The 121,888-nt window shown below is 39.5% G+C and overlaps 7 protein-coding genes and 1 pseudogene across 15 annotated transcripts; 1 reads left to right on the forward strand and 7 right to left on the reverse strand.

The window, feature by feature from the left end:
* Positions 1 to 21,522: 21,522 nt before the first annotated feature.
* Positions 21,523 to 23,124, reverse strand: LOC144533583 (delayed-rectifier potassium channel regulatory subunit KCNS3-like). Its single transcript, XM_078275037.1, has one exon. The coding sequence runs from the start codon at positions 23,122 to 23,124 to the stop codon at positions 21,613 to 21,615; it is 1,512 nt and encodes a 503-aa protein (XP_078131163.1). The 3' UTR covers positions 21,523 to 21,612.
* A 3,090-nt stretch (positions 23,125 to 26,214) lies between these two features.
* Positions 26,215 to 32,147, forward strand: LOC144533836 (uncharacterized). The gene is made up of 21 exons (XM_078275402.1): positions 26,215 to 26,237; positions 26,324 to 26,382; positions 26,487 to 26,573; positions 26,657 to 26,778; positions 26,878 to 27,021; positions 27,178 to 27,276; positions 27,369 to 27,539; positions 27,873 to 27,975; positions 28,409 to 28,629; positions 28,778 to 28,934; positions 29,012 to 29,223; positions 29,312 to 29,426; positions 29,510 to 29,709; positions 29,832 to 29,946; positions 30,024 to 30,193; positions 30,271 to 30,365; positions 30,799 to 30,929; positions 31,288 to 31,474; positions 31,622 to 31,763; positions 31,851 to 31,944; positions 32,071 to 32,147. Exons 1-21 carry the CDS (start codon positions 26,215 to 26,217, stop codon positions 32,145 to 32,147), a joined length of 2,724 nt encoding a protein of 907 aa, XP_078131528.1.
* A 2,853-nt stretch (positions 32,148 to 35,000) lies between these two features.
* Positions 35,001 to 39,755, reverse strand: LOC144533837 (uncharacterized). Its single transcript, XM_078275403.1, has 19 exons — positions 39,695 to 39,755; positions 39,483 to 39,607; positions 39,153 to 39,293; positions 38,994 to 39,077; positions 38,718 to 38,879; positions 38,550 to 38,646; positions 38,256 to 38,473; positions 38,028 to 38,181; positions 37,739 to 37,947; positions 37,512 to 37,629; positions 37,170 to 37,369; positions 36,983 to 37,097; positions 36,738 to 36,907; positions 36,583 to 36,671; positions 36,373 to 36,503; positions 36,086 to 36,275; positions 35,866 to 36,007; positions 35,659 to 35,788; positions 35,001 to 35,008 (listed from the first exon to the last, which is right to left on the reverse strand). Exons 1-19 carry the CDS (start codon positions 39,753 to 39,755, stop codon positions 35,001 to 35,003), a joined length of 2,544 nt encoding a protein of 847 aa, XP_078131529.1.
* Positions 39,756 to 40,352: 597 nt separating this feature from the next.
* Positions 40,353 to 42,631, reverse strand: ttc32 (tetratricopeptide repeat domain 32). Its single transcript, XM_078274975.1, has 3 exons — positions 42,478 to 42,631; positions 42,150 to 42,316; positions 40,353 to 41,288 (listed from the first exon to the last, which is right to left on the reverse strand). Exons 1-3 carry the CDS (start codon positions 42,594 to 42,596, stop codon positions 41,161 to 41,163), a joined length of 414 nt encoding a protein of 137 aa, XP_078131101.1. The 5' UTR covers positions 42,597 to 42,631; the 3' UTR covers positions 40,353 to 41,160.
* Positions 42,632 to 47,527: 4,896 nt separating this feature from the next.
* On the reverse strand, positions 47,528 to 54,028 carry matn3a (matrilin 3a). 8 transcript variants are annotated; one of them, XM_078274968.1, is made up of 7 exons: positions 53,727 to 54,028; positions 52,356 to 52,807; positions 50,485 to 51,058; positions 49,184 to 49,309; positions 48,662 to 48,760; positions 48,283 to 48,352; positions 47,528 to 48,186 (listed from the first exon to the last, which is right to left on the reverse strand). In XM_078274968.1, exons 1-6 carry the CDS (start codon positions 53,893 to 53,895, stop codon positions 48,297 to 48,299), a joined length of 1,476 nt encoding a protein of 491 aa, XP_078131094.1. In that variant the 5' UTR covers positions 53,896 to 54,028; the 3' UTR covers positions 47,528 to 48,186; positions 48,283 to 48,296. The 8 variants fall into 8 exon arrangements, with proteins under 8 accessions (XP_078131094.1, XP_078131093.1, XP_078131097.1 ...); XM_078274967.1 differs by having other exon boundaries at positions 50,485 to 51,060; positions 52,307 to 52,807; XM_078274971.1 differs by lacking the exon at positions 52,356 to 52,807 and having other exon boundaries at positions 50,485 to 51,060.
* An 858-nt stretch (positions 54,029 to 54,886) lies between these two features.
* laptm4a (lysosomal protein transmembrane 4 alpha) lies at positions 54,887 to 63,382 on the reverse strand. Its single transcript, XM_078274860.1, has 7 exons — positions 63,152 to 63,382; positions 61,084 to 61,204; positions 59,270 to 59,346; positions 57,906 to 58,028; positions 57,204 to 57,299; positions 56,774 to 56,872; positions 54,887 to 55,796 (listed from the first exon to the last, which is right to left on the reverse strand). The coding sequence occupies exons 1-7, from the start codon at positions 63,278 to 63,280 to the stop codon at positions 55,722 to 55,724; spliced, it is 720 nt and encodes a 239-aa protein (XP_078130986.1). The 5' UTR covers positions 63,281 to 63,382; the 3' UTR covers positions 54,887 to 55,721.
* A 482-nt stretch (positions 63,383 to 63,864) lies between these two features.
* LOC144533052 (syndecan-3-like) lies at positions 63,865 to 68,547 on the reverse strand. Its single transcript, XM_078274143.1, has 5 exons — positions 68,398 to 68,547; positions 66,620 to 66,698; positions 66,400 to 66,491; positions 66,195 to 66,300; positions 63,865 to 66,112 (listed from the first exon to the last, which is right to left on the reverse strand). The coding sequence occupies exons 1-5, from the start codon at positions 68,458 to 68,460 to the stop codon at positions 65,961 to 65,963; spliced, it is 492 nt and encodes a 163-aa protein (XP_078130269.1). The 5' UTR covers positions 68,461 to 68,547; the 3' UTR covers positions 63,865 to 65,960.
* Positions 68,548 to 69,442: 895 nt separating this feature from the next.
* LOC144533838 (apolipoprotein B-100-like) lies at positions 69,443 to 117,260 on the reverse strand (annotated as a pseudogene). Its single transcript, XR_013503473.1, has 50 exons — positions 117,206 to 117,260; positions 116,654 to 116,698; positions 116,288 to 116,400; positions 116,033 to 116,178; positions 115,736 to 115,883; positions 115,160 to 115,312; positions 114,756 to 114,880; positions 114,427 to 114,512; positions 113,886 to 114,336; positions 113,654 to 113,768; positions 113,404 to 113,550; positions 113,088 to 113,299; positions 112,735 to 112,960; positions 112,267 to 112,440; positions 111,961 to 112,164; positions 111,688 to 111,855; positions 111,149 to 111,354; positions 110,833 to 111,003; positions 109,564 to 109,694; positions 109,233 to 109,434; positions 108,899 to 109,071; positions 108,608 to 108,783; positions 108,393 to 108,508; positions 107,907 to 108,274; positions 103,100 to 107,787; positions 101,896 to 102,996; positions 96,721 to 97,477; positions 96,082 to 96,242; positions 94,001 to 94,361; positions 89,682 to 89,750; positions 87,827 to 87,932; positions 87,420 to 87,607; positions 87,122 to 87,294; positions 86,476 to 86,767; positions 86,293 to 86,386; positions 86,062 to 86,169; positions 85,753 to 85,898; positions 81,855 to 81,975; positions 81,509 to 81,649; positions 81,051 to 81,368; positions 80,723 to 80,950; positions 77,938 to 78,205; positions 77,673 to 77,802; positions 77,417 to 77,551; positions 77,130 to 77,267; positions 76,744 to 76,869; positions 76,402 to 76,473; positions 73,602 to 73,723; positions 72,436 to 72,628; positions 69,443 to 71,951 (listed from the first exon to the last, which is right to left on the reverse strand). The product of XR_013503473.1 is annotated as an apolipoprotein B-100-like (transcript).
* Positions 117,261 to 121,888: the final 4,628 nt, after the last annotated feature.

A 121,888-nucleotide genomic window follows, 5' to 3' on the forward strand; every position in this document is an offset into this window, starting at 1 on the left:
TTATTATATTATAATATATTTTCCTTCTACAAAAACAAAATTACACAAATCTTCCAATTTTCTGACCCCCTTATAATTTGAGTTAAATGTTTTTGGGGAAGATTGAGATCAATTTCAGGGTATTTTTAATCCAGCATACTTTTTTTTTGTTGGGGGGGCATTTCTGCCTTTATTGGGTAGGAAAGCTGAGAGAGAGGGGGGGAGACATGCAGGAAAACCGTCACAGGTCGGATTCGAACTTTGGACTTTCTGCGTCGAGGAATAAACCTCTGTATATGTGCACCCGTTCTACCAACTGAGCTAACAGGCCACAATCCAGCATACTTTTAAATGAAAATATAACTGAAGAGACACCAAGTGGTTTTTATTCTATGGTGGTCTATACCTCATGAATAGATAAAAAGAAAATGATACTTATGAAACCATTTTTGTTTTTTGAATTGCCCAATTTCCGAAATATGGTTGTCAGTGCAAAAGTATGGCTGCTCATTGTAACGGATGTAGTGTTTGCAGTGAGATGTAACAGACAGTGTGGTGTATTCAATGTCCTCAGAGGGTCCTATTTGCTCCGGGGCTTAGGACGAAGCATTGGAGGTTTACAGTGAGGATCAAATGTCTTCCCTGAGTAGTGGCTGCTAATAAAATCCCATTAGAAACCACGCAACATGGGCACAGTAAAATAGGTTAGAGATAAAGGAGAAGATGAAGACATTATGAGGCAGACTGGTGTAGAGGGATGGAGACAAGGGCAAAACTCTGGATCAATGTCACTAAATGTCTGGAAGACAAATGATAAGATCAATGTTTCAACTCCAGCAGGGCCGAGGTTAAATCTAATGCAAAGCAGAAATGTATAGGCTACATTAAGATTATTTATGTTCAGCCACTCGGCGATAAAACATTAAACATTTTCTGTCCATGACCCAAGAGGCTGCAGGTCAATGTCATTCTTGCAGTAACTACACAGAAAGAAACCCAAGGCCACAGTATACAACATGTTCATAAAGTGACTGCACATAGATACAATACATCACAATCAACCATCGAGGCTCTTTTTTCATTTGTGGGGTTGAAAATAGAATGAATCATTGTTAAGTGTAGTATGTTTAACCTACAGTAAATACTTACATGGATATTCTTTATTTAAAGATTAATTGAAAATGTCTAATTAATGTTTTTTTAGTTTTTAGCACTATAACAACTTGTTGCAACCCTGTCTCCTAGAAATTAAGTTAATATACCTCTGATTTGCAAAAGAACATACTCTATGTTTCAAGTTTAACGTAATGCAGCCTGGATTTCAAAGGAGATACTGTATTCACACATCCAACTATCTCAGATGCAGGTGCGTTGGAAAGCATCACTCAAGTCTTGACAAAAGAATATCCCGCACACTGCTCTTCCTCATTTATCAAACTAACGTTTCAGTCCCTCTGGACCTTCATCAAGAGTATTTTAAACAATTCCTACAACATTTAATAAATAGATAATGCTTCGCCCATTCTGTGTGCACAGGTGTGGGACGATTATTCTCCTGTCTCTCTACTGTTCAATAATTTACAGCGACGTGTGTACAATCCATCACATTATATTCCACATATAAGAAAAACAGGAACACGTTTTATTAAGTCCATTTACAAGAATATTTACAGAAAATGCGTATCTGATGAATGAAAAAAATCGGTCTTGCAGCTCACATAAGTCATTTAAAGTTGTCTAATCATATCAATACTTGAGTATCTTGAGTGTAACATAAGCTAGGTCTCCAAAATCCCAAGACTTATAGAGCATGAAATGCCATGGTATTTCATCCTTTAATCATTTGGGGGATGGAGTTTGCAATTGTTTAATGTTAATGTTGTATCAGCAAAGCCGCAAAATGTTGTTTCTGCAAAATGCTCACTGTCAAAGTATTTAATTAACGTAGTAGATAAAGCATGATTAAACTTGTTTTATGGTTATGTTTAGGCATTCGCAGCACTTGGTAGTTAAGGGAAAGATCATGGTCTCAGGTGAATAAAACTTATAAAACCTTTGCAAAGGATGCCTTATTTAAAAGTGGAACCAAACATCTTTGGAAAAACATTTTTGCTTTGAAGTTTAATTGGCTGTGGATAAGTCTTGTATCATTTTATGTTCGTACAAAACCATAAACGCATTGGTTTCTACACTACACTATAGCAAACTATCAAAAGTAGTATACACAGCGTATAGTACATACTTTATGCAGTGTGGAATAGGGACATAGCACTGGTCTTGATTGGCTTCTAATATTTACAAAAATATTTTTGTAAATATTACATTTACTGCATTCTGTCAGTGTGTTCACCACATTATAGAAGAGAAGCTGCTTCTCTTCAACGTCCTCTGAAGGCGTTCGGCTATAACACGCATAATCTCTCCAGCATTGCTTACATCCAGCTGTCCTTGACGCCGAACCAAAAACTGCTTCATGTAATGACAATAGCAGCCATATAACTGACAAACCACTCAAACAGCTCAATTTCAATGTGCGGTCAATGGCCTTGAAGGATGTAATCTACCAGGCTGACCCCTCGACCCGTGACACCTCTTGCCTCGATTGGTTATCTGTCTGTCATCTTTACCTACAGCTCTCCAGCATTTTACAGGTTCGGTGTAGAGAACGTTAAAGAGCCCTGTGCTCTGCAGTAGGTCAGCTGCTACTTCATCCTTACACAGTAGCTCACGTAATGGAATTAAACCCATCTATCAGTATTTCAGCTGGAGTCAGCAGCATTACTCTCTTACGGTTATGCAAATGGCCCTCGAATACAATCCATTCATCTCCATTGCAGGGAGGTTGTAATGCCTCAGAAATACGAGGCATGTGTGTATCACTGCTCATTTTAACATATAGATCTTGGCCTCAATCTACACCTTTTAAGTGTTCCTCTGCTTTTGACTGAAGAGGCTCCTTACCCTGCTGTCAGCTGCAGCAAGGACAATTTATTACCTTTCCCACGGTCTCAAGTCTATCAAGTCCTCCCTCAGGAACGATATTGAGTTCCAGCAGCTTAAAGAAAATAGAAATAATAGGAATTACGCTTATTCTCTTTCTTGTGTTAGATGAGAAGATCAATACCACTTAGTGGGATCAATCTTCTCATCTAACTTTCGGCAAGAAAGACAATGAGCATATTTCCCAAAATGTCAACCTATTCCTTTAAATGTGTTACTGTGGAGTGCTGTAATGTGATGTGAAGAGATGGCTACTTGACATTTAAATCATATAATGTAACCACCAGGTGTGGACGACGAGGGAATTAAAACTTAATCTAGCTTGAATAGTGAGACATTAAATCACTGCAGCGACAGTATCAGGGAAGCTGTGCTCATTTGCCCGTCCTCTTCCCTAATAAAGTCCTTTTTTGTTTATTGCAGAAGACTCTTCCTTTGTTATGACTCTGCAAGAAAAGGAAGCTTGGGTGGCCACCTTGCTGAAATCCGAAATTATCCAGGAGTGAAAGAGGTGGTGGCTGTAGCTCTGCCAACATGCACTCACTCACTCACTGTAAGTGCTCTCAATTCAGCCCTCATTTCCTGACTCATGCCAATCTTCCCATGAATGAACAAGAGCTCTTGGCCCATACTCAAGAGTCAAGACCGCTTTAACAAAGACAGTCTATATACACAAGGACATTATTTACTGCATACGCTGCAATAAAACTGGTTTGCTTCACTAGAAATGGGGAAAAGAATGCCACAAAAACACATCTGCATCGTTGTTGTGACATTGGAATACATTTTTAAAAAGGTACTTCTTAAATATTTAGTACACCTCAGAAGGTGTCACATAACCACAGGGACTTACATACAGTGTATTAAATGTGCTATAAAAAATAAACTTGTCTTGCCTTATCCAGTCGTTCTACATTTGAGGATCATCATTGAGCATTCATTTATCTTGTTTAAGCTTATCAGGCCCTATCCTCATTTAACTTGCATCTGTTTGATATTAATTCCATATTGCAAAAATCTCATTCAGCCTTAAAAAGGTTGTTAATCTTGCCAAATAAAACAGTGTGCAAATAAAAATGTCTGTCTCCTAAGTTGTAATGTGTTATGTATAAAACAAGCCCTCCACTGAACTCATACATATACATAAACCACATCAGCATGTTTCTTTCTGCATGAGGATGTTCCCAAAAAAAACCCTGAGCCAACAGTTTTTTAGTTTGGCCAAACAAATCCTGTTCCATCTAGCGGTGATCCATCACTGATGGATACTGAATCAGTCATCCATCATAAAGTCATCAACATGCAGCCTTCTCCTCTCAGAGGGGAGGTGATGTAGTGGCCGGGATGCTCTGATTTATCTCTGTGACTCGCTGTTCTCTCCCTGCCCTGTCCCGTCTCACCTGCACCTGTCCTCCCCCACCACCACCCCCAGCGTGATCCAGCAGCCCTCGTGCATCCAGATGGGATTGAGAGTCAGCCTACATCAGCCGTGGGACATAAACATAAAACGGGCACCGATTTGTTGAAATCAGGAATTCTTCAGCATTACAGTGTTGTGATCGATCCAGGCAGGCAGCCAGAGCTCCATTAGTGAACCAGCTGTACCGAGAGCTGCATGATGAGGGACCAGTTTCTCAGAGGGGCTTTCCTCAGTTTGCCATTATTCATTAAAATATAAGCAATGGTTTTAGCATTAAGTCATACATTGATGAGATTATGTATTGGCCGTTTTCCCTGTTTTATTAAGGAGGAACATTGCTCGTTCAGGAGCATATACTGTGTTTTATCATATGGGATACATTATACAATGTTATAGTAATGGGGTGTTTTAGCATCATTTTATGAAAGAAATCTAATATGTGATATAAATAGCTTTAAAAAAGTACCCCATGCTAGACCAAAACAGTTGAGAGTATACAAATATGTAAGAATACTCTCAAGAACAAGTCCTTCATTCAAAATCTTACTTAAAGAAAAGTATGAAAGTATTAACAGCAAAATGTTTTAAAGTATTAAAAGTAAAAATACTAGTTATGCAGAAAAATGGCCCCTGTGAACGATGTTTTATTTTATATTAATTTGTTGGATCATAAATACTGATGCATTAAGGTTTAAGCAGCATATATACTGTTGGTTATTTAATCTGTAGCAATCCATCATATTTAATAAGCTTTTCATATTTGTTTTTGAATACATGTTTAGACCTCTAAAATTTGTGTAATAGAAGCAAAAAGTAAAATAAAATGGAAATTCTCAGGTAAATTATGAGTACCTCAAACTTTTACTTACTACTGCGTGCCTTCTTGTATGCATGTTTCAGACATGCATACTTTATATTTCCAATAACAATTAGATCTGAGGACCATTACTCAATCTTTATTTTTCTTTACCTCGGTTCATTTTGGTTTTATGTCTTGACCGACTTGTACATTAGCTTACAGTATTGATGCTGTATAATTATCCATTCTTATATCCATCTTTAATACCAGCAAGGAACTTTTACATGACAGCAGTGTTACCAGGCAACAATAATGTAACTTAGACTAAAATATGAAGGCTTATTTTACGTTTCACATCTTTTAGGAGGACGGGTTTCATACTTAACTAGCCTCAGTCATAAAAACAAAGTTTGCTGTTATAATCTGCAGAACCCCAATTTAAAGTTAATGGGCTAAAACATGGAAATTACCAATGGGTTTATTTATTTTCTTCCAGCGTAGCTCTTATCTGAATCTTTGCAGCTTAAAGTCTTGTTCAATCGAGCAACAGAGTTGTCATTATCTTACAGTAAGACATCCTCCTGTTTCTCTGAAGGTTTCATGTTTCAGACTACATCTTTGTTATAACTGGAGGTCCCCCAATACCAGAGGTGTCAAGTAACGAAGTACAAATACTTCATTACCTTACTTAAGTAGAAATTTTGGGTATCTATACTTTACTGGAGTAATCATTTTACAGCAGACTTTTTACTTCTACTCCTTACATTTTCACGCAATTAGCTGTACTTTCTACTCCTTACATTTTAAAAATAGCCTTGTTACTCCTATTTCAGTTTTGCTTGTTTTCATTCCGGCTTGTCATCGTTAAAAAAAAAAAACACCAAAAAAACTAAAACCTATCCAGATAAATCGCGCCATCCGGATAGAGTGAATTTGATTGTGATTGGATGAGAAGTATAAACATATACCATTCCGACACCCTATTGGTTTGTACGCGATCCATCGCACCTGCACATGACACAAATCACGTCACACTCCAGCAAGGAAATAGCAGACGTATGTAGCCTAGTACGAAGATGTCCGTGGCAGAGACTCAAGAGAACTCAAGCAAAATGTCCCAACCAAGCACCAGCGAGGAGGTTGGTAGCCAGGAAGACCAGCCAACCCTTCTACATCCCTGGCCGTACCTGGAGGAATTTTTCGAAATGGTTGGATGCAAAAACAACTCCTTTTGAATGCGCTGCAAGCTCTGCGCACTAAAGTACCACGAGCTAATTGTTTCCAAAACTCGCCGTCTAATTTAAAAAAGTATATTGATATTCTTTTTTCCCCCTTACATTACTTTTACTTGTATACTTTAAGTAGTTTTGAAACCAGTACTTTTACACTTTTACTTGAGTAAAAAGCTTGAGTTGATACTTCAACTTCTACAGAAGTACCCTAGTAAACCCTAGTATCTATACTTCTACCAACCTGAGTAATGAATGTGAATACTTTTGACACCTCTGCCCAATACATAAAACATTAAACGCGTGACTGCAGACATTACTTTGGAAAAAATAAATGACAGCTTTTCCCACATCACTTCAGTATTTCAGCGACAACAACAACTTATTTAGAATGTATCGAGTTTACTTTACTTACTTTAGAGGACAACTTTTGGTCTTATACTCTAGTTTCTGTCTTGACTGTATTGGACTAAATTCAATAAAACACGTACAAAATCATAAATTGCAGTTTTCACCCTTAATAGCAGCCAGTAATTTGACAGCAGTGATTTACTGATAGACCCACATTCCCTCATAGCCCTGGTTCATTGCTTTGTTTTGACACTTTCTCATGCAGAAACGAAGAAGACGCCACATAAATCTTCTTTTAGCTACAGTATATTGTAAATTCAAACTTTTCTATGTAGGCTAGGAACGATCTAAATAAGACTTATTGTCTCTTAAAATGACCACACAAAAAGCTGTTATTTCAGTCTCTCCTCAGTGGCTTCATTTTGCACCCAGTGTGTTATTAGATGAGACAATAGCTCTGTCCAAGAGTGCTTTCTCTGTTTACATATTCAGGTAAATACGCTGCCGCTGCACTCAGCTCTCTGGGCTCTTATTTAAATTGAACTGACAACTCAAATTACATCCATATCTGGCCTCCAGCATAAACAATCATGCTCATTCTCAGCAGCCACAAGGATTTTGTGTTTGTAATGTGTATGGATTTTGGAAACATGTTATGTAATACACTTTTAGCGCCATTAGGATGAAGTGGACACTGTTCAGCACAATCCTTACACCATCTTCAACTGAGCTTGCTGATTAAATGCATGATAAAGTTTACTGAATAATAAAAAGCAGCAGCAGGTTGGTTGCAAAGCAAGCAAAGAACATTACAATACTGCAATAGATGTATAAAGTCATTTTTCTTACAGCAAATACAGGGTCATTATTGTTTGTGCTTGTGCATTTTAGTATAATGCAATTTATAAACTTTAGTACAAATTACATGAGAAACTAAGATGAAGATGACGTAGAGAACTTACAAAAGCTCATTCATTCCCACTGCAATATCAAAATTCTGTATTGTATGGAGCAACGGCACCTCTGCAAAATAGCCTTGGGAAGGAACTTGTTTTGGTGGACGTTCAAAAGTTGTTTTAGTCATACAACAGAAAAACTCTGATTGGACAGATAGTCTAGCTAGCTGTCTGGATTTACCCTGCAGAGATCCGAGAAAAGGTTAACCATAGTCCTCGTGAATCGACCAGAGTTTAAAATGCCAACACAAAGGAAGCCCAAGGCAACGGATATCTGGCCCAAATGAGTGAAATCCCGAGGAATTTCCGTTGGCAACGGAGCAATCCTGAAAGTGGAACGTCGAGGATATAGACGAAAAATAGCAAAATAGACTGTCACCACTATTAATGCAGTTTGCTCACCTGCTCTTATTTATGGAATTGTTCTTGTAGTTGTTTGGCTTAAATGTCATTTTAGGTGAGTCTTTTATGGGTGTATGTTTTGTATGTGGCCTGTGAGCCCCTAACCGAAGACAATTTGCTATCATTATGTGATAGACAATAAAGCTTTTTGAATCTTGTATCTGAAATTGATTACATTAATTAAGAAAATGTAAATGTATAGTCTGCTGACAACAGTGAAGAAGTTAGTTGTTTTCAGGATTCAGGCTATATCTTAAGAAAATGCAGGATCCCCCAAATTAACTGATTAATCACTTTGGCAAGATCCCCCAAAATAATTTAATGGATCATTGGACCACAACAGCAGTCCAGGATGGCTGTGCTTTATTTTTTAATGGCAATGCTGTTTTCAGTTATCTTATATTTAAAGATAAAATCTACTCAAATGAAAGCAGAAACTTTTGAAAGTGCACAACTATGAACAGAAGTAGAAGGAGGAAATTGCACACACTAACTAGATGTGTGTTTACCGCTGCAAATAAGATTTGTAGAGGTATCAATCATCCTGGAAGAAATAAAATCAATTATCCACAAGGTCATCTCAGGGTAATCAAAGCAATCACTGGGGCACAATGAGGCTCAATACAGCAGCCAATTACTCACTGAATAATGTCCTCAGAGCTGTGTTAAGTGCCTTTGGTATCAAAGTCAATTTCCATTATAATGTTAAATTGACAATGCATAGCAAATGCTGCTTGTAACTAATAATAATACACTGCAACCTGATATGGGCAAAGCGACTTTGAGAGCTTGCTGTGTCATAACAGTCAGCGGAGAGGAAGACAACAGCAAATCAGAGAGAGAGAGAGAGAGAGAGAGAGAGAGAGAGAGAGAGAGACGAGTGAGCGAGAGAGAGAGAGAGAGAGAGAGAGAGAGAGAGAGATGGCAGAGGCCAACCTGCCCCCTTCAACATAAATACACTTTTTTTGGAGGATTTGGAGACAGTGTTTTCTCCATTTGTTCATTCATTTTCACATTGTGTGATTCATAGATTATCTTTATAGCTTCACATTTATCATTCAATGCCAGAAGCACTGGCTTTTTCTACAGATCACGTCTTTCTGTTGCCATCACTTTATCACAGACAATGCTGGAATGTAAATAAGTATATTCACTTAAGTAAAATTTTGAGGTAGTTGTACTTTGCTTAATTTTTTTCCCCCCATTTTTGGCTACTTTTATACTTCTACTCCACTACATTTTGGAGGCAAATATTGTACGTTTAACTCAACTACATTTATATGACATATTTAGTTACTGGTTACTTTTTAATATAAATTCAAAATATAAATCAACTAATAAATGATGATATATTATTATTGGTTAAGCTATCCATACATCTATAAAGTAATTAAAAATGAATAACCTGCAACAATAAAGTGATGAACACATTAACGAATTATAATCCAATAAAATGTAGAATTCTGAAATGGGCCATTCTGCATATAAGTACACCTGATATTTTGATGCTAACACTTGTTTGCACTTTTATTTGAGTAAGATATAAATAGATAGACTCCCCTTATTCAAAAGTTACCTTTAATGTGTCTCTCCTTTTCCAAATAGATGGATTGTCGCCCATCTATTCAATCACATGCACTTTCTTGTTACAACTGCCAAAAACCTAACATCCATATAGAGATGCTGCAATAAAAACAAATGCACAAGATCTCAATGAATCAAATTAGAGAGAGATTAAAGCATAAAACTAACTAAACTATAGCTGAAATAGAATTCAATAAATGTGCAGATTCTTATTGATTTTTAATTACAGACATTTATTGATGCTCTGAAAGGCTGAGTGGACACAATTACGTAGCACATGCATTACAAGGCAGAGGCCATTCACATCAGATGACTGTAAAATGTGCAGTTGAGGTTTATAAAGAACATGCAGTAACTTTTAGTCTCAGGCCTGATGGGATTTATGGATGCATGTTATCATTATAGGCTAAAAGTAATAACATCATCTATCTGCTGACTGAGTAGATGCCAGAGCACTGCTTTTGACCTATACTTTTTCACTCATGAAATGAGTACTGCAGCGCCTGAAGGTTTAATAGCAGGGAGGTTGTTTTTTATTATTATTATTATAATACAACACTGATGTTATCTGTATGGCCTCTAGAAACTTGAGCAAAATGTGTAAGTCCCGTTAAGAGTCTAGTAGGACCTCAGCAGCCTCCCAGTACACTGATGTCCACACTGTGACAGATTGGGAATGAGTTAAAAAGTTTGATGACCACCGGAATAATAATACCTATCACTAAAATCCATTGTTTTATCAATTACTGATTATACAAGTTCACAAATCACAATTGTTTCCACTTCTGTCTTTAACCTGTATTGGAATTTGAGTGTGTCCATGTCAGAGTGGGGCTTTGCAGAACAGGTTTTTTTGTATGTTTCACTGGCTCATCCCTCTGCTGTTCCGTCCCCCTTCTCCTCATCCTCCCTTCCTCTGATTCATTAGTAGGACTTGGATCCCTCCTGCCCTCTTTTACTGCCTCCATTAAATCCTTGTTCTTTCCATTGCAACTCTCCATGGATAGCGAGTGCGTCAGTTCATCATCCCAGCTAAGAGCCGCACCGACTTTATCGTTACAAACCAACCAAGCCCAGCCCAGCACTCTGTCACTATGAAACACATTTATGAAATGAAAAATTAAATTCATATAATGCTTGTAAGCCTATGATTCACACTGGGAGAGGTAAAACAAGTGTCTCTTTCCTTGTACTTGCTGTGGAGAAAAAAATAAAATATATGTATTCATAAATCCACTCTGTTTGACTAAAGTAAATAATGGTGGGAGGTGAATGAAGCTTAAGTGCCCTATCTTAATCCCGGCGCGGTGCAGCGCAAAGCCCGATGCAAGGGTCTTTGCTAGTTTAAGACCGACACAGTTGTCAATTTCCCGTCCAGCGCCCGCGTCGGTTAAATAGCAAATGCACCTGCACCCATCTTTGCGCCCATGGGCGTGCTGGTCTTACAGGGAGGTGTGGTCAGGTGAATTATTGGCGTATTGCTATCTTGAGGCAGCGGGAAGTGATCGAGCTAGTGACCAACAAAAACCTGAGGTCTGTACTACGAAGCGAGATTTGGCGTTAACGAGCTAACTTCAGGTTCAACCCAGGGTTTTCTGTACTACGAAGGTGGATCACTTGTGATCGGGTTCAATCGCCGTGGTAACTTATGCTGAACGCCTAACCTGATCGGGAGCAGGTTAAGTTGGAGATAAGAGATCAACCGGTGTAAAAGCACCGCCTACTGACCAATCAATACTCGATTGATAACGGCGTCACCGTTCTTAGAAGATCAGTTCAGAGATCAGATCAGAGTTCGGTGCCCGGAGAGAGAGAGAGAGAGAGAGAGGGAGAGAGGGAGAGAGGGGTGCGCACATAAAAGTTAAAACATTTAGAGACCGACAACCCCGTTAGCATTCCCTGATGTGTATACTTATGAAATATATAGATTGTAATGGGAGGGAATTACATATCGGCTCGGCTTCTTGAGCCGTGTGTTGCCAATGCGCACATCAGTTTGAGTTTTGTTTTTATATATTTTATTTGCTCTCACGATGGCTTCCCACTGCCAGGGCTGCAACTGAAATACTAGGCTAAAGCAACAACAGTTTATGGAAAGTGCACAAGTGTAATTATGGTCAGATCTTGGTCCTGACTGATGAGGAAGTGATATTTATAAGCGTTGTGATTTACGCATCTACAGCGTTTCAGCAATTTTTTTGCCAGCCTTCCTTCCTGTTTTAGGAAGCAGCGACTGTATTGCGTTTTGCCTGTAAAACCGTGTCTGTGTTCTTCATATTTATATAGAATTATAATTTCCTCTTCTTATGTAAAATATGCGGCTCTGGTGGATGTTTGCGATTGGTCGTGCTGTGCAAACACCGCCTCTTTTATGTGAACGCGCGCGCCGCTGGACTGGGAAACCCTGGGTTGACTGAAGTAGTTGATAACCAGCGTCGTGATACAGCTTATGCGGGACCGCGGGTGTTAGGTTAGGTGAAGCCGGGTAACTGAAAGAAATCCAGGACATGTTGATCTCGCTTCGTAGTACAGGCCTCTGGTCTAAAGTCAATAGCGCAGCATTTCATTGTTATTTTAACAGCACATTAGTAAAATGCGCCTAGGCTTATGCACAGCGCGCGCACACTATGCTTGGTGTACACACACACACACACACACACACACACACACACACACACAAATGCAAAAGATTACAAATACAAATATTACGGTGCAAATCCGCCATCATAAGAGCAATGCGCCAATGTCCAAACGCGCCTGGCATCACGGGAGATGACATTCTGATTGGTTTATTGCATGTTACGCCCAAAACACACAATGAATGAAGACACTAAGTACAACCCTTTTGAACCATGCGCCAGGCGCACAGACCCTTTTTTCCGCCGTCAAACTAGCAAAAGTGGATTTGGACACGCCCTAAACTCACCTGCGCCACGCGCTTCACGCCGTGCGCTTAGATCGTTAAAATAGGGCCCTTAAAGTTTAATTCTGCCGGTGGGTCAGTCATTACAAACGCATGTTGTGCAGCCGAACAAAAATGTTTCTAAAATGGTGCACAAAGCATCTAGAATATCTCCATTTTCTGATGCATTCGTAAAAACGTGTAGTCTTGGTCTTAAATATATTTCGTTCTGTTAACGTTAAACGTTTTAACAACCTTAAAACTACTTAAAGTGAAACAAATGGAAAAAACTGTATGTGGGGTTTTTAAATATCACTAATAACAATAAACTGTGGTTTTAAATGACAAGTGCTTTTGTAAATTTGAGCGCTACAGTATCTCCTTGCTGCAACAACCTTGCAGTAACCTCACGTAACCTGTGCAAACAAACAGGAATCAAATGTGTCGCAAAGGCAAATACCACAGGTCCCAGAGGAGCAGACTCAGCTGTAGTGGTGAACTGGAGTCGTGTTAACAGCAATGCACTGAGGTCAGGCTACGTAAAGGCCTGCACCCCCCTCTGAGATGGATACCAGGGTACACATGGGGCACTGGATTATCTGCTTATGTCTGCCTTCATTATTACTGAGGGCATGACTGTAATGGTGGACAATAGGCATGGCCAAAGAGGGTAATTGAAATCCTTCAGTCTTCTCTTGTTCTTAAATGGGATAAGTCACACTGCAGTGTCCAAGGTGAGGTGGAGGTGAGTTTGGCCCCAGCTGATTATTCGTTAGCCCAAAATGTTTTTACTTTTTCTCTGTCTGTGTGTAACACTTAACATTAAGAGGGTCAACATGTTTTTCATCCAGGGGCCAGTGCACGTCAGAAGCTTATCAGCTGAATTTAAAGGTTAATGCAGAATGATTTAAAGTGGTTTCAGGAGGGGGTTTCCTGATTATGTAGTTAAGGTACATACCATGTAATTGCAACGTCCACAGTTTGATTTTGGCTGGGGACCTTTGTTGAAATCTACACAAATTAATAAAGGCAACCCCCCAAAAAAAACAACAAAAAAAAAACAACAACATAGGTATAATATGTCAATCTTATGTTAGATTCCAAACGTCCAGACTCACCAAACACTGTTAACCATTTATGCTGCAAATAGTTTTACGTGTCCCACGATCTTTTCACACCTAAGTTATTGTGCAACTTCTTAAAATATAAAACTCTTGGATAAGAAAATCTCACTCAAGGTCCATATACGTTCTTTTTTGTCTAGAGCTTTCAACCACAACTTTTAAGACCACACAAACAAAAAGTTCTAAAAGTGCTATGAATTTAATCATTACTCAGCTTGCATGTTAACTGGTATGACACAGTTGAAAGCTTTAGGTAAAACGAGTAAGTGCACTTTGAGGACATTTTTCATGTCGTCATAATCCCATCCAAGGATTGGCGTTGCAGACTAGAGTAAGCTATATAAGGCTGCAAATGCTGTGGTGGTATGTGGCATTGATCAGTGTACCCTAAAAAAATAAACAAATACACATTTATAGTTTTAGTTATTAGTGTTATCACAGGATCTCCATTAGCTGTGCCCTTAAGCACAGCTAGTCTTTCTGGGTTCCACATTTTTAAAAAGCCACATCAAAGACAAATTACCACTGGTTCTTGATGTAAGATAAAGTTTTTTCGAAATCTAAACTTAAGAGGAGTAGGCGGGTAAAGGACAACATAATACATGGCTTGTTTACAATAAAAGGTAATAGATGTAAGAAGGCCTATATGCCGGACCAAATTACAGCAGATTTGTATGTTGTCCAGCCAAAAAATTTCTGTCAGAGTAATAAAATGGACATGCACAATCACAATGTCCATCTAGCCTCGCTGTAATAAATCTGCATGAGGGCGGAAAAGCAGGACGCAAATATAAACAAAGTGATTTCTTTGTTATATCTGACCCTGAGTTGAAACCCCACAGCTGCTGGTAATGGCTGAGTGAAAGTGTTCTGGCTGTACTCTGCGGTGAACACTACCACGTAATGACTAGGGGTGTGATGAGACACGCCGCTCACTAAACGAGACAAGATTTTGAAAACTATTTTAAAGAAAACCTCAATGGTGAAACATGACTGGAAAAAAAAGTCTTTTATTCAATCGAAAGTCAAATAATGAAAGCACTGTGAAAGGTTTTGCCACAAACTAAAATGGCTTCTTTCCTCTTTACCTAACCTCGTCAGACCTAATAACTGCGGCGTGTCCACCAGGAATACAAAATGCTGCCACACAAACGATTTAAAAGTGGCGGGTAATGGACTGATCAAAACAATACAAATTAGCTGAAGCTAATGGACATATCAAAACCGTTTCTGACAGCTGAGGTCTCTTCACTCTTTGATTTACTTCAGGAAAAACACATCCACTTGTCTTTTCTTTTACTCTCCAGACAGGCCTCACAACAACAAATGTTCCAGACTCTGCAGAGGTATCCCCTCCTGACAACACTGCAAGCTGAGAAACATCACTGTCTCTATTCTGAGTGCAGACAACTCACTTCAAGTCAGCATCAAAGTGACCTGCGATTAAATCTTAAAGAGAAAAAAACATCTTAAATTAAAAAAAAAAAAATGAACTTCCTGCTCATGTAACTCACCATGGTCTTTTTGACAAAAATGTGTTAGTTCAGTGACACCTTGTATCCTGGTCATTAAGATTTTACATTATCTCACCAAATGTTGAAGCACAAGCTGCTATATTATATAGGTCCATATACAGTGGCTTCAGAAAGTATTTTGACCACTTTTTGCACACTTTTGTGTTGTAGATGTAATTTTAAATGGATACAACGGCATTTTTTGCCCCATCAATCTACACTCTATAACCCATAATAAAAAAAGTGAAAGCATGTTTTTCGACTTTTTTTGCTAAATCAAAAACAGAAATCTCATTTACATAAGTATTCAGACAATTCATTCAGAACTTTGTAGAAGCCCCTTTGGCAGTGAATACAGCGTTGACTCATCTTGGGTAAGTCTGTATACAAGCTTATTTGGGAAGTCTATCACTTTCTTTCTGGCACATCCTGTCAAGCTCCGTCAAATGTTTCTGTCCTGACATGCAGTGTGAATTGAGGGACCTTACATACAGTAGGTGGGTGCCTTCATTTGCCACAGGTGGACTCCAATCAAGTTCTAGACACATGAAGGATAATTCAAGCAAACAGGGTGCACCTGACTACAGTTGGGAGTGCCACAGCAAAGGGTCTGAATCCTGAATACAAAACGTAAATGAGAGATTTCAGTTTTGGATTTTTTTTAAATTTGCAAAAAATACAAAGTTAGAAACTATAGCTATAGTTTCAAATGAGTCCTTTACTAAATAGGGATGCACAATGAACACTTAAAAAAATGTTGTAGCTAGTGAATGTTGTAAATCTGTTGCTAGGATATCAAATAGAAGATCAACTTTGTAAACAAGATGTCACTGTAGTTACAAAAATAACAGTAGAAGACAATCTTTTTATAATGTTAAATTTGGGTAGTACTTTGTTTTATTTGTACATGCATAATGCGTTTCATAGTTAGTAGTATTGGTATAAGGTGTAGAGTGAGTCGGAAATATCTGATTATGCTAACCTCACCAACGCTACTTTATCCAACATCATAGGCACATCAGGTGTTTTACTTGAGGTAACGTGTTAAGAGCTGGTGCACTGGTTCCATCAGAATTTCACACAACATAAAACTCCCCTTTGCCTTTTTGCACATTCATCACAGCAGTGACCTTTTCCTCTTTTGCGAGGTAGAGGGACAAATACCTTTATGTACCCTGAGGCTTTATGTAATATACAAGTTCATACTCTTACCTGAAATCAAATGTCAGGTTTTTCATTGAAAGATTTATGTTTTCTCATCAAAATCTTGAAGTACACCAAAAATGCACACATAGATCAGTGTGAAAGCCTGCCATATGCTCCGCTTCACTCCATCCTTCTCTGTAGTGACTTTAGTTTAACATTGATGTCCACCAGACTCTGCAGAGGTATCCCCTCCTGACAACACCGCAAGCTGAGAAACATCACTGTCTCTATTCCACGTGCAGACAACTCACTTCAAGTCAGCATCAAAGTGACCTGCGATTTAATCTTTAAGAGAAAAAAAAATTCTTAAATTTAAAAACAAATAACTTCCTACTCATGAAACTCAACACAATCTTTTTGACAGGAATTTGTTTTTTCAGTGATACATTTTAGTAGGGGTGTGCAAAAAAAAATCGATTCACATTTGAATCGCGATTCAAGCTCTACCGATTCAAAATCGATTCACAGAATTCCAAAAATCAATTTCATATTTTTTTAATTCAAAAAATAAAAATAATAATTTAATTTAATTGTGTGTATACTGCAATCACATGGGAAAAGTAACTACATTTACATACTGTGAATCGGTTTTTTTGAACCGAGACTCGTTTTTGAATCGAATCTTGAGCTTGAAAATCAATATTGAATCGAATCGTGACATTTTCTGAATCGTGCACCCCCATGCTCCACTACATCCAATCAGCTTGGATTAAGACTTCATTGACCCAGCATAAGTATTATGGTAAGCAACTTCACTTCAGCCTCAATTCAGCTTCTGATTCATTTAAAGAAAGGAAAAAAAAGCCTTGAGGAGAAGTTTGAAACAAAACTCACCTTGTCAGTTCTGCAACACTGGCATTTGTGCTGACACACTCACTGTGACCTTTACAGGTAATTGACTTTTTTTCTTCCTTTACATTAACAACACCCTGACTCCCCTCTCCCCTCTCTGTGTAATATATCTTGTTGCCTTCAAAAAGTAACCCTGAATACACTTTATTGAGGTAGTAAATTACATGTACAGTGACTTTATTACACTCACTAGCTAACCTTGACTCTTAAACCTTGCCCCCCCCCCCCCCATTCCTTCACCAGCAAACTGCCAGCCTAGCTTATTGTGTCCTCTCTTTACTGCACAAGTTACTTATGACAATTCCAGCTCTGAAACAGAAATGAAGACGCTACGCTAGTCCAGCCTTAGCAATGCAACGAGCAAACAGCAGGGAGAGAGTGAGATGTATCACCAAAACAAAAAACAGCTGATTTCAAATGCAAAATGAAAATCCTCACAAATAATGGCCTCATCACCAGCTCATCACACAAGCTGTGTGTGCACTTCAGAGGAATATGGTGACAACGGGCTGGGTGCAAAACGGATGACAGCCCAACTACATTGCATGTGCCTATTCCCTGGCCTGTACATGACAGCGTGGACAAAACCAAGTAACCATTAGGACAGACACTTCAGAACCATGGAGAGTGATCACAGCATTTTGGAATACACCACTACAAACAAATATCAGATTGGCACAGCAGCCTATTAAATATGTTACAGTTTATTTAGGAAAATGGGGAAAGAGTCATTATGCAGAATTACAGTAAATGTGCATAACGTTAAGGTTATTACATGTACAGATTGGCCGGTAACTCTTCATGATGACCGTTTTGCCAAATAAACAGTGGCAGCAGCCACCAGAATAAAATCAGTTCGATTTTTAATAACTTACCGAGTATGATCGCTTCGACTTAGGCCTTCTTGAAAACGAAGTTCATTGCTGGAGTTGAAATGCCTCCCAAAAGCCTTGGTTTTCTGTGCCAAAGTAAGTTCTGATGTGACGTTAACGTTAGCTAGGTTTTTCTTTGGCGATTAGCTAACTCCAACTTTTCATTAAAAGCTAATCTTAATAACACATTCGCAACGATGTCCTCCTTACTCACGGCTTCCATCGCGAACCAATACATCCATGGAACCAACAGGCTAACGCTAGCTTTAGCTAGTTTATCGGCAGCATTGCTAGCTTGTGATTCGTGTCCCAGTCGGTCCCAGTCCCCCACTGCGGGCGGCCATAAAGTTAGCGATAAAAAAAAAGCCCGCCCACGTTTAAACGGCTCTGAGCTCGCCCATTTAGACTGACGAAAATTACAACTGATGACTTTTTATTATATATATTTTTTAATATCTTAGGGAGGGCCGGCCCTGGCGGTTCCCCACTGATTACACTAGCTATGTTTCATGGTCCCATTTTATTGTTTATTGCAACACAAGTTATCATAAGGTACAGTCTATGCTGCAGACTAATTAAATAACAGCATGTTTTGCCTATATCTTGCCCAAGAAATCAGCCAACAGCCTACTCTAAAGGCTCAGCCAATAGATTTAAAAACAGTAACATTTCAAAATCACATTAGTTTCTATGGAATTAAATTGCCAGAGCTGTGGATTTGCAAGTTAATTTGTGCACATCTTTGTTAAGTTCAACTTTGTTTAACTTTTACCTGCGCATTTGCACCATTAACCAATAGCAGGTCATGACAGTGGTGACCTTTGAGGGAGTGTCCAAAATGGAGGAAGCTTTTGTAGCTTAATTAGCTGTGTGTTGCCTTACACTTTTAATGTAACCGGCTCTGTCGTAAGCTTATAGTTTTACAAACAGTTGTGAGACAGGAGTTGATGGTACAAATAGGCTTTGAATAAATGGTGCAAAATATTAGCTTGCTACCTAACAGTTAAAGCTGGTAGGCTGGACACAAACTTATCTGTGTCTGTGTTTCCAGCTGTCCCAGGTGATTGTGAATTGTGGTGGCATGGCAGCTGTGATCGACTATCTGGGCGAGTGCCGTGGAAACCTGCGGTTGCCGGGGATCATGATGCTGGGATATGTGGCAGCTCACAGTGAGAACCTTGCCAAGGCTGTCATTCTCTCCAAGGTGTCTACACCCGAGCTTCTTTTTTCTTTGCTGTCGAAATGTCAGTAGCCTAAAGCAGCAGTAATGATCATCATAATGCATACTTTATCATTTCATGACATCCGTAGATCATTTTTACACTTTTGTTTACATATTCTGCCATTTTTCCAGCAATGCCTCAAATGTATTACCTCATTACCTCCATTTATTTTGTTATTGCAGTGGTTCACAACCTTTTTTTCGAGTTACGAGCGGTTCAACCAAAACAGCGATTTCCTTTTTAGATTTCTTAATTTGAAGAAGGCCCAGAAGAGTTGAAAATATGCAGTATTTTTACAAAATATAAGCAAGACAAGACACAAAAATCTGACTAATAATCATGATTTTGAGTAATATAATTTGCCAGATTTTTCTTGGGACAGAAATGTTGACAAATATCCAGTTTTATTAATCCACTGTCATGTACTGTATAGTAACTGTGCAGTGCATCTGTGTGTATCATTATTATTAAGAACCAATGCTTGTCTGTACCAATACTCTGTTTGACATTACAATAAATGGCAGCTGACAAAGGCAAAAAACAAAACAAAGTGTGCATTCAGCAATATGCTAATATACCTGATACAGGAGGCCCAGCAATCGAAACTCATTTGCTACTATTAACAAATAATCAGAGAGTAATGGGCTTATCTGTTCTGGTTAGGCTGCAGTTAGTCTTTACACCAGCCTCCTCAACTCCTTCCTGGCACCCATTTGCTATCATTTTAACAGTTTTTTTCTGGCTTAAACTGTCATGAAAAATCAGCCATAAGATCGGTAAAATCCAATCAGAAAAAAAGTGTGTTTAGCTCTGAGACGTAGATGCTTCTGGTCAACTGCATGAACACCTTTGAGACCCCTGCAGAGAAAAGATCTTTTACATCTCTAGCTCTAGTAGGACAGCAGCTCATCCAACCGGAGATTATAACAGGGGACAGGAAATCAATGCTTTCAGGAACAGAAAAGAGTGAAGAGGTACAGAAAGTTTCCTCAACAGTCTTAGAGCATTTCACCACTGGAGAAAAGACATGGTTGATGATTTCTATTTAGATTTTAGTCATTTTAGTGAAGAACATATGGCAATAAATAAATGCAATGAACCTTGTCTGAATGAGTGAGTAGTACAACTTACTGTATGCCCTGTCCCAAATGAGAGGCATACAGGTATTTCTTCTGATTCACTTTTATTTCATGTCCACATGGGTTAGGAGTCACCCAGCATGCCAAAGCAACTGTTCAAAAGAAAAGTTGAATAACAAATAGTCTCGCTTTGCCAGACCCTCCTCCAAAGCGCGCTGAAGGACAGTCTGGCTACTCCACATAGCATTCAGGGATGGGAGGAAAATGTGCTCTGGTTTAATGGCATTTCTTCAAACCAATCAGAATCGTCATGGGCGGTGCTAAGCTCCGCACAGAGCCGCTGCAAAATAGTTGTGCGAGAGAAAACTCAGATTGGACAGATAGTCTAGCTAGCTGTCTCAATTTATCATGCAGAGATCTGAGGAGCAGTCAACAATAGTCCTCATTAATCCACAGAGTTTAAAATTCCAACACAAAGAAAGCGGAAGGAAACAGAAAACACATGCATCCGGCGGAATTTCCTGTGGCACCGGAGCAATCCCGGAAGTGGAACGTCAAGGATATAGACTAAATAACAAATAACCTGGTATAATATCAGTGATTTCCACAGTGCTCTGAGAGAGTTGTGTGGCCTATTTTCATCGGTATCAATATTGCATAATTCTACACATTACTGTCTTTCGAAATGCATTTATTTTTGTTCATGCATACTGTGTAACATCAGTCAACTGGATTTATAATACCATTTTGAAACAGTGTTATTGTCATTCTCAGCTTTCGCTGAATTCTCAGTCTGAACTTTCAGCGAGCAGACAAATCAATACAGGGCATTACTTTGAAAAAAAACATTAACATTATGGCCTCCTACATGCATCATTGCAGTTTTCTCAGGCAGAAAATGGGCTTTCAAACCTCTGAGCAAGGCTCAGATAATTCCCTTTAGATTTCCTGGTTTTAGCGACGTTGTATATTTCACAAGCAATTCCCTTGTAGAAAAAAATTAAATAAAAAAAATTCATAGCCACGATATTTCTCTGTTAAATTGCAGGAGGAAGACAGTGCAGAGGGGCAGGGTCAGTGATGGAGCACTCAGCCCTGAGAGGCACAGAGTGACTTGCAGTCATAAAGGAATCTCATTTTTTGCTGCCCCATTTTCACAAGTGTCATCATACACTTCTATATCCTTGAGACTGGAGGCATCTGTATCGTCCCCTGTGCTGCTCATACTGTTCCTGAAGGCGATACCTCCTATAAAGGGATACACACTTCCTGTGAACAGGTCTCTGATGTTATAATAAGGGAGCTCTGGGTCTTGTCTTTGAGGCTTAGTGATACACTGTCCCTCCATGGCTTTGTTTCTTTGATAGTACTTTGAAAACTTATTGAAGATGATGGTGACGGGCAAAGCAACCACTAACAGGCCACAGACGATACACAACGTGGCCACTATCTTCCCCGCCAGCGTTACCGGGCAGGTGTCACCATAACCGACTGTGGTCATGGTGATTGTGGCCCACCACCAGCCTGAAGGGATGGTCCCCAAATCCGTGTTCTCCTCTTCCTTTTCTGCAAAGTAGATGAGGGCGGAAAAGATGGAGATCCCCACTGAGAGGAAGAGAAGGAGCAGGCCCACCTCGTTGTAGCTGTGGCGAATGGTGGAACCCAGCGCTCGCAGCCCGATGGAGTGGCGGGCCAGTTTGAGGATTCGGAGAATCCTCATGAGGCGCAGAACCTGCACCACCTTCCCCATGTTTTCTAAGTCCTCGTTCTCCTCTGCGGCCTCCTCGTCGGCTGTTTCCAGAGCTAAAGTGAAGTAAAATGGCAAAATTGAGGCAACATCGATGATGTTTAAGGGGTTTCCGAGGAACTTCCTGAGGGAGGGCGCGACAATCATCCTGATGATGAACTCTGCGGAGAAGCAGGCAATGCAGATCTCCTCCAGGATGGCGAGGACAGGGTCCTCGATGGGTTTATCGTTGTCGTCCACCCGCTGAAACTCAGGCATGCTGTGGACACACATGGCAACGATAGAGGTCAACACCAAGCTGAGGGAGGCCACGGCGATGATCTTTGAACCTCTTGAGTGACCTGGATCCTCCAGCCTGAGCCAAACGTAGCTCCTCACTTCTGCACACCAGGCGCCTTTGAACTTGGCCAGGTCTTTATCGAGAGCAGAGAGCTCCTCAAAGGAGGAGTCTAAGCTCGGCGGCTGCTGGTCGTCGCTCCTGATGTCCCACTCTCTGTCGTCGATGTACTCCTTCCTCTCGTGGTACCAGTAGCTACAGCAGGGGCTCAGGTGGAGCTCCTGGATTCCCCAGTACTCAATCTCCTGGCTGAAGGAGAAGACGCACACCTCCTCCATCATATGGATGCATCCTGTGTGGTAGAAGTTGAGCACGCAGAGGAAAACCTGGGGATTCCTGTCAAAGTAGTACTCCTTCTCAGACAGGCTGTAGTCGTCACACAGCTCAAGGATCGCCGCCTCACTTTGGCAGCGCAGAAGGCGAGCCAGGCGTGTGTGAGGGAAGCGGAGCAGCATGTCTGGATCCACTTTGTGTCGAACCCCTCCCACGTTGAGGTGGACCTGGTCCTCCTCTTTACCCTGCCGGTGGAGGATTTGCCCATACCCCATGGTCCTGATGATACATACAGAGATATGATGACGAGAAATTAAGTATGTCAGTTTTATAGATTTTTTTATGCACCACAAGCATTAAGATTGTAAGTGGTACATTTATGTGGAGGGATGTCTATCAAGACATATCTGACTGCACTGTTTGTAGAACACATTAGTCCTCTGAAGGAAAATAAAATCAATTGGCCTACAATACACACAGGTAATGGCTTGAGCTATAGTGAGTGAAGAGGCGTGAGGTGCTGTCACTTCTTCCAAGGCTCAAGTAGCCTACTACGGGATTATCACCAGAAGAATCAAATCTAATTCAGAGGAAATGAGAGGCAACAAGGTCAAACTGAACCCAAACAATATTTCAGGCGATTATTAAAGCCAAAGATTTATTTCTATATTCTTGTCCTAATATCGACTCGTCTACAATTTGTTTTACATGCACACCCGTGCATGAAACCAAGATTTTTTTTCACCACCAAACCCTATTGATAAATAAGTCAATTACTTTTAATTTTACTCAAACTGAATGCAAAACGTCAAGCTGAAACGTACCTGTACTTAGAGCCTTTCTTTCCATGAAAATAACTTTTATCCGGGTGGTTTAGTTTTTACATTCTTTTAAAGTGCAGTAGACAGCAGGTCTTTGGAGAGAGTGCGGTGCTGCAGCTTCACGGACGGGACAAGAAGAGCTGGAGGCGGGACAGCGCCACGGCGGCAGTTTGTTCCCTTTTACAGGGAACAGGGAGGGGCGAGAGAGGAGAGGGGGGGGGGGGGGGGGTGGAGGAGAGGGACTGCACGGATGCAGGAACACCCTGCGAGAAATACGATACGATACAACTTTATTGTCAGCCAAGGCTGATATTCTTTGTGCATCCCCGGGTCGCTCGTATAAAAAAAGAAGACATACACATACATACAAGCATACATGAGCTTAATAACACCAACAGACATACATGAAACATTACCACAAATGACATTAACTTCCAAGTAGGAAAAACAAAGAAAACATGTATAACAACAACAACAAAAATGACATGAACATACACACAGACAATGTCTTGGAAACGTATATATTTTATTTTTTTTTATTTTTTTTTTTGCAGATAAATTGTATATGAGAAGTCCATGAGAGAGTTTCGTCTATCATGACACCCAAATATTTATAGACCGAGACTTGACTGATTTCTGAGTTATGAATCTTCACTGAGGACTGTAATATATAGTCGCTTTTTACTGCATTTATTAATTAGCTTATATCACGGTTTGCTTATATTATTCCTAAAATAAGCTGTAGTTTTGTTGTAATATATAATCTTTGCGACTTATTATAAGATCATATGACTTTCTTTTAGTAAAAAGTGCACCTACAGTAATTTCATGCATGCCTAATGAGTCAAAGACGGCTCTATTTGTGTGAAAGTAGCCTACTGCAACTAGACTGCAGCTGGAGGGAGTACTAAAGTAAGTAAAATCACACTCTGACATTTCAATCCTCTGTGAGAAAGCACTTCTGGCAGGCTTACTGCCACAGCAGGCAGTAACACTGGATTTGGCAGCAAAGGGGAAATACAACAAACCTTTATAGTGGCAGCAGTTTACAAAAAGAGCAGCTATTGGTTGTCGTTGCACTCACAACAGTTTGACAATTTGTAATCTATGAAATAATGTGACAAGTTTTTTTCCATTTGTGTCCTAGCTGAGGGGGGTTTCTATCCATCATTTTATTACCTCGATAAAAAACATTCTTAGTATCTCCAAGATGTGCTGCTCATAGTATAAAATATAGTTCCTTAAAGCACTAAAGCCTTGCAGGGAGATGTGGACTATCTCTGTTCTACTCCTAAAATGAATGTGGCGTTTTAATATTTTCTTTATCTCATCAGGGTACATTTGTGCACCTTTTCAGCACAGGGTTTAATAAAATGTGTGCTTTTGTGCCCTGTGAGAGCTGAAGTATTACCTGATCAACATAAAATGAATCAGTGACTCTCGATAAACAATGACTTGTCAAGTAATTTATCAAGCAAAAACATGTCCTGCTTTTCAATGCTAAGAATTTGCAGATTTTCTTTGAATTATGGAATGGCAGGCCCGCTATTAGGAATTATGGACAGGGGGTCAACATTTTCCAAATTGGGCCCCTCATCCAGTCCAGCAGCACCATAGACCTTTGCACTGACCCTTTGGGCCTTGGGCCAGGGTCATCTGTACCCTTTGACCCTTGACGGCGGCCTGTGTGATGGTGACAGCAAGAGCAGTTACATCCTAACAGGTTAAACCCGCCATGTTCACAGCATAAATATCTTCATTTCAGTGGTGAAGATGAAGATGTGGTGGTTATGATTGAGGGCAGGGGTTATTTTATATTATTAATGATCATGTATGTACAGTCTTTAAAATCTCCTGATTTAAAAAAAAGTTGAAACTCTTTCCGTTTGTTATTTCAGTTTAACATGTCGTTATGATGAAAGTTGTACTGTGACTGTTACTTTTTTAATTTATGTGATACAAAAACAGTTGGTTTTTCAAGGATCATGAAAACTTCTAAATTCGTGGTGTCCCTGTGGCTCGGGGGTTAACATGCTGACCATGAATCACAAAGGCCCTTAATTTAAGTAAATCTCTCCCTCTCTCATTTCCTGTAAAAATGCCAAAAACATAATTTATAAAATTGAATTTAAAATTTAAAACACTTTATTCCACATTTCATTCTCACTATTCATACCAATAGTTTCTATATAAAAAAACATCTCCTGCAAGATCTATTCTGTGACTTTTTACTGATTTATGTTTGCCCACCTGCATATAGAAGCGCTGTAGATGATCATGGTGACATAAGTCAACTAGGAAAATCAATCTCTTTGCAGTTAATGTTGAGACTCACTTCAGGCCACATGACAAGACACAGGTCCACACAGTCATCCCAATCAGACCGGAATAGGATTCACCTGTGTGTGGTTATATTTGTTAAGCAGGCACATCCCTCATCCTGTCCATAGGTGGAGGCCTATAGAGTTAATTCCCGTCACAAACGCTTTAAAAAGACGGCAAAAACAGGGACTTTATGGTCACCAGTGTCCTACCTCTTGTGCCATGGGTTGTTTAGTTGGATTGCGGTTTGTAGTTTTATTTATATCCACTGCTTTCATGTAAGGTTTTGGATTTTTCTTGCTACTTTCATATCATATTCCATCTCTTTCAGGTGGTGTACTCTCCTATTAGCTGTTGTAAATATAAAGGCTCAAAAGAAGCCCTCTATAAGTAAGTTATTTATATATAATATATAAAAATTGTTTTTTTTTTTTTACAATTTTTGAATTTTTTTGTACCATATGCTGTTTACTTGTATAAATGTTTAATCCCAGGTATCAACTCAAAATGCTTGGGGAACGTCATGCGTGTGGATGTCGGTCCACTTGGAGGAAGTCTTCTTGAAGTGTCCGGTGTCGTTAGTAAGCTGACATTTCTGAATTCAATGCGTTTTTCTTAACTGTCTCACTTTCTTTCTTCTAACTGTCCTCTTTTCCATCCTCAGATAACTCTGCAATCCTCTTTACACCAAGATTAGCTTCTATGTGTGGCTTCAGCATGAAGATAGACCCTCTGGGAAATGCTGTGATTTATGCCTCCCTTCAAAACTGTTTTGCTCAAAATGTGGTAAAAAGACTAGCGATTTTTTTTTTTTTTTTTTTTTATTAGAAAAGCACCTTTTTTTTGATGTAAATCATTTCGAGTCTTATTTCTATGTGTTCGTAGGACGATAACGCATTCACAACAAAGTTAAATCTTCGTCTGCATGGCAATCGGATGGTTGAAGACGAGCTGTACCAGGTGGCTGGGACCTGCCACTACACTGCCTGGGCCTCCAGGGAAATTGTCTGTGTCCACAACTATATAGAGGCAAGTGAATGCAGCATCACTCTCAGGGGTTATTTTCCAGTCTATATGATAAGTGGCTTTATGTACCGTTTGAGCATCAAGGCTGGTACATTTGATGTCACTGCAGAGGGGAGAGGGGGAGATTGATTATCACTTATGGAGTGGCCTCATTTCTAGGTGTCTGTGAAGAGGGCAGCTCCAGATGATTATGCTCTGCCTCAACATCACGTCTCAGGGGCTAATTCAATGTTTCGTGATGTTCGACACGCTGCTAAGGTTAGATGAGCTAGTTGCTAGATTTTTTTTTTTTTTTTTTTTTTTAATGTATATTCTCTTTCTGCATAATCTTTTTGATATTTGCTTCACAGAAACAACCCATAGATGCAGGATTCAGAATCACAACACTCGTGTTCTTCACTCCCGAGGAGAGGATCATGACTGTCCCCGAGGCCCAGCGCAGAGGTTATGGGATCGCAAACACGCCTACAAGGCTGGTTCTGCGAATCCCAAAGACTTCACCTGAAATGTACACCCAGAATGTAAGTGGGACTGCAGTTCACTAACATTTAAACAAGCTTTACTTTGGACATCTTGCCCCTCAGGCAGGCTCTGGCTAAATTAGTTGCAGCCCATTAGAGAACTCCCTACTTGCTTACACTTGCAGTAAACTATTGGATTAAATTGATTACTTTGTCTGAAATCCAGTTGGCACAGTTAAATACATTAGTAGGCTTTTTTATTTTATCTATATCCCCCTCAATATGTTGCACTATCCACATCCTTAGGAGTTCAATTCTCTATGACCACAGTATGCATGAAATGGCGTAAACAAAGCATTTACATACACCGTGTTCTGTAATCTCAACCTGCAGGTAGCCGGTGTGCCTATGATGGTGCTTAAAACTTCAATGAAATTTGAAAAGAAGTGGCTGGTGACTCAAATCAATGCAGAAGCGGCTTGCCCAATACTGGAGGGTAATGTTGAACACTAGGCAGGGCCACAGCTACCACTCTGAGGTTATCTCGAGTATTTTCTGGGAATTGTGGCTTTTGCATTTGGGGGTTTTAGCAGTTTACTACTGAGCAACTTGCACATTGTGGTTATTTTATTCCTGATTCCAGTATTTTTAGACTTAATATATTTATGACTACAATAGGCAAACTGATTTCTCCACTAGAATTGATATAACTGCAGTGTGGAGGCCTTTTAAGAACAGCACTCTTAGACCTTTTTGTAGGGACATAAAACGGTTATTTGCTTTCTTGCTGAGTTTGATACCACTCTTTTTTTTATATTTAACAGACTTGTATATGAGTGACTAGATCGATCTTTGGATGTGCCGATCGATCATTAAACGTGTCTATTGGGTCTTTCCTTGGCTAAAGTGCTGTATGTGTTTGTGTTCAGGTGGTGTTTCCTTCACTCCAAACACAATCAGCTGGATCCTGCCGAGGCACATTGACTCTCTGATTTCCTCTGGTCAATTTAAACTGTTGGAGGTGCACATGGGCGTCGATGGCCAGAGGCTCAACACTGCTGAGATGGCTGCCAGACAATATGTGTTGTCTGTCAATGAGCAACACATCGTCATTAAAATTCCTGTTGGGGCTGTTGGTGGCCACTTTAAGGTCAGATTTACTTATTAGAACCATTTTCATATATGAATGAATGAGGTTGCCCAGCCTGCATGGACTTTTTTTTTTTTTTTTTTAAATTTGGGGTTGTCAAGATTATAATTTAAGGGAACACCTTACTGAAGATTTTCGATTTTTGCAGAGTCATGTTCAGGATGGTCAGTACCTCACTACTTATACCATTGAGCCGATGCTCGAGTTGCTCTGGACTGAAGACGACACTCACGAGGACACAAGATACAAAGTCCTCCTTCCCATCACGACACCATTTCTGTCTCGACCTCTGCAAGTTATTGACAGTGAGTCTTCTTATCTTGGTACTCTTGGCCATTATTGAATATATTGTAAGCTGCCTTCATTCCTCTTTGCCCCACAGACACTGTTCCCAATGAGCAGATATTTAAGGTGCTGCTTGGGCCTTTCAGCTCTGATGTGGCACTAATGAACATCACCTTCCCCTATGAGGTTTTGTCGGTGGCTGACGGCAATGTCAGAGGCTTTAACATCCTGCAGCACATGTCCCGCAACAGCAGCTCAAAGGTCTTTACACTTGAAGTGCCCTTCACGGACCCTAGCGTACTACAAATGGTAAGCTTTACTCCCAACTTGGAAATAACATGCAGAAAATAGTTTGTTTTAATTTTGAGGGCTAATCTTTCTCTGTATTTCCCAACAGACAGAAAAGGGCATTACAGTCTACTCTCTTCACCTGACCTTTGGCTTGCTGGTCCTGCCAGAGTTTGCTCCATTTTCTCTCTCTGCTCATCTGGAAGCTAAAATAGAAGACATAGGTCTGTACTCAGGGATATGATGGATTTATTCATAATAAAATGGGAATTAAAAAAAAAAATTCTCCCCCCCACCCCCTCTGCAGTTCCTCCTTCTGTTTCTGGTGGCTGTGATGATCAAAACTTTTATGTCCTCATAAAACACGGGACCCACGGCTTCAACTTTCAAACCATAGTAGGAAGACAAGTGTTGACCCCGGACTTGGCCCAGCAGTACGGCTTCATGGACAATGGAACACACTTCAGTTTTACAGTACCATCTTATTCCCCCATTGTTGCAAAAGAGGTACCATCACAATGGGTTTAACTAACCAAAGTATTGAATGTGCAGGGATTTATCTTGATGACATTTGTTGTAGAGATTATAATGTGTAACTTTTTTTTTTTTTTTTTGGACTAACTTCTCAGGCTGTTAAGGGGTCCTCCATCAGAAGCAGACTCAATGTGGCTCTGAAGAATCCTGAGGCCAACAAAAATATCAAAGAATTCTCTTTGGCTTGCAATTTCTTCTCAACACTGACTGGTTTGTTTGACAAATGTTTGTGTCAGGGGGGGCACTAACCTCACTCTGATTTAATGTCTGATCCTCCTCTTCTTCAGAGTGTTTTCCTAATGGAACCATGACAGCTCTGGCTATGAAACTGGAGTCAGTTCCCAGTCTGAACCCCAGGCAGCTCACCCTCAGAGACCCCCGCTGTGGTCCCTCCTACAGCAATGACCACTATGCTTATTTTGTCTTTACTGGAAACTCCTGTGGGACAACCAGAAAGGTAGCATGCTGTTGAATAATTTCCCTGAATGCAGACAGTTAACAGATTGACCTGAAACATTTTTATTTTTTTCTCAGTTTTTGCCAAATATTATGATGTATGAAAATGAAATCTCTGTGCCAGATGAACTTCAAATGAAAAGGGAATCAAATGAGGATGAACCGGAGTATCAGTAAGTGACTTAAAACCCATGGAGCTAAAATGTGTTAAACAAGTCGTGCCAAAATCATAGCTTTTCTAACTGAGCTTTTGCTGCAGGTCTTTGTGTTAATGTGATAGCAAACTAAGCATCTTGAGTTTTGGACTTTAGCTGGACAAAACGGCTAACTTTCTCTTTGGAACATTTTTATAGACCAATTATAAATCGGAAGATATCGGCAGATTCATTGTTACTTGCAGCCCTAAAGGACATTTATGTCCACCTGGGAGATCTGTGAACTGACACTAAATTTCAAGAAATTACTTTAGTGGAAGCTATAAATGCAACACACCTACAAACAATCACTCTGGTACCATCACAGATGTAAACGGTGTGTGTGTGCGCATGTGTCCCCCTACAGACTAAAGTTGTGTCATGGGCTGTCTCTTGTTTTTCTATTCTAAAGGCTAAAGGTTTCTTGTCATTATGACATTGACATAAACCATGCTGCGGCCTTCCTGACCAGCCCTCGCACAAGTGAACCATATGCTGAAAATGCAAGAGGCGAGTTGCAAGTTGAAATGAGACTTGCTTCAGGTATGGAAAGGGACATGGATCAGATTTTCACTAACCTGCATAATAAACAGTTTTGGATATCTTGCAACTCGAAAGACGAGACATTTTCAAAATGACTGCATGTTCCTAAATTGGTACTAATGGTTGCCTAAAGCCAGGAGGCATTCCCACAAATTAATCTTGGAACTAATCATGTTAAAGTAATTGGACTGCTGACATAGTTAATTGACACATCTTTAAACATCTTCATTTACATGAAGAAGTTGGCAAGTAGAATGACCCTATACTTTCAAGTTGAACTCACTGCATTGTATTCCTAGTGTACAGGCACATTTCTATTGTCTGAATCCATAATGGCCATGTTCATCTCTTCACTCAGACAACTCATATGGAGCGTTTCACAGCGTAGATGGTCCCATCGCAAAGTACCTACAACAGCCGCTGTATTTTGAGGTGGAACTGATGAGGTCTACAAACCCCGAGGTATCATTGGAGCTTATGTCCTGCTGGGCGACGCTGGAGAATGACAAGAAATCCCTTCCCAGATGGGACATAATCATTGATGGGTAACTTCTTAATCTTTTTCCCACATACACAAAAAATAACCGTCAAACTGAAACCTGGGCATTAACGCAAAATGGGACAGTGTCCAATGCAGAAGTGCTCGTTTTCCATACTTACCTAATTAACTAGTGGGACTATTTTATCCTCAGCTGTCCAAGCCCAAGGGACCCATACCAGGTGAAATTCCATCCTGTTTTTCCTGATGGCAGAGTTCAGTATCCATCTCATGTCAAGCGCTTTGAGGTCCTGATGTTTGCCTTCGCCGAAGACAAAGAGAACTTGAGAAGCAAGGTCATTTTAGATTAAATGCATCAAATTTGTGAAACCTATGCTGTAAATGTCAATCCCAATAGCCATAAATCTGTTCATATCTTCTAGCTCTTTTTCCACTGTGACGTGGTGCTCTGTGATGCCAGAAATCCAGCAGGTAGCGCTTGTACTGGTCAGTGTTCAAACCCAGACTACACAACAGGTATTTTACACTACTCATTATACAATAATGCACACTAAGGTTTCCGCTTGTTAGCACTGACAAGGGATGGGATAAATACTCAGTAGTTCTATTATTAAAGTGACTAATGTATACATTCTTCCACAGGTCAAAAACGTGCTGTTTCAGAAGGCCAAAGTTCCGAACACGTGTCATCAGGACCCATATTTATTAAAAGATTTTAAAAGAATTTACACTTGTTTTCTTGGAAATATTACCCTGGAGATGGGATTTTCTTTGATGTTTCAGCTGTAGTTTTATATGGTTAAAATGAGGACCCAATTAAAAACATTGCAGTACTTGGAAAAGATGCCTGTGTCTTGAGCATTATTTAACTTGTATTATACAATGTCACAAATTTGCATTTTGCTACAACACTTAACAGTGCATCTAAATGCCATGTCCATATTAAATCAAATGAAGGATGGGTACAAAAATAAATGGCAAAGGACGGCAGACCACTGCAACTTCATACAAGTCAACCAAGATGCAGTTAAAAATTGCAACGTGCTGTAGTTTTTCTTAAATCTGGTCAGTCACAATGTGTTAGGTTTGATGTCAGGAAGGTGTGCTTTACTGTGTAACACTTTCTGGTAACATGAGGCAGCAAAACAGGTTTTTTTTTTTTTTGTTCCATCGAATAGTCACTGAACATCTGAAGTGCTCTGGTGGTTCTCAGTGTGTATATGTCTATATAGAGAGATGTATCTCTCTCTCTCTGTGGTATCAATGCTTTTTGGCAATAAATCTTATACTGCTGGAAAGCCTGTTTAGTTTGCTTTCAAATGGTGCCCCTATTTGTGGGATGAGCAGCAGTGCTGAGTATGTGGGTTGCACCCTTGAAAAATTTGCCAATGCTAAACAGCTTATTCTGCCATTGACTCATTCAGTGGATTGGATGTTTGAAGAAACAAGACATATTGGCAATTTAACAATTTATTCATTTCACAAACAGGAGCCTAAATAGCGTGTGGAAGAACCAGCCTGGCTTTTTGAAATGTTTATTGGATCCCCAAAAGCTAACGCCATGCCGTCAGTTTTCCTGGAGTCTGGCACAGAAATCATACAATTGTATACTGTACATTCAAACATCACAAATCCATAAACCAGTAAGTGCTATAAACAAAACGGGCACGATGAATCATTTACTGCTCACTTCAGTTAATGTTTGCAAAGTGGCTCTGGTTTTAATTGTGATTTATTAAAGGGTTCCATCCTGTAATGACTGTAAATTACAGTAGATTTGTTCTCAGTCTAGGTGGTAAGAGATGTCCTAAACTGTCTTGTCAGAATGTATACTACTTGGTCAGCAAAATGTTTTCTTAAGACATTCCTGAAGATCAGAAGACTGGATTGTAATCTATTCTCCTCAGGAAGCCATGAGAGATTACGGTGGTGCATTTGAAGAACATTTGTGCCAATTGAGTAATAAGGAGCTATAGTTCGGCTGATTTCTTAGCTGCTGATGACTAAATGACTGTACAGTGCTCAAGGTGTGACAAAACTAAAGCTTGAATCCCTTGGTTCAGAGTGGTTGATGTTACATACACTCACATTTTCTGGTAACAGCAACGTTCCTACCCATTTGTTACAGTATTGCCAATCACTCCACATAAGTCCAGAATCCAACACATTGCTGAGAAGCAAGTCTTTAACTTGTTCTACTAGCTTTCCACCAAGTGAAGCTTAGTTGAGTTACTGACCAGCATATGTTGAGGTCCAAACACTTTAAATATTCAGCACTAATTTGTTCTCACTTATCCACCCAGCCACTGTTCTGTGTTCAGTACATCAGTTAGCTCTTGGAATGGTCTAAAACTGTCACATTACTTATAAAAATGTATAGTGTGCAGAATGTGTTCATTTTTACAGTGGTTTCATTTAGATTACAAATCTGTTTTTCACTGAACTTCTCTTCTGACCACTTTGTCTTGCACAAAAATGCATGTACATTATGGATCTTTGTATTAGTGATTCATTTCTAACAAGTAAACTATGTGAAACTATAGAACAGGGTCTGCCCTTTCAACATTTGAGAGTAAAGGACAATGAAATGATAGTGTAACTCGTGGACCTGTTCCATGTTGAGCACCATTGAAAAAAACCTTCAGGAACTGATGTGTTCATTATGGAGCTACAATTGTACAGCTTTAACTTAAAGCTAAATGTTTGTCAGATGTTTCTTGTGGGGGGGAAAAAAAAAAAAGTCTCAAAGGAAATTTACCTGATTTTACTGAAGATCTACAGATGCATATACTTGTGTATTGACTGACTACTAAATCAGTAAGAATACTTGATCCTCAGGGGAAATTAGGTTTCATTGTATTGCTCCATTGTAGAATATATATAAAAAATATAGAATGTAGTATAGTATATGTAGAATAGAATATAAGTAAAATATATGTAGAATAGTATATCTACACACACACTACATATGTAGAATATATCTAAAACATTTTTAAACATAGCAACCCTATGTAAAGGAAAAACATGGAAAATTAAAAAATGTGCATTACATTACAATGTATAGCAACTATTAATGCAGCAATGTGAATACTACAATATACACAAACTGTGAATCATGCTGAAAAAAAGGGAACTATTGAACAGTAAATAGATGCAGTATTAATGCATTAAAATAAGATGGAGTATTGCACATTCGAATTTAATTACAGGTTACATAATAGGGTCGAAAATGGTCCAGGGGCCAGTCTATTGACTCAGTGTCCAACACTGAGTGAGAGGTTGAAGAGTTTGATAGCCAAAAGCAGAAATGACATCTTGGTGGAATAGCCTAGCGCTGAATGTACTCCTGTAAGATGCTGTTCATGTGTACACATGGAAATGGTTCCTTAGTCTACCCTTGGCAGTATGTTACAATACCTTGACATTAGTCTATGCATTACACCCTCTTCACAGTATTTATGTACTTCTATGACTGTAACAAAAGGGCCTCTTTAAATAAACATCTTGTCAGTCTTTATGATCTAATCACGGTCAAAAGTAACTTTTGTAGAAAGCAGTTCAGTAAAAACTGTTCAAGGGTCTGAATTATCCAGAACAACAAGGACATGGTTTCTGAAAGACAGGTTGAGTTTCTAAAATCATTTTGGGGTGGAGGTAGAATAAGAAAACCTGGCAACAAAATCAATCTGAACAGCTGGATACCACTGGGATAAGCAAGAATGCATATTCCAAGTTTCTGCAACACAGCCTAGCTGTTCTGGGCCATTGCACAGATTTTACACTAAACTATTTTAGAAACCGCCTGGGACATTTTGGTTTAGCTTAAAAAAGGCAATGTGGGTAGGTTAAAGTTCCTTAAATAACTCCAAATTACAAGTTAGAATGAGGATTTGCAAGTGCATATGTGCCACTACTCATAGCTGCAAGTGCATTTGTCTGTATATAAAAAGTCACCCATTATTTCTGGCCAATCTGCAACAGGTTGGCCAGATGCAGGTTAAAGAGCAAATGACATTTCAAAGATTTGATACTAATGGGGTCATTTAGGCAAAGAAATTCACAACACGTTTAAGAAACTTGATTTTTATTTGGAGGTTTGAAGAATAGGCCCAGAGGAGATCTGCATTTGGTGGGCGGCGTCTGTACTACTTCCCTCTAGAAACAAACAGTATAGATCACCAACTGCACATAATGATAACAGCTTGTCCAGACTCATTTGATCCCACTTACCCCTTTTCAGTCCTTTGCTTCCTTGATGTTTAGCGTTACCCAGGCCAGTAGGATGCACACACTGGCCTCTGCAGGAACCATCTGCTTGGCTATTTATGTCACAAATCACTGCATCACAGTGGACGTAAATCTGAGGACGGACAGAAGGATTTGTTACGCAGGGCTCGTGCAGCTGTCCCTCCCCTCATTTGAATGCACAAGTCTTACCTCGTCTTTCAGAACCTCTTCATGTTTAGTGAAGGTGAACATCTTCACAGAGAAGCGTTTGGTGTGGGATGGGACCAAAACTCTGGCGTCACTCACAACAGGATGGAAAATTGCCTCATAGCTGTCATCACGATTCTCACAGCTAGTGAAGGAAAAAAAAAAAAAATAAGATTGACTCTGCATTTTAAGTCTTTTCAAATCGATGAAACATGGACATTACCTGTCCACAATTATGTCCCAGCTCGGCAGAGATGTCCGGTTATTGTGAAGGGTGGCCCAACAGTTTTCCAGGATGAGCTCCAGTTGTGGGTCAGTAGACTCCATCAGCTCAACTTCAAAATACAGAGGCTGCCTCAGATATTTCTCTACTGGATAGTCTTCTGCTTGGTAGAAATTATGATATGATGAATCTGGAGGACAAGCGTTCCATTAGAGAAAGAAGGCATGGACCGAACAGACTGTTGTATGAACACAAGAGCAAGGATTTAGTAAAAACCTCAGCCTTACCTTGGGATAGCCTCATGTGCACTATTAGCCGCCCTAAGCCAATCTCTGCTGTGGGGTCAAAGCTTCTATGTGTAGAGCTGAATGCAACACTCAGAGTTGCATTGATTGCATAGTAGCAGAAAATGGTTTGCCTATTTGAGGGGATGTTAAAAAAAAAAGTTTTTAAACCCGTCTCCAGATGGTACATCAGAATAAAAGATTTGATTTTACCTGTACTCCGGATCAATTGATGTGTAGGCTACTCCTTTGTTGTAGGACAGGGTAATCTCATTTTCATACACCATGAAGTGGTCAAAGAACTAAAAACAAAACGTGGCATTAACAAAACAAAAGCTTTCATAGATTGAATGCAACCTTATACTTACTCTTCTAGTGGTCCCACAGGAATCAACACTGAAAGAGAAATATGCTAAGCGAAAGTCACTGAACACTGGTTTGCAGGACTTGTCCTTTAGAGTAAGCTGGCTTGGTACGAGATTTGGCACCGATTCCACCTTTACTGCCAACGCGTTCATTGTTCCATTGGGGTAGCACGCTGAAGGTAGAAGAGGCAGTGGTTTATTAAAAAGTCCTATGATCTCAAGCAGCAGAAACAATGTTTACATCTTACCAGTTGTTGTTAGGGGGAAGTCACAGGCCAGAAAGTAATCAGCAAGCACCCACTTGTTGATAATCTCCAACAGAAGCAGGTCAACTCTGGCTCTGATTGAGCCAGAGGTAAACAGCTGTAAAGAGAGAAGTTATCCAGTGCAGAAGTTATCCAGTGCAGACAATCGTGATTTTGCAGCTCGACATACCTCGATCGCGATGTCCTTGGCAGTGTATGGCAGTATGAGGCTGAGGTGGGTGCCGTTTTCTTGAAAATGGTATTCCTCGGCAACCTCCGGTGTCAGCTGTCGAGGTCCAACCATGGCCTGGAAATTGGTGCCTTGACTCCCATATTTCACATGGATGTAAAACATGTTCTGGTCACAGGTACCAGAAATAATGGGTAGCACTAAAAAGCAGAAGAAAAAAAAACTGACTAGCTTTCCCCCCCCCCATATGTTTAAATGGGGTAGCTTTGGTTTAAGGTCACATTTAAGACTGGAAAAAGCAGCCATCAGTAACAAAATATTGTCCAAAGCATAAGATCTCACCAACATCCTGCAGAGATGCCTGCAATGCCACTGGATGGACAAATGCAGTTTCTTCAGGCAGTATGATTAACCCAAAGATCAGGTGGAGCGAGTAGGCTGTAACCAAGCGTTCAGGATTCTGCAGGTATGAATATATAAAAACAAAGATTAGTGATGCTACTGAAACACTTAAAAAATGCAAACAGCTGGTACCGAGTGATGTTTTGCATCTATAAATTTCCACACACATGTCTCAGGACAACATCGTCACCAAAGGGCACTAGTAAAGAGAAGCCCTTGGTTCTATTGGGGAAGTGGTGCTCCTGGACAATGAAGCCTCTGGCACTGCACTCATCAACAGTGAGAACCCCAGTGGAAAAGGTAATGTTCCTCAGCTGCACATCATGAAGGAAGGTCCCCAAGTAAACGCTGAACACCTGGTTCTCTGAAACAGTCCCTGAGGAATAGAAAGCAGCAGGTTTGTAACCTCCTCCACAAGCCTGATATTCCTATAGTCCACCAGAAACTGTGACTTACTGTCTTGGACGTGGGGAGGTCGAGGCATTAGAGGGGTGGTAATAGGGAACAAAACCTTGTATCTAGTATCATCTTTAGCGTTAGTCCTCCACAGTACCTCAAGCATGGGCTCCACAACGTAGGTGATGTGGTACTGGTCATCTGGGGCATGGCTCTGCAATTATTCATGACATTTTAATAAAACATGCAAGTGGACTGGCGACTTTGCATTTCTAAAGATTTTCCAACCTTGTAGTAACCGTCAGGCGAGCCCACTGGGATCTCAATGACGATGTGGAAGTCTGTGGTGTATAGTGTGTACCCCCGTGCGGCCATCCGAGACTTATCCAGCCTCTGCCCGTTGATGCCCATGTACATTTCTAGGATTTTAAACTTGCCATCTACCAAAGGCGTCACACGGCGAGGTACGTGCCAAGAGATTACATCGTTTGTAAAGAGGACGCCACCTGTTTAATGACAAAGCAACCGTTGACGTAACTGCAAATGGTTACTGTAAAATTCACAGATTGCTTCGAGACTCGCCTGTGGGACAAGCCGCTGCCAGGTTCACCACAGTCAGACCCAGTTTTGCCTTGTAGTAAGCGCTGACCTTGAAAACTGCCATGGGGACTCCAGCCACCTAAAAAGATGTCAGGTTTAATGTCATTAAGGAGGGAAAAATAAACACTGGAGATGGCCGTGTGTTCTTACGTCCTCAGAATAAGTCCCTGCTGTATTGTACGGGCTTCGCATAACCAGACGTGTTGAGGTAGCCATGGCACTGTAGCCAGCTTGTTCCGCCTCCCTCAGCATCATTGTCACTGGATGTGGGGTGTTAAACGTTAACTTCCAGATACGAAGTGCTTCCGAGTCCTATAGGAAAGGAAAGAACAAAACTTCTTTAACATTTTTCTATTGAAGGGGATACCAAATGGTGCATGGTGAAATCAAGTCAACTGTAGTTAAGTGGAATTTTTAAAAACATACATCAGGAATGGTGCTGATCTTGGAGTGGTCTTCAACATCCTGAGTCTGTCCCTTAGCATTAGGTGTAGCCATGTGGATTGACGTCTAAAAACAGGAAAAACTGGTTATAATTTGTTAGCACACACAAAATGGTAGAACCATCAATGTAAAGTGACCTACCTCCATATAGTTCCTGTCGCAGAGAATCTCTCTGGAGGCCCACCGAGTGTAGCTGCAAGTCTGCGTCACATCATGACTAATCGCATCCGATTGACTCTCGCTGTACATTCGGAGTCTCAAGCCAACATTAAATGTATCTTCCTACAAAAAAACAGCACGAGGAAAAGAATTTTGGCATTAATTGAGTCCAGACAAACTGCATAATGACACTGATTGGAGGTTTGATTTAAGTTTTCAGGGAAGCACAAAACCATAGAAAGTATGCTTCCACTGGAAAAAAAAAAAAAGCCATCAACTAACTTTAGCCAATATACTTCGTTGTTTACGTACTTTATTGTTCACATAGCAGCCCAACAGAGACGTGTAGATTCTGGCGTTACCCCACGGGTCAGACTCCATGCTGTATCCACACTTGGCAGCCAAGCTGGGTGTTATCAAAATGTGCTGGGTGCCATCTGTGGGGGGAGAAAGCAAACATGACAGTGTGTGACTTCTCACAGCAATGAAGCAATCTGCTCATCATTAGCTGACTTTATACTCACTGATGGCCTCCACCTCGAGATGGTTCCCCACTGCTAAAGCCTTGTCTAACGACAGCCTCATTAGATTACCCACACAGTCAGACCTTAAACCACTGCCTGTTAAAAGAAAAGGCTTGTGAGGAAGAGTGCAAACTGACCTGGTGATATAAAATGATTTCACGTAAACGATAGCTTACTTGACTGCGTATTGAGCTTCATATTTGGCATCGCTTGACCCAGGAGGATTAACGCAGCTATCATGTTCCATAACAAACTGGAACAAATAGAACACATCATTTAGACATTAAACTCGGGCAGCTGGCAGTTAAAAGAGATAAAAGAAACAAGAAAAGAAACTAACATGTTATCAAGCATCCACATGTTGCAGTCAGAGCACAGCCAAACAAAAAAAAACTACAGGAATCCAATCACTATCAGAGATTGGCACTAAAAACTCCAGCACACCACCTCAAATGAACCAACTCTGAAGTGAAGGGCTGAGTGCTTTGCTGAGGCATCACCAGCTGTTTTATCAGCTAATTAATATGCACAGGTGAGGCGCATTAGTGATTCTCCATCCACCTCACATTCAGGTGGTCAGGGTTATTGATTAAATGCCTCTGTTTTTAAAGAAGACTGGGAAATCTCTATATGTGAAAGATAAATACACATAAATCAGTAGTGTGATAAAGCAATTTATTGTTCATATATACATTTGTGTTTGGTATCAGAAAAAAATATATATTTTAATTATACAAAAAATTTCAAAAGAGGGGCACTACCTTTCCTAAAAACCATACGCCACCTTGTAGAAAGACTTTAACTGCTTAAGACACAAAACATGTTTTTCCTTTGCAGGTAAGAGACTTCTTATCATGACTGTATGCCAACACTTGATTGTGGTTTGTTTGTAGTCACAACCCTCCTCCTAGTGTCTGCTAGATGGTCCACTAACATTTATTACTGACAGTAAAACCCAAGATCATCGTTTTACCTAGTGCGCCCGGGTCAATTAGACTGTGCTGTCCACTCACACACTTATACAATGATAGACTTTCATTTATGAGGCCATTATATTTTTTTCCAACTGGAAGAGTCTAGAGTCAGTGCAGAAAAGGAATTGTCAATGCTCTGCTTAGCAAAAACCCATATACTGTACGTCGTAACTAATCCAGTGGGATGTCTTCTTCCTTTCATGTGTTGAAACTGCAGATGTTTTTGCAGCTAGAGTTTGAGTTTCACTGGTGTCGTTGCCGGTGCAGATTGCTTTATGTTGTGTGTGATTATCTTCTCGGTTTATCTTCATGCTGATATCTTCAAATAATCAAAGTGTTAAATTTCAGATCAAATAATGATGTCTTAATTTGTTATACGACAGCTGTGCATAAATTAAAGTAAAATGACAACACTTGGCAGAATATACATATTTTCTTTAGTCACCAGATTTCAGGCTACATAAAATATGTACTCTATAATTTATGAAGCTGTCAGTATCCCCTGTTTATCTTGTGCTGCTGGTCCAGAAGTGTCTGTTGCAGGCTCACTTTGGCATCTTCAAAATCTGGATTGAGCTTTAATGCTTGCTGGAAGTCACTCTTGGCATGGTCGAAAAAACCTGTAAGGTAATAAAAAAATGAACATACATAATAAGTTTATGATTTGTAATGTACTGCTAAACTGGCTTGTTAAGAGTCAGCAGTTTTATTTTCTGGGCAGCATGAGCACGCTATCGCTATCAGAGAATACACAGCTCCATCTAGTGTCGTAAAGAAGAATACACCAAACTGACTCCACACACATACAGCATCATCAACCCACCTAATGTTTGATCTTAAAAACATGGCTATTGATTTTCAAACTGAATGTCATCTCTGATCAATATCAAATGACAGCTTGTTAACTGAACAATTAACAAGAAACAATCACTGACACCAGCATGCATTTTTTATTTTGAAAAAGATCATTTTTTGGGGCTTTTCCCTTTATTATAGTGACAGTGGATAGACATGAAAGGGGGAGAGAGATGGGGGAAGACATGCAGCAAAGGGCCGCAGCTCGGATTTGAACCCGGGCCATTGCAGGATTCAGCCAACATGGGGCGAACGCTCTAACTGGGTGCGCTAGAGGCCACCCCTCATAGGTGTTAAACTGGGTTGAGATCTGGTGACTGTGAAGGCCATCATAGGCCAGCATGTCATTAAAATCATTGTCATGCTGATCAAACATCTGCACACAAGCATCTGCATTGTTGGTATGGTTTGGTATGGATTTTGTATGTTTTTGCATCAAACAACTGACATTTAATTTACCATAAATTCCTCCATTAATATATATTTATTTCACTTTCGCCTTTTTTTAATGAAACAAAAAGGGAAAAAAATCTAACATTTATTTTAAAGGAGACCGGAAGTCACTCCGTTTGCTCGGTCAGGCTTGACGACGACAACTGTCTACTGTGTGTCCTTTGTATCCTTACCTAGTCTATAGTGGATGAGTCCTCTGTTGTAGAAAGCGGTTTCAAACCGGCTGTCAGTCTGTATTGCGGAGGTGTAGTCCTCCACTGCTTCATGAAAATCCACCCGGAGGTACTTTATCTGTCCGCGGTTGTTATAAGCAATGGCCAAATCACTGGCTTCACATTCCCTGTGGAAATATGTAAAATGACACCGAAGAAAGAGAGAAATAGAATTAACGTTAGCTAACAGTTAGCAAAAGCCGGGTCACAGAATATGGTGTAACACTTGCTCGACTACAGTGGCTGACTGTTGGCTCGTTTTACATCTCCAAAAATGAACAAAAAGTACCTGGACTGTAAGCAGGAAGAGATAAACTTTGAGTACATTTCTTCTGCCCGTTTAAAATGCTGTATTTTAAACTCAGAGTGAGCATATTCAAGTATTTGGGGATTATTATCTTTCTCCATTGGTTGAAGCGTTTTTCCAACTGCGGATGTGACGTCACGCAAGAGAACGTCCAATCACGTTTTTAGTGCATCTTAAGTAGGCGTGGCTTGTTAACGTGAGTAAATACTGTTTTTCAATTGCATCTCATATTACTTAGTTATCCCTTTGATTGTACTTACTTATATTTCATTACATATTATTCATACTCAACCCTTTCTGCATTTTTTTGTAATTTTAATAATATATCATAGATTTTTTTTTTTTTGTAATATGTATAACATAGCATAATAATCAGTACCCTGCTCTTTCATTTATATATTGCACCTCCTGTTGTTCTGTGTAAATATATATTTCTTATTTATTTGTATATTATTTATCTATTTTAATGTGTGTATTTGGATTTATAGAATATGCTATGTATATATTTATTTTACATGTATTTATTATTTTACACACAAATTTCCTTTGTGATAAATAAAGTACTACAGTATGTGTTCATTTTATTTTCATAGTAAATTAAGACTGGGAAGTCGGTTGACCAGTTCATCAAGTAAAAAGGTGCAGAGACAGACCCTTTAGTGTTGCAGCCCCATCCCTCTGGAACACCCTATTTAAAAACTCCTGAAACACCACCTGTTTACCACAGCCTACAACCTCCTTTAGCTTAGCAACAATTCTGTAAAGTGTCCTTGGGTTTCTTGAAAGGCGCTATATAAATAAAAGTTATTATTATTATTATTATTATTATTATTATTATTATTATTATTATTATTATTATTATTATTATCTAGTATCCTCATGTACCTCAGTATTATTTCACGTTTTACACATTTCTGATGTGTAAAACGTTAGAGTTTTTTTGTGACAGCAGGTGGCAGACTTGACTCAGCTCTCATTAAAACAGGGCAGTGAAGCCATCCGTGCAAGTTTAAATTATACATTGTAAACAGAGGTGGAAGAAGTATTCAAATGCTTTACTTCAGTAAAAATATTCTGTTGCAAGTAAAAGGCCTAAATTAAAAATTTTACTTAAGTAAAAGTATGTAAGTAGCATCAGGAAAATGTAAAAGTAAAAGTACTCAACGCAGAAAATCCTCACATTTTAAAGACTGTAAAGGATCCAAACAGTTCTGTGTTTAATCCCTTAATTATTTCAGCTGGACTTATGTTATATTGTTGGGTGGTTTAATTTATAATAAAACATCGTATTATATAAACTACATGTGTTTTGTGTGCAAACATTTTAATTTGTGAAGTAACTAGTAACTAAAGCTGTCAGATTAATGCAGTGGAGTAAAAAGTACAATATTTCTCTCTGAAATGTAGTGGAGTAGAGGTAGAAAGTTGTATAAAAAGAAAAGATTTAAATAAAGTACAAGTACCTCAAATTTGTACTCAAGTACAGTACTTGAGTAAATGTACTTAGTTACATTCCACCACTGATTATAAAGCATGGAATTTTATAAAATCCAGTCAGTGGCTTACTGTTTTTTGTTTTCATTTTAAAGCAAAGGATGTGATTAGAGACTCAAACATCTGTCACACCAGTGTCAGAACAGTGTGGACTCTCGCTGCAGTAAATACACAACAAGGAGGCAACCCATAAGCAAATTGGTGAGAAATTCTTAAACGATCTCCCAGGTGAAGAAGTCAACTGTCCTGGTGAAAAATAACACCTTAAGGAAGCAGAGGTTGCTCAGTACCCGTGCACTTCCCTTTTGTGGCCCATTTATCTCCAGACTGTGTAAACGAGTTGAAACAGATCAAACGGAGAGCGGTTTGACCCAGAGGAAGAGGATGTGTAGGCTGCGGGCTGTTGACACTGCCAAGAAAATGGCAATAACATCAACCTGGAAATTAAGTAAGAAAGTAAGCTGTAGGCCATTACATCACATGAATCAAGGGGTTTAAGCATCCCAAAACAGTCAGGATGTCACAAACTATAAATAAGATAAGAAAGTACACATCTCAGAATTCATTAAATACCAAGTGCTTTTTTTTATGCATTCAAATGAGACAGGATTACCTGGTTGCACTGTGTTCGTCATTAGAGGTCAGATTTGTTTATTTGAGGCCACCTAAAACTCCATGCAGCTATGGAAAGTCTTTAAAGGTTTATTTTGGCAAGGATAACCTGGACACCTGAAGCAAAGACTGTTATGTTCAGCAGCCCGGGAGCTGGCGCTTCTTCTTGCGCCCTAAATGTTGATGTTTGCTGAGAGAATTAACACAAAGTATCAAAGTCCACTTTGGTCTGGCAGAACCAGGACACACATCCATCACACACAATCCTCATCAACACTGACAGTCACACAGCACCAACACACTGCACTTTTAGCATTACAGTTCACTAGCCTACTGTCAACCTGTCTCAATGCTTTAAGTCATTTTTCAGTTCAACCAAAGACTATATATATATATGTATATATATAGTCTTTGGTTGAACTGAAATATATATATATATATACTATACCAAATAGCATCTATTTCAGTTTGGTACACCCACAGTGCACTTTAAAAACAGAATATATGCAGTTATGTTTGTACTGTAAGGAGGTAATTCCTGCTACATTTGAGGTCGGTATGATATGGCAGGAAAACAAAACAAATGCTGATCAAGATGCACATACAATGGATTTGACAAAGAACATCTCACTAGCTTTTTCCAGAGCTTTCAACCACATTTTCTTTAGCAGCTGGAGTTGATGATTACAGTACTATTTCCAAGGTCAGGAATGAACTCGTACTCAATAAAAAAAAACAGCTTATCTGATACAGAACATTTAAATATTTTAAAGTCTATTTTTGTCAGGCTCTTAATTTTCTCTGGAGACAATTTTTTTCTCTTAACAAAAATATTTCTTTATTATTTGCAAGTGAAACAAACTACAAACAAACCAGGGCATGAAAAGGCCATTTACAATTTAAAAAGGCTCATGTTTGCGCCCACATTAATGCAGTAAAATATATATTTTATCTGCTTTACCAAACACAGTTGGACTTTATTTTGTTGAATTCCTGTTGTCCCTTTTATTATAATGTTATACTTGTTATTATTAGCTATGTTCTACCTTAGTGTTAGTATCATAATATAATAAGTATTCATCTTCATATTTAGTGTACAAACATTAGAATATCAATCTTCTCATCCAACTCTTGGCAAGAAAGCAAATAAGTATTTCCCAAAATGTCAAACATTTCCTTTAATACGGACTACCCTACAGTGAAGGAATAGATTCACTGGTATTCCTCTTTTTTTATACAACGATATATGGTTATATTAAACATCCTTAGTCCATTTCTCAGCTTACTATTTGTGAGGATTGAAAACTGTTAAACTGTTTTAAGAAAATTCAAGTTTATCCTCAACTTGTCTCACTAAAAGCTTCTGACCAGGGACCCATTGCACCAACTTTCCACAAACGTTATGTCTTTTCCACTTCTCAGAGGTGTGTGAGTCCCATTCATCTTGTTCCACTGAAACACCGGTGGGCTCACCTCCCTGACCGCCCGTGTGTGTGGTAACCATGAAAGCCACTGAAATAGCGAACAAACGTAAAACAGCTGTCTGGTTAAAGAAAGGAGGGAGAGGATCCAAACCAGACTCGAGGTAAATGTTGGCATGTTGACTCTCTACCTCACCCAGACAGAGCAGACAGAGAAGCTCTGTTGTCAGCGCTGTTTCAGGCAAATAAGCCAACTCATTCCAGAGATTACATGATGACCCCTGTCTGTTGTTTTTCTGGCACCGCTGAAGGTGTACAAAAGAGATTATGGTGATAGCAGGGTAGAAAACAAATGGTGGTGTAGGAAAGTTGTTAAAAAAAAGTACCCTCCAAATTAATTTATAAACTCAGGTCAGTCAAATTAACAGCTCCGCTCAGTCGTGGGTACATTTTAGACTCTAGTCCAGCTTTATTTTGTATGTTTTAGAAAGGGTTTAGGGTTAGGAAGTGATCTTCCTCTGACCATTTTGTGAAGCCAGAGTAAATTCTATCATATTGTTAATAGAAATGTCAGAGCTCAACCGTCATGTTTACCTTTCTATATTGACACAGAAATACATATATGGCATTGAAATGTACAGTTATATAACACAGACTGTTATATAATGCCTCCTTTGTATCTACAAAAAACACATTTTAGAGCGATAGGTTGACTCTACCAAATACTTTATACAGACTGAACCTTTATCTTCATTAAGGTTTCATAAAGATACAATGTGGGATTTATCATAATAATCATTTTTTTTTATTGAAGGGAATGTATTAAGAACATTTTAGTTGAAATATTAAAACTCATCCTAAGTGCACGCTTATTAGTAGTAATAGGGGTGCGCAAAAAAATCGATTAATATTCAAATCGCGATTCAAGCTCTACCGATTCAAAATCGATTCATAGAATTCCAAAAGCCGATTCATATTTTTTAATTGTATGTCTACTGCAATCACATGGGAAAAGTAACTACATTTACATACTGTGAATCATATTTTTAATCGAGAATCGTTTTTGAATCGAATCTTGAGCCTGAAAATCGATATTGAATCAAATCGTGCACCCCTAATAGTTAATGTATTATTAAGAGAATTTTGAGTTACAATCCTTCAAACTTTCATGAAACTAATCCACATTTTTTAGTATTTCTGATCAGCACTTTTTTAAGCATTACTAGCTAGTCAATGTATTCTGTCATTACCTTTCTATATAGAAAAGGTAGTTTTCACTGTTAGTGGCAGACTCCGCCATTCCAACAATGGATTCAAATCCCTTTGCAGAATGAATTCACAGGGCTTGGTGCATGCATGTAATCCAGAGTTACAGTTTTAAATTGTTCTGGTATCAGTTTCACTGTTCAGCCTTTTCTAGCCCCATAGATTTTGTTAGAAAGTGTGATTTCACACATAATATTGTCAGTAACAAACTCAAAAAGACAACAGTGTGCACAATGACCTCCTTTGGGATTATTTTATTGTCCAATTTGTTTGCTTGGTTACGTTTCTAATTCTTAGCAAACATTATATGTCATCTCATAACATTCACAGACACAGAAGATGAACATTCCTATAACGCATGATACAACAATAAAACCTTCGACAGTAAAATTGTTGTCATAGAGAGGATATAATAAAGAAAATATGTAAAAATATGTCAAGTATTAAACATTTTACTGGTTAAATGCTTTAGAGCATAAAGACATGTGTCTATCAACATTGTTTACTAAGTAAATACAATTTGATATTTCATAAAAACTACTATATACACAATATGCAACTTTGTACAAACAGGACACAGAAAAACAATACAGTACAGGAGAAACAATAGAAATAACACTTGTTTAACATACATTATACTATGATCATAGGTGTTTAGAGAAAATAGTGTAAGTAGCTTTAAGTAGCTTGAACTGCAGTTTCAAAAATATTGCATTAACGAAAAGCACACATTCAACTGCAGATATTGTTACTCAACAGTCCACTACAGTCAGTAACTTGAGGGATATTGGTTTATGAATCACAGCTTCACTCCTTCTGTGGTTGAAGTCCATACAGTAGTTGTGGGAGGGTGGATGACAGGAACCACATGTCCAGGAAGTAAACCAGTGAACGGTCTCTGCAGAAAGTAAATAAAACAAAAGGTCAAACTGTGTCTGGTGGGTGGGCGGCTTTTACTACAAATCACCCGTAGAAAAAAGCTGTCCACTCTTACCACTGTGTCCAGCTTTAAGCGCGGCCCACCATGTTCTCCAGACGCTCGATTCTCCCAGACACATCGACTAGTGAGATCAGTCAAGGAAACTCATTTGCAAACACATTTACAGGCACAATGAAATGATGAAAACATACACAAGACACACTGTTAAATTATATCAGAATCAGAATCAGAAAAGGTTTTATTGCCAAGTACGTTTTTTAACACATACAAGGAATTTGTTTTGGTGTTGTTGGTGCACGTCACACATTCTTTAGATGGAATATTAAACATATTACAATAACATCGCCAGCAGGTAGAAATAATCAGCTTTCACCTCAGCGAAATGTGCTGTTTATAATAAAATGTCATCCGTCTGAAACAACAGGAAGGATATGCTTGGCTGTGAGCTGCTGGATGGCAGCTTGTGTCTGCTTCTGGAAAGCCAGTCTGGCTTCACATTTACAGGGATCCTCCACCACCACCGCCTTCATCTCTTCGCCGGGAGAAAGCAAATTTCACATCAGTGTAACAGATCATGCAGAGAGTGGAAAAGCACACACATTGCCACCCACTCGACTTTTTCCAACTGGGCTGCTGTTCAAGAACAAACCAAAGCATGAACGCACACTTTCCAAATATATTCTACAATATTAATTTACCATTGCCATTTTGCCACAACAATAATGCAATACTAGTGAATCAATTCTATAATATTACCCGATAATTGTCCAACAAATGCTACAGCCAACAGTGAATTGTATAGTCAGGAATTTTGCACCAGTTGGTTGCGATGTTGTGAAGCCCTGCTTATAGGCCAAGCATACTGCTTTGAAAGCTTTTACACATCCTTTTAGCAGCATTAATATCAGAGTAAAAAATCACATTTGCTGCAGGAATTCACACAGTATGTTCTTACGTTTCAGGGAACATGTTTTCTTGTCCGCATTCAAGATATAATCATTCCGGCACTGGCAGTAATAAGAGGCATTGCTGTTGACACATATGTGTTCGCAGTCATGTCCCATGGCACAGGGGTCCAGACCTGGAATAAGCCGGGGTTAAGGGATGGCGCTGTCAAGATGGCAGCATAGGTACAGTTTCATGTGCAGGCATACAGTAAACTAAAGGTAGGCAGTTTGTGATAAGAAAGTAAGGTGGCTGCAAAAATCCACTAAATCAGTCTTTCTAATGTTGACAAAAAGAAGTAAAATCAGCTATTTCTGATTCAATTTCTGATATACTGTATATTTTGCTTGTATGAGTTCAAAAAATTCTATTTGCAAGCTTTTCCTGTGTGTTTGTACTTGACCACATGTCGCTTGTGGTGGAAAACTTGATCCGTTCATACACCTTCACCACATCTCAGCCAAGGTCATTTGCGAACTGCTTAGCTTCACTGTGTGTTGGACAACACAGGTAAAATCACAGAACCCTGAAGTTCAACAGTAATGACAGTTACATGAACAAATTATTTCACAAGTACCAGGAGGACAAGACAAACATCAGACAGTAAAATGAAGAAAACTTTACAGGAGAACCTAATTTTTCCAAATCTTGTACAGTAGTCTTGTACAGTAGTGAATCAAAATCAAGCCATTCAAATAACTTATTGTGATCAGTGAATTACCTCAGATTATTGACATTTTCACACATTTCACCAGCAAGAAAGAGTTCTATGCATGTAGACAAGTGTATTATATGTATGTTGTTTTATGTCAGAAGAAAGCCAAACCATATAAAGAATAAAGTCTATGTACGTGTCCATATTTAAGTGTATTTCGGTCATAATTGCATTAGTTTGGATGCTGTCTTTTCCAGATTGGTTTGAAAAAATGAGGTTCTACTGTGCGTTTAAATCATTTCAAATAAAAAGGGATAAATTCAAAGCAATCAACATAATGATGCTTTGAATGCAAAATAAATTACTAACAATCACCATGTAGATTTTAAAAAGAAGCTGAAAGTTTAGGGCTGCACAGCCCAAATATTTTAGTTTAACTTGGCAACTACAAGCAGGTTCTAGTGCCGACATCTGCAGTCCATGTGGGGGTTAAGAGCATCTGGTATTTTTCCTCATGAATTTAAATTCACCAATAACACAGTAAATGATCCATAATCTGCAACAAAACCCCCTGTAGACTGTAGGTGCCCCTTACAGAGGAACTAGAACCAGGGTTAATGCTGGAAAAAAAGGTCTCACGGGTCTCTTTGTCCTACCGCACAGTGTCTTCCTGAACTTTGAGGTGAGCTTCTCGATAACGCCGTAGGTCTCCACATAGAAGACGTGGTCCTCCAGAGGGATGCTGGCCATCAGCTGCAGGGAGCGCATGTCAGCTCGGTCCACTCCGACAGCATAGATCTCGATGCCTGAAGCCCGAGCTGCAGCAGACACCTCCTCCACCTGGTCCTGGGGTCTCCCGTCTGTCACAATGATGGCCACTTTGGTGATTTTCCTGGAGCGAGGCCGGGCTCCAGACTCCTCGGTGAAGGCTTCATTCACTGCGGTCTTGATGGCGAGGCCCGTCATGGTGCCGGCCGCCAAGGGCTCAATGTGGGAGATGGCTTTCTTCATGTCGGGTTTGTTGAAGTGGCTTTTGAGGAGGAACTCGATCTTGACCGTGCTGGCGTAGTTGACCACAGCCACTCTGGTGGCGTCCGAGCCAACGTCCAACGTGTCGACCATGTCTGCCAGGAATATCTTCACCTTCTCAAACTCACCAGGACGCACACTGCGAGAACTGTCAATGATAAAGACCAGGTCCAGGGGACGGCTCCTACACTGAGAGTCTGTCTCTGGTGATCAACCAAACCATGGCATGATTAAGTCCATTTCATACTAAAAAAAACCCAGTTCATTATTCAGACAAACATTCAAGCTTGTTGGTTAAACTGTCACAGTGAGAACAAAATACAGAACACTTTGGGATACACAACACACATTCCCATGGTAACAAAAGGAAACTGTTGTGCATCACTGCAGTGGTAAAAATAAAAGCTTGTGGTTGTGGTGAAATGATATAGTATGCCATAAAACACACTGTATCATTTCAGTGTTTCAACAGTCCATCAGAGACATATCATCGGACTTATCCTTTCATCTCATTTCCCTGAATGAAAAGGATGCTGATGGCCACACATAAAAAGTGACATCACACCTAAAGATAGAGACAGTGTTAGGAGCCCTGCCTGCCCAATCACATACACATAGGCCTACTGTATACTAAACTACACTTCTGCAGTTTAGTGTAAGATCCTCTGTGCTTTTTCAAATCAAAAATATTTCATTTCAAACAATGAGTTTTAGCTTTGTATCATTTTAAACTTCAAATGCATGTTTCAAATCGGCCTGTTTTTTTGTTTTTTTTTAGCTTTTAGTTTCTAGACATCTTAATCTCTGTCCTCCTGTCATAAATTCAGAAATGATGAAAGCTACTTATTTTGTCTCCTACCACTAAAATAGCCTATATAAATATTCAATTATATTACTTTTAAATAAAATGGCATCTGCTTTAAAGGAATAGTTTGTCATTTTGGGAAATGCACTTATTGACTTTATTGACAGCCAGCAGCCGCTTAGTTTAGCTTAGCTTAGCACAAAGACTGGAGACACACTAATATTGCAACAATCATATATGACACACAAAAAACAGACAAATCGAATTTCTCTATTCAAAACAATTACATTCATGTATTTGTATTTATTGAATGGGATGCTTGAACGCCTGATATAAAGGCAATGTTTCCACATTAAGTTGTTCTAGATTAAGTGGTAATTATTTACTTTAGAGGAGCTGGTAGATGGATTTTTTTGTTTCCTTTGTTTCGCCTGCTGGCTAGCTTTATATTTAACAGTCAGATTTGAGAGTGGTGTGATTTTCTCATCACACTCTTAGCAAGTCTATATATTCCTTTAAAATGACATCTGCTTGAAGTAGCGTTTGCATATTTCTATTCTTTCTCAGAGCGAAAGCAAACAGATCTGACCTGGAAAGCATTGAGAATTTGGGTTGGAAAGCAAACCTGACTGGTAATATTCTACCTGTCTCCACAGGACTGACGGTGGTGATGAAGCCGCTTTGGGTACTGACCGGTAGCGTCACAGGAGCCGTGGTCTGCACTGGCAGCACAGTGGTCACCACCACTGGCAGGATGGTTGTCACTGGTGCTACTGTAGTTGCTGGCAGAGGCTCTGGCTCTGGTAGAGTTGGAGTGACGGTAGGAAGGTGTACCACAGGTGCTGTTGGTAGAGTTGTGTCTGACTTTGTTGGACATCGACCTTTTAATTTATAAGGGAATGGGCCTTTGAGCCTCTGATGGGGATAGTGAGCTACTGGTGGAGATAGCCCTTTGTATATGTAGTGCATTTGTGGTGCAACTGGCCCTTTGAATCTGTGGTGATAGGGCGGCATGGGGACTGAGGGCCTGTGGTAAGTCACTGGAGGAAACAGAGGCATAGGTTGATACACTACCGGTGGAGGGATCCTTGGTGGCTGGTAGTGGTAGTGATACCCTCCTCTATACGTGTAATCACTTCTGTGAACTACAGGGCCACCAGAAAGGAAAAGTGATAGAGAACATAAGTAGGTTGAAAGTACAGGAAAGGTGTGTAAGTTGACATTGTAAAGTTATACAACAACAACAACAACAACAACAACAGACGGACACATTATTAGTTGAAGCATGAGTGTAAATTCAGCCACCTGGGTTGTTTGCAACAAGCTGGGATTATCCTGTTCTATAACGCTTGTGAAACACCCAGTCAGGAATTTCACATGTTCATGCATGTTGTGTGTTGTGTTGTGTGTGTGTCAAAATTTCAAGGGACATAAGATGACTCTGGAATGTCGTGAGATGATTATTGGAGAAGAAGAAGAAAAAGTTATGCAATGCAAATCTGTGTTCATATGTTTTTTGTCTTTTCTCAACTATTTGATATTTATATTGTTAAATGTTGAAGAGTTTTACCTCTTTGGGCCTAAAGTTATTTAAATGAAAGCAGCTTAGAAGTTTAGAAGGGAATTGTTTTTTTTGGTGAACTGCTAACAACTCAAGATATGCTTGTAGCAAGTAACAGGGAGGATAAGTAGATACTGCTTTATTATAAGGGGTCACAAGCCAAATCTATGGTTTTATTTGTAGCAATGCAATGTATTTAATAAGCTTATATGCTTAAAAAAGTTAAATCTTAATTTGAAAAGTAACCAGTAACCACAGCTGTCAAATAAACGTAAAAAGTGCAATATCTCTCAATGAAATGTAGTGAAGTATAAAGTAATATACAAGCAGCCTACCTCAGACCTGTGAATGTAGGCTACTTAATTACTTTCCACCACTGGTGTTTTTATACTGCTGCTACTTTTACTTCAATAAAATACACTTCTTCCACCACTGTTGGAAAGTACCAACTAAAACTGTCTATCAGAAAAAGTATTTCAAATACGAGTATAAGTCAAACTTACTTGAGGGATCCAGGGTCCTTAACGGTGGTCGGCCATTATTTCTGGTTTGCGCGTAGCTTTGTGCGGCGATCAGCTGAGGATCCCCCGCATTGAGCTGGTATGTGGCCAGAACATCAGACAGCAGCAGCGAAGCGCAGAACAAGAGGCTCCAGAGGAAAGACTTCATCATTATCTGTATGCAGAGTCCTCCGGTGGTCTGCCCTGTGCCTGCTCTGTCTCAGAGGGTGCTGCTCAGCTCAGCAGGGGTCTGACCGCCTCCATATATGAGGGGCTCCCAGTCCGACGCGTCAAACCGTCTGCCCAATCCAAGGCTGGGACATGACCTCCAGGCCACCGTAAAAGACGGTATGGAGGACGTTATTGAAAACGATCGAAATATCTGTCCCTTTATATCGATGTTTTTTCCCCCTCTGCATATCCAATTTGCTTCAGAACCGAAGCTAGGATTTCACTGATTTGTAAGGATGTTTTAGATCACGAGTCCCCCAAACGCACCACTTTCCACTGCCAAAAAGGCTTCCAATTAGATTTTCATACTTTATTAATTCAGTGAACTGTTCAATAATACTTAAATACATACATTCATTTACACCATGAAGGTCTAAATTGTGTTTCAAAGCATTCCCCACACTGCCAGGAATGCTTGGTAAAGAAATGCTGAACTTTGTATTTGTAAATGTGTAAATTAGTCAAATTGTAAAATCTTGAGTTGTATCACAGAATGTAACCTGCCCCAAACAGCTAAACCCCCAAATTCACTACATAAATAAAAATATTAAAGGACCCATTTTTGATAAGGAGCACTAGTTCAAGCAACACCTGATCTTCTGGTTCATATTGTAAGTCATTAGGTACAATTAAGTCTTTTAGCAACACAATATTGTAGGTCCATAATTTGGTGAAAAGGTTGACAACACAAAGTTTAAAAAAAACAACAAATTCAAATCAAATGCGTTACTGTTTGTATGGAATATTTCCATGACAACTGTGCAGACTCAATCTGCTGATTAACATGTGAGTAATTGAAAGCTCCTCAACAACTAGAAGCCTGTCTGAGTTTGAGGTAGGATTGTTTCTCACATACACCCGTTTGCTATTAATCTCTTTTGAATTTACTTCAGCATATTGGACATGAACAAAAGATTCATGAAGATATAAAATGTTTTGAAACGTTTATTGAAGTCAAAAGTATTTCTGCTAGGATAAAATCATATTACCAGTAAAGTAATGAGGAGGATGTCGATAAGCATGCAACTATTAATGTTCACAAGATTGCTCCAGATGTCAGGTGAGAGAGAAGCAGAGAAAATGATCCATCATCTGTCTCTCAGTCTCAGCTGAGAAACAATTCACTAGCTTTGCTAACACGCAGCAGAGAGTGATGAAAATGTCAAGGGTGGCGGTGAACTGAACCACAGCAAAGCTAAATAAATAACAGATGCAAAAGTGCTACAGAATCCATTCATGACTGAGATGGAATAGTCTAGATCTTAATAAGTAGGGGGAAAAGTAACACAATTAAACAATAAGAGCTATAATAAGTGGATTGTCATAATAGTTTGTTTTTACACGTCATATATCAATCTATAGATAGGATGGTGCTGGATTGATGATAGCATTTCAAGCAATTACATTTTTACATTTATCCCTTTTACTAAGACTTAAAAAAAAAAAAAAAAAGGCCAGAGGGGGGGGGGGGGTGGGCTGGAAGCTTCCGTTGCTTTTCAAACATCACATTCATTCATTCATTCATTCATTCATTCATTTCACACAGATTTCAGTTCCAACTTTCTCCTCTCACACCTCCATGATGCTTTACAGATGCTCTGTAGAAATACAGAGGGTAGGGATGAATAAAACATTATCAGTGAACTTACACATACACAAGTAGGTCAGGGGTGTTCAGAAAGGTTTAGTGAGGGAAGGTAGGAATGCATATGGTGGTGTGTGGGTGTCTGTGCATGTGTGTGTGTGTTTTGGCAACAGGGCTGGTGCTTAAGCAGGCATGTAAGGGGGAGGTGGCTCCTTCTCTGGCATCTTCATTGCCATCTCATAGGTGGGCAGGATGTACTGGAGAGGAAAGAAAGAAAACAAAACTTTAAAAATCATAAAAGGCCTATATCAAGATTTTTAACAATATATATAATATAACATTTAGGTTCGACATAAAACAGTGATGTTTCGGAGCAAAGAAGTCTAGATGCACACAGATCAGAAGAGTGTGTGGGTGCAGATTAGGGCTGCAACTAACGATTATTTTCATAATGGAGTAATCTGCTGAATTATTCTGCCACAATTTCGATGGTCAAGTAATGGTCTGAAGTCATTTTTTGAACAGAAATGAGGGAAATTAACTGGTTTTAGCTTCTCAAATTCGAACGTTTGCTGGTTTTCTTTGTCTTCTATGATAGTAAACGTGCTGGTTTTGGGCTGTTGGTCGGACAAAACTAGTAATTTAATTTGCGGCAACTTGGGCTTTGGGAAATTGTGAACAAAAACTAATTATAAAAATGTTGGGATTTATAGACCAAACAATTAATTGATTCATTGACAAAATAACAGGCAGACAAATTGATAACGGGGGTCATTTTATAGTTTCAACCTTAATCCTGAGTTTACTTCACCACAAGATGACTTAGTTTAGTGTAAACATCAGTAAAGTGTGTACTCTTGCAACAGTAAAACTCAACTTTTTAATGTGCGAGAAAATTCTGAAACATTTAAACCTCTTTTATAAAAGCAGATTTGGAAAACTGGAAGTAATGAGTCTAACATCTTATAATATAAATCTTTAGCTGGCAATAAATGTTTTTTTCCCCTGACAAGGTAAACATAAATGCATAAAGTGTTAGTTAATACACTAACACTTTTTGTGTTAGTGTCCCCTTTTGGCTTCTCAGACTGTCAATGTGTGGAAGGCATGCCACCTGCTGGCTTCACTTAAGCATTACATATTGCTGCATCTGACAGTATCAACTGTGTTTTTGTGACAAGGGATACTACTCATAAAACGGTCAATTCCAGAGTAACTCAAACAGCTTGCATACCTGGGGAGGGGTCTCAAAGGCCGGGTAGACAGCAATCTCTGGCATGTTCCTGTTGTTGATGTACTTGTAGCAGTTCCACACACAGTTGATCAGGTAAGACTGGAAAGCAAAGATAAGTATTTTGGATTTTATGGTTTAATCGGGCTGTGTGACTCGACAGTCAAACACTTTCAATTCCTCAACTCATTACACCACAATGTCTCTTTTCCCCATTTAAATACGCCTGGAGAAATCTAAATAGGACAGATGGAGAGTAGTTGGTAAACGGCGCTATGCTAGCTGTGTTTACCATGTCTTACACTCACCCTTTTACTGAATCCGCAGACATGCAACTAATATCCATTCATCATACCATATTCGATTTATTTTTATATTAGTTTGCTTTAGAAGGATATAAGTTAAATGAACATGAATAAGCAATCATTTTTACCTTGAGGATGATGAGGAAGGCGAAGAAGACCAGCACAAAGAGCAGCAGGCAGCTGGAGTCCAGAGAGAGAAGGTTGTCTTTGTACGGGAAATCCGGCTGAGGAAGACAAGAACAGACGTCAGATAATCAATAAGACCTTTTTATACTTATTCAACTCACATCGCCATCGTTACCATGCAATCCGTAAAAAAAAAAAAAAAGCAGTTGTAACAGTGACATGTTATAGGTGGGACTTTTTCAGTATTTGTTGAAAAATATATTAGATCGAGTGTTTGTATTTGATTTTTCCTGAAAAGAAATCAAGTTACACAAAATACAATTAATGGAAATTGTGCAAACAGACTAGTTTATCGGTTAACGATTTTCCTAATTACTTTAAAAAGGGACTCTGACTTGACAGCAGCTCATTTGCTTTTTCCACATTTCTCTCTTTTTCTATGAGCGTGGAATCTTATTTTATTATATTACTTAAATGCCAACAGTGTGCTTTAGTAGGAGGAAATAAAAGATTGACATTAAAATACCTTCACTCCTTTACATAAAGCTTAGTATTTGTTTGGTAAAAATGAGAACAATGAGGTGTAGCTATAGACACTGTATTCTGTTGCCTGTGTTGTCAGGGTCCTCTATTGTAAAATAAACATGGGAGCTCATAATGTCAACTGGATCAGACGGTGGACTGGTAGGACTGTTGGCACTGACCAGCTGGTCCAGATAGTCCTTGATCCTGGGTAGGTAGGTGAGAGAACTGATGGCCACCAGGCAGCTCAGAGCAAAGTCAAACAGCTGGTAGCAGAAAAATGGGATGAGCCAGCCGTCACGATGCTAAGGAAAACAATTACAGGTGAGTCATGTTAAACTCATCAGTTAGGCAGATCCTGTTTTGAGGTCATTGTGTACAAGGAGGACCATGTTGCATTTTTTCCAACCTTATGTCAATATGTCTGAGATTAACATGCTTACACACATCTATCATATCCAGTGGGTAGGCTCTTTTGCTTCTACACATTCCACAGATGAGGATGCATCCACAGCCTGAGCAGCAACCAGAAACACTACCGTTTTCAATGTTTTAAAGTGTGTTCCAATTCTAAATTTCTAACCTTGGTTTTCTTGGCTTACATGTCTAATTAGTTTTCCTGGATTGAAAAGATTTTTCCTTCAGCTCAGGCTGTGGCTGCATCATCATATGTGGTTTGGGGAATATAAAAAAGAGCCTGCCTACAGAGACAGGGAGTGCTGACATTGTAACTGTGTATATTAAGCACGTCTTACTGTAAAAGACTTGGGGAAGGTTGAAAATCAGCAAAGCGGTCCTTTAATTGAGTCACATTACAAGAATCTCTACAGGGATTCTAGTTTTTTTTTTTTTTTCTATCAAAAGCACAGTATACTCATTCTTATACTCCTACTCTCCATTCCTACATTATGTAGCAATGTTCTGAATAGCTTTGGTATAGTTATAATGGTTCAAACATTTAAGGTATTTAATTGGGACACTACAGCAACCACGGCTCCGCGCCGCCACACTGTACTGTATTGGAAAAACGGTTTTATACTACTGTTGTCTGGGAGCATGTACTTGCACAGCTAAAGCATAACTCTTGCATAGACTGTGACTGAGCAGCCAGCCTGCAGATACACACTTTAACTGTGCAGTCATAGCAACTAGCAGCTTAAAGCAGGGCCACGTCAAAAGGCTATCAAACCTGTCAGTCTTGATGCCATCAGGCAGCCCTGTGAGGTAAAGATGACAGGCAGTGAGAACATAGCATTGTTCGCTACACTACCACTGCATCGGGATTCTTTTTTTTAACATCCAGCTAAAATGTACTAGAGTAAAAAAAACAAACAGGGGAGGGTGCTTTGGTATTTCGTGTAACGTCTTGCTTACTGCTTAACTCTTGTGCTATTATTATACAACTTGAAAGCAATGTTTTTTTTTTTTTATGCATGCACATTCTGGGATTACATATTAGCATAAGAAACAATGACAGCACTTTAAATTAAGTCCATGCTGTCAAAAGAGAATTAAAAATGACACCATATCCACTGTGCAGACTTACAGTAATGGCTCCATACACCATCATGGCACTGATAGTGAGCATCAGCAGAGAGATGGCAAATCCAACACAGGCATTCTCTGTATAAGGAAAATGTGAGAATAAATAAATGCAGGGATTGATTTATCACATTAACCATTACTGTATGTATATATCTGTGTGTGTGTGTGTGTGTGTGTGTGTGTGAATGTATATTCGCCTGCTCTCTTTGAAGCAGCAGTGATTTACATACAGTGTAAGTGAACAGTCTCCAGGGCTTCTCTCTTTCCAGCTAACTGTGTTAAAGACCAGGAAGCATTAAGCCTCTCCCTCTCAGCTGCGTAGCGTCGGTAAATACACAATGAAACTCAGCCCGGGATAATTAAAAGGCCTGCCTTTCATATCCTCACATCCTCATATCACTCAGTCTCTCGCTTCCTCAAACTGTTCTGCCTGTTGCACTGGAGAGACGATGCTGGTGAGAAAGCTACTGCAGCAATGCGGTCCGAAGACATTTCTTTGTTATTCAGTAGCTCAAGCAGAACAACTTGAGCATCAATATATGAAACGGTCAGAGGACTGTCTGGAGCATCAAAAAAACAAATTTTAAGATATTCTGTTCACTTTCAAAAAGAGGGGCAGAAAATTGGAGATTTGGAGAACCTGCAGGGTTCATGCAATACTTTTCCATGACCTTTTGGCAAATTTCCATGACTATGTATTCCTGAAAATGTCAGTCGACATTATACAATAAGAATACAAATCTCTGTTAAAGTTTACCCTCAGAGGTTTAACAATAAAATGACTGACAATTTATGTGATTCATAGTGGGTCGTAATATCACTCCCCGAATAGAACGGTGAGGTTAGGACGACGTGAAATACATTTATTAATTACATATTATTATGCTGTGTTAAAAAAAAAAAAAATTCCATGACTTTTCCAAAACTTTCTGGGTCTTTTTATGTTTCCAAAAATTTGCATTTTTCAAATTCCATAACTTTTCCAGGTTTTTCCAAAACGTATGAACCCTGAACCTGCCACCAGAGAATATTTGGCATTTTGTAGTTTAGTAAAATACATTTAAAGACAAATACTCAGCTTAATCCAAACTAAACACCAGAGACCATGTTATCTTTGTATTAGTTAAACGACTTTTAAACATGGCCTGGAATAAAACGAGTGCAGCCTTATGAAGCTGCACTTATATACCAACATTGCCTCTGCAGGCTGTACACAACCTCCACTGCTCTGTGTGCTGGCATGAGCCTGCTGTGGGAAGGTCAACCCACCATGGTTGTTTCCCCTGCTCTCCCGCTGAGTCACCATTTCAGAAAAATTAAGAAGCCTTCACCAAGCCAAACCAACAAAACAACCGCCAGCTAGAAAGAAAAGGCACTCTGGTAGCCCTGCCAGCTCTGCCCTGGCACATACAAACAAATACCTTGGACAGACATAAATCCATGAAGAAAACAAAGGAACAACCGCAGGGACATGACACCAATAAAAACATTTTCAGACATGTACACAGCACAGCAGTGATCGGTTATCCTTATGGGTTGTTTTGTTTTGCAGTCAGTGGGGGAGTTGTGCTCCCGTGGAAGATGAATCACATGTTCAACCTCAGCGTAACTGCTGCTCATCTGTTAGTGAAAAAAAAGCAGCTATACACTTCTAACTCCGGTGCAGAGAATTTTTTTTTTTTTTTTCTTCTGCGGTTTCAGTGGGAAAATCATGACAGAATGCGTTTGGTGTGTTAATGTTTGATAAACTCAATACAATTTCCAATGCAGTTTGTTAGCTTTTACAGTAATTCTTATGTAGATTTCACTGCTTACCAGACATCCTGTCAGAGGCAAAGTAATGGTCAATGACCTCATACTGCAAGTCAATAGTGGGCACGTTCTCGGGGTGGGTCACAGCTACAGTCAGCAGGATGCCCATCAACAGATTGACTACCTGAGGAGAGAAAGGAGAAAAAAAGAAAGCAGTACTTTTACATGTTATAGCACATCACTTACAACATTTTGGAATATGTTTTAGATTGAATTCCTCCCTTAAAGTCAGCCATTGGTTTCAGTTCATGTTAATATTGTGGGGTAGTCAACTTGGCTGCTCAAGCATTCAAGCCACTGAGAGGCCTTTCATTCACAAGATACAGTTGGTACTGTGAAGAAGACATTATACATGCTGGCGTGAACGGAAACTACTGGTTGTCTGGATGGAAGAAAATAAAGTTATTATATGCTATGAAAAACAGTTGGCAATGTTGTAAAATGTAATCGGAAGTTATTGTGGTATACTAAAAATAAGTGGGACTACTCGTTTATTGAGAAACTAGCGTTTGAGAGGTGGAACTAAAAACTAACAAGCTGGAACAAGAACATCCTAAACAAAACAACACGCCAATTGTTAGACCAAAATCGTATCTACAACTCGATGTAGGGCGGATTTAACGGCAGAGAAGTCTTGTTAAGTGCTTGTGTTTATCAGTTTATGGGTTCTGATGAATTCAAGGAGAAGAGAGTTGGGAAAGCATAACATTTATTAGTGAGATGCAATCTTGATAATTTAGGTGAAGAGAACATAATAATTCAAGTCAAATTGGTACAACTGCAGAAACTTGTACTGTACACTTGTACAGACAGACTAGAGGAAGCAGCCTGATCAGCCTGACCATCAAGTATCATAATTATAACTGTAATATTATATTTCAGCAATTGTGTTCTCCGTGTTGCCATTTCAGAAAAGGTCTTGCACACCATAAAGTCTTTTTAGCAGTCACAAATATGATCAAAAACTCTTGACTCTTTAAAATATATTCGCTTTGCTTGAAGGTCTGAGGACCGAAATCAAATGAATGAGTACAAGTGATGAACAGTGTGTGGGATTCTTTGTTTGCTTCCCAGCAATTGTGTTTTGCTTTTGTTTCATTTTTGTATTTATATTATTTTTTCTTCATTGTTCTCCGAGTGGCTTCAAACCAAAGTGATAAACACAGTGAAATGAATAAATATTCCCAAGAATTTTCAATTATTATTTGAATATGTAGATTTCTGTTTGTAATCCATTGAGCCTCTTTACATTATACCAGCAAACGATTTTCAGTTTCCTTGTGTGTTGCAGCATGTTTGACATTTCGTGGAAATAGAGCAACGCGGCTCATGGGTTTATACGAGTCAAGTAACGTTATTGTCCAGCTAGTTGAGGATTTTGAAATGCAACCAAATCCAGGAACATATGTTATGTGACGTGGTAAAAACGAGAGGGAGAATTAGTTAAGCTGTGAGTTATATGAAAGTGCTGCAGGAACGAGAAATACCGTATAAAACATAAATGAGATTAAAACCTGCGTCCCTTTCTAGCAAATAAGCTGTTACTGTGGATTCATTCATAGTCAAGCTTGTTATGATTTGACAACACAGTTAACGTTAGTTACGTTAGTAAGTCAGCGTAATGTCGGCTAGCTTGCGCTAACGTGCCACATAACGTTAAGTCAAAATGTCACATATTTTAACCCTTCTGAACCCAATCGGGTGCTGGTAGCCAGCAGGTATCTGCTACTTGTCTTTGTGTCAACTGCATTTTCAAGATTGGGCAAGTTGTATCGATAGAAACAGTTAGCTAGCTAGCTAGGTTTGTCTAACCCTTGACCAAACCTGAAATTATAGCAGGCTAATGCTAACGCTATAGAGTTCCGTCAACTCGGCATATAACGGCTGTTTTAAAATGGTCGAAAGTAGCGCCTAGCTAGCTAACATGGGATCTGCCGCCAACAGTCATTATAACCACATTAAGACAATCTGGTTGGCATTCATTATATAGCACGTATATTAGTAAACTTAAAACAGTTGATAGGCAATGCTAGCTAGCATTGGCTTGTCCCCCATCAACCATTTTACGTACCATGTACCATGTTCCCAGGATGATGGTCCCCGTCCGGACATGGCAACATCCACAACACCTGGTGGTGTACAATCTGTCTCGACTTGGTTTAAAATGATGCATGTCCTCCACAAGCGTAGGAAGAAACATCGGGAGAGCTTGTCGTGGCGGAAAATAATCTTCGCAGCATCAACAGCCAGCGAACGAACGAACACTGAGGAACGCCCACCACTTCCCCTGACAACCTGCGCGACACCGCGGATAAAAACAGACGCTCTGACGGGCAGTAAGAGGCGGGACCAGAGGCCTTTGACAGACAGGAGTTTAAACCAATTGGCTTCAGGCCAGGTTAGAGCTAGGTGATACAAAAAAATCAATGTATTTTATATTGTATGTAGTTTAACAAAAAAACTCCACTTATTAGCTTTTCGTTTAATAGGATAGTCTGGATTGCCCCAGGGTACCAGATCTTCAGCAGACCAGCGGGGCAAATTGTAATAATTTCATTGTTTTCTTTTAATACTGCTAAAGCAAATTATAAGGCAACACTTGCACTATTGACCCAATCTCGAGGCCCCGTCTTATAGAGGGCCTTTTAGCTAAAACCAAAACTTTATTTTAAGGTTGTTTATATATACATATGTCACATTCAAAAACCACTGCAATCCTCAGTCATCTTACTGTACTATGGTGTAACACCCACTGTGCAATAATAATAATAATAATAATAATAATAATAATAATAATAATACCTTTTATTTATATAGCGCCTTTCACGACACCCAAGCACACTTTACAGAAATTACTCGGTTTAGCTAAGGGAGGTTGTAGGCTGTGGTGAACAGGTGGTGTTATAATAATAGTATAATACAATAGCATAATACAATAGCATGTACATACCGTAATATCCTGTCATTGTCATACGTACATTTTAAAAAACTGTATACTCTCAATATATGTATATATATATATATATATATATATATATATATATATATATATATATATGGCACATATCTAGACGAGATAATGTGTTATATAGTAGCAGCCGATCATAATTCATAAATTTATAATTCATTGTTATTTACATTTAATATACACCCTTAAATGAGTTTCCCCCAGATTCTTCATTCATATCTCATATCACATGGACTATTTCTCTGACTGTAATGGGGGATAACACTGAGGGTTTTTGTCACAGTGGATCAATTATGTTTGGTACAACCAGAGCTGTAGACAGGATTTTAGAAAAATGCATTAGTCCTGCATGCAGCTTTGATAGGCCCTGTTACACCTGGTATGTTACAAAAGGGAGATGTTCATAGCAGACATTTTGACTTGTCATAGTAGGAAAAGCACAAGTGTTACTGATGAGGTTAATAATGGCTCTGTTCTATTCAAGTGTCCCAGTGAGATGCGACGGTGTGACAGTGAGCCAGCATGCACAATACCAGCACCATGAAACGGAGGCAGCTAAATGGAATTCAGCAATCATTCTTATTTTTTATTTTATTTTTATTTTTTTTACATCTGTGCTTTTCTACTGTTACATGTCAAATGTCTTCCATAAAAATACAAGCATTTTCTGTATAAAACCATTCTGGTGAAGTCACTCTAGATCTTAAATGCTACAAAAATGTTTTGAAAAAAGCTGCCACTTTAAAACAATAACATAGCAAACTGTATTATACATGGTTAATAATTAATTAATTACATAGTGCAGCTTTGGCCATCTTCTTTCAACCATAAACATAAGTCATATAAGATTATATGCACTGGCTGACTACACTTGCTTTCCACAAAAAGTTAAACTGAGTAGCAAAACCTCATTATCCTCAGTGTTACTTACTATGGCCCTGTGTACAATCAAGCAATCTCAAATCTTTGTTAAAGGTAGTAAATAAAGACAATTCTTCATATTTTGTCATTAATATACTGTAAATAAATTATCAATGAACTGCAAAAACATGTGCATTAAGTGCAAGAACCCTAGAACACCTTAGAGCAGAAGCTTCTCAATTCTCATGGACCCCTTACAAGATAGAGACTATACCGGGGCCCCCCATCTGTATGTCCCTTGGACTGATTCAATGTAGACAATTTTTTACACTTCTATAGTCTGAGTTATGTAAAAGAACAACAAAATGGAAATCTATTATTTGACATATTTGCAGATTGTAAGAGTTACAGGTTTGTTAGATTAAAAAGTAATTTTTATAGTAGTTATTATTATAGATTTAAAAATTAAAATAATATTTGTTGAACTATGAAGCCTTTTGTAAAAAAAAATAAACTCCTGGATAGGAGGAAAAAAAAACGGTCGGGGTTGTTTGCATTTCTTTAAATCAATCACAATGGTCATGGGCTGCGCTAAGCTCCACATGGAGCGACGGTGGCTCTGCAAAATAGTCTCGGGAAGGAACTTGTTTTGGTGGAACATTTGCACCCCGCTAAAGAAAACGCCACATACAATATTAAATGAAGTTAACTGTTCACACAATACAGTAACGTGAGCGGTTTAAATGATCTAGATATAGATATGGTTTAACGTAATTTGCTCTCAAAGTGACCAGAGTTTAGAACGTAAACACAAAGAAAGCAGAAGGTGAGGGACATCCGGTGGAACTACTGTCAGCGCCGGAAACTATCCGGTAAATGAACTGTCGTCGATCCAGACTAATATCATGATAATTTAAATGAAAGAATTTGAAAACTTTCCAGAGACGCCCTGACAAAGTGCCACAGACCCCTGGGGTCCCTGGTCCCTACATTGAGAATCATTGCCTTCGAACACAAACATTATTGTGAAAGTTTTAAGTTAAACAACAACTTATTCCCTGTCAGGTCTGTGATAATCTTCGTCTGAAGCCCTCTGCTGGCCCAGAATGTATCCTCCATTATCTTTCTTATGCCATGTGTAGATTAATAGTGCTGCCAGTGCAGCTGCAAGTGCCACTCCTGTTACTCCTCCTGCAATAACAGCTGTAAACATAAATGACGGAGTTAGAATACAGACACACAGTGAATTACTCTGTTAAATTCAGCGTGCCAAACTGCAAAGTACCGGCAAAGACATCTTTGTTCTCCAAGAAAGTCTTGCTGTTTGCCACAACAACAAATGCTGATCCGCTGTCTTTGTGTGCACCGTCAAAGTTCAGGACTGAAGAATCCTAAAGACAAAAGTAGAAACAGTTGCACAACTTCATTTCCTGCTCTGCCATCTACATTATAAGGTGAAGAAATGGTGATAGCCGTGAAAACAACTGTACATGGAGCGTATTCTTGGTTCCACCTCCTGCGTTTGCTGTAAACGTTCTGACATCTTTGCTGTTGGGGTGATACTCAATGTTTTCCATTTCACCTGACGAGACAAAGAGCATGAAATATAATGTGTTTGGTTTTGGAAATAAATAATGATATGGCCAACAGATACAACGTTAAGTAGATTATAACTATTTTATAGTCATTGTGTGTGGTACGCAGCATTACCTTGTTGTGACCAATCCCCAGAGCCAGAACTGTCAAGGTCATATCCTGATCCCTCCAAATCTCCAGGAAGGACAGGAAACTAATTACATGGAAAAAAAGGGATGAGGATATTTAAAGATGCAGACCACCACAATATTGTTTCCTGTCTTATTATCAGACTAACTGTATATTGACTCTTCACTACATCTCAGCAGTGTTACAGACTGTCTATTCATGTATATTGTGTTGTTATTACCTTATCACTTTTGCATATCCTCTGACTTCCTTACGCCTCCATTCGCGCCGGTTTTGTAATGCCTACCTAATCTGCACTTTATATAGCCTACTGTATATTGTATTTTGTTTTCTTGTATTTTATTGTATGTGAAACTGTATGTTGTCTTGCACGCTTATGCTTTTCTTGGCCAGGCCATCGTTGCAAATGAGAACCTGTTCTCAACGGCCTACCTGGTTAAATAAAGGTTAAATAAAAATAGAATAAAAAAGACATATGAACACAGACAAGAGGTGAAGGAAGCCTATATAATGTACTTTCCTTAAGAGGACAATACAGACATGAATCATGTCTCGGATACAAAGTCCCATTCAAGTATCACAATCTCAAAAGCACACTGTGGCTGACAAACCCATAGTGATGCAATCGTTATCACCAATAAAAGTGTAATGAGTAGAGACTATAGCTCGAATTAAAAGGTAAAGTCACTCCACCTATTTGGAAAAGCAATAAAGGCAACAGAACACAGAATCTTTTGTTTGGACTCAACACTTTTTTTAGTGATTCAGTTAATGTAGTAGCTCAACGTGAAACTTAAAAAAAGCAATTACAAACATTTCTTTTTAAGTAAACGATCCATTGAAATACTACTTTCTTAAACAGGGGGCATTTATTTTGAAAACTGTGCTGGATATTCATTAGCTAGACTAATTGATGGCCTGTATCCATTGTAACCAATATACCATATTAAAGCATGCTATTCTTAATGAAATAAAAACTATAAATTTTATTCACCTTTATACACAGGGAGTGAATAAAATCGATCTATACTCCAAAAATTGGGTAGAGGAATAAAATAATATTTGTTTTGGAAAATGAAAAAGATATACTGGGAAAAACCCTAGCAGAAAATAAAATGTGTCTTAGGTACTTCATTCTGTCTGTGTTGCCCAGCTGGAGACATTTCTCAAGCAGGACTAATGCTTAAAGGGATGCAGTTAACATTGTGTTTAACTTGAAATTGATCCATGGTTTGTTTGTTTTGTCCAGTGTTTGCATGGGTTTCTTCCCACAGTCTACAGACATGAATGCGAGATGAACTTTTCCTTAGGTGTGAATGTTTTCTGTCTGTGTGTGTTAGCCCTGTGATAGACTGGCCACTCAGGGCTGGACTCTTGTCTATTGCATGCCGAGTGGGTAAAGAATGAATGTAGAATTGAGACAACTAGTTTATTAATCAATAATCAATATCATTTTTTGATTAAATAGACATGAATAAGGAAATGTGCATGAATAAATCCGACTATTGTAGCCTACATTAAATGTCGGCAACTCTACCTAAAACTTAAAGAAAGAAGACATTTTTTTTTCATAATATAAAACAAGACCCAACAAAACAATAAGATCGTAAATATAAACACGCGTACAGTACAGTATTATAACACTGATTAACTTCAGGAAGTGAGAAAGGTGAGCAGGACATCGAAGTACCGTCTACACTGTTAAAAATGTGTCTACCACGTTCTCTTAATACATCCATGGTCTAATACTGAAAATGACTTACCGACATATTGATAGGATGTATTAATCCCAAAGCTAAAAACAAAAAAGATACAGATATCCCCATGTTGCAGTTGAGTTGGTGTCAGTTTATTTTGTCCTGTTCTTCCTCGTCCGCAGGTGTTCTGATTGAACATCGAGACTCTCCCGGACGGCCCAAACCCCGCCCACCAATAAAACATGTATAACTTGAGAGGTTTACAAAGGGCACCTGAAGAAAACATCTATTCATTGGTTTTTTTGTCGTTTTTAAATCATAAAATTATGTAATGGGACTTGGATAAATGTCCTGAAATTAAAAGTACTGAATTGCAAGAAACTATAGGAAAGACTACATACATGCATACTAATATATTTGGCTTCCCTAAATGTTTATCCATTTACAGGTCTACATTATGGTAGAAGAACATGAGTAAAAATAAAGTCTACATCAGACAAACAAACCTAGACTTTGTAATACAGAATGACTTATGTATTATTGATGTGTTAGCAGTATTCTAATGTCGTGAAAGAGCAAGGTTGAGCTACTAATTAATTCATATACCTTTGGGTAATCTATAACAATGCTTTATATGTTTGAGATCGTTTGTTTTGTATGTAAAACTCGAAATTTGAAAACTAACTAGGAGTATAGCCGGAATGTATTGGAGTAAAAAGTACATTTACCTCTGAAATATAGTGCAATAATAGTATAAAGTTCTACAACACAAGATTAGGCTACAGCTGTGTTTCTACCATCAATTGACTCTTGACGATGCACAGCTGATCTCATTTTAATTAATAAGACTTCTAAAACCAATTGAAATGTAATGGAGTAGAGGTATAAGATAAAATACTTTGGTACCTAAAAATTGTACCTAAAATACCGTACACACATTTATCACACTTTCAGTTAAAAATTCAGAATTTAAAAAGTTCCTTGTCAAAAAGTTGGTACAATACTTTAAAAAATTGCATGCGTTTAAAGGTGTAAGGATAGTTGTAACCGTTTACTATTTACGGGAATAGCTAAAACCGTTTGAAAAATACCATTCATAACAATGCTGGTCAAATGTTAGAAGAACAGTTTAATCATAGTCACAATTCTGCTTCCAAAAATGAGTTGTTTTCTTCATCTAACATCTGGAAATGTACATAAGGCCACCTGAAAATGTACATGACTTTGACAGTGTGACAAAACTCATATGTTCATATTTATATAATTGACAATATTTTACATTGCTTTTGCTTACAAGGTAGAAGCTGTTCCAAAATACAGCACTCTTCTGTACAAAAATAATTCTTGTCATATCCTGTGAAGTTTCCATGGTAGCAGAGAGGACTAAATGCAGCCTCAGTTTTAGTAGAGTGTTTTGTTTTCTTCTTTTTAAACTGTCAAACTTCAGAAAGACTAACAGTGGATGTTACAGCTCCGGTACAAATAGAGGCTGGCCTTTCCCATAACAGATTAAAAACAAAAACCATGCCAGATTGTGAAGCCATACATTTTTTTTTTTTTCCTTTAAAACAACACTTGATCAAATAAAACTGTATACATTATATTCAAGGGGAAAGGAGTGATGAATATACACACATCAAAATGCACATTTTTGCCTTTTTCTCCCCAAAAAGTGTAAAAGACATCCCATTTACAGCATAAACGTTTACAAATGTACAACTGTACAGACGAAATAAAAGCATCACTACAAATTTAGAGCAAGGCCTGTCAAACACCACGACTAGACATTTCTTTTCAATTAAACTAATAATCTTACACTTATTAACTGCACATATACTACATGTATTCTACAATTATTCATATGAAGCAAAGAAGCCATCACTACGAGCATTACATGTGAATTGTTTAGCTTTCGATGGCCCCACCAGCCTCCACCGATGCACTTGCATACCCAACCAAATGAAAAAAAGTTTTAAAAAACAAAAACCGAACCATTAAAAAAAAAAAAGGTTCTTTAAGTATCCCTTTCTTCAGCTTATCCCACTACTTCTAGTTCATTTCACCTCGGATGTACAATGCTGGGATAAGCTCCACTTCACAATATATATACTTTTTTGGACTACACTGACCATCAGGCGGTGGGGGTTCCATCATCGCTGCAAGTCCCCTACCCAAAAGCAACAATTTACTCATACATAAAGATGCTATACATTGCTAAACTACTTCTACGCAAGAGATGATTATTCAGTACATAAAGATACCCTTTCTAGGGCAGTGTTCATCTCAAAGTACAAGACAGATAAGATGTTACACAAAACATGATAAAGAAAAAAATCATTCCAAGGATTAAAACCTGTCACAGCATGCCAACACATACCCCACTCCCACCCCACTATCCCCACAAAAAGCCCCCCTACTACGGTAATTTCATGTTAAGATTATACCAGGTTACACACCCACTGTATAACCAAACCTCATGCTCTACTTCTATAAGTTAATGGTAGCTTTTTATTTTGCATAAACCCCGAGTGATCACCTGGATGAGGGACAGACGGCTCAAATGGGGCTCAGTGAATGCAGCAGCTCAGGTTGGTCAGTCTGTAAAATTAAGTACCGAAACTGTTCAGATAATTACACCAGGCAGACTACAAGCTCCTGGGGTAAACACCCCCTCCCCCCAAATTAGCCTGGAAAATGAGGCAAGAATAAGCCACCACTGGAAATCACCACCTTGGACTAAAGCACCAATCCCCAAAGCCAAGCTCACAAATGGGTCTCAAAGACCTCCAGGTGACTGTGGCACAGGACACATAGTACTCACCTGTGGACGGAGGGGTTTAAAATCCATCCATACTATGTAGTGCTATATTATAAACTAATCCATCAGCTGCTTTGGCATGGGAAAACACGTTTACTGTGCATGGGATAATATACAAATATAATATTCAATTGCCTAGACTTAGAACAGCTGACACAATAAGTCTGGTTACAAAACAAGTGGAATTGTTTTTTTAAAAGGATCACTCAGTTTAGCCTTATAAAATCACTTGCTGGTGTTAATTGTAGGAATTGGAAATTTCAGCAAATGTGTATACGTTTTTTTTTTCTACAGAGAATTTACAAGGTAAAAAACTAAATGTACAAGAGAATATGAAAACCAGTGAAATACATCAATTACATCATTAACAATGGGCTTGTGCTTTACCCAGGAAAGAAAATCGGCCTGCTGACTGTGGGGGCCACTCTGGGGACCTGCACCAGGGGTGGCAGAGTGGCAGGGATCAGTTGTCACAGCGTTCTTAGGTGAAGTTGACGTCTTTTTTTTTTTTTTCTTTTTCTTTTTTTTTTTGGTAATTCCCCAAAAATGGGATAACAGAGGATGTCAAAAGCTAACCCCTATGGCTAAGGAGCATCTCTCGTAGGAACAGGGGGGGGTTTGGGGGTCGTACTCCTCCACTTCTTCGAGGGGACCCGGGATGTTGACATGACTACATGAGGCCATTCGGGGGGCCACCGATGGGACCCAGTTCAGATCCGCTCTTCATGTAGTACTTCTCCAGCTTGGCCAGAATGTGCTTTCCGTAGGTGTACTTACGTAAAGTGGCAATGTGAGGCCGGATCTGAGAAGGGAGAGATTGCAAATTTCAGCAGATTCAAAAGTAGAACTGAAATGATTAGTGGATTAATCAATTAGTTGATCAAAAACTTTTTAGTAACTATTTTAACTCATTTCTGAAGTAAAAATGCCAGAGATGAACTGGTTCCAGCTTCTAAAAGTAATCCTTAGTGAAAGTAAATTAAATATTTTTAGGTTTGGGACTATATTCTATACTCTGTTTTTGGAGGCAAGTTACAAAAGAATAATAGTTTCCACATCTGGCTCAAATGGTTCAAAAAGTCCAGTTTTCTGAGGTTAGAGGTTGAAGATGTTGTATTCGATCATTGGTAAACTGTATGTTTTGGAAAAACAAGGGCACATTTGTTCAGACTTTTTGCACTTAGTCCAAATAATATGAACTCTTACTAGCTGTGCACCCTTTTGATGTGCATATACGCCCCCTCATTCCATATCTTCATAATCACAGATTTAGTAGTTTTACCAACCTTGTGCATGATGATTTTGCGCTGAGCAGGTTCTGCCATGTCAATCATTCTTTGGACAACATAGTTGGCGTACTGGTCCTTCATCATGGTGTACAGAGCGCTGTGGGGCCCGTCTTTCTGGCAGCACACTTCATCTATCAGCAGTGCTCTCTCTGCGCGCGAAGAGTGGATCACACACTTCTCCACAACATTACTGAGGAAAAAAAAAAAGAGACAAGCTTCAATCACAAATGCATTACACAGCAGAAGGAGTCACAGCACTGGCCAGTCACGGTGGATGCTTTTTATTTTGGAAGGCTGAATGTTTCAATTGGTTTCTTTTTTTGTCCACATTGCATTTGTGACACATTAAAATGTAAGGCCTGTCGGATTTGATGTATTTTGAATTGATGTTCGAAATTGCAACAGTGGGAGGTAAAAAAGTAAAAAATGTTTGTGTGTGTGTATATTTTTTATATATATATATATATATATATATATATATATATATATATATATATATATATATATATATATATATATATATATATATACATACATATATACATACATATATACATACATATATACATACATATATACATACATATATACATACATACATATATACACACACACACATATATACATACACACAAACATTTTTTACTTTTTTCAAACTCAAGCTTTACTTTTTAAGCATGTTTTCCCCTCTAGGATGGTTCAGGGAAACAGGCAGTACTTTTTAAGTATGCCCTTGCAGGCAGGCTTTGGATTAACATAAGCATGACTGTAGGCAGCCTGACTGACCACCCCATAATACAAACCAAACTCCAAATACCAAAAATGTGATCCATGGTCATTGGATGTTATTGTTTCATGCAAAAATGCAAATTTCATTCTCAATTTTAAAGCAGAATATTTTAACAGATCATTCATGTTGAGCTGTGATTGAAGAAAAAATAAAACAAGAACGTATAAAATAATTAAAATTACATTCATTTTTAAATTATTGGTGAAAATAAAATGATTTTGATAATGATTTGGTTATTGCACTGTGCTCAATTAAATACAACTATGTACTAGATTATGAAATATTTGAGGTCTGACAGTGAAAAGTTAAATACATAGGTAGACCTCAGTAAAGTCTTCATATCTGTCACTACATTAAAACATATACAACTTACCTTGCAAATTTGTGTTGGCTGAGGACAAGAACCTTTCCACGAACCTCTGCAACTATCTTGCTCTTATCTTCTGGTCTGCCGTGCTCCAAAACATGCTGAATGACGTAGTTACCATATTGATCCTGCAGGGGGCAGTGGAGGTGTGAGCGCAAGAATAAATGTCAATTTCAATTGATTGTCACAAATAGGATCCGTGCGACACCCTTTAATCTGATGCTCATGCACTTCTTTTCACCATTGGTCTTAATCAGTGCGAGATAATCATGCATCTCTACAATGATAGGTAGGCGAATGAGTGACACCCCCATTTGAAGTCTTACAAATACCCTTACGTCATCACTGCGGAAGGTCAGACAAAACAGATGCTGCCGGTTTGGAGTGTTGCTAAATAGACAACACAACCAATAGCATTGTTGCCCCTTCAGAAATGGTTGATAGACAGTTATGGGTGTAATTTTAGTGTGACAAGATAGAGACAAGAACTCACCTGACCAAGCAACAAATAACACAACTCTGAATTGATCTTGTTAAAGTAGTAATTTGTTGGGTAGGTAATGTGACCTCCACCTTTAATTTGGTAGTATTTGCCTTAAAATCCATTTCCTGTCAATCTGTTTTAACAAGAACCTGCATTATTTTGCTCCTGGACTTGACTTTAAGCCAAGTACTCAAGGTGAAGTGATTTAAGCACTACTTATGAACACTTTAGTTGTCCAAAAAGGTTCAAACTCTCTGGAAGCTTCTATCTAACAATTACAGTGAAATCAAGAAGATGAAAACAGGAAATCAGATTGATCAGGAGATGCTTTTGGCAAAGGAGAGAGATTATCAGACAGCAGGCAAGCATGTGCCTCGTGAATCCTCTGTGGCATAAAGCAAGAAGGGGGAAAAGGCGAGAAGAAGGCGGCTCAGTGGGTTAGGAGAAGGCCTGTAGTTGGAAGTTGGAGAACTATCTAAATGTTAAATTAGATTCTTTACAAGGGTTGCAAAATTCCGGGAATATTTAAGGTGTAAATTTACCATGGGAATTAATGGGAATAAAACATAAGACTTATTTGCTCAGGCTGTCTTTACCATGTCATAAGTGGACATAATCCATTAATTTGCCAAATAAATCCATGAATTATTCAAATACATACAACATGAAAATTGTGACATGTGGTGAGTTAGCTAGCTAGCTAACTCATGGGGAAAGGTACTTTGAAAATTCCAGCCCACAATTTGGGCGGTGTGCAAATTTAGGGTTTAAAGTGAACAACTTATTTATAAATATTTTACAATATAATTCCCATGCTAAGTTACTGTCAACTTTTACAGAGGAGCAATAGAAAGCATCCTGACTGGTAACATTACAAACTGGCAAGGGATGTGCATGGCCCGGGACAGGTTGGCTCTGCAGCAGGTATTCTATTCAGGTATATCTACTGAGCATCACTGATATCGGTGAGGTGCCTGCGCAGAGCCCAAAACGACATTAAAAAAAAAAAGATAATACTATCTAGATTATCGGTTGATTGATCAGTGTTTGTCAAAGCCCAAGAGGACATCCTCAAATGTCTTGTTTTATCCAAAACTCAAGAGTTTTCAGTTTACTGTCAGAGGAGTGAAGAAACCAGAAAATATTTACATTTAAAGCGTAACTCTCGCCAAAATGCAACCTCTTTTTGTGAAATGTACCCGAGTCAAACTTTCGTTTAAAAGCATATTTAGGACTGAATCGCCACCGCTTTAGGAGCTTTCCATCTTTACTCTCCTCCCTGTTATGTTGCATTCGAAAATCGATGGTTTTTGACTGATAAAATGGCTGTGGCCGGAAACAACAAGACCTACGGTGAGTTGTTCAAAACCTTTAGTAAACTGTGTACACAATGCTTTCGTTAAGGTGTAGAGCCCCTGGTGATACTTGGAGCAAAGTTTCATGTTGTGTCGAGCCTTCTTAGTGTTTTAAAAATAGCTATTTTGAGGCTAACATAAAAGTGCCCCCAGCACTCCCATTCAAAAAGCCATTTGACAGAAAATACGGTAAATCTTAAAAGTGGCGATTCCGTCCTAAATATGCTTTTAAAACGAAAGTTTGACTCTGGTACATTCACAAAAACTCTAGGTTGCATTTTGGCAAGGGTTACACTTTAAGAATCTGGAATCAGAGATTTTTTTTTTTTTTTTTTCATAAAAAAAATTACTCCAACCGATTAATCAATTATCAAAATAGTTGGAGATTAATAGTTGACAACTAATCGATTAATCTTTGCAGCTCTAGATAATACCCACCCCAGCAACAGCCTGTTCACCCTGCTGTCGTCTGGCAAGTGATACAGAAGTATCTGCTGTCGTTTGTTTTTAAATATATCTCACTCCAGTAATATAATCAAAACTTACATGAAAGCATGCAGTCCTTTGGCTGAGACAGGTCAGTAGTGTGTGGGCTGCACATGTGATGGAACACTGTGGAGCACTGTGCATGCAGAGGGTTGTAATTTTACTGAATTCCTATTAAATGGGATGCTGCCAAATCGGTACATGTGATGGAAGAGTGTGCTACTGAATGCACTGCATGGTTACAATTCATTGGGCATACTTTTAAACCAAACATGCCATGTCCAATTTTTTTTATAATGACATTGTTCAAAAATTCCCCAAATTCCCGAGCTTAAGTTCCCTTGGAAATTTTCCGACCCTTTGCAACCCTATTCTTTACACAAGAAAAGATAATAATAATAAAAAAAAAATAAAAAAAATAAAAAAAAGGAAAGAGGAAAGGAGCACAGGGACATCCGCGAGAGAGGCAAATTGCTCTGACCTTGAACAGTGCATCGCGGGACACTGTATAATATGTTTTGGGTGTCATCTCCAATGATACGCCTTGATATTTCTAGATGGAATAAGTGAGGGGGTAGGGTGGATGTTTAAATAATCACATATGTCAGATGTAACGACAGCTAACAGAACAAATACATTCATCCTTACACTTAGCAGACCACAACTACACAGGAACAATGACAAGGTGAAAATATGAAATGCTAAAAACATGAAGGAGACATGCAAATACGACAAGATTTAACACATCTAACAAACAAACATACATACATCTGCAATCAATGTAAGCTTAAAAATGAGACCGGTTGGAGACAGATGTGCTTACCTGGCCCAGCTGTTCAGAGTGCTGATGCAGCTCCTCCAGGATGGGCAGAGTCTGCTCCTGGGTGCAGTGCTCCAAAATCCTTTGGATAACTCTGCAGCCATAGGGGTGTGTGGAGAGCACAAACACCTGCGAAGAAAGAAAGAAATAAGAGCTGATCAATATATAGGTGATTTCACAAAAAATATAGCATGGCTGCGGCTGGACGAAAAGGTAATACTAAGCCAGTGTTTATCCTTGGTGATTATTTTACCTACGGAACTATGAAATAATGCAAGCAATTTTTTTTTGCCTTACAATTACTTACCACTCAATGTTTTGATTACCTGAATGAAACATATGTGATAAATTACCGGCAGCTGAGCCATTGCTTATGATACTAAACCCACCTGTCCTTGGAAGGCATCAATAATGAACTGTAGGGCCTGAGGTTGGACACACTCGATACACTTCTGCACCACGTGATTGCCATTCTGGTCCTTGACACACTTCAACACGTGGCCGTCCAGTTCACGGACAATGTCACTCTAAAGAAGACATTAGGAAACGGGGGCGTGATTGTAACAGACGTCAGTGTTGAAATTGAAGATTGTAATATGTTGGGATTTATTTAAAAAATCCTCAATAAAACAAGGATATCAAAAACATTGTTAAAAAGAAGTATAATCCCACTTACAATTACCTGCTGGTCTGAGGAAATGGACTCCAGAGCTTTCTGAATAACCCTGCAACCATACATCTGCAAAGCCAGGGGAAGGACGTGTCCACGGATACGTGTTGCCAATGCCAGCTTCTGGTCTATACTTCCAAACTGCACAACCCAAAAGACAAACTCACACGATTGCACACATGCTACAGAAAATAAAATCTGTTCTAGTTAATCTTGTGTAGTTACTGAAATGACACCTAGAAAAATTCTAAACAGTCCGGACCTCAAAGAACTTTTGGATGACATAGTTCCCAAATACATCAGTCATCAGTTGGTATGCTGCTTGCAGAATCTCTCCAAACACCATCTGCCTCTCAGCTGGAGTGGCCCTCTCTAGCTTCTGCTGGATAAATCTAGGCAGAAAAGATTGAAATAGAAAAAGTAGAAATGAAAAGAAATTTGTCAGACTACACTAACGCAATGCACTCCCTAAGGTTTACAGTTTAAATGTCAGAATGGAGCAGCCTTTTTGAGCATATTTTAGCCACCTGGATCCATGCTGGTCTTGAGAGAACTCCACCATGTGTCCGGGCAAGTCCCGGAGTTGGAGGTTTGGGAAGCGGTTGTTCCTGAAGTCTTCTAGTAGGCGGCTGCGTCCGGATGGCATGACATCAGAGCGACTGTAGCGGGGCCGAGACGGAGGGAACAACTGGCTGCTGGAATTGAAAAGACTTGAAGTCCCTCCGGCGCTCCGGTACTTGGCCTCAGCTCCAGGCGCTGCAGAAATGTAACGCCCGCTGCCATTGGTGAGGCCACCTAGGAATACAGAATGACCGGATAGTGTTGTATTACTGGTGGCAGTTGAGCATGATTGTTATGAATGTAACACTGCATGCCTTGGGAAGCAAGACATTTCTGAAAAATATTCTACTTTTTAAATAATAATTCTATAAAATTAATAATATTCTGGCGACAGCAGGGGCCAGTAGCTCCCATGAACTCCGCTGTTTTAATCTTTTTGCCTTGGTTACTGGAGAATGTATGACCTAAGAGAGATACGCTCAACTTCAGAGAAAGGAAGTGCCTGGATTAGATAAAGTGCAGTGGGCCTTGAGACAATCATCTTCCGACCACCCAGCTGGACCAGCCGGTTCAAGCTCCACCAAGGGCAATGTGACCCGGCTGATGTCCGGAAAGTGGAATGGATGAAATAGGACTCAGGATGGCACAGCAAGGGGAGATCACAGACTGTTGTTCCCACGTCTTGCAAAAACCTGGCTTCATTGCACCATCCCAGATCAGCGTGTTCCACGCTGACAGAGCACAGAATTCGGGTGGGACGAAAAGAGGCAGACTCTGCATTTGCATCGGTAATGCTTGGTGCTCAAACATAGTCAAAGTTGAGGGGCAATGTTTCTTTTATGTTGAATCTTTAATGTTAAGATGCAGGTCATGTCTTCACAGAGAATGCCCCAGTGTTTTTGTTGCTGCCATTTACAGTCCTCCTGATGCCAATTCAAAAAATGCAAAAATTTGTTTAATACTATTTGTTTAATTTTTCTTGTGCAGCATGAAAGGACTACAAGTGCATTTCGTTGTGCAACCCTGTGTTGTAAAAGTAAGGGATAATCTCCTCAAGGCAGGGCAATAAACAGTTTGATATGCCCGGCTTGTGGACAGCTTACCTTCCGTTTATTCTACTTCTTGCTTGCCAACATAAAACAATTCAAATACTTTAATAATTATGCTCTCTTATTCGTATTGCATCCTTATTAAATGTATACTCTGTTTGAGTTCATCTCCCTCAAAAAGTAGTCCCCTTTAGAACTACGGTGAATACCATTAGCTCAGCTGTAGCTAATTAGTTTAAATAGCAACCACACTGACAACAGTGTCAGTCTATCCTTCTGGTGGCTCTTCCACTCGGTGAAAACCTTGATAGCAAAGGCAGTTGCCTTTTTTTGGGTTTGATTCAAGGGCCCCGTCTTCAATTGTACGCAGCTCCTCATCTGTCAGATCTCTGAAACGGGTACCCTGGTCCTTGTCTTTCCTTTTGTCATTCCGTCATCCTCGTCGCTCTTTAACCAGTCCTCAAATGTCTTCCTTACTCCAAATATATTAAAATTGACAATGAACTCGTCCATTTTTAAAACTACGGTGAATAACGTTAGCTCAATTGTAGCTAACGTTAATTAGTTTCTATAGCAACCACACAAGGCTGCATCTGATCACTAACGTTAGTTTAATAACGTAGTTGCTACATTGTACCTCGCTTGCTAACTATGTATCGACTGACCCTCCGATAGATTTCCAACACATTTTAGAAACTAAACGAGGTTTATTTTTACAGTGGACCTCGTGTTTGAAATTTCTGTGATAGTAGATCAATACGCCGCTTGTATTTTTTTTTCTCTATTTTATGACGCTGTGCTCAGTCAGCGGGCAACCTGCCGGGTTAATGCCCTCCTCCCAGCCAATCAGAATCAAGCATTCTTAAACGAAGTAGAATAATGACAATTAATGTGCCTTGAAATCAAATCATGTAAAACACAGCAATGGCTCTTTGTCTCTGGGAAAACATAGTGAGTGACCTTTAATTGAATTAATGAATTTATACTGAATACGCTTTTGAAAAAAGCACTACTGGGTGTAAAATATCTTCTTTAGTCAACTATATCAAGTAAAATGTTCACTATTCCCATGGGCTCGCATTGCCAGACCTATCTCCACAGATCGGTGGAGTAAGGTCTGGCTACACCACACATACATTCTGGGTTAGGAGAAAGAAATGCTCTGGGTTGTTTTCATTCCTTTAAACCAATCACATCGTCTTGGGCGGCGCTAAGCTCAGCACGCAGTGCCTCTGCAAAATAGTCTAGGCAAGGAACTTGTTTTGGTGGAACATTTGCACCCCGCTCAATAAAACACCACATACAATATTAAATGAAGTTAACTGTTCACACAGTACAGTAACATGAGCGGTTTAAATTAGCTAGATACATGGTTTAACGTAATTTGCTCTTACCAGTGTATACTTTGTCCATAGCAATCCCCAAACGGTCCCAAAACATCCCAGTTAGATAGTGAATGTTATACACACATTCCTTTTAAATCTTTACAATCTTTCCCCGAAAGCATTTTCTTTAAAACTTGCCATTTTCAGCATGTAGCTTGCTAGCTTGAAGTTTGTCGTTATCGTTTCCCGAAGCGAAAAGAGTTTGAGAACAACAACACCACACAGAGTGGTAGGTGAGCAACATAGATGTCAGGCAGTTATTCTGGAAATATACTTCCGCTAATCCAGACTACTATTCCCATAAATATAAGGCTTACCTAGGTGAAGGCTGGAAGAGGATCCATGAGAGGAGGGCAGAGAAGGTGGAGGAGTGAGTGGAGAGTGACCTGGTGTGAGGCCAATGGGGCTGGGTGAAGAGGAGTAACCAAGGCTGTTGTAAAAGGGTTGGCCAATGGGAGTTAAACTGCTGCCGCCGCGCTTGTATAGATCAGAACTTGCCAGCAGGGAGTCCCTGCGAGATACACTGCTACTGGTAGAGCTGGATACTGCAAGAAAAAAAAGAAGAAAAAAAAACAGTGTGGGAAAACAGACTCCTAAAAGTAAAGTTTCTTTAATCCCCATGTAGCTTGTGGCTAAGTCACTGACCAGAAGAGCCGAAGCCTCCAAGAGCAGAGCCCAGGCCTACGCCGAGGGAGCCGCCAGTATTGCTGAAGCCCAGGGAGGAGCTTTGTGGTGGCGGCGCAGCAGAGGTGTGTGAGAAAAGGGAGCTGCTCTGAGAAGTGTTAGGGACTGATCCAGAGCCGTAAAATGAGCTAGAAGGCAGGCCGCTGCTCTGTGGGGGAGCCTGCTGCTGCTGCTGCTGCTGCTGCTGCTGCGGTTGAGGTTGAGGCATGGAGCGGTACAGCCCGTTGCCTGGAGGACCAGACATATTGTTACCGGAGCCAGATGCTGACACCGCAGCTGCTGGTGGTGGGAGAGAGTAGAGTGTGAGGGGTAAAAGCAGAGCTGAGGTCAGAATGACCCTGAGTGGTACTAATTAAATAAGAACAGGGATGAGTAGATATACATACTGAAATTATGACGACAGGTGGACTAGTACTTACCAGCTTGTGCTGCTGCAGGGTTGATGAGTAGAGGGGTCTGGACTAGACGAACTGGCCCACCAAGACCAGCCCGGGCACCAGGGCCCATCACCAGGGCCCCAGTCTGGTCATAATAGGCTGCAGGGGCCAACACTTGATAACCTGGAAAGATAAGGAACATAAAAAAGGAGCTTAGCAATTATGGATTACTAAAAATTAAACAATTTATAAAGTCACTCAAAAATAAGTGTTTAGTGTTAGAACAATGACTTAAAACGTACATACTACTACTTTAAAAAAAAAAAAAAAAAAAAATTCTTAAAAGAGCAGTTCAAATGACATCAAGTAGTGAAGATAAATGTGTTACCAGACATTCCCGCGTATGCCAATGCAGGGTTCGCAGCAGCTGCTGCAGCTAGAGATTCCTGCTGGCTCTGTTGGCCTTGCCCAGGTGTAAGAGGTCGCTGGTTGTTTCCTGTGCGCATCACCTGGAGGAGATGGTAAGGATACTGTCACACCCACAGGCTACCAAAATACTGTTTGAAAGTTCTCAAACATATTCTGTATTTAAAGCGCCTGAAAACTTGGTTTCAAATCTTAAGTATTTCTATATTAGATTAAATATTTAAGACTAAATGAGTAACAGTCAAAGTTTAAGTTCAGCTAATCTTCATCAGGACTGTGTGGGTTTGGTTTGTTCAGATTTGATTACAGTAGCCTAGCAACATAAACAACTCCACAACTGTCATCACATATTGATTCAAATGTTGCTAAATTTTGATTGGTGCACAGGAGTATGTGATATCACCTTTTTCCAACTGAGCTCCACCCACTTTAAACACATGACAGGAAGACAGAGAGAAATCCCTCTTTTGAAAAAAAACTAGGGCTGTCGAAATTAACGCGATAACGAGTGCGACTGTGGGGGTTCTAATTCACAATAATAACCGGCTCACTCTTTTATCCCGCTTATTATTTTAATACAGCTTATTACACGGCTACTCATACAAAGGTTACCTGCTGATGTCAGGACTCAGGACGGTTAACCTTACTGCTGATGAGCACGGCTCTCCAGTGGAAGCCAGGTCGCCCCGGTGAGTGAGCTAACCTTGATGGAGCTAACTAATGCTGTTTCCATTAGCTCTGTTAGCGATCCCAGTTTCCTCTACCCTCTCTCTGTTTTGATCTGCTGATCAGCAGTATGAGCACAAACATCGATATTAAAAAAAGATTTTATTGATTAAAAAATGGTCCGCCTGAGTCTATGATCAGAACGTCGCCCATGGCAATGGTCTGTTATGCTTTGCAATGGTCTACAGAAATAGCAGATCGCAGAATGCCGTGATTGAACAGTCCGAATCAAGTATCGTCATAAATTGTGTTATTAGTACAAGTAATGTATTTATTCAGGTTAATATGCCCATCTATTGTTGCTTGATGGGCTGGAGTTTGCCATATTATGCTTTCAGTACCTTTAGAATATTCTCCAGAATAACCTCAAACAGTATTTGTCATTGTTTTGGATTGTTGCAATAATAATAATTTGCATAAAAGCAAGCATATTTGTCCTCCGCCATGTTGATAAGAGCTATTTTACAAACTTGAAAAAAAAGTGTGATTAATTGCGAGTTAACTATGGAAAATCACGTGATTAATAGGTCTGTAACAATTATTAAATAATTGTCTAACTGCAATTTTTTTTAACATAATCACGGTTATTTCGTATAACAGCAATTAAAGCATTTTTTTTTTTAAAAATGAGATTGTCACACTGTTTGGATCCATCAAACGCGTTTGCAATACCGGCGTAGCATCACCTAACAGTAACGTTAGCTAGCCTATGATACTATGTATTCCTACCAGAGGACGCCCCAACCGCAGTTGCAAATCCTTTAACGCTTTCGAACGTTAAAAATCAACCGAAGCACCTTTACATGTGTCCAAGTAATGTAGTTAGGCCGTCTGTGGTGTTTAATCTACTATGGGGCTTTGTTTAATTTGTAACATTACCGTAAATGACGACGCTGTGGCAGAAATGGCCGTTATTCATTAACACTATGCTAACGTAGTTCCACAGGGATTTGTGCTTTTATTTTTCTAATCTGTACAGAACAACTTGTTCGCTAACTTTTGCTAAGGTCTTAAGGGCTATTGATGGTAATTGTAGATTTTGTTTAGATGTGCCAAATTGTAATTATATAAGTGATTATTATTAGTCATATATAACAAAAGATGTATCCTGAGGTTCATTTAAAGTTTTCTTTGAAATAGTAATAAATTAATAAGAAATTTATTATTTCACTAAAAGAAAATTCTATTGTTAATCGCAATTATTTCTGGGACAATTAATTGTCCAGCAAAATTTGGAATTGTTACAGGCCTAGTGATTAATCGTGATTCAATATTTTAATCGATTGACAGCCCTAGAAAAAAACACCACAAAACAGTTCTAAATTCAACAGAAAGTTAGTGTGTTTGTGTGGGACCCAATTGCTCAGAGCAAAAAGCTGAATGAGGAAAAAAGGTTTTCGGGGCCTTTAAAGCTTCCAATCAAATCACATTTTGCATGCGAGAACCTGCTCTTCACATACATTATAGAAAGTTTATTGGAAATGCATATTGAAGCACAATACTCTTATATAATGAAGACATCAAATCAAATGAGCATTTAAAGATCAACAAAATCTGAGTGTAACAGCCAGACTAAATATATAAACCAGAAACAACTTCTTTATTTAGCTTCAAATAATTTGGCGCTAAATTACCATATAAACTTTTCTCTTTCTTGACTAACCTGGTCAAGCTAGTTTTCTGGCTAAGCTTTGCCTTAGGCTTAAACAGTGTTACAATCAATCTGACAGACTGTAACCGTGTTTTCTCCATAGTACTTTACCGCTGCATTGTTAATACTAGTACTAAATATTTGATGCATTCTACTTGCACTGCAAATTGACATGGACTGCACTTGTCTATTTAAAATCTGAGCTATCCGTTTTTAGGATATGCACAGCATTTGGATCAACATATTTTAAATGCACTGCAGTTAAAATAGCTGTTATAGCACCATTTGTTCTCTCTAAATATCATTTAAAAATTAAGAAGCAGACGCCCAGAAAGGTAGGTATAAGTCAACAGTGGTTTTGTCTTTACTCTCCATATCAGGGTTTTTCCGGGCTCAAAATGAGGCGATACAATTACTAAAATAAAATCTTTTTAACTGCCTGTAATAATCCAATGATGTCTGCACTGTTTTATCTGGCCTCCTTATTCTCCTCCTTGCCTTATAAAGTAAATCGCTGATTCTACGAGCCATATCTGCAAAACTAAAAAAACATTACACTGATGGGATGTACCGTTAATTCTGGAAACCTTTAAGAAATTGGACGTGCTTGGATGCAAAATAAACAATATTCACCTGATTGAACAGCCACAAAATATCAGGGCGCTGCCTGACACATTCCTGCTGTAGGGAAACAAGACTAGGTTGAAACCTGTATATGGCTGGACCGTGTTTGATCAATGTGCTAGAGTGTGGCCAAAAGTTACAGAGTCAGTGGGGTCTATATCCCCTAGAAATTAAATGTTCAACTGCAATTTTCTGTAGTGGTCCCAGTAACATTTGTAATATTAAAGTGTACTGAAGTAGCACATCACACAACATGGTTAAGCTATGTTTGAGAGTGAGAACATGACATATCTTGCAAAACAATTTGATTCTGCTGGCAAAATCGTTTTCCAGCAACCTTAAAAACACAAATACCATCATGTACTGTATACCCTGCCAAAATGTCAAGGTATGAAAAAAATATATACAGCCCAAGCCTACTGTGCTGATGATACAGTGTCACCACATCTGCAATGGCCTAATGCTGCAATTGCAGTTACAAATGACAGAAATCCACCAAGTGCAACCCTTCATGTTTTCCATGAGGACACCTTTCGGAGTTATGTCGAGAACAGGTTTTTCCCTGCATAAAGAATTAGGAGGCGGGCGCCTCGGTCAAATCTGTCCCACCTCCTAATTCTCTATGCAGGAAAAACCCTGTCCATACTATAGACTTTATTATGTGCAGCATGTATTTTAAAGACATGACATTGACCAGACTTGCATTAGTCTGCCCACATTAGCTTTGAGTTGTTTATGAAATAGATAAATCCTGGTGCAATTTCTCATTCAACATACGTTTTTTTTTTTAAAATGACCTCTGCTTTTCGGAGCCACCTTAATGAAACACCTCTCTGATCAATAGCACAACACTTCCTACCTGTTGTTGGCCTGGCCCTGGCCCCTGATTGGATGCTTGCTGATTAGCTGAGTGATTTGCAGTTGATGCAGCCTGTTGTTGAAAAAGGTTGGCCGGGTACACACCCCAAGGAACACCATAGTACTGTGGTGGAACCACTGTAGGGCCTGAAGAAAACATTTTGATGTTACATACACATGTTGTACAACTGAGCAAGACAGTACTCTTTAACTGAACTTGGCACAACAGTATTTTGTATAAAAAAAATACATCAAATTAGAGCTTTAGCTGACAGTTAACAAAAGGGATGAAAATGTGCTGTGTGATCACCTGCAAGCGTGGCTGCTGCTGCCAGCCCAGCGGCAGTGTAGGGATCGGTTCCAGGGGGGCCAGCATTAATGATGTAAGGGTTTGGCACAAAGGCAGGAGCAAGGCCAGCTGGGTAATATGAGGAACAGTAATGTAATTCATATTTCCATATCAAATCTCATTCAAATGACTATGCCACTGTAAAAACAGATCTCTAGAGACAAAAAGTAGTTCAATTACACTACTACACACCGAGATGCTGCTGCTGGGCTGCAGCCAGGGCATATTGTTGTTGCTGAGCTGCAGTGAGCTGTTGAACAGTCAGGGTATTAGATCTCTGGAACAACTGGAAAAAAGAAACAAAAAAACAGATCACAATCTGCTGAGCCAACATAGTTAGATCTCTTGAAAGATGTGTTTTGTTTTACAACAAACCTGCTGCTGTGAGTTGTAGTCAAACAATCCTACTGGTGTCCCTGAGGAGTCTACCTGAATCTGGTTCCCAGCATAGTCAAACTGAAGGGACTCCACACCGGCTTGCTGCTCCATACCTCCCATGTTCTGAGCCTCCTGGTTATGGAAGTCCTCAGGTGCCTTATTTTGGGCATGGTTGTGTTGTTGAAGGACATGTGGGTGGTGCTGTCCCATCATCTCCAACCCTGTCTGACTGGGACCCATTCTCTCCACAGCCTCAGTGGGAGAAGCTTGGCGGCTTCCAGGGGTTGGACTGAAATAGTAAAGAAGAGCATATGCCACTATTAGTACAAAACATTGCCTCAGACAGGAGCCCTAGCAACATTAATGAGACTATAAGCCTTTACATTTATATCACACATTCATTTGGACAATTTCATTATGTTTATGCTTCACTGCAATGCTCAAATTTATGAAAACATTAGAAGAACTGCAATACTATGTTAAAATAGCTTTTGGTATTCTGAAATGGGAGGATTATCTAGAACGAGGGCTGCAAAAGAGGTTGGAAAACTAAGCTCAGTCTCAATTTAAAACCACAATAGTCACAAAAGCATCAAACAATAGGTAGCCATTCACCTCATGTTACAGAAAAAGGAAAACATACTTGAAATCTTTGCAGTCTCTGTCCATGCCGTTTAGTAGACCTCTTCCGTTGGCTTTAGCAGGATCATTCTCATCTCCCACCTTCTTCTCTGGGCTCTTGTCCTCTTCAAAGGGGGACACTTTCTCTTGGACATCAATCGTGTCTCTACCATCTTGGTCAACATCTCCTCCACCCTGTATTTATAGAGATAAAAAAAAAAAAATAGATTAGGTAAGACTATGTACCAGTCTTGAGAATAAGTTTTAAATAAGAGATGCCCCTCCTTTTGAGTTAGAAGTGAGACAGAAGGTCAACTCACATAGCCACCATTCCTGTAGCGACCATCCATCTTGTCACCAGGAGAAGAGCTCAGGACGTACTCCACCATGCTCACCCCCAGGCCTCCACCTTCTGAGCGAGGTGAAAGCACAGAATTGGCATCACCATTGCCATGGAAAGTCTGGCCTGGTCGCCGCTGCACCATGATTGGCTGAGACACTGAATGATCTGAATGAAAAGCTGTGATCAAATATCTAAATAGTTATGTACATAAACTATAGCTGTTTAAAGACCCAGTCAGATGAAACACAAAAAAAAAAAAAAAAAAATTCATAGTTAATGGGTGACGCATGATGCCATTAGAATATCAGATATTATGATTTCTTTATCTTGAAGAAAGAAAAGCTACATGAGAATACAGCTCACAAAGATATAGGAGACACTCACGAGATGATCCCCATGCATTGTCCCTCCACTCCTCTCCAAGAAGCATCCCTTTCCTTCCATCCTTGGCCAGCTCATCAGAATCCCAGAGCTTTTTTGCTGGCAGAAGCTACAAATAAATTGTACATATTTTCTAAGCATTAAGGTCATCGCATGTCAAGTGCAATGTAATATTTGATATACACCTCCATCAACAACCATAGCTTATTTAAAATTTGATGTATAGAGAAATTAAAGGTGGTATGGTTCATGAAAAAACATCCGAACCGATCGGTTCGCTTGTCTCGGTTCGGAGCGTGTGTGTCGCACGGTTCGTCAGTACACTGTTAATGTGCACTAACCACTTACTGCCGTAGTTCCAACTTTCGACACCTATGTTAAAACACTTACTGGAAACAACGAGGGGGATGAGCTTGACGAACGCAACACATGGCAGCTGATTGGACGAACGCGTCACGTGGTTCTTGCTGCTCCCGAATTTCAAAATAGACTCTAATGGCGTCTCGTTCCGAATACGATCTCGTATTTTACGAAAACAGTTCACCGAAAAGGGTTTCTGAAAACATTTTAAGTGAGAAATAGGCCATACAGTTGCTGAATCTGTCTGCTTTTTTGATCGACAAAGGTCAGTTTACAAGATCTTCGTCAGATTTTGAGAGGCGCCGAGCCGACCACTCCTCAGGTGGAGTGCTGCTGCTGCAGGTCACGTCACATGCAGAAATGTCAAGTGGGAGAGATGAGGAAGGCTGCCCGGAGTTGGAGGATGTGCCAGCATCGTATATAGTCTGGTGTGTGGGTACATTTTGGATTTCATGTTACCTATGATGACAGCGGAACATAGAAATAAAACAATAGATAGAACTGCCACTGTGTGCATGTATTGTGCAACATTCATTCAATATGCTAATTTTAGCTATATATATATCATATGCTGAAGTATATTTCTGGAGCGTTAAGGATTAAAAGAAAAATATGAGCAACGCAATGCATTGTGGTATTTTAGGGCACAGGAGCAATGGTAAAGAGCGAGTAGTACAGAGCTGGGAATCAAAAGATGACGGGAAATACTGTTTATAAAAAAAATAAATGTTTAAATTGACCTCCAGAGTCAAAATGCAAAAAGTTTGTTCTTGTTTCCCAACTTGGTTGCAAGTTATAGAAGCTTGGCTGGGAGCTTCATGGAGACAGCTAGCCGCCTTTTCGGCTGTCAGTCAGCTTCAACTTCTTATATTAACTTCTAATAGCTGTATGCGACAACCTGCAATAAACCGTTTACGTTTACACGTTTAACCCTTTACAACAGAGCCACTTCACAGGTTTTTTTTCCTCTGTAGATTTGCGGGTGTCGTAATTATTGGTTCTTAATATAGTCTTGGTCAGCTAAACATTTTTTCACTCCAAGTCATTCTCCATCAAAAACTTTTCAGTATGAACACTTATCACTATAGACTTATGGTGGCTGTAAAATGGAGTGGAGAACACGTCATTGCATTTTATGCTCAATGATTGCAACTACCGCAGTGCAGTTATAGTGCATTTTAAAATTGATTCACCCATGCACTATAATCCACTTTGGCACTGCCCATGACACTGAGCATACACTACTTTCATCTCAATACTAACATACAACCCTGTCAAGCGTGCAAGCATGAGTTGATTTCCTTCTGTTATAGCGGCTGTTTGCCGCTCTTGCATTGGTCACAAAAGCTGCTTTGTCCTAGCTTAATTTGATCATGTAAAATGGAGCAAAATACAGATATCTTACAGCTATCTTTCAAGTCTAGATTAAGTTTTTTATACAGATTTTCATTTTGATGTATTGCTGTACTTTATTAATGAAAGACAGAAAACCCCTTACCTCTCCCATGCCCCTCGACTCCAAAGCAAGAGCTTGGAAGTCATAGTTCATTTCATCCACAGCACGGACCTGAGACAAAGGACAAAAAACTGGACTGTAAACAAAGAAAAGCTAAATACAAAATACGGCCTTACAAATTTCAAGAGGCCCCTCAGCCAACAATAGCTTGTTCAATACAGAGGCACTCAACATGAAGTCTCTGAATAATCAACACAACCACATACAAAACAAAACACAATTTGTTGAAATGTGTAAATCGAAATGTGTAAGTTATCCTAATCACCAAAGTACAACTCTGTCAAGACAGATTTTCATACAATGGTTGAGTCATTGTTAGTTTTCTGCATTGAGGTTGATGGTGCTGGAACTAATTTGGATGTAAAGGTTACAAGCAGATGGAAGATTAGAATCATAGCCCTATAACATTACATTAAAGGACAAAACAACAGTGGTGCTGCACCCAATTACTTTTTTACTCTCCACCCTTCTGATTGTGTGTGCATGTGAAAAGTGGGGGTGTCAAATACAAAACTTCACTATGGCGTGCCTGTGGGCCTTTGTCATCTCAAATGAAGATATTTGGCATGAAGCACTACAGGTTACACCATTAACATATTTAAAAGAATACTGCAATAATGCAACATTAACCTGGATAGTATCTGCTGCAAAGAACACAAAGAAAAAAAGGTGGCCCAACAATAACATCTTTCTTTTCATCAGGCTGAGTGATAACCCATGCCCAATCCACTGTCTGCATGCATGGGGGCCGGTTGAACAAAGGTCTCAGACATGCATAGGAAATGGGGACCTAATATGCTAATTGAAGAGGGACCATTGCACAGTTAATGGATTGAGACAGATTCATAGGCCAATAATTAGAAGCTTGGTGTGTTGCTACAGGTACCTGCACGAAGATAAGTCAATCCAGGAAGTCCAGTTTGTGTAACAAATCAATACATTTGAAGACTTTTCACATACCAAAACAATGCACGGCAGTTTAATACTGTAAAACAGGAGATTACAAGTCCGGCCGGTTATCAAAGTGACAGCCACTCTCCTGCTCTGCCAACACAGGGGCCAAAGCACTGAGGCCTGTACTACGAAGCAAGATTTGGCGTTAACGAACGAGGTGACTTCAGGTTCAACCCAGGGTTATGTGTATCACGACGGTGGATCACTTGTAACCGGGTTAAATCGCCGTGGTAACTTATGCTGAACACCTAAACTGCTTGGGAGCAGGTTATGTTGGAGATAAGAGATCAACCAGTGCAAAAGCACCGCCTACTGACCAATCAATACTCGATTGATAACGGCATCGCTGTTCTTTGAAGATCCGGTGGAGCTTGATGCGGCGAGAGAGGTGCGCTAATAAAAGTTAAAACATTTAGAGGCCGACAATCCCGTTAACATTCCCTGATGGGTATTTTTATGAAAGATATATTTTCAGCGGCGGGAATTACGTATAGGCAGTTTGTGTTGCCAACGCCACACAATTTAATTTTCTCTCACGATCGCTTACCACTGCCAGGGTTGCAACTGATAATATAATAGGCTAAAGCAACGACAGTTTATGGAAAGCACAAGTGTAATTATGGTCAGATATTGCGCTATAAGCGTTATATCAGAGTGGCTTTTTTGCCAGCTCTACTTCCTGCGTTTTGCCTGTAAAACCGTATCTGTGTTCTTCATATTTATGTAGTATTATAGTTTGCTCTTCTTATGTAAAATATGCGATGTTTGCGATTGGTCGTGCTGTGCAAACACCGCCTCTTTTATGTGAACATGCGCGTCGCTGGATTGGGAAACCCTGGGTTGACTGAACTAGTTGTTAACCACCGTCGTGACACGTTATGGAGGACAGCGGTTGTTAGGTTACGTGAAGCCGGGTAACTGAAATAAATCCAGAGCATGTTGATCTTGAGTCGTAGTACAGGCCTCTGGTCTCACAGGATTTGCTAACTGAATGTGGAGGCGGCTTTAAAAACCAAAACAAAAATGCAGTGCTATTGCCGTCTTGCACACCTAGGTGTATATGCGTTTGCACTGTTAACCGCAGCCCAGCTGGCACGCGCATATGTGACGTCATGAAATCGGCGTAACCATTTATACCTGCACTGGTGGTCGCGACACTAGTTGCAGTCTTCTCCTGAACAGAGGTGGCGCTAATGAGGAAAGACTACCGACGGAAATTCGGCACGACACAACGGCACGTTCATGCTTCCCCTTTGTCGTGCACTGCTGAGAGAGAGAGAGAAAAAAAATAAAAATAAAAAAAAAACCTCAGCTTGTGTGCTATAAATCCGGGCGCGCCAGCAAGATCTACGTAGTTTTGACGTCACGATGGCGCGCGCCAGGTTGGGAACGGCCAGTATAATTCACCTCTTAGACTGGTGACCTGTTCAAGGTGTACCCCAGCTCTCAATCAGTGTGTGCTGGAATAACCAAATTCGGAGACTGGATGGACCCAGAACTCTAATAAGGGTCGCCATTAGGGCTGGGCGATATATCGATATCGTGATATGAGACTAGATATCGTCTTAGATTTTGGATATCGTAATATGACGCAAGTGTTGTCTTTTACTGGTTTTAAAGGCTGCATTACAGTAAAGTGATGTACTTTTCTGAACTTACCAGACCGTTCTAGCTGTTCTATTATTTGCCTTTTCCCCACTTAGACATTATGTCCACATTAGTGATGATTATTTATCTAAAATCTAAGTGTGAAGATATTTTGTTAATTGTCAACCCTAGAATATTGCCGCATTATCGATATTGAGGTATTTGGTCAAGAATATCGTGATATCTGATTTTCTCCATATCGCCCAGCCCTAGTCGCCATTATAAAAGGATTTTTTAATTCTCTTAACTTTGATGGAGGAGTGAGGAGGTGAAAGGCAACAAGAGCATCCTAAACAGGAAGTCTAAAAAGGTGTGGACACACAGAGCCGACAGCCAAACGTCGGCAGAAAAGGCAGTTGGTCTGATCAGTCTCCCCAAATTGGTCAAAAAAGTGCCTCGGAACACACCAAAGCGACGAGACGTAATACGTCTCCATAACAGCAGGTGGCGCTAATCTGTATTGTCGCTCAAAAATGAAAACTGGCAGCTGATTGGATAAACGTGTCACATGGGTCTGACTTCTCCAGAAATTCAAAGACACACTGTCATGGCAGCTTGTTCAGAATACGATCTCATATTTTACTGAAATAGTTCACCGAAATGTGTTTCTGAAAACATTTTAAGTGAGAAATAGGCCATGCAGTTGCTGAATCTGTCTTCATTTCAGATCAACAAAGGTCAGTTTAAAAGGATTTGTCAGATTTTTAGAGACTCTAGTCATGCGGATTCCGCTCCCCGTTTCCGGGTTAGCGCTCTACCAATCAGATGGGTCATTTGAGTCCAACTGCCGGCAGTGCCCACCCCGCCTATTATACATGAGAAATCTGCCAAAATGAAGGACGGCGGCACGGAACACGCCGAATAGACTCGAGTCACTGACCTTGCCAAAGTCTATAACGGCCGATTATCGGCTCTGTGTGTCCACACCTTTACTGAACGGACAAACTCCTTCACTGGAAATGTATAATTGACTAGATGCTGCAGTTTATCTGATACAAATTTAAATGAATTACTGGCATCAACGAATAAAGCACCAACTCAACTGTAGCAAATATTTTCTGGATTTTGTATTCCAATTTATCTATTGAAAATTCTATAAATAAATCTAGATTAATTTATAGAATCTAATTATTTTAGCAGTTAGAGTAGCAGCCTTTTCTTGGCTGTGTTCTTTCAGAAACAAACACTATAATTGCCTGTTCGTGTAATTCTTGTACACTTTTCATAAACTGATTGTTTTCTTTAATGCAAATGCTTGCCAATCTACATTTATCTCAAATTAATAATTGTTTATAAAATTACAAAATCTTAGCATTTCTTTCCTATGAAATTAATGTAATTATATTTATGGATTGCTGCATCTCACAGCATCAGGCTCTACCAACAAAAGCCACTGACATTTTTGCACGCTCTAACTTCAATAAAACATGCCTAGAAGAAATGGTAGTTGATGAATGGCTGGCATCTGGTGTAAATCATCACCGATTAACTAAGCATGTGAAACACGTGACCTAGTGCCACTGGAATCTAACAGGGTCTTATTGTTTGGGCTACACATCACATTAGGCATTCAACCTCTGACAGCAATTATTGATACAATATCCAGTGAGACTTGCAGCCTTGGCTGATCCAAAATACTGCTGTCTGTACCTCTAACCTGCACCAAATTAAATACAGTACAATAACGGAACACCCTTTACCTGATCAACATGATTGGCATCACCAGTTGGCCAGCGATGCTTGCTGGGTGTGCAACTTCCAAGCTGCTCTCCGGGCTGCCTCTGAAAGAAGTATCCAACTGTGGCGTCATCCTGAGATCGTCCACTCAGTGGAGGCTGCGGGGTACCTGGGGTGGGGTTAGCAATCCTGTCCATGCCCTGTAAATGTGGGACTCCAGCTTGTCCAGCTCCCACAACTGTGGCTAGGGGCCCTCCAACATGAACTCTGACACCTCCAGTCTCAGGAGCGCCATTTGCATGCAGCATCCCACCTCTCGTCTCCTGCCAGGCCACGTCATTCATACCTAGGATGCTGCATGGAACGCTCATTCCACGGGAAAGCCTACACAAAACAAAATATACAATCATACAAGTATTATGTTGACATGAATATGCAGTCTTGTTATATCACCTTTTTGTGCTGTTCTGCATAATAGCATATATGACTTGTAGTCTACTAAAGTTACTGCCCGACACAAATAAGTCAGATATATAATTTAAGTTACATTTTATATCAGTATAAAGCCAATGTAGCACCCATTTTAACTTGACAGGTTACTTTATTCTGGTAGGCTTTTAAGCAATTAAAGCTTTAAGTTACAACATGTGACCTTTACTAATGTGAGCTTTGAGACAAACCAACTTTTTAAGTAGACTTTAGGAAAAGGAAGCACCTAAATAATAAATAAAAAAATACTACATGAATAACAGCTACAACTTAATGGTTTTCGCCGGGACATGACTTAATCCTGCTGCTCTATGGTTGAAGATTGAAACGTTAGTTTGGGTCAAAGTAGTCTGGATCAACAGAAGTACATTTCCAGGATAAAGCCTGATATCCAGCGCGCAGGCTTTGTCCCTCACCTTATGTTCTTGTGTTGCCGTTCTCAAGATCTCTTCACTACAGGAAACATTGTTTTCCCCTCAATCACCATTGTGTCACCTCCTTCAGCGATAATGACTTAACAGCCCTTTATTTAAATGAGGATCTTCGCGATTACAGCTTTAATGTTGCCCTAAATATCCAAATGTAGTTACATGGCTTGCTCAAAAACGGGACATTAACGTCAAATGGGAAGTCCAATTTGGCGGTTTGCTAATTTACGAATAGGCAATACAAGTACAAAACAGGTGAATGACAAGCATGTTGATGCCTTGCAAGACCAAGAATGCTAGCTAGGTAACATCGTTAGCCTAGTGTTAGCGGGTGATAATGGCTAACGCTACCATTAATGCAACGTTACTAATGATTAAAAAAAAACACTCGAGGCAAACTATTACGTTAACACTACTGATTTTTGTTTTCCACGATAAGAGCTGTCGATAGCTTTGTTTTTTTTTTTAAACTAATTAACGTTACAACGGCATATCCAACATTATTGGTCGTTGTAGCAAACAGACGTGCAAGCCTTTCAGCAAGCTGGCTAACCATAGCTAAAGTAGCTAACCTGGCCAACAAGACCGCGGCTAACAAGAAAGCTAACTTTGAGGCTAAATGATTTAGCTACGTTTTAAATTGTTAATAGCCAACCGTGTATCCCCTTCTTGCTTTGTACGTCCAGTCCTTAATTGGCATTAGCGGATATTGAACAGTTTTATTGTTAGCTATGTTACTTCGCTAGAGTGAGCATTAGCAACCTCCTTCGCTAACAAGCTAACCGCAGCGGGCCTGCTCTGTTTATTATTGGTAACGTTAGCTAGACATCAAAGTTAAATCCGTGAATTTACCTTTGTTTTACAGTAAGCCAGTGGGCTCCCGTGTTGGACGGAAAACAAGTTATTGTCTTGGCTCGAAATACCACATCGGTTGAATGCAACAAGCCAAATAAACCAAAATAGCTAATGTAAGAGCTAACGGAAGCTAATTGCCAAGTTGGTGTTGTGCGAGCTAAAACATCAAGCAAACACTCAGTGGCTAAACAACATGGCCCCCCTTCAAGTTCCAAACAGAGGGGCCTTAACCGCTAAACAAAAGGGGAAATACTCACACCACGGCAGTCGCGTTTAAATCATTCGCTTTACAAAGCCTTTGCTTTCGATGTGAACAAATAAAGAGGAGATACTTACGCGTGTCGTTTTGATAGAGGGTCTATGCTTGTTGCACGCCGTCAACCCAATTCTATATTGTTTTGTTTCCTTGGAGAGAGCGGTGATTTAGCAAGGCTTGATAGTCAAGGCTAAGAGTTTGCCTACGCTAGTGCCCCCTCCCTGTAAATAGCGTAAACTACGTAGACATGCGTATAAAGCCAATGATGATTTGCCTTCCAAGCGTAGGCTACCGTTTGTACACAAAGGTAACATAGACAACGTTAGCTTATTTAATGTGCATAGCAAGCGGTCATCCAACATTTTATAAATGAGCACTTTACATTCCCCTAAGCGTTTCCATATTGCTGCTGGATATGTCTTAAGACATTTTTGGATAGCGTTTGTTAAAAAAATGGTTGACCCAGTAACAAAAGTAGCTCTGTATGTTTAAAAACAATCCGGATATGGGAAATGTTGTAATGACGAGAATAATAATACAAGTCGCGTCAAAGGAGAATTACAAAAAATCCTGCGTAATACATCATCATGCAGTTAGATTTGGTTGATATTGGCTGATCCTGAGTCGGATGGTCCTCGTGGTGCTTGACCCTCCTCTACATAAGGAAACCCCGATGAGATCCAATCACCTCTTCTTTTACAAACTGTGATCTCACCTCCCTATTTCCGATTGGATTGCTATATTTAGGAAACCACCCTATGCTTTATAAAGAGATCGCAGTGGTTCTTGATAAATGTTCTGGAGTTGGTAGACGGGAGCGCCTTATGGGACAAGTTTTATTTAGAGTAGCATACTAAAACAGAGGTAGTGAGTAGGCTACACCGGGAAAATCTTTATTCTTGATGTCACATTTAAGCGAGAGGTAGGAAAAGGCAGGAATGGCAGACATTAGGAAGAAACTTGTCGTGGTGGGGGACGGGGCAGGTGGGAAAACATGTCTACTGATTGTCTTCAGCAAAGACGAATTTCCTGAGGTGTATGTTCCGACTGTATTTGAGACATATGTGGCGGACATAGAGGTGGAAAACAAGCAAGTCCAGCTTGCTTTGTGGGACACAGCTGGGCAGGAGGACTACGACCGGCTGCGCCCCCTCTCCTATCCGGACACCGATGTCATTCTGATGTGCTTCTCCGTGGACAGCCCGGACTCGTTGGAAAACATCCCTGAAAAATGGGTCCCTGAAGTCAAACACTTTTGTCCGAATGTACCTATTATATTAGTGGCCAACAAGAAAGATCTGCGCAACGATGAAAACGTAAAGAACGAGCTGTCCCGGTTGAAGCTGGAGCCCGTGAAAGCAGAGGATGGCCGGGCCATGGCCATGCGCATTGGCGCATATGCCTATTTGGAGTGCTCTGCCAAAACCAAGGAAGGGATCTGGGAGGTATTCGAAACTGCAACACGGGCAGCCTTACAAAAACGGAAAACACCTTCAGAAAGTTGTCTTAAATGCTGTGTTTTGATGTGAATCGACGCTATCTGGAGAACCGTGAAGCGCAGACAAGACGCTTCCGCCGCTGGGATCTGTGTCTGAACATGTAGGCCTACGGGAAGTGACCATGGTTTGATTACTCCCTTGTAATCAGACAACCTTGGTTATACTAAAACAAATGACTGCAAACAAGTTGTTTTGAACACATCCGTTGATCGTCTGATACAGGGGTGTGTGTGTGTGTGTGTGTGTGTGTGTAAAATGCACTGCTTACTGCATGTTCTTTGTGCGTCACATGATCCCAGTCTGGCCGGTGGAGGGGTAAAAATGACAAACAACATGGAAGTGGACGCCTTATTCACTAATTTTCCAATGTGGACATGTCCTTTTCAAAGGCCTGCTTTCGAGCCAGGTTTAAATTGCTCACTTTTTGTGTTTGCATATAGGCAATGCCTTACTGCCAAAGTTATAATAAGCAAAGCAGTACAAAAATTGCACTCGTTATTTATGTCCACTTTGTATTTACAATACAATGACTGTATTTAGTTTGTGAAATTGCACAGCATCTGGACACTATAATTCACAGAAAGCTTTGATAGAAGTTCGAGTCAGTGCAAGGATGCCCATGGTGTTCTGTAGCCTGTTTCTTCTGATGTTTTACGCCATTTTCCATAAAGACAGCTTAAGTTTACGGTTAAAAAAAATCAGTTGTCTCAGGTTTGTTAGTTGGAGCCTCAACCAAAAAGTATATTTTCGACTTCACAATAATAAATGCGTAGTTTAATAGTTTCTTTTTATGCAATAGGCCAAATTGAAGGTCTTAGAGACTATACATTACACATTATCCAGCCTGGAAAAGGGCTAACCATAGAACCATATTGTCCATTGTAGTTTAGCAAGTTTTCAGGTGGCTACAATGACTCGATTTGGGAGGACATTAATTAATAATTAAGAAAAAGTCACACAAACACACTGTAGCCTGTAAATAGTACAGCCAGCAAAGAAAGGGGGGTGCTTTGTCCATACAGCTCACCTGAACCAAATTATCTGAACCATACAAAGTATGTAATACAGTATCCCACCATGTTTCTGAACTCTGAAATCTAGGTCTCCTGTCTCACATAGGCTGGCATATCTCCGCTGTCTCAATACTTACAAAATCTGTTTGACATTTTCTAATTTAGCTACAGCTTCATTTACAGTTGTGGCGGTGATATTACCAAGAGAAGATTGAGCATTTGAGATGGTTTAGCATGTGAGTGCTTCACTCAGTGAAACACGTTTTTTATTTATTTTTATTTTTAGAAAATGTCATCAAAAGAAGAGCAGGCTATGTCAGAGCTCAATGAGCAAGAAGCACACACATATGAGATTATGGGAGAGTGTAGTAATTAAAAATTTGATGGAATTGTATTATATTATTAAAACCACAGTCTTATAATAATTACACAAACTGAAACAAAAAGGTATCTGACTAAAACACTAGGCAGAAATTAAGTGTTCAATAGTGATTTCTTTTCTTGTTTGTTTACAGCACTACAACTGAATTAGGAACAAAAACATCTTAATGTCTTCCTTTATGACTGCATGTACCTCACATTTATTTGGAGCTTTGAAGTTAGCAACAGAAATCAATGTATTTGAATTTATTCGTCATAATTGTGTAAGAAATTTAGCTCAAGTCTAATCTGACTAGAAATGTTATGTTACTTTTCCCTTACAGATGGTGGGAGTGCTTGTTCAAATGACAGCTATGATTATCAATTACAGACGGTGTTGCAACACTGGAAATTCAGGGTAAAACCCTGGTGGATTTACTATGCACTTTATTGTCTTTGCTTTAAACATGTCATTTTCTGTCATTCAGTAAACAATAGTAACCATAGTGAAGATGAATCCGAGTTTAAAAAGAGTATCTTTTATAAATCCAGCCAGAGTCACAATGGTGTAAAAGTCACATTCCTCCCTGTCTTCTGTTGCTGGGCTTTTTGCTGACTTACAGGACAGGAATGCATTGTGCTGGACTGGTTAATTTTCCCACACTGGCCCCCCTCATGTGCCTCATTTCCAATGTTGTTAGGTTATTATTCACTGATCAGACAAAGCAGAGCATGTTTTTCTTTAATTTTCTTGTTTTGAAGAATAAAACAATGGAATTTTGGAGAAGAAAAATGCTGAAAATGTGCCAATCCTATTTGTACAAGTGTGTCAAATTATGACCACATTAATGTAATTACATCATTTCCTTTGAATGGAACAATGACATTTGTTGTTAGGAAAAACAATCCAGAATGTAAGGGAACAAGCGGTACTGTTTTGGGAAAGCCAATAAAAAAAAATCAATTTGTGTCACCATCTCTACTCTCTCTAATTATTTTGCCTCATTTGCTCACATTAAAGACAAATGCTTAATGTCGTGTTGCAGCTGGCATTAGTTCCAACATACTTATTGACAATAATATGAACTATTTTGTGAATTACATCATCCATTGCATTTGCAATTTTGTTCTGTTTTTGGTAGGATACATTCCCCATAACTTAAATATAAGTTTTATGATCAGTGGTGAAGTACAGTTTTGAGGTACTTATACTTTACTTGAGTATTTCCATTCTATGATACTTTATATTTAATATTGTACTTTTTACCCCACACAATGGATCTAAAAGCTATAGTTGGTAGACACTTGGGTGATTATTATTTTGTAAACAAAACATATGAGCTTAAAACTTATGATGCATGGTTATAGAATGAACTACTTAGCTTGTGAAGTATATCAGAACAGCTCCACCCCAGCAAACTACATTAAAATACTGCATACACTGTTCAGCAGAGGTTGCAGCTGGACAGGATAGTCAATACAGCCTCAAAAATCATTGGCTGCAAACTCTCCCCCATTTGTGAGATCTGAGGCCCGTACCCACCAGAAAGGCCTAAAGATCCTACAAGATGAGACTCACCCTTGCCAACTCCCTTTTCACCATCCTCCCATCAGGGAGAAGGTTGAGAGACAAAAACCTCCCGCTTTCTCAACAGCACATACTGCAGAGGCATTAAATCTCTAACAGCTCTCCATCCCTGAACCAGTATCTCATGAAAAAGGTTCTCCTAACGAGCCTGTATAATTTGTAATAATCTCTTTACACTGGTTTTATAATACTTTTCTATATGTTTTTATGCCACCCATACTAGCGTTATTTTATCTATTTATTGTAAAGTTGTGGATTTGCGCTCTGCATCCCTATGCACCATGTCACTTTAACCTGACATCTGTCACTCTAGCCTCCTGGACTGTCATCCAGGTATGTGGTGAGCGGTGTGCCCTCTTTTTTTTTATCTGCCTGTGTCAAGTGTGATCCCGTGTGGGATACCGTATGTGTATATATTTGCTCTATGTTTTTGTTGTGATTTGTTGATGTCCTGTCATAAGCACACTGAAGCAAATCCCTAGCAACTTGCACCGAGTTGTATGGCAATAAAGTCTTGAATCTTGAATAATTTACTGTGTTATGTTATTTTGCTTTTGATATTTTACACATAATTAGCTCATAATACTTCAATACTTTTACATAAGTAAGATTTTAAAAGCACTTGCAATGGTGTATTGATATACTGTTGTATCATTACTTTTTCCCAAGTGAAGGATCTGAATACCACTGCATACTGTATGATTACACATCATAGCCATCATTTGATAAAATAATTCATGTATTTCAAAGGGTGAGTTCATCTTAGAACTTTGCTTTTTATTATTGTTAACTGTCAAACTGACTCACTTATTCTCTTTGCTTTATGATAAGAGAGATTTTTTTTGTCTTAGAAGCTATTTGTGTCTCTGCTAAATTTAGACCCCTAGGATACAAATGGGCATATGACAGCAGTATATAGTGAGCTTTTTGTGACTGTGTTCAGTATTTAGTTTTTTTTAAAATATTAAATAACTATATATTTGTGAGTTTGAGGGGAGCAACTTTGACTCAAACTGAAGCGCTTCATGTCAGGAAATTGCCAACATTTTTATTGGGAGGACTAATCAATGTGAAGAAAAATTTACCAGTGTGTAAAAACCATATCATACTACCTTTGCTTACATTCTTACACTTATAAGCCTACCAAGGCGTTAGTATTTTTAGACATGTATGTCAAATTATGTACAATAAATGCACAAAGATATCATATCATATACAGTATGCAGTACAATCTGTCTTTATTGAAGGCCACATCTTTTATTTTAAATAGTACAAGACACAATGGTAGCACGGTAGGACCTGAACAACTGGGAGTCTACTGTGAAAATTAATAATTTGAATAACAGAGTAGCGAGACGAGCATCATGGTTACACAACAGATACAATCAATACAAACACTGTAGTAGATCAACCACTGTCAGTTAGTTGAATTTGGCAACAAATGGTAAAGGAATGTCAATCTCCATCTGTCTGTCACCTACTCTCACAAATGGTTCAACATTTTTGCTTTTCTCCTTAAGTGTCTTAATGACATTGTTCTGGAAACCATTAACACGTTTTACCAATAAATCAATCCAAGACTGGATGTCAGCTTGAAGCTGTTCAAAAGACATGTCAGCCAAAATAATCTGGAGTTTAGCTCTCACAGCTTTTAGATATTCTACAACAATTTTGCAGGCCTCTTCAACCTGCCTGGTAACATCAGCCAGGACAGGAGAGTTAATGGCATCATTGTACACATCAGTCACAAAAGTAGAGAGCTTCTCTACATTCTGAGATTTAAGGGTTTGGAGAAACTTCTCACTTTGTTCAGTGGTAAACTGCACAAATGCAGAGAATTTGTTAATGATATCTTCCAGCTGGATTTCCCGCAGTTTCCTAACAGTGGCAATCACTTGGTCCTGAATTTTCATCAAAGCTACAAACAAGTCATCAAGAATTTCTCTTCCTCTGACAACATGGTTAGAGCCAGGAAGGGTGAATTCAATGGCTTGGAAATAATCAAGGACTGCTCTAAACATGGAGGAAAAGTACTCTGGAACCTTATGAACAGCCTCCTCAGATACATCCGCAACAAAAGCACTACACTTCTGGTAGACCTCAAGCCCAGACAGCTTCTGTTCATACCCAGGAATCTGGAACTTGGTTTCTTTCAGGAATTTAACGACTGCATCAAGAACAATGTCAACTTTCTTTTGGTACACTCTGAGGATCAAAATGGTCTTATCTGTGACAGTTGTCTCAATATAATGATTTACGGCTACAAGGTTGTCAAAAGCCCACCTGGACACCATTTTACCCTGCTCTCTTGCCTGCTCAAAAGAAAGGCTTCTAGTAAATCTGTAGATTGTGTTATATGTCCTGACAGCAGGATCAGACACCATTTCCATGACAGTGGGCACCTGTTTCTTCAGGCCAAGCATCATCTCATATGGCATCTCCATGTTCCAGGTTGTCTGAAGGTTCAGCTTGTTAGAGTTAATCACAGACATCTTCAGACCCAAGATATCAATGTCGGTTGTTGGCTCAGACTGGGGAAAAATTAAACATAAAACAAATATTAATACACTATTCATATTGAAATCACATTCAAAGGTTATTAGTAGGCAAACAAGTAAGCAAAAGTTATCTTACCGGGTAGCGACCATAGAGTCTGGCTTTCACTTGTGCTGGGCGCTTAGTCTGCATTTGAAGTGCAATGAGTCCTGCAGATGGAGTGGACATAGAGACAACAAGGCCTTCCTCTGGATTTCCAGTAATCTCCTGATAGATTTCCAAATTCAGGACAGGTAGATTGACCTTTGCTGAATTGGTGATGGAGGTATCCACATTTTCATAGCTTAAGGTGATGGTGCTGTCATGGTTTCCCTCAAGCATTGAATGTTTTACAGACAGGACAGAGGCCATTTTAAATCCGCCGACTGTGTTCACATTGGTTTTGCCCTCAATCTTTCCGGTCAGAACCTTAAATTCAGAAGTTGAGGAAGCATCGAGTGTAAGGAGAATGCTGTCCTGGTTAAGGATGCTGGCATCAGTTTTGAGAGTGACCACTGCGGTTTTCATGGAGAACTCATAGGTCAGATCACCCAGTACTGGGATCCTGATGCTCTGAATTTTGGGCAGGGTGATTTTTGGAAGGGTCAGCTTACTGAGGGCAGATGGAACATGCAGAGCAGGCATTGTGATGAGACTGATGTCGGGCAGGGGAATGGTGAATGTAGACATCTCAACATTCATCACTGGAACTTTGTAGGCGGGGACTGTAATGGTTTTGGGCAACTCAATGTTATACTTTTCATACTCTGCCTTTGCTTGATCATAAGATGTAGCCAGAATGGCAGCAGTCTTATCCTTGCCGATGAGCACTTTCTTGTGCAGAGTGTTGACATTGTTGTTAATGTAATTGATCACTGGATCCACATTAATGTCAATGGTGATCATCTCAGGGCTCTTCATGTACTTCAGCTTGGAGTTCATGTCAAATGTCTGCTGAGTTGTTGTCAGGAGGTAGCTCAGGCCAGTGTCTTCCCACAGAGAGTAGTCTTCCACTCCTCTCCACATACCAACAAATGGCACAGTTATTTCAGGAATGGTGATAGGCTCCTTGAGCATATCCAGATTCGCCTCTCCGTTGATTTGGGAAAATATGTTAATTTCTCTGTCACCATTATCCACGGTGAAGTAATGGGAGTATTTGTACTGGTTGAATCTAGCCCGACCTGTCCAGCTAGCCTGCTGCACTTCAGAGTTCAGGGTCAAAGAGATGTCATTCTGGAGATCCATCTTTCCAGACAGCTTAAATGGAAGGGCAACCTTGACATTCCCCTTGTTCTTGGTGTCAAACATAAGCTCAGTAGGTGTGACCAAAGCAAGTGCAGAGTTTGAGAGAGTTCCCTCAACCTGTCCAGCTAGCTCAGCACTGTGAGAGGCAGTGAAATCAATTTTCATGTCTCCAGTATTAGCCTGGAACTTGACATTTGCAATGCTGCCCTTCATGAAAGGTGTTTCTGTCTCAAACTTGGCATTAATAATTATGTGGCGGAAAATGCAGATTTCGGCATCCACATTTTGATTCAGTTTGAGGTGGTTGCTACCTGTTGCTCCAGTGAAAGTCACTTTGGCTGTGTGGAGATCCATGACCAGCTCCATGTCACTCTTGTGGGTTACCTCATCTGAGAAGTCCTGAACTGCATATTTTTCATTGGCCAGATTGTTAATGGTCAAACGGGCAGTGCCAGCCTCAATCTGGAGGACATTCTTTTGATTCATTGATGTTTCAGTGAAGATGTTGAGGAATGGTATGTTGAGGTCATGTTTGTAGCCAGTCTCCACAGTGGCAGAAACTCCATTTTCAAGGGCAAAGAATGCATTGTTGACAAGCTCGGCAACATAGAGCTCAGTGTTGGCCTTTGCAGTAGTTTCAGAGGAAGCTTGAGCTGACAGGCCATAGAGAGTCATTGTTCCGTTGTGGTCAAGTGTGAAACAAGACTGGTCAACTTTAACATTCTCAGAGATGGACAGGCGATTCATCTTGGGTGCAGCAAAATGGGCAGTGGCATCCACATTGAGGTTAAGGCATTTCAAAGTAGATGTAGTCTGTGAGTTAAGGTTGATTTTGAACTCTGGTGTGACTGATGTAGTGGTGGTGTTTTCAAGGTCAGCAGTGGTCCTGAGTTTCAAATGAGGGGAGGTAACTCTGAACTCTCCGTAGAGTTTCCCAAAACAGGGAATCATGGTTATATCTGCAACTTTCTTCGTCAACTCCATAGTGAATGTGTCATAATCAAACGATTTGAATTTTTGGACCATCCTCATGAAATAGTCACTCATGTCATCAATCAGCTGTTTAAAGTTAAAGGAATACAGTTCATTCACAAGCTCCTGAACAGGTGCCATAACTCTTTTGAGCAAAGGCTGGATATCAACTGACTTGAGAGCAGCAATTGCAGACTGTATCTTTTCCCTCACCTGATACTGCTTCATAATTTTAACAACCTCATCCATGATGGCCCCGATCATCTTCTCAATCTCATAGCTGGAGAGGATCTCTTCTATTTTGGCATAAATTACATCAAAGTTGTTAGCAATATTATGCTTCTTGATCCAAGCCATGATAGCATCCTTCATTGATTTCAGCACATTCATGACTTTGTCAGTTGGGAACTTGGCTGTCAAGTTGGTCATGACGTTTTCTATTGAGTTGAGAAACTTTCTTATGTCTTGGACAAAGACTTTGAAGTCAAAGTTGTCAATGACCTCCTTCAGTTCAGCCACTTTGTTCTGAATCTTGGCACTGATCTCATACTTAGTGTTGAAGTCTTTCAGCATCTCAATGCTGTGGTCCATCATTCTCATCATTTTGATCTTTACGTTTTCAATAACTGCAGGCAGATGCTCAATGAATGGGATCTGGATGAAGTGGCTATCACTGTTCTTGTCATATTTCACAAATCCAGAGATGGCGTAATCTTGACTGGCGTCACTGAAGAGGGCAGTTGAAACAGCTCCTGACATCTCAATACCCATTCTCTCTGCATTGTTAAAGGCACTCATTTCTTGATCAAAAGTGTGCTCGTTTACTGTGGATGCCATCTTCAGTGTGACACTTTGCTCTTGGAGGCTCAGCATGCTGTTGAACTTGTTGTCCATATTAGTGATGATAGTGGTTTTCAGTTTATGGGTGGTTGAGGCTCTGTACTCAAAAGACTGTGTGAACAGAAGGGGTTCTGCCTTCAGGAGGAATTTGCTGTATAGTTCACCACTGTGCTCACCATACAGATACACTGCACCATTGGAGTTGAAAATGGCATCAATGTTCAGAGTGAAGGGTGCAGCAACAGTTTTGACTGTACTGTCCATACGAAGAACTGGTGAATTGAAGTTAGCCACATTGTTGAATTTCATGGTCAGACCAGCAACCTCCATATCAGTGGTATGTGTCATTTGAGATCCCAGGAGTTTGCCATTGGTATTGCACTTTGCAGAGAGGACCATGTCAACGAATTTGACTTCATACGTGTGCTTTAGCTCTTCTTCTAAGAAGACTCCCATCATTGTTCCAGTCAGCGCCATATTGTGGGGCTCTGCCTTGAACTGGGCATCATTCACAAAGTTAATCTCCATGATCTTCAGGTCATTTTTCACAATAACTGAGGCAATAAAACGCTCCATGTTAACTGTGATGTCATGCATGTAGGAGTTCCTTTTGTCGAGGAAATTGTCAGTCTTGGAGCGAAGGGAGAAAGATCTCAACGTAAGAGACAGTGAGTGGGTATTTTCGGTTCTCATCTCCTTGAGAGATCCAACTATGTTGTTGGAGAGGCTCAAGCCATCTTCATTCAGTCTGAGGTTCATTCTGTTTCTGGTGTTGATGTCAAAGAGGTTGCCCTTAAGGATGCCATTGAGATACACTTCTGTGCTTGCAATCTTCCCATCAACATTGAGCTCAGCCTTGTTGTCTTTAATGGCTCCCTTAGTGGTGAGAGACATGGTAGCACCAGAGTTGTCAATTCCACTGTGGAAAACATTCTCGAAGGTCATTGGGCTGTGCTGAGCAGTTGTTGTACAGCTAGTAGTCAGGCCATTCATAGTCAGGGCTAAGGTTGCCTTGTGAGAAGCAAGGGTTGAGAAGATGTTCAAGGAGGCATCAGCATTTATCTCCAAGCCGGTGGGGTTCATAGACCCAGTGAGCAAAGAGTAGGCACGGTTCACTGTGTCACCAGCTTGATTCTCTATTCTGAGGCTGGCCTGTCCTCCAGAGGCAGAGAGCTCCATCTGGCTACGAAGTATTCTCTCTTCAGCCTTGGTCACAGAGTCAGACTGGATGGTAAGCTTGACATCTTTGTAGCTAAAGCTCATTTTGGTGGTGTGCTTGATGGGGTCAGTGTTCATGTTGGTGTTTGACTCAATCAAAAGTCCCTCATTTGCATATGATGCCTTGATCTTGTTTGAAAGCTTAAGGATTTCAGAGTTCACCCTCAGTGTACTCTCCAGTTTAGCTTCTTTCTTTGCTGGCTCAACAGAGAAGGTGTGTAGATAAGTAGTGCTCGCAGTCATGGGTCCAATAGACACACTTCCGTCTGTGTTGATATCTCCAGAGAGCATGTTTGAATCTAGGGTGACCTGGGTGGTAATAGTCAGAGAAGTCTCCAGACCCACAGGGGCGCTGGCATAGATGTTATACCTTCCTGTTGACATTACTTTGTCTGTGACAGCAATGGTTTCCAGCACATCAAAACCTGTGTTCATGAGCATGTGGTTCAGGGAACCATCAATGGCCAGTTTCATAGTCTTCTCTGGTGTGTCAGTGATTTTTGTAGCTCCTTTAAAACAGACAAAACAGTAAAATATTAATCAGTATCAACTTTTATGTTGTTTCTCTAGAGATAAACAACAAATGTATAGTTCTTCTAATTAAAGACAAGAATAAAGATTAAATTACCCTCAGTTGAAAAGGAGAGAAGTTTAATTGGGCTGTCAGCCATGATGCTGAACTTGGCCAAGTAGCTAGGAGACTCTGCAGTGTTGTTACCAGCAGACACAGTTGCCTCCCAGTTATAATAGTTGCTGTTGACCTTGGCAGATGCTTCCACCATTCCCATCAAAGGCAGAGTGAGATCATATTCAGAAGGGATGATAAAATCGATTTGGATCTCCTTTGAGGCAAACTCCATGCCCAGCTGAGGCATTGAGATGTGTGGGGTGTTGAATGAAGGTATCATTAGCTCCTCAGATGATTTGCCTCCAAGAGGCAGAGGGACAGTGATGGTCAAACGGTCCTGGTTGAACTGGTACTTAAATGTGCTATCACTGGTGAAAGGATAAAAGCAGAAAATGTATTATTATGTAATTTAAAGCAGACATCCAACTGGTCACTACATGTTGTAAAACATAATAATTGTTATCTTTAGATGTGGGGTATACTTACAAGTTCATGAATAGGTTTTCAGGCATGGAGGGCATTTCAACACTTGCAATTCCACTCCTCAAAGTCTCAACATAGGGAACATCAGCTGAGATCTTGTCCATCCAGATATCACTGGCCTGATGAAGAAATCACCACATTTGTCATGCTTTAGTCCAGAGGAAATATAACTAAGTCAAGGTCTGCTAAAATAGTTGTAATGATTATATTATCTTGACCTCAACTGCCTTGTTGAAGATATGACGCAGTTTCATGTCAGTCTTGACAACCTGCTGGTCCACGATATCCTCCGCAAACTGCCTGAGCCAGGCCTGGAGGGCTTCAGTGTAAGGCACCAGGATCTTAGTATCAGCATTCATGTTGGACATCAGATGAACCTCAGCTTGGTCTTCACCTTAGATACAAAGCATTTAGCATTTTACTATTACATTTGAGACAGTGTTTGAGACAAATGCCTGAAATCATCAATCTTTGAAGTCCATTAGCAGTATATTCTTAAACACACATACCATATTTGAATGTGATTGCCTGAATGGAGGAGGTCTCTGGGAGCTTGACATCACTTTTGATCTCCATGGTGAGTCCATCAGCATTGCTCATTGTAGCAGTGATGGCGGCATCAGTCTTGAGTGAGGGGACCAACAGCTGAACCTGCAGCATGCCATCAGTCATGGCCTGAAGCCTGTGATTAATAAAAAAACATGATCAAGTCAATGTCTGTATATAATTTTTTTAGCTGTTGTGTAAATGTGGCTATGGGGCATGTTACAGTACATAGCTCTAAGTCAGATATATTATTTATTGACAGTATGTTAAACAAAAGATTTTTGTTTGTTGACTCACTTGGCACGGCCAATCAGAGAGAGCTGGGGCACGTTCTTGTTGGTGATCTCAAGGGTAATGGATTTGCCTTTGGTACTGCTGTCGGTCAAGCCAACCTTAACGCCGGCCTCGACATCAAAGTCAGGTATCTGGATTTGTGTGGTAAAAACATTCCTGTTCCTGTTGTACTTCATGGTGGCTGTAGCCTCGGTAGGCTGATCACCTAAAGTTAGAGAAAGTATAACTTGATTTCTCATGTATGTAACCCTATTAAATGAAAAAGGTGGTTGTGGCACAGAAAGACTTCAATCATTACAAATGTTTTTTTTTTCTCCAAATAAGACGTTCATACCCTCAGCTCTCAGGGCCAACTGCAAAGAATCAACCTTCTGGTGGCCGTCCTTTCCTTCGCTGAGAAGTTTGTATGCAATGGTGGCTGTGTACTCAGAGACCTCTTTAGAAGGCTTAATGTCCAAAGTGAACCTAGGGGGAAAAGAACAAAGTTGAACTCTCTCAAATCTTCTGTGATATTGTAAAAACACAAGAACAATCATTTTTTAAGTATTTGTGTTTCAAACTTTGACTAATTCTACTAAACAGTGTTTATGTCCTTCAGGGACATGCACAGACATTTCGAGTAGGCCTGCACGATTAATCGTTATAAAATCGCGGTCTCGATTCATCCCTGTTCGCCATTTAATTTTTAAAAGGGGGGGCATTTTTGTGCTATAGGTGCCAAACAAAATCTATGTTTGACAAAAAAAACTTTGCTTTTATGATGCACTCCTCAGAGAAATGATTGTTCCAGAAGTTGTTCCTTTTGATTTGAGATGAGGGTCATTGAGGTTTATAGAGTCAGGATGGATACTGCATAGTCAACAATCAGTGACTGTTACAGGCCTAATTTGGAGGGGCTATATTGCTCTAATCTGGAAACAACGTATAACCTAGCATAATTCAAGAGCCCAAACCATCCCATCCCTGAGACTCTCTCTCCTCTACAGAACGCACACTAATGTAACGGACGTAACGTAGCTAAATTAGCCTGCTGCTGCAACATAGGCTGTCATTAGCTTTGGTTGATAATGTAGCATTTTACGTTAATATAAGGCCATGCTGCGCGACGTGATACAAACGTTACAAGCTGAAGCTGCACTTTATTCAAAACTCAAATTGATTTTTGTGGTTACTAGTATTCACAGGGCATTTGTCATAAAGGGCAGAAGGGCTTGTCTTTAATATGCGGTGCACCGTGTGAGAATATAAACAAAGTCACGTGACTGACCATTTAATTATCTTTAGTAATGATGGGCGTATTATCGTATTGATGCAGCCACCACAGCAAAAAAAGAAAAAGAAAGAAAGTTTTTTTTTTTTTTTTTTAAGCTCTTCCACCAGAGGGGCAGCTAAGCCAATCAGGGCAAACGGGCTGTTGCCCGGGCAACAGTAGCCTGCACGTCCCTGATGTCTGACATGTACACAACTGAAATATGTCACATTACAGAGGCGAGACACCATTAAATTACCATTTCCTTGTGACTGAAAGAATGATAATCATTCAGTGTATTCAGTGACATAAAAATTAACAAAACAATCACAGATTTTTCAAAGAAAAACTTACTTAGACTCTCCATTCAGGGGGAAGTAAGGAACAGCAGTCTTATCACCAGTGCTTGCACGGAGTGTTTTGGTGCAGTATCTGACTCCAGAGAAGAGAGTTCTGCAGTCTGCGTTACCCTCTGTGTGTGGGATCACAGCAGCCTGACCAGCACCCACAATCAGCACTTTATTGCTATTTCAAAGAAAAAACAGCAACATCAGTTTCCATCTTCTAATAACTTTGTTAAACATGCTGTAATAAAGATTGCCATCTACTACTAAAGCACTTAAAAATATATATCATTTATCAAATATAATTTATGAATGTTATTTTTTACCTGATGCTCAAGAGCTTTGTGGTGCCCTGTGGGGTGGGGATGGACAGCTTGACCTGGTTCTGTTCCATGGTGATCTTGGCATTGAGCGTGCTCTCATGGTACATGTTGGTGTGCATCTCAACAGCGGATACAACGAATTCAGGGACATGGACTCCCATCTGAGTCACAAACTCAACTCCAATAGAGGGTGTGAACAGCAGCTCATTCTGTGCACAAAAACAGATCACATGAAATTAAATTAGTTGCAAAGTCAAGAAAGAAATGAAAAATGATATTCTACTATAGTACAACTACTATGACAGTCTACTATATCCATCCATCCATCCATCTTCATCCGCTTATCCGGGGTCGGGTCGCGGGTCTACTATATTATAATATATAATATAATATATTATATTGAATTATTATTGTCATAGATTTTAATAAAACTTTGCAGGACATTTGAGGAAGTACATCAATGAAATAGCAACAGCATAATAATAAAACTATGATTGATAGAGCATTGAGGGTAGGTTGAGGACAAAAGATGGAAAATCTACCGTGTTTGGAGCCATGCGAAGGCCTCCCTTTGCTCCAGGAGTGAAGGTGCCAGACAGAGCAAATGTCAGAGGCAAGCCAGATGCTGTTGGCATGATGAATTTGTTGTCCATGAAGATGTAATGGGCGAAGATTTCATTGTCAGTGCTGGACATCAGTTTAGCCACAACCTGATAAAAAAAAATCAATGGTCACTTTTGAATTCTGGTACAGAAAATGGTACCAGAAAAAAACAAGCATTATATTAAATAGATAACAGGAGTTCAGAAGAGTACCTGGGTAGGAATGATCCACATGAAAATCTCTGCATACATCTTTGCGTTATCAACAAGGGACTTCAGTTCGTTTCCCTTGATGTAGCCAAGCTCAGCTCCCATGATCTTCAGGTAGGCCACGGCCTCTGGGGACTCTTGACTCTGCAGATCCTTTACCAGCTTGTTGAAGTTGCGAACAATTTCTCTTACAAGATTTTCGGGAATCTTAGGAAAAAGTTGTATTAGTTTTGGTGGTATCACTGGAAATGATTAACATAACTTATACTTAGAGAGTGTTTAACAGAAATAATAACACACAAGATATACCTTTTGTCCTTCTGTGTCCAGGGGAGAAACCCATTTCTCAAGTTCTTCTTTAATCTTTGGTGGTATCTTGTCTAAAGTCCAGTACAGAGTCTTGCACAAAGTGTCAGGGAAGAACCCGGTCTTTCCGAACAAAGCATCAATGGTTGGCTCGAAGCCCCTTCCTTCCATGCCAATCTATCAGAAAAAATAAAACAATTAGATTAAAAAACAGTGTGGCCTTAGTGTCTTAAAGCGTGAATTTGAGCCAAACAATTATCTTACATATGCTATTAAGTTTTAATTTCAGGGGCAGATGGGTAGGGCTGACCAAATTGACCGAAAAAGTCCAACATAGCAAATAATATTAAGAAGAAGAATAAGACATATGAATGACGTTTACTGCTGCTAGTGTTTACAGTAAGTGTAAAACTACAATTTGAAACAGCAACAAATTACTGATTATAGTACGTATACTTTAGTACTACATACCTCCCAAAGATCCATGTTAAAACCAAAAGCTTTTAGGGTAGTTTCCAGCATTATCTCTCTAGGCAACTGGCTACTGGGATCAAAGACAATGTTGCCCTGAATGGCGGCCTGCATGCTCTCATGTGCCATGCCAAGGTTGTAGTTGCGGGACTTCTTGGTGTAGTCGCTGTGTGTGGCGACACTGACGTCAGGGTCCTGCAAGGCATCCTTTATCTTCTGACCGAGCCTGGGGTAATAATAAAATGTAAAAACAAATCAGCTGAATATAAAAAGGTAGGTGGTTAAATCGGCACAGTATTTCCATGAAATACAGCATAAATTGTTTTGATAGTTGAAAGGTGCTCCAATCTTACTTCTGGGTCTCTGAATCAGTGGAGGAAATGATATTGTAGACGTGGGAGGTCACAAAGGCCTTGATCTGCACGTTCTGCTCCTGCTTAAGCAGCTTTTTCACCATCTCAATGTCACTGTCCTGGGGATTCCTCATCAGAATCAGGTAAGCTGCCAGGCGCTTCTGCACAGCACCCTTGGGGTACTGGCAGACTCTCTGGAGGTTAGCTCGAACCTGGATAGAAAAACAACAGTAACATGTTTGTTATTGTGGAAACTCCACGACATAAAACTGGGAATCTAGGATAAAGTTCATTCATGGAGGGGGATGTTAATTACCTCATCTGTCGCAGACATGCGTCTGAAAGCCTGGATGGCAGCCAGCTGCACAGACAGTGTGGTTGCAGGCTGTCTCATGCACTTCACCAGGGTGGTCTTTATTGTAGCGTCAGCAGCCTCCATTGCATCTCCCATGTTACCAACAACCTGGATGGAATAGTATTAACAGTTGAAAAAAAACATCAAAGTAGAAGTTGCCATAAAAAGTAATATGTTCATAAGCTATTTATCTTCACAGCTGATTACCTACCCTCAATGTCAGGAAGGTCAGATCTTTCTCCCCAGCGCAGTCTGCGCCCAGGAGGGAAGTCACGTACTCAGAGACAGCAGTGATCTCGGGGGTGACGCCCTCAGCCTGATACAGTCTAATGACAAAGTGAGACATTAGGAATTAATTTACAACAGAAACCACCACTCACTGCTACAGTATTGTGGAAAACTTTCTTCAGATTCAAAAAAAGATGATGTGTAGGTTTACTTACTTCCTGACTGCATTGCTCAGGGCATACATGATGGGTTTGCTCTGCTTGTACTGAGCCATTGCCAGCATGTCCTTTACCATGAGGCGGGAGGGGTTAGGCAGCAGTCCCAGGGCGTAGACAGCAGCATCAACCTCCAGAGCAGCATCATCAAAGGTCCTGAGAATCTTCAGCATGGCGCTGGTGCACTCTGGGGTGCCACACTGAGCCAGAGCTTGCCATGTCAGAGATTGGGACATGTCCATCATCTCAACAGTAGTAGATCCCAGGACGTCAACCTTCAGGCCACGCAGCTCAGACACCAGTTTGTGAAAGAGGCTGGCACGCTCCTCACCCTGAGTGGTCTGTGACAGGGTGTTCAGCTGCTGCATGGTGGCAATGGCAGCATCCTTGGTCTGCACAGGGGACTTTTCGTCAGCAACATCCATGGCCAAGGCCTTGAGGTTGTACTCATCTGAAAAAATATATATCACAAACAGTGAGAAAATGCCGCAAATTTGACACATTTGACACACTAAGCAATTTTAAAAACCAAAACACTCACTGCGGTCAAAGATTCTGTCATTGGTCTTGGTGGTCTCTCTCAGAGTCACAGTCTGCTTCACCAGAGTAGAAATTCCATATTCATTCCTGTTTGCAGAAGAGATCAGACAATTTTACATATTGGTCATAATAGGGAATAATTACACCTCCTAAAAGTAGTATTTTTCTAAGGCATATTCGTCCCTAAATTGGGCACAAATAATGAAACAAACCTACAATTCACATTTTCACAGTTTTTGCTCTTGAGAATTGGAAAATAGGGCGCGCTGTACACCAGAAATGGATCACTCTTCTATTATTTAGTGGATTCTTCATTGTTTCAAAACTTACTGGTGGGAGAGGGGCAGGAAGATGTGTTTCTCTGTGCACGTTCCACTAGTCATGTGCTTCTTCTGGTTGTCAAACTTGTAGTTGCAAGTCTGGGTGCTGCTAATCATCTTGGACAGAGGGTAGTTCTAATGGTAGGAAACACAACATCAGTGTTTTGTTAGATTATGAAAAAGAGCAGAAGGGGAAGGAAATAGCATGTTGAAGATTAATTTGATGTTTTAATTTTCAGTTTCACATGGGCTGCTTTTAGTGTTTTCTAAAAGGCAATCCATCAGTGGATTTATACTGTGGAAATATAGCTTCTTTTTAATTGATATTATGCTATTAAATAATGTACACAATCTAACAACTCTTGGCTTTAGTTTGTGATGGTGACAGTGCGAGGTAGTTGCTTAATCTCTTACCATGCCAGTGATGAGTGCCAGGGGACTAGTGACCTGCCTGCGGGCAAAGAAAAAGTCACATTTGGAAAGATCCCTGCTGACAGTCACATCGGTGGCGATGTCTTCTCTGGCGTTGACGCTGAAGTCGGTGGGGCACACTCCATGCACGGTGGACTGAAAATTATGAGAGGCATCATCAATACCAAGGATTTTGGAAACAATAATAAAAAAAAAAAAATGCTGCAAAACATGGTAAACGTGTTTTTTGTCCTTTAGCAACCTCCATAAATCTGATTATCAATTCTTCTGAATGATTACCCCCCGTTATGAGAGCCGGTGATGCCATTAGGAAGATAAACTTATCTAGGACTTTGACCTGCAGCTGAAGAAGGTCATTTTGTGAACATCATGTTACAGGAGTGTACTTATCACCTGTGACTGGTACATCTTATCTACTCGTTGTGCAACTTTTTTTTTTTTTTATCGTTGCATGAGTCTACCCCATGATCCAAGATCTACATGGTGACTCTGGCCTAAATTGATTGGCAACTGCTTTAAATACTGACAAAAAGACAATAAAACAGTGAAGGGAGCTACCATTTTGTTGTTCTTCTCCTCTTCCATTAATGGCACGATGAGAGCAGAGACGATTCCCCTCTTGATGTTCAGGATGTTGACAGGCTCATCATCCTCGGGGTAGAGTCTGACATCAGTCTGTCCTTCGACTGTGATCTTCAAGTTGTTCCTGTTGACGTGGACAGATCATCATTTACAACCTTACATTTAGACCAACCTTTTCTTCAATTTTAGCCACTTTACTAATCATACAGTCCTCAATTTTAGGACTAAATAATACAGCTGAATATTAAATCTTTGCTGTATTACACAACTTACTTGGCCATGGCAGCTTTAAAAGCCTGAGCTTCCTCAGCAGGACGATACACTGGGTTTCCTTCTGTGTCCACACCAGAGATCTCGCTCAGAGAGCACTCTGTTGTGCGGATGATGAAGCTACAGGTCTGGGGCACTTCAACCTCAACCTGTACAGCAGAGTAAACATTTTTTTTTAGTACTACTGTTTGTTTTCTATTCTATTCAGGGTTACACGCCTGTTGTGCTTGCAGAAATAATCTAGGTTGTGTGACATACTTTGCAGGAGACTTTGGGTCCACTCTTGTTGTCGGTAGCTCCATTTACGCCATTAAATGTCTCAGCGTCGTAGTCGTACACAAACCGCCGGAAGTTCTTGAATCTTTTGGCCACTAAAAAATATTTATAACATCATTTAGAGCTCTGTAATGTTGATGTTTAGTACACTGTGCATCTTTTTACACTTATATAAGAATTTCTCAGACTTAATATATATATCTTGAAATACTCAAATACTAAGAAAACACGATCAATAATTACTGACAGGTGGGCTCATTAGTAAGCATTCAAAGGTGTATTTATCAAGTATAAACACATCTTATAATAATCTATGAAAACAATGTTAAGATTGATAAAGCAACTCACATAAGCAAACTGGAGATTGTTCCTGAACACTTCCCAAATCTTGCTCTGTAAAGGATGAAAAACTGTGTTTGCTTGACATTTTGAAAAAGCCACAAGCTGCTATAAAACTTAGCTGAGAACCATTAAATACTTAATTAAATAAAATCTGTATTTATAAGTATAATTAAACCATCATTAAGCATTTCTTTTTAGCTCATTTAAAAAGGGTTTTAATAGCATCACAGTTAACACAAATAGTATGACAAAATGAATGCTCGAGTACCAAACAAGCTATCAAATATTGCCACATACATAAACAGCAAAATCTTAAAAGGAAATTATCAGGGGTATTTTTTTTAAATACCAAGCAACAAACATCCACTAACCCTTTTCTCTCAAATTTAGAGAGATTTATTTATTTATGAGGACCATGCACATTAGTCAACATTTCTGTAAATGTGCCAGTGTTAGCCAGCTGGCTACTTTTCAACAGTTTTCAATAGATTTACACTTAAAATTGTATATTCATATACTTAAATTCTATTAGCTTCAAAATAAAAACACAATACTTACGGGCTAGTGTGTATGTGCCCAGTAGCAGCAAAAGGCAGAGCTTGGTACCCCCCATGATGGGATAAGTATAGCTCCTGAATGCCTTAAGGTAAGAAGAGTTCTTCTCTTTCTGTGAAGCCCGATTCTTATACTCTCGACCCTTGGCTTTTATAGTTCTCTCTCTATATCATACTGTTTGTGATCACCAGGACTTGCAAATGTGTTGCCCTGGTTCCAAAGTCTAAGCAGTCCTTGTGGCAGGCCAAAGGTCAAAACATTTCACAAACTAAGACTTGACTGTCAGCACTGGGTGGGGGTGTTGTATGTGATTACAGTATGTTACATTACCTCTTCAGCTTTTGTTTTATCGTTTGGGTTTGTTTTTTTCTCTCGGGACATTAGGCTGATCCTGAGGTCCTTTTAATGGAGAAATATATATATTAATGTTCATCATTTATCTCTATCTCCAAAAAACATTTGTAATCAGTTCAATGTCATATAATAGCTCATATATCCTGAATCACTAACTTTGATTGCTTGTTTGTAATGCTCAAAGGGCAGTACACAAATAAACTAATTTGGCTGTATCAGCATGGGGAACTACGCCCATTTTCAAAATTCATACATGTTATTCCTATGGGAATGGAATGGAAATTTGTGAAAAAAGTGCTGCTCCATAAACAATAAACTGGGAAAGATGTAATAGATGACACTGAGAGTACACAGTAGAACACTACAATAGAATAAAGCTCATTTGGGTAGATAAAAAAAACAAAAACAAAAAACATTCTGTGGGTCCACAAAATCATTCTCTTATTTATTGTCTACAGAGCAGCTCCATACCTGATGACATCACAAGTTGGAGACTTACTTCTCTGGTTTCTAGATTTGTGAGAGAGTAAGCTCATGTTCACAAATATTAATTGAACTTTCCTAGGCCATAGAAATAACTTAGGTGGTGTTCTTCTTAAATTTCAGTTGTGTGTGTCATTTTGTTTTTTATTCTAAATGTTTTCAAAACCATTGTCTTTAAGTCAAGTGCTTAGTTTTGACTATTTCAGAGATGATTTAATGTTGAAAGACACCAGGAACTTTAAAATGAAGTACTCTGCCGGTCTTCATGTATTTTTAGCACAAAGGTTACACTATACTGTCCTTTCTGAACATTTACAAAGAAGGCCTTTTACAGAAAGTAAGCCTTTGCTCCATGACTGCCCAACAATATGAATCATATCCACGCAGAATCGAAACCTGAGTCACCTGCTGCTTTTGTTACAGCACTTGGAGAGTTTTATTACTGCTGTATTAGAGTATGCCTTAAAGCTGTAGCACTTTATGATCTTATATGATCTGGTTTAGGCATTTTCATGCCATGCTGATCAGATTTAAAAATTTGTGCACACACAATATTATATTGTATTATAGCATTATAAGCACAAGTGTAACAGATAACAATAATGGCTGCATTCCATTTATGTGTGCCAGTTTTTCAGTTCTGGTACACTGCATTGTGTCAATGTTATTAGTGCTTTTCCTGCTATGACAAGTCTAAATGTCTCCCATGAACAAGGCCTATTACAATGAATATACTCATTATATACTCATTAGATGCAGTGGTGGAATGTAACTAAGTACATTTACTCATGTAGCCTACTATATATATATATATATATATATATATATATATATATATATATATATATATATATATATATATATATATATATAAATACACTATACACACTCACAAGGACCATTTCTCTGCATTAAGTACATCCTTGGTTCACCTTTCACCTCCTATAAAAAAAAGGTCTGTAACAGGTGTTTGATCGAGATTACAACAGAGGTGAACTCAAGATAAGTTAATCAGTCAGAAGAAGACAGACTAAAATTGCATATGAGTCACAACAGCACTGAGTACAGTGATTACAGTATGTACAAAATGACATAATTGGGCTTGGAGCAAATGGCCATAACTAAACGTTACATTAATACAAAGAAAATGTGGGACAAATAAAAGAGCAATTAGAAATCTGTGCTGAAATTATCCTTTTCTATGGTTGTTGTGATGTACAAGCATTTTCAATGTTTAATTAACCAGAGACAGAATTGATATAGAGGTGGTCACAAAAACCAAAACATCCATAGATCTCACAGATGTCTTGTAAAACCTTTTGTTAAATAATAAATGATCGATTTCAATTTACAATAGTAAATAACTAGTAGTGTAAATATAACACAGAGTCAATCTGAAACAATGGGTCCTCTAAGATCTAAGATCAATCAAAATTGCATTTGACACTTTCTGTCATATAAAAACATGACCCACAAATACGGATCAATAAATATAGCAAATCAATTTTTGCCACTCCTGTGTCTGAGGACTTTTGAGCTCTGGTTCGAAGTTCGTTATGTGAAGCTGATCATCTGCTGTATGTCGCTCAATTGTGTTATGAAAGGAGTCACACCAGATCAATATGATTCAATACATAACACGCAGAGTCATTGTATGGCTACCATGGTCGTCAAAATTAATGACGTATAACATAAAAAACCACAAAGCAGCTAAACAGCAGATCAGTAAAGTAAAGCAATAACATGGAGGTGCAAACAATATTACAAACATTAAAAAAGTAAGCAAAGTCAGCAGAAAAGTGGGATTGATTACACAATAGCTAAAAGAGCTTTTACATAAATTAGCACTATAATAGAGGACTATATAGGAAGATCATTTTTACATTTACCCATCTTAAAATGCAAGTCATCCCAAAGTCAATACGACCGGATTGCGTCTTGCTTGTAATCTGTGTTTGGACAGTCTCTGGACCCTGACAGGATTAGTTGAAGCCAGACCCATCATTGCTTTGCTCAGCAAAATTAACTCACCTCTATAACTGTGGTGATGCAGTCTTGATGATGCAGTAGGTGCTGTCATAACTACTGAACTTGGTACAAATTAGAGATATGGTTCTCCTGACCGAAAAACAGATACAACAAGTAGAAAAGATAAAAAAAGAAAACATGTCATGTTTTCAAATCAGATAGAAATAAACATGTTGACAATATCAATATCAATAAATAAATAATAAATAATACATATTTACTGCAGGAAACCTTGGATGTGCACCAAAACACATAGACCAAATCTAATTATAGCTTTCATGTTCTTCAGCTTTGTTGATTTAACAGTTGGTTGTGTTAGTGTTTTCATGAAACACAAAATAACTAATACAACAGCTGTGCAACAAAGCCTACCATTCATAAATGTGAATTTTCAGTTGTTTTTGTTGCAATTCTTTTTATTGATATAACTATTTATTGATATAAATGTGGTTGACAAAATATTAGAAATATGTCAAATGGAATAAAAAACAACTCAATGACATACAACTGCATTAAGGATGTTTCTTCCAGTTAAGAAACATTGCCAAAGTCAAGGCTTTTGTATGGCAATCTGAGCTGGAGATGATCATTCACGGTTTTATATCAACCCGGCTAGACTACTGCAATTCCCTTTTCACGTGACTCAGCAAGTCGCTAAGAGTGCAAATCTTCACTGGTGTCACGATTCGATAACAATTATCCTGTCAACATTTCGAATCGATTCAATATCACGATGTATCACGATGCGCTACTCCTCAATATTATTATATATTGCTACAAAAAGTTTTCATCAACAAATTCAAGCAATCAGATATATATGAACTGCCCTTTTTATTGTATCTGCTCTTAAAAAGACATTTCCTGAATGTAGGGAGTCTGAACACAACAGACAACAGACAAAAGGCACAAAAAAAGAAGAAGTGACGGGAAAATCAACATGTTACATCATTACGCAATAATCTATTATGGTCTGTCACTGTATCGATGCAGAATCGTCCAGGTCTGCATCGCGATGCATTGATTAATTTCAACACCCCTACAAGTCGACCCTGGACCGTCTACAACTGAGAGACCCATAAACAGGTGTCAGGTGGGGAAGTAACGTTAGCTAACCTAGCTCGATGACACTAGGTTTCAAAAGTAGAAAGAGTGTGCCGTGGTGGGATGAAAATTGTGAGGAAATGATCAAAAAGAGAAATAGAACTTTTAGACAGCTAAATGCTCACCATACAATGGATGCATTGATCCAATATAAAAAAGCACAAGCAATGGTTCGAAAAGCAATTAGGTCTGCAAAACTTACATACTGGAGACAATACTGTAACAAACTTGGAAGAGAAAGACAGTTATCAAAGGTATGGGGAGTGATTAGGAAAATCAGTGGAATAAAGAACAACTTTGAAATACCAGTGTTACACAGCAATAATATAACAGCAATAAGTAAGAAAAGGCAGAAATTCTAGCAAAAACATTTGTGAAGGTTCATAGTTCAGAAAATGTATCGTTACAGGCTAAACAGGGAAAAGACCCTTGCACGGAACCCAAGGGTTACCGAAAAAAAGCGTTTCATCAGGAGAAGATTTAGACATACCATTTAGTCTATTTGAACTACAGAAAGCTATTTCTAGTCCATGGCAAACTTCACCAGGAAAATATGTTTTTTGCTATAGCATGTTAGCACATGTGTCAGATAATGCGCTTGAAGTAATATTAAGATTGTTTAATGAAATATGGGATCAAGGCAAAATCCGAATCAGAAATCAGAAATTAGGAAAGCTCAAACTAATAGAGAAATGGTGATTGCTGTATTTTTTGATGTTA

Source organism: Sander vitreus, chromosome 18 (genome assembly GCF_031162955.1).
Source record: "Sander vitreus isolate 19-12246 chromosome 18, sanVit1, whole genome shotgun sequence".
NCBI classification, from domain to species: Eukaryota; Metazoa; Chordata; class Actinopteri; order Perciformes; family Percidae; genus Sander; species Sander vitreus.

Coding starts and splice junctions, on each gene's coding strand:
- LOC144533583 (XM_078275037.1), bottom strand. CDS start 23,124: ATGGGGTATGGGCAAATCCTCCACCGGCAGGGTAAAGAGGAGGACCAG.
- LOC144533836 (XM_078275402.1), top strand. CDS start 26,215: ATGGGTTGTTTAGTTGGATTGCG. Junction 27,540..27,872: donor CTGAAATGTACACCCAGAAT/GTAAGTGGGACT, acceptor CTCAACCTGCAG/GTAGCCGGTGTGCCTATGAT. Junction 27,976..28,408: donor GGCTTGCCCAATACTGGAGG/GTAATGTTGAAC, acceptor GTTTGTGTTCAG/GTGGTGTTTCCTTCACTCCA.
- LOC144533837 (XM_078275403.1), bottom strand. CDS start 39,755: ATGAGGCTGTCGTTAGACAAGGCTTTAGCAGTGGGGAACCATCTCGAG. Junction 39,078..39,152: donor GCGACAGGAACTATATGGAG/GTAGGTCACTTT, acceptor TCCTGTTTTTAG/ACGTCAATCCACATGGCTAC. Junction 36,908..36,982: donor CTTCCCCCTAACAACAACTG/GTAAGATGTAAA, acceptor TTCTACCTTCAG/CGTGCTACCCCAATGGAACA.
- ttc32 (XM_078274975.1), bottom strand. CDS start 42,596: ATGGAGAAAGATAATAATCCCCAAATACTTGAATATGCTCACTCTGAG. Junction 42,317..42,477: donor TCTTCCTGCTTACAGTCCAG/GTACTTTTTGTT, acceptor ATATTTCCACAG/GGAATGTGAAGCCAGTGATT. Junction 41,289..42,149: donor ACTCATCCACTATAGACTAG/GTAAGGATACAA, acceptor ATTACCTTACAG/GTTTTTTCGACCATGCCAAG.
- matn3a (XM_078274967.1), bottom strand. CDS start 53,895: ATGATGAAGTCTTTCCTCTGGAGCCTCTTGTTCTGCGCTTCGCTGCTG. Junction 51,061..52,306: donor CGTCAGTCCTGTGGAGACAG/GTAGAATATTAC, acceptor GTTGATCACCAG/AGACAGACTCTCAGTGTAGG. Junction 48,761..49,183: donor GAAAACATGTTCCCTGAAAC/GTAAGAACATAC, acceptor CTCCCGGCGAAG/AGATGAAGGCGGTGGTGGTG.
- laptm4a (XM_078274860.1), bottom strand. CDS start 63,280: ATGTTTCTTCCTACGCTTGTGGAGGACATGCATCATTTTAAACCAAGT. Junction 56,873..57,203: donor CCTTCCTCATCATCCTCAAG/GTAAAAATGATT, acceptor TTTGCTTTCCAG/TCTTACCTGATCAACTGTGT. Junction 55,797..56,773: donor CCTTTGAGACCCCTCCCCAG/GTATGCAAGCTG, acceptor TTTCCTCTCCAG/TACATCCTGCCCACCTATGA.
- LOC144533052 (XM_078274143.1), bottom strand. CDS start 68,460: ATGGGGATATCTGTATCTTTTTTGTTTTTAGCTTTGGGATTAATACAT. Junction 66,492..66,619: donor TGGGGATTGGTCACAACAAG/GTAATGCTGCGT, acceptor TTGTCTCGTCAG/GTGAAATGGAAAACATTGAG. Junction 66,301..66,399: donor GAACCAAGAATACGCTCCAT/GTACAGTTGTTT, acceptor TTTTGTCTTTAG/GATTCTTCAGTCCTGAACTT.